Here is a 144179-nt window from a genome sequence, read left to right on the forward strand (position 1 = left end):
GAGTAAATCAGTTCTTGTGATTTTTATTAATAACCTCTTATGGAGCAGCATTTTAAGCACTTTACAAATATTAACTCATTTAGTGCTCTTAATAAGCCTAGAAGGAAGATACTATTATCTTCATCATCCCACTTCTGCAGATGAGCAAATTGAAATACAGAGAGTTTAAGGAATGCCCTAAGACCACACAGCTGGTAAGCAACAGAGCCAGGATTTGAACCCAGCAGTCCAGGTTTGGAGTCTGGGTTCTTAACTATCAGGTTATGCTACCAACATCTGGCCAGCTTATATATATGACTTGGTTCTATTTTTGCTGATACTGCTATCTCTTACCCTGTAATGGTCAGCACATTTATATCTTACTCCTGGGATCTACTGTGTACTCTCATCCACTGGGTGCAACCAGTCAAAGACAATGCCTGAGTCCCTTGAATTATGTGATTAGATAGGATGAGACAGCCCCTCCCTAAGAGGTATGGGCCCCACTGGTTTCTGTACCCACATGAAAGAGCAGTGCCTTATTACAGGTGATTATAAGTGATAACATATTAATTGATAGTTTTTGGCTCACTGATGCCTGAAAGTCACTAGCATAGCTTCCTTCTTCTAGCATAAGTCTGTTCTCTAGGAGAGGAAGCCAGTCATACTTTATGGGACACATTTTCAAAACTTTCTCTGAGTTTTGAAGGGCTGAGAGAAGAAATGTTGCCATCATCCACAATGGAAAAAGGGAGAGGGGAGAAGATGAGGAAGTTGGGAAAACCGAAAAGCTCACTCACATAGGGCCATCTTGAAGGCTGCCTTCCATGGGATATGGACTAATTAACCAATCTGAGTTCAAACTCATAGGTTGGTTTAATCCTTTGTTCGAAAGAAATTTAAAGAAAACCAGGTGCTTTCTTCTTTCAAATGGAATAGTCTCAAAACACCTTCTAACATCAAACTCAAACTTGAGTTATCACTCACGACTCCTCTACCTGTCATTAATGAGCATAAGCCAGTCAACTTTCTTTATGAATTTACTGGTTTGCTGGTTTCAAGTTCTCTGCCAATGAGCATCAGCCAAGATGACTTTCTTTCTCTTAACCGGTCCTACTACCCCTGACATTGGTCTGTGGAAAGTATAATCCTCCTGAATCTCCTCTTCTGCTTTCAAGCAAGAGGCTCTGCCTTACGTAGAATTACCCACCTCCTCTTCTTATCATGCAAAGCCTTCCTTAAAGTTTGTCTCCTTTTGCATGACACCCCCTGGGGACTCCTCTAAGCACAGCTTGCAGCTACTCCCCTATCTTCTGCTCCCCACTTCAGTCCTACCCATAGAGCCAGTACTTAAACTAGCAAACCAGTTGACTCAGTGAATTCTTCCATGCAGAGTGTGGCCATAGCTGTTTCAAAACCAATGTAATTAGAAGAACCAACGTGAAGATCTCTAGAAAGCAAAAAAGAACAGCTATTCAACATGGGTAGTCCAAAGACTACTTGTGTAAGCTTGTGAAAGATGGTGTCCTTTAAAACATTTTCACACTACATGGTACTTCATTCTTTTTCAACCAAACCTTGTGAGAGTCATGCACAACTGCAGGAAAGGTTTTTGAAATGAATAAACTTTGGATTCCTTGATTCCCCTCCACAAAATGTTACTTATTCTAATAGTCAAAATATTGTAACAACTTTGTATGGTGATAGCTGGTAGCTAGAATTATCATGTATATAGATGTTGAATCACTGTGTTGTACACCTGAAACTAATGTAATACTGTGTGTCAACTACCCTTCAATAAAAAATAATTATCTACAAAAAAAAATGTTACTTATTCTATGATACAGAAAACTTGGCAAAAATAGTTCAAGATATTTGCCACAGTCTCTCAAAGAATCTGGCCCAGAATCTGAGTCCTGGGACCAAACACAGACACTGACAACCCAGGTGGGTTCCTGTTCATACAAATGAGTTTGTTTTTCTCTTTCTTGGCTGGATACTTTCAGTGCTTGCTGGTTATTAGTCAGGGAAGAAGTGTGCTGTAGGCCATTAGCTTAAATAAAGAAGAAGAAGAAGAAGAAATTTATTCTCTTAAATTTTCCCTGAATGCTTTGGATGGATTTCTATTGCATTATTTGGTTGAGTATTTTCTTACCATGATAATCTACTTACCTACTTTTAGTAGCGTCATTTACATTATCTATCACTCTGGAGAGCCATAGTAACAGGCTGCTGAATTACCTGAGAGAAATTACTCTTGAAAGTAATCATTGTGAATGAATTTTCATCACTTGGTCTTATCATTTCACACTGTTTTGTCTCTTTGTTTTTTCGCCCCTGACAAAAGTCAAACATAAAGAGGCCTTTTGTTATTACCTCATTTTCTTTAGGAAACTTAGTCTTAATCATAGCAACCAGCTTATACAGACAACCAAAGGGTATTTTGCACACACACGAACACACATGCGCACATACATGCAGAGTATTGGAAATACATTTCATCTTCTTGTGGTGAACATTGTTTTATTTTACTTTACGATATCTCCCATAAATCTGGTGTTTAGGTAATCTAATTGGTACAAGGTTTATGTATTAAATACAGCTTGGGTTTTTAAGGAGTTTGAATTTGCTTTAAGTCAATCAACACACAAAGGAAGTTGGAATTTCAAACTCTTAGGGGAAAAACCCCTAGAATAAATAAACAAGTAATAGTAATATAAATATTTAGGAAGTACTTAATGACAGGCCCTATTTTAAAAAATTCTTAAAAGGGATTTTTGCTATTGTTTATTAGTTAGTTTTATAGTATTTCACTTGCCTCCATGAGTTTAATGCTGTGATTTTTGTTAATTTCCCCATTTTTCAAATAAAGAAACAGGATTTAAGAGGATAGGTAACTTGCCAAACTCACATAGCTATTAAACCCAGGATCCAAAATTATAACCCAGAAAGCCTGACTTAATATTTTCACTATATTGCATTACATTATATGTTCTCTGCTAGGGAATACTAAACTGAACAGAAAAAAAAGAATTAAAATTCTACTTAGTTACTGTTTTATATGAGATTATAAAGCAACAGATAATGACTGGCCTAGTTGTTGAACTGTTGAAAAGGTTTCTTATATTTTCTCCCCAAACATAATTTTCCATCTATTCAAAATGAAATTAGATTTCACACAGTGCCTAAAAGCTGGAAAGTTTGGATTTTTTTGTTCTTGTTTTTCTTTTAAAGTCTCTAAAGAATGGGCCAACAATGAGATAACCATTAGGGAAAACAGACATCAACAGCTGTTTTCTTCACCAAAAAAACACTTGAGTTCAGGGTCATATTCAGCAGCATGAAGTCAAAGTTTTATAAGTTAAGAAACTGATAGAAATTCCCACTGGATTCTATTTTTTAAATTTAAAGTAATAAAATGTGATTGAGAGTGCTATCCTTTTTAATTGTTAAATGTGGCTCTTGATCCTGTTTCCAGATGCCCATTCTATGGCAAATCCTTTCAACAGATGGTTGTTGACACCTGCTCTGTGCCAAGCTCTGTGGAGGCCCCCAGAATCTAGTGGTAACAGAACAGAAAACTGGCTCATAGAGATCCTATTCCACTGGGGGAAGCAGACAATGGAACAAATTAAAAAAAATAAAAAAGTAATATAATATCAGGAAGCTGTAGACTTACAAAAAAATAAAGGAATAGAGACTGAGTAATCAGTGAAGACATCTCAGATACAGTGACATTTGAGGGCCTTCTCTGAGGAGGTCACAGAATCAATAAACAGGGTAACGGATACATAACAAAGTGAGCCATGGGAAAGGCCTTTTCGCACATTTTTGAGGTTTGAATGTGGGCATCTCACTTTCAACCCTCTGCACTACCAGCCGCCCACCTCCCTCATGGTACTTTTAAAACTCCATTCAGAGTGCAAGTACATGGCTGTGCAAAAGGTAGGCCTTGGGGGTTTTATGTGCATGTGGGATGAGGAAGAGGGCGTTTGTATAGTTGTCTTATCTTCCAGATCTGGAGAAAGAAAAAACCAAGTATTTGCGAATTTTTTTTTTTCATTTTACAAATGCTGTTAAAATTCCAATGTGCATTGATGCAACATTTGATAGTTTTACTTTCCCAAGCATTTGCTAATAATCCATTTTCTGAGAGGAGATGGGATTTTTTTCTTTCATGGTTTTTAAGAATAGGATGCTTTGACAAGTGTTTTGCTGTTCAGTACAAACAAACTAGTTGGACTTTCGAATTAAAAAAAAAATATGTCTTGGCCTATAGTTATAAACACCCACCTTAAAAATTGGTCATTTGGAAAAATGGATAAAGAGTCCCAAACTTGATCTCCCACGCAGGCCTCCTTTCTTTAGTCTTCACTGGCACAGCTGCTCTTCTTTCCCCGGCATTTTTGACTCTGAATTCGATTCTCTTCCCTCTAACCATGTTGGGACAAGATGCCTTTTTTCCTGAGTAAAATGCTTCCCAGCCTACCTTTCAAGGATTCTCCCATATGTCACACTGGGCCAGCTGGTTGCACTGGGGGAGTGCAGAGTTGGGGCTGGGGCAGCCAGAGCTTAAGGAATTTCATCCTCAATAGGCCAATAGCCCCAAGGGAGTCATGACAGAAGTCAGGGACACTGCACATCTGAGTAGGTCTGTGCAAGGAGCTTACTAGGTTTGTCTCTTTGGTATCCACTCCCTTTCTCTTGGTGGGGCCCTAATTTTTCTTTGGGGAACATCTCTCCTCTGTGACTTCCCAGACTGTGTGGGACTGACATCATTCCCTGGACCTCCTGGGGTGATGAATAGCCAGAACTGGTAAGTTCAGACCATTTCAGGCCCCTGCCTCAGGACGGGCACCTGCGAAATGGCACACCCGGCCTTTGGCTGGACGAGGGGGAGAAAGGAGTTCTCCTTTCTGGCAATGCTAGGAGGGTATATATGAGTCCGGGGCTGCCAGCAGCTGTTTGCCACCTCACTGGGGAGAACCTGTCTGAAAAGAAATCCAGTAGAATGGAAAGCATGGGAAAGATGTAGAGAATGAGAGGCCCAGCTCTGTAACGTTACCTCGTGCGTGGGTCCAGTCAGCTCTGAGAACAGGTTTCCTCGTGGGTTTCTCAATTCTCTGAGCTCATAATTCCCTGAAATCTGATCTGGGTTTATGTCACATACAGCTGAAAGACTCCTGATGAGACACTAAGGGAAGATCACAGGACTGGTAGGCAGGAAATCAGTCTAAGCAAAATGGAACAAAAAGCTGTCGGTAACCAATGGCTTGGGATTCACACAGCTGCATATTTTGAGACAATCACTCCAGGGAACAAAATGCCAACCTGATCCTAATCCTAGGGTAGGGGCTACATGCCCTTTAGCCTCTTATTTTTGCAAGGTGGCTCTGAGGTTACAGATGTCTAGGATTCAACTGTAGCTGGAAAGCAATTCTTCAGAGTTATATATAATCTAGTCCTGGCTAGAGCAAGAGAAGAAAAATTAGGATTATTAGGAGATTCTTTCCATTCCAAATAGCTAGATGATCAGTAAGATTTCAGGACAAGTCTAGAGCTTCAGCTACTCATTACATGTGATCACCAATAAAACATTTCATGCTTTCTGAGCTTACCTACTACTTAATTCTCACAGTGCTTCTAGTGTTTTCCAAACTGGGACACTTCTGAGAATAAGGAGGTAGTATTCCTAATTATGACGGACTAGCCAGCCTCCATTAGGACTGTTCCAGGCAGATCAGGACCAATGGGCACTCCCTTCCCTAGTCAGTCCAGTGGGTTCCTTGCTGACTGGGTTCTTCACGCCTGCCTTAAGCCCTCAATCTTTAGAAAAAGAGTGAATTCTTCACAGCTTTGTTATTTAGCTGTAAAGACAGCTACTACGTCAGGGTGCTCCCAAGGGGCAGGCACTGCTCTTTATTTACCTGGTCTCATTGCCTCTTACCTGTGAGGTAAGAATGATTTAGGGATGAGGAAGGGACTTCTCTCACATTTCAGCCGCCAGGCAGCAGTGGGCCAGCCATACGCATCTACCTAACAGGAGCCAGAACCTTCACTCTTTGCACAGTGCTCTGCTGCCCCTTTATTTAAGTGGGAACAGTCAGGCTCATTTTCCTCTGCATCATTTAAAGTCTGAAGGCTTGTAATTTTCATAGACATAGATAATATTTTCTGAAAATAGGAGATCTCTCTCCAAGTCTTTCCACTGTGGCTTCTGGAGGCTGTGCTAATAAAAAAAGGAGATGCCCTGTGAATGTCAAAGGAGCCTTAGATCTCTGTGCTCCAAGTGGAGATCCTCTCCTAGGTCTCCTGTGGCCCGAGCTCTGCCACCTGTCACGGAGCCTCCTGGAAAGGTGGAAATGAAAGTGAGCCCCCAGCTCCATCTTAAGCATCCCTAGGAAGCAGTGGCTTACTGGTATGTTTCACACTCAAACTGGAGCATTGCCAACACCTTGCTCCTCTATTGCACACATTTGTTTTCAGGAATAATCCTATAATAATCAGCAACGATTATTCTTTTCTTGATTTGTTCTTTAGTTTTAAAGCACACACCAATTGTAAAAAGAAGAGAAATTGCATTCTTAAAGATACTCTTTAAGCCTAGAAAATATTTCTTGTATTAAAAAAGTGTGCACTTAAAAACCAAAAATATTACAACTTACAATTCATACTGTTTCCCTGTTTGAAATTTTAAACAGAAATAAAAATCCCAAGTTGCCTTAAAGAATGATAGCACTGAAGCAATTCCACTTCTTCATCTTTATAATTACAGTGTTATTCTCGTTGATTTTGACTCTGTGATTTGAAAGCAGGAATATGTGGTACCACAGTACCACATGGCCTAAGGTCATGAACTAGCCGAAGCATTTGTCTGCGTGAGTTGGGGACTGAGTTGGGAATTGTCTGTATAGCTGGACATTTTCCAAAATAATGTTCATGTCGGATCCAATGTTTAACCACAGGATAGGTAATAAACATGTGCTTATTTCTAGCTTATCCATATATTACATAATTCAATGGTAGCCACAACCTTTATTTAAAATGTAGACCATGCAAAAGAGATGTTGTTCAAGCAGGAATATTTTACTGTTGGTATTGTTTAAGATTGTGACACATGGCAATAATAATAACAGACTGGATTATTTGTGTTTTCAGATTTTTACAAGACAGCGTGGCTCTGTATTGCCTGGACCAGAGCTCCTGATGGCCTTGAACTTGAAGCCTCAGTGTGCAGAAGAACGGAAGGTCAGTATTCAAAAGTTAAAATCCCACTTGCCCCAGTTTAATCCATCAAATGGCATCTGTCATAAAGATAAAGGATATTGGATACATTTTTTACAACTTCTGAGGGATCTTGAGAGTTCTTTGCCAAAAAGTACTCTGGGTCCTTGACACCCACCAATGGCCCAGTTTTGCCCAAAGTGATGCCCCATCCCCACCAGCAATACACCGCCTCATGCCCATCCCCCATCTCCACGTTTGTTTAATCAAAACCCTGAACTTTGAACTAGAGTCAATATGAATATGTAACATATAGACTAACTGATTACCGACCCCTTGATGTATAACAGTGAAGACTTGTATATGGTCTGTCGGTTTGATTTTAAGCCACCCAAAGGTTTTAATCCACACTTAGAAGCTCAGTTTGATCACCCGTGGCAGCTGGACCTTGAACTTCAGCTAAAAGTGCCGAGGCAATGAGTTCTTTGGGTCTGGTAGGAAATGAGAGAGAGTGACATCGTTTCCCTTATGGGAGACTTCTCTTTTCAGTGGCCTTGCTAAAAAGTTTGCCTCCCAAACTAGAAGATTGCAAGGGGAAAACAAAGAGGCGTCTGTGCGTACACGAGAGCAGGCAAAAGCAACGCGCCGAGGAGGAGCCCGGGACACCCGCTCAGGCAGCGGAAAGTACAGGTGAGGGAGGAGGAGAAAGATGTGAAGTGTGGGAAAGCAGCAGTAGGAATAACAATAATATCAATTTGGAAACTAGAACCAGTATATAAAGTACATGAATAAAGCCAATAAAGCTCCAAGAGTGAAAACCATCCCAACAAGAGACAGGGAAGCCACGACAGAGGTTCCGGGTAACAATCAGAGCGCAGTGACTGACCAGCAGCAGTGCTGAGCGGGGGAGACAGCCCAGACTTGGACCTTTTGAGTTCCTGAACTTGAGCTCACCCCTTGCGTCGAAAGACTTAGTGACCTGAAAGGAAACTATCGTTGGTTTAAGTACGGACTTATGAATATATCTAATTTTATACTCAACTGCATGTGTTTAAGATCTTAATATTTCCATAAATCAACATAAGAAGGTATTAGGTTCACTCATTTGAAATTGCCTATATACATTCATTTTTTAGCTATAAAAACTGAAATTTCACAAGGTTCCAACGAATAGAGAGGAAGATCTTCTCAAGCAAAATCTTTGATTTTATTTTAAAATCCATGCTGGAGATAGTTGGCCTTCAGTAAGATTCCTACATTCTCTTGGAGTTTGTGATTTATGAACTTGGTGCCATCTGGGGAAGGGGCAATCCCCAAAGCATTCAGCCTGCCCCTGCCTGGGATGTGACAAGAAGCTGGGGAGAAAAGGAGGTTCCGGAACTACATAGGCTGAGGGAGGTGGTATCAACTTCAATACTTGTTTATTTCTTTTTGTTGCTTTGCTTTTTATTTCTAACTCATCTGACTTTGGGTTCCAGATTTGTTTTTCTCTTTGTAAACTAGCTTTTGAAATTATTATCTGGCCCATCTGTTTGCATCTCTCAAATGAATGTAAATTGGCTTTTGTTTTAAATTTCAGGTACTTTAGTTTTGATGTTACTGTTCATCGCCTATAGCAGTTTGGCCATGGCAGTGAATTTTTTGCTGCCAAGAACAGAGAAGCATGCTGTTTTGAATCTTTTTTTCAAATGAATGTGCATTTTAGTATAAAAGAATTCTCAGTTTTTCATAGGTTTGACTTGCCTCTGATCTTATGTTTTCTTTCTTTTTTCTTTCATTCTTTCCTGTCCTGCGGCCCCACATTAATGCTATCATGTTTCTTTTCATATCCTCCCTTACAAGGAACCCAAGACAAGCCACTCTCTTTTCCTTTCTCAAATTAAAAAGAAAAAGATGCCTATGGGATCATGCTGATTCCTGTGGGCAACCTTGCTTGAATGATCACAGTGCATTAGATAATGATCCTTCACTGGACAATCAATAATTATTGAGCACCTAGTTTGTGCAGGATACTGTACATACAATAGCATAGGCAATGATGGGAACACATTTCATGAGAGACATTGAAATATTCATGGACATAGACTTTCTTGGCAATTATGTTTTTGAGATCCACTTATAATGGACACATATTTGGCATGGAAGAAAGTTGAAGACTTGCACAAAGGTTTGATGTAATGTCTTTTTATGAATCTAACCATTGTGAAGCTTGGCATGTGTACCTGAGGAGCTATGTCCTGTGCACCGCCGGTGGTGCCATACCCTGTAAGGTGCACAGGTAAGAAGTAGATGATAGTTCTGCAGGCAGGTAAAGGCTTACCTTACTAAATGTTCTCCCCTCATCCCACCTCAGTCACACTATGGAAATGTTTTCCTTTTTGAGGATTACCATATAAGTACTTTTTTCCCATGTAGTATTTTCCTATCTAGGACAGGGTGCTTCTTACGGAGCCACACCTTAGAAAGAGCAGCTGACCCTGGCTTTGCTTGGCAAGAAACAAGGCCATGAACAATTGTGACACAATATGGTTTCACTTTGACATGACAGAAGTGGTTTGGGAAAGAGTTCAAAGAAAGGTCACCTTGAGCAGTTCTAGGGAAGGAAAAGAACATAGAGTCACTCAACAAACAGTGCTACTGAAAAGAAGTAACAGACACCAAAGAAGGAAACTGAAGAAACATCAGGGCCGTCTTCATTCTAATTGCAGTTTAGCTTTTGCCCAACCTGAGGAGGGATGTTCCAGTGAGCAGAGGGGCAGCTTGTCAGGAAGCCGGGGAAAGCTTTCACCAGCTGTCTGGACGGGAGGCTCACACAGGGAGACCCACGCATCGAGTCCACCTGGGACTTGCCTGGTCTTAACACTGATTGTTCCCTGGAACCCACTCCGTCCTGGGCACACCAGGATGACTGGTCCTTCCTGCATTTTCTTGGGCTTCTGAGCCATCTTTGTAGAGGTTACACTGTCTTTTGTTTTTTGGTAGCATCAGCTTTTCCTTCCTAGAGAATGTTGCCTCTTCCTTCCCCACTCTGCAGCACCGTTTTCCCTTTAATTTTAGAAACAGATTCATTCTAGGAACATCACCTCCTAAGCTGCTGTTTGGCACTCTGTGAGAAGAGTCTCTGAGGGCTCGGATAGGGCTTGCGAAGCTGAGAGATTTCAGAGGTGTCATCTTCACTAGAATTCAGCAGTGGCCACCTATGTCCACGTGGAGATAAGTGTGAAGTATGGTGATTTCAGCAACGGGCAAGTTGTTGGTCCTGAGAGATAAGCAGTTACTGACTTTCTCATGGAGGTGGCCTGGGATATTCCAAGATGTGCACACTTATAAAATATGTGCTTGCCTTTGTACAGATAGGTCTTTGTTTAAACTATAGTTTATGGGAAGATATTAAGCCATGGTTATAATACTATCTTTTGGTAAGATCTGTGGCAATATCACAAAATAATGTATAAACTCTGTAACTGGAGAATGTTTTCAAAAATTTTTGAAACTAGAACTAAGTAATTCACTTAAAAAAAGTCATCTAGGTGAAATCTAATACTTTCTGTTACTTGAAGATGTTTGTAATAAAGTGAAATCCCATGCTAATTCTTGGCTACAAGATAGTCAAATTAGAATGTCCTTAACAAAAAAAACAAGAACATTCATGAACTAAGATTTTGTTCATAAGGTCAGCTTTCCACTGACTTGATTAACAGTGGAGAGAAAATGCACTGTTTCGGTTTAAGCTTAACCATAGTTAAAACAAAAGTTGACAAAAAGCAGGACAAACCTGTTAAAAATGCATCCAGTGTTTGGAAATACAGTTACTAGTGAATGGGGGGGGGGCATCCCAATGTGGACAATTAATACAAGGACATTAGGGTAGAATATTGCATAAACTATTAGGCGGGGTGGGGGCCAGTCAAAAGATTTTGATCTGTGAAAATAGTCTACTATTGTTGGTATTTCTTAGTTGAGCATTCTTCTATTTAAAGATTTGAATAGTAAGAATCTTAGTAACTGAAGGTTGTTTCTGCACTAAGAATGTTAAGTTTACTGGTTTCTTTGTATGTAAAATCTCATTTAAATCACCCAACAATCATATGAGGTGGGTATAGCTATAACCCTCTCACATTTACCTCTTAAGGTCTAGGTGGTACATAAGGGTACATATTATGTGGCCCCAATGCTCTTTTTTTTTTTTGGTTTTCATCCTGGCAACATCATACTGTTTATTTATTTATTTAATCAATTAATTTTTATCCAGGTATCATTGATATACACTCGTATGAAGGTTTCACATGAAAAACATTATGGTTACTACATTCACCCATATTATCAAGACCCCCTGCCATACCCCACTGAAGTCACTGTCCGTCAGTGTAATAAGATGGGTGGCCCCCACCTTCTTAGTGAGTGTTTCTGGAGGTGGGCCTCAGAAACCTCATTTTTAATAAGTTCCCAGATGGTTTTTATGCCCTCAAAATGAAATACACATCTAATAATCAACAGTCTGTTTTTACCATCAATGATATTATTATTCTCCTTGTGGGTTCCCAGAATGAGGTAGGACCCTGCTCTCATTTTTAGCCAGAGCAGATACACTACTTTCCCAAGTTAGTTCATGGTGTAGAACAGTTTCTGAATAGGAGAGGAAATGTATCTTAATAGGACTCATAAAAATTTTGAATGTGTCTAGGAATCAAGTTAAACCTCTCTGTCCTAGCACAAGTAGCTGGAAAATTTTCGTGACCATTAAACAGAGTATTCTGTTCATGTCTTCACACATTTTATATAGTTAGAGTGCCTACAGTCAGGAGCCAGCAGGAGCTGGGCGGTTTGAGAGAGAAAGAGAGCTTTTAGATTCACAGTCTCCTCCCAGAAATGCCATTCCTGATAAAGTTTATGAAGAAGTAGACACTGGATTGCATGAATATCTTAGTAAGAATATCTTCCAAGAGGTTTATTTAAAGATGAGAAACACATGGTGCTAAAGAGAGCTTACGCGTAGATGCAGTAGAGAAACTGGTTAACATTAAGGTCAGGGAGTTTTGGCCAAAAAAAAAAAAAAGTATTCCTTTATGTGGCTTGGAGAAGTAGAGCAAGTATTTTGAATCCAGGGTTTTGACAAATATTTCATAGTGTAGAATAGATTCCTCTTCAAAAAAACTGAAGTAAATGTTTGGTCGGTTTTTTTTTTCAAATATATATTTACTGTCACATAAGCCTGAACTTCCAAACTTGAATTTCTGGACATATCAGTGAGGCTAAAAGCCCTTTTTGTTCAACATGGCCTGTTAGGAATTGGCATCTCTTGTTATATTGCCCTCCCTAGAGCAACGTCCAAACAAATGCCTCTCTCCTTCCTTGTTCCTCCTACCTGCCTATTCTCCTCATCTTTTCCTTTTTCTCTCATTCTCTCTCTCTTTTTGTTTTGGTTCATCTCCCTGAATCTCACCCTTTCTCTCATCTCATGTCAATTTCCCTGTATCATGTTCCCAACCCACTCCAGCCCATAGTATTTCTCCTTTTCCTGACTTTTCATATTACCAAGTATCTGTAGCAAAGACTTTGACTCATGGATATTCTAACTCAGAGTATCATCCGATTGCATTTTATGTATAAGTCCAGTTCCCTCAACTAGATCCTAAACGTTTAAGACCCAGAAAGAAAACATTTATTACTTCTTAATTTTCAACAGAGTGCATAACAGGGTTCAATAACTAAATGGTATTTGAATCACACTGAATTTTTTTTCTATTTCCCAGTCAAATGTATTTCTTTTATTATTCTTGCCCAGCCATGCAAATTTTAATCTGTATCTCTTTTGATGGGCTAGGAGAGAAAAAAAGAGTTGGAAATCACAATCAACTTATTCATTTGTGGAAGGCAAAGTGTTAAAGAATATTATTAATGAATTATTAAAGAATAAAAATATAATTAATACACTGAATTTAGTCTGAAAATGTATTCGCAGGTCATATAAGAAAAGTGAAGGTGGTTATATCTCAACCAGTGTTGACAAGCTGGGTGGTAATAGCCGTCAATCAGCAAATAGATCCCAAATACTACCTAAGAAGCTACCTGTTAGTTGATATAATTTCAGCTCTGCTAAGTAGCCATTTGAAATGTGACTATGTAGAAATAACTTCAATTTATAAAAATTCCTTTCCTACTTAATTTGATCACTGTTTATGCTTGGCATAAAGACTTTTTACATAATTGTTAGTGGTTACATACTGTCATTAGCCAAGTGGTTGAACATGGTCTGTAGGATTTTTCTATTTATGGTCAAATAATTCCTTTTAAGAACAATAAAACTTTATTTTTTAAGGAGAGTAAAGGCCCACAGACAGTGATAAAGGCCAGATGACAAGAAATCAACAGACTTCAGGAGATCTTACTAAGTACAAGATCTTAGCAGAAAAAAGGTATTCGATAAACATCTGAAATATATGAAAGCAGGTTTGCTCATGCATTTGTTTCTTAGTGTAATGAAAAATAGCATAAACTGTGGTGTAGGAGAGCTTTAATTCAAATCCCATATTTTTACTTTCTGGCTGTGAGATCTTGGACAAGATACATAATGCATTTGAATATTAATTTCTTTATCTGAAAAATATATGTAACAGTATTTCAATGGGTTTTTTAAAGTAATGAGAAAAATCTTTAAATGTCTTGGCAAAAACATAAAAATTGCAGGTGCTTTTTGAATGACGTCATTCATACCTCAGTTTCACCACATTACAAGGGAAAAGACTGACATGGACATCATGGCACAAAGATAATTAAAATTTACAGTGTGAGACTCAGAGATCAAGAGATGTGACTTAAAGGTTAAGAATTAGTCTATGAATTCACCTGAAAAGTTTTATTCTCTATGTGTGTCTGTCATCAAAGTAACTAACGTTAACACTTTCTTCTATGAAAAAGAACCAGAACTCTTACATAGGCCGATAGCCCAGGTCCACAATGACTCAGGCTGAAGTCCACAGATAGCCTGTGTGTGCTCACATGTGAGAATGCTTGGTGAAAAGCATCAATGGTACAGAATTGTCCCCAAGACAGCTTTAGTGTAGCATATAGCAGATGGAGCTCAAGGTCAGGATTGTCCTAGAGTGGTAGGCTGGACAGGGAAGGGGCTGGAATTCCTAACAGATGACAGCTGGCCACAGTTCACCTTTTCTCCCACACTTCCTGTGTTCCAGGCACTGTGCTGAACATGCATTATCTCCTTTAATGCCTCCAAGACCTTCCTGAGGTAGGTGTTGCTGTTATCTTCAAATTTCAGATGAGAAAACTGAGGCACAGAGATGTTTTTGTAATTGGTCCCAAGGTACACACCTAGGAAACTACCAGTAAGTATGAGTTGAACTGTCTGAATCCAAAGGCTGTTTTCATAAATGTTTCTGAAAAAAAAAAAAGTATTAGCTACACTTACACAAACACCAAGGGAGGAACCTCACGGATCTGGGGTGGGGGACGGATGTATGAAAGGGAGGAAATTTTGGTTAGCCAGTCCTGTGCAATTTTGTCAGTCTGGTATGCTGCCTAAATGACATGGAATCTGTGCTTACATGATGCTGGACAGGAACATCTAGCGATAGGAATGGTGTACGTGCTGTGTGTCCAGCAACAGGGTGGGTTGTCTATTTCCAGGGCCTGGGGGCTGCCCACTGACTTGACCCAGATAAGTGCTAGACACAGGAGCACAGGTGCAAGATCAACCGGTCTTCTTCTTGGATGGAATTTTCCTGCTCAAAAAAAAAAAAAAGATGCAGGAAAACAACAGCTTCCTATGACCTCATTCTGCTTAAAATTCCTGGATATGTCTCTATTTCCCTTCTGGTTCCAGACTTTTTCTTACTTGCTTTAAGACAAAATTCAGCTTCTTTAAAAGGAAATGAGTGTCAGCTTCATAAAGAAGTGGTATTGCTTTTTTGTATCCAGAACATTTTGAACTATAGAGCCAAAGCATCTTATTTAATCAGTTCCTAATTCAGTTTTTTTCTCAGATGGTCAATTTTTCCTGACAATGTGTTCTGTAGACTGTCTGCATTCGAATCACTGGGCATGCTCATTAAATTCAGCCATTCATTTAGCAAAGCCACTTACTGAGTATGTACTATGTGACAGGCATTATACTGGTTTGCAGGCCTCTCCACATTCAGAATGAATGCCTTCATAGGTGGGCCCAGGAATCCTCATTTTTAACAAGCTCCCAGATATATTCTCAAAACTTTTAAGACCTCTGACCTATATTATGAAATCTTCAAATACAGAGCAGGCTATTTTATGTAACTTCATTTCTAGTACCTAACAAATTGCCTGGCATGGTGATGTTGATGTGTGATTGGTTACGAGTCAATGAGACAGGAATTTCCAGACTCACTGCTGCTTGGAGTAACTTAAGAATATTGAAACCTATTGTTTATTCTTGTTCATATTTTTATACTTTTCAATCTGCTGGTCTTGAGTCTAGCTGCTGAGATACCTGTAAGTGAAGAATCTGTTATTTCAGAGCTCTAGTTTTTGTTTGTTTGTTTTTCCCCAGGAATATATTAATCATTAGATTATGTGCTTCCTTACTGAGATATTTTCAAAATACATTTTGTGTTTTTATTCAGAAATCAAAGAATGTCAAGGTTGAGTAGATCTTAAAAGAGAAGCATTTCAACCACTCAACAAGTACTTAAATTCTCCCACAGTGTACTCTGCTTTAGAGCAAGGCAACTACTTTAACAACTTCAAAATTTCACCGGTTTCATCGCAATGAAGTTTATTTCTTACTCATGTCTTATTCCAATACAGATTAGCAGGAGGGGTCTTTTGACATTCAAGAACCCAAGTTCTTACTGCCCTGTGGCTCTGTTATCCTTTAGATAACCAAGGTCTTCCCCTTTCAGCAAACAGACAGTACAAGAGGGTGAGGATCACACACAGTGGGTTTAAAGCGCAGCTCTGATGTGACATACAACATTTTCACTCACATTTAATCAGCCAAAACGCAGCCACTGGCCCACACTGAACTACAAGGGAGACTGGCACAGGCACTCAAAGTGTACGACACACACCCCCTGCCTTGGCCTACAAGAGTTTATATGGCCTGCCTACAATTCTTCCAGGGACCAGGGGACTGACCACTTTTTGAGTTAGATAACATATCCTCTTTAAATATCTTGGACAGGTAGAGAGCTATTCTTTTGTTAAACTGAAAATGTTTGCTGCATTGGCAAGATAGCACATTACTTGAGTATGTGGGCTCTAGAGTCAGTCTGCTTGAATTTGTATCCCTGCTCCATCAACTTTGGGCAGTTGCTCATGTCTCAGAATCTGGTTCCTCATAAGTTAATGCATAAATTGCCTGACTTAGAATAAATTCTCAATAAGGGTAAATGAATGAATATTGGTTCTTGTTCCATCCTTGTCCTCACAGAGAAACATCCTCATCTTTGGAATAGTTGAAGATATGTCTGACTCTATTCTGAGTATTTTCCAGAATCTCCAACTATTCCTCACATGACCTCATTTAGCACCCCCTCTCTGTCTTCTTCACTCTTCTCAGATTGTGCTCCAATGTATCTATAGCCCTTTGAAGAGTGTGGTGCTCTTACCAGAGTACAATATTCTAGTATGCTCTGACCGGGGCAGACAGCAACAAAACCATAACTTCCCTATTTTTAGTTGCTGTACAGTTACTTATGTAGCCTAAGATCACATTATCTTTTTAGCCACCACTTCACCCACTCGATACATATTGATCTTATTTCCTGCTAACATTTAAAAATTTTTATATATATGTAATTACAGAGCCAAGCCTCTTTCATCGCTGTAGGAATTTTTTGGTTTCAAGAGAAGATTCATATATTTACATCTACAGATTTTTAGTGGGCTCTATTTGATCCTGCATTTTCAGTCTTACAGGAAGAGTCGCAGCACCCTTGGGGCCCGGCTGCTACCTCACAGTGGTCAACAAAATTTATTTGACATACAGGGAGAGTGACTAAGACTCCTATGTTAGTGTAAATTTCTTTTGGCCCAGAGTACACCAGAAAATCTACTAACACCAGGGATATTTACTAAGCTAGTGTTTAGGATTTTTTTCCTCCTATATTTGAAGAGTTTAAAAAAAAACAGCATATCCTTCTTTTGGCATTGAGACTCCTACCACTGCCTCAACCCGAATTGCTTCGGATTTTTTTTCTTTGTGGGCAGGAGTTTTTCTGGGTCTGCTGCCACATCATGTGGGTTTGGGGAAGGACAAGAAGTGAGACAAAAGATGTGGTGGCATAAGCAGGGGGATACTGCCGATACCATGGCAGGAAGGAGTTGGATCTAGTGGTAGTTGAACTGGACGATCTCCAAGGTGCCTTGCAAACCTATGATTCTAAGACTCTATGTGATAAATAAGTGGATTCCAGCTCCAGAAGCCTCAGTGTACCAACCACCAGCCTGGGAAATGGAAACATATAATTTTTTAAATACTTGTTCTAAGTACTGTCTCTTCATATTAGGAATGATACCTTCTTTCTTAATATTTCATTTGTGATCACTGCTTCACAGTCCTCCTCTTCACTATGAAAGCCTGACCCTGGCATTTAATTCACAAAGCTCTCTGGTTTTCTTTACCAAAGTCAATCTTTGATAATGGTTTGTTTGAGGCTGATACACTGGCCTTTTCTACATGTAATAATAGCAGCAGCAATAATAGCTATACTAAAGCTGATATTATTGAGCACATACTATGTGTCAGGAACATACGATGGGGTAAGTATGATTAACCACATGTTAAAGAAGAGGAAACTGAGACATAGAAAATTTAAATAATTTGCCCAGGGTTGTGTAGTGGCATAGCCAGTTAAATAGGCACTCCAACCATATAATGCAAACTATCATTCACCAACGAGCAAAGGCCCTGCCATTCATCACCCCCAGAGGCTGAAGACTTAGCTGCTAAACTGCCACAGTAAAGTCTCAGGCCACATACAACCCATTCCCTTTTGTGAACGCTTTACACTAATGCACCTCACTTTGACATATCATGCTTCAAAACAGTATCTCTTAACCCAGTGGTTGATAAAAAGCCAAAATCGCACTTTGGTGTCATTTCAAAATGATCAGCATAAAGTGACGGGCAACACTTGAATTAGGGACACTTCAAGGAACCCAAGGAGAGATCACGTAACATTTTAACACAATGACTTTTAAGAAAATACTTGCATGGTCAAGGTCACCAATCCCTTCACTTCACCTGGGCTAGGGTGGGAAAACCCCAAGAAACAGAACAATCCAATCAACTCCTCCCAGAGCCCACATGCACAGCTGATTTCTGAGAAACGAACTTAACTGTCAGAGGTTTCATGATCAGCTGCTGGGCAACATCCGGCATCAACCTAACCACTAATCTCAGATCTCATAGCAACACATGTCTGCTGGAACCCAAAATAGCCCTGCCTTGAGCACTTTTCACTTCTTATCACTTGAGCAAGAGCGTGTGTAAAAAAGGTGTCTGTCAGCCAACAGCTGCTAGTTTCCAGAGAAATGAGTGGATGTCTGGCTGCTTCCATTTAATCAGTCACCATCTCTATCAGCAGGATTAATGCTCCCATTTTGCCAGCCACCTCTATCTATGCATATTTTCTTTTATCCAAGAGTCTACTGGATTATTTCAGATTCACTGGCATATGTGATGTTTCCATAGGGCTTAACATTGAATGAAATCCCCTTTCATCCTAACCTTTCTCCACTATATTTTGTTTCTTAACATATTCCTTTCACAGAAACACATTGGAGGCTAATCCCCAAGACCTGGGGAGAGATACACCCAAGAAAACCTTTTTGACTTTGCTAGAGGATCTTCACCTGCTTCAAACTTGTTTTCATCTCATCAGAGCTCCTCATTTCTTCATCCCTTGGCAGCAGTCAGAAACTCTGCTGCCATAAAGTGGATTACTCCTGAATCAGGGCATCGTGCCCACTGGTAGCACTGCTTTCCTCTAGAACCACTCCAGGACCCACAGCCTAGGAGCACTCGGCTTGCTCTAGTAGGTGCAATGCAGCTTTGACCTGAATTCTTCTCTAAAGAAAACTCTCTGGGTGTGCCCAAGAACAATTTACATTAGCAGGAGAAATAAATAAGGAAATAGCAATGGAGTAAATTGTTGAGATTTATTACAATAAGGATATACTGTTTTATGATGATAAATCAATAACAATTTTTATACTGACATGTCTAATCACCTACGTGGTTGGTTTCTGCACTAGATTTAATGTAAGGAAACAACATGAAAACTCTTTTTCCCCTGACTCCTGCCAAGCCCCTCTTGAGTGGTTACATGCAGCCACCACATACTCTGCCATTGAAAGGAGTCAGGTGGCCATACTTATTCTCTACAATTCCCATATGTTTTTGCTTCAAAGTGAAAGCAACCTAGGATACATTCTTTGCTCTGTAGGAGCCAAGGATTCAGAGTTGAATTTAAATGATACCAAAAGAGATCTTCAAACTCTGCAGAAAGCCTAGCATCTGGGAGGTTGTTCATTAAGACCAGCTAGAACTATTATAACGCAGAGGAACCAAGGGTTTGATAGAATGCAATTTGTGAGCAATCATTAATTATTTACTATGGATAAGGCATTTGTTTCAGTTAAGATCGACCTCTCCTGCCTTTAAAGCATACTTGAAGAAGAAAAGGAAGAGGAGGAGGAGGAGGAGGAGGAGAAAAAGGAGGAAGCAGCTGATGACAGTGATGACACCAGCTGTTGGGGAATCAAAAAGTGGGCCTGTTAGTCTCCCCCAGCCCTGCTCCCCAGCCTCCGAATCTCAGGTATTATCTCACTTTGAAACTTATCAAGCCAGCAGGATATAAGACAGTAAGGGCCTCCTAATTGTCTGCCTCAGCAATATCCCCAAGTACCATCCCTCCCGGAGTATTAGAAGGGAACAAACATTTAATGGGCTCTTCATCACTTTACACGCCTTCAATGTAAGGTACCATTTAATTCTCAAACAAGCTTATCAAGTAGGCAATGCTGCTCCCGTTTGTACAGATTAAGCTCAAGAATATGAGAAACTTGCCCAAGTTCACACAGCTAACAAGGGAGTCACTGGCATTCAGATCTGTGTCATTTGGATTGCCAGGTGGAGTCTTGTCCCATCATCCCATATGCACCTCATCTCTGTTCTGCCAAGAGATTGATCTAGTGTCTCCTTTCCAACCTGATGGGTCTGGCACATCTTGCCCCAGATGGAGTTTCCGGTACCCGTCCATGTCCCCATGCCTCATGGGTGAGATTCTACCCCACCACATGCATTTTGCTTTTGCAAGTGGCTTTTCCCAACGTGCCCATGCATTTATGTTTCTCACCACTTTACATAAGCCTGACCATCCCTCAGACATAAAGTCCAACCCCACAGCACACTGGATATACTGACAGTCACCACATAGATCAAAGAACTCTCATTGAAAATGCAAACACAGGTTTCCCCCCCTACCCAAAAGTAGAGCGCTCCTATGCAGCCTTTCAGAAGCTGACATGGAAGAAAGCAAAGAAGCAATTGCCATTAATTTATACAGAAAAGGTTTTGAGCATTCTCAGACCCCCAAAAAATAACCTCTCTTAGGTTTTTCTGATACTTTAGGACACATTTTGTGAAACAAGGCACAAAATTGGGTGAGATAAAGTGGAGCGGCTCACAGAAACAGTTCAAAGCTGTGGCACCTCGATGCTGGCACGCTGAGCGTGGTTCCCTGGGAAGGCGCATGGGGGGGACCACTCTTACTGCTGAGGGTGTGGGGCATGTGCTGGTTGTATAACGCTACTGCACAACAGTGTTGGATGCTCTTTTCACTTTTATTTTTCTAAAAGCAAAAATCCTCTTAGGCTTTATTTAAGTTAGAGAAAATAACTACTAATGTAGGTTTTTCTTAAAAGTGAAGTGGTATAATGGGAACTTCCCAAAAGCGGGTGAAATTGCTACTGTGGAAAAAGTGGGGAATTGATAAAGACAGGATTTTTCATATGATTTTATAACATTGGCTTAAAATATGTTTTTCACTTCTGATCAGATAAGAAAATGCTATCATGCATGCTGCTGTTTTGAGCTGTGAGTTTGAGGAGCCTTTTTAATGAAGTAGGGGACTCTTCCTGGGTATCCATGGGCCCGTCAACTGAGACGGAAGAAAGGCTCCCAAGACTGTTGAATGTGACACGACATTTTTCGAGGGGATAGTGTCAGGGAGAGGAGGTGCCATCACAGTCAGTTTTAAGAAGAGGGAAAGGGGTTGGAGGGGAGAGGACTTAAATTTATTGAATGCTGATTCTGTGCCAGGTAAATGGCTTGACACTTGGCTAACTTTGTTTTCTTCAATCGTCTGAACAATCCTGTGAGGCATAAACATTCTATACCTACTACCACCAGCGCCACCATGCAGACTTACGGAGCAGCACCTTGTCTAGGCTCCCAGTGCTGTTGAGCTGCTGAACTCATTGGAACCCACGTCTCTCTGGGCTGTTTTCACTGCACTGCGTGATCTCCTAATGAGTGGGACTCTATTGTGGGCCTGGAGGATTAAAGAGTGATGAAACATACACCCTGTACCAAAGAGGCTTACAATTTAGTTAGGAGACAAACAGATTTTGAAGGTCAATAGCAGCATATGCATCCAAAAAGGCTAAGATACCAATGTGGCTACAGGAGCTCAAGGAGCCCTTGATTACAGAGTCCTCTTGAAGGACAGAGATTTGAGCGGGGTTAGAAGGAAGCTGAAGACTCAGAAACATGGAGAAGAGGCCAGCCTTTTACCAAGAAAAGGGCTCATCTTGAGCTAAGAGTATATGTGTTGGATTCATGGAACAAGGTGGGCCGTTGTGGCGGTTACTGTGGTGTCTGAAGTGAGCAGAGAGGGGGAGCTGAGAAATGCCCCTTGGAAGGTACAAGAAACCCTTGTTTCTCAAAGTGGGGTCCAAACACTACTGCCATTGCCATCTTCTGGAACATGGTAGAAATCCAGAATCTCAGGCCCTGGGCCAGACCCATGAAGTCAGAATCTGAATTTTAACAAAATTCCCCATGTGATTTGTAAGCATGTTACAGTTTCAGAAGGATTGCCTTAAAAAAGTAGGTGTACTCCTCTCATTTTCCTTCTTTTAGTTCCCCAAATAAGACAGGATTTTTTCTGGCTTTCTGTCCCCTTCTTTACCTTGTCTTTACACAGCGGCCCGGGGTGACTGTTGGTTGCACTTAGGGACTGAAGTGATGCTTCCTTTCTACTGCTTTGCTTAAAACCCAACATCCTCTTTCTGTAACTTCTGTGCGTCACTCTCTTCTTCCTTTTCACTGGCATTCACTGGTCTGTGAACGTCATACTAGAGAATGTAAAGCAAATGCATTCTGTACACAAATATCTACAAAATGGAGCAACTCAGTTGCCTTCCCAGGAGGCAGCCCTGAACAACTGGCCTAATTGTAAAAGTGGTTGACATGCTCACAATGGAATATTCTGTGTTCGTATCACCCATTTTAAGCAGTGGGCTTTGAAAGGGCAATGATGTCCTCAGTGAGACTGTGTAAAAGCAGATCACCTCAAGAAGAGAGAGGCAGTTTCAAAGTCAGGGCCCTGCCTTGGGGTTCACCAATTTGTTGAATTCAGACTCTTCATTCCTGTAGATTTTATAGATCCTCAGATCTGGGACCACAACTACCACCTAGGAAAATTATAGATTTAGAGGAAGCTGGGAAACAGGAACATCATATACATAAATTGGGGGCACTTCCGGTTTGCAGTATGACTAAAGAGTTTGGAAGTCATCACTCCCATTCCTTGAAACAGGAACAAAACCAAACAAACTGAAAACCAGCCACTCTCTTTAGATCCTTCAGAGAACTGAGGTCAAAGGGTAAATCACTGTCCCCCAAACTGTAGAGGCAGGCAGATGGATACAGAGAATTACAATTTACCAGAGCAGGAGCCTTTGCAGAAGCCACTACCAGAGTAGGAAAACCTAAACTATAATTGACACATGGCTGGAGGCTCTGTGTGGACAAGTTTAAAAATTAAAAACCCCTAGGAGGCCCAGTCTCAGGGGGTCTCCACACCTCTGTGAGTTTGACCTCCAGGAGCCCATCAGGTTCCCACCATGAGGTTGGTGGTAAGCTGATCCTCTCTGCTTCCAGCAGGAGAGGGGAAAGTAAGCATTTGGAAATACTCCTAGAGCTCTCCAGCCTCCTTATGAAGACTTGCCTTCAAGGGGGATTGTTGTACCAGAGCTTCACCCACTGGGGTTTTACCAGGGGCTTAGCCAACCTCGGGAAGGGAAATACCCAGTTTAGGCTCAGTGAAAGACTGGGGGCAAAACATAAGACTTTGGGGTTTCCAACACATCAGTAATGCTCCTGTGTAATAATGAAAGATTACAGCTGAAAGAACTGCGAGCCTCAGCCTCTAATTAAGGAGTCTAATTAAGCAGTCTCTAGGAAAACCCGACAACCAGGAGGACACAGACAAGGGCATGAAAGGAGCTTGTAGCTTCTGACACCGCAGCTACAGCAAAGAGCAAACAGCCTAACCCCGAGTCAGATAAACAGAAAATCTCATGCTAAATGTTTATCTACACAAATGGGGGGAAATCTGCAATGAAGGTATTCGTGTGACCAGATGAATCTCTGCTTACCTAGCAGAATGTTCTAGGTTCTCTGTTTAGAAAGGGAACACAGGATGAAGAGAAGTGGTCATATGGTTTTAGGATTTAGGGAGGAGGGAAAATCACCTTCGTTCAAGTTCTGCCCTCTACAAACTTAGCTGTCATTAGACACAGACTATTACTGATCCGCAGTTCTTACCATCTAGTGAAATATACTCAGGTGATGTTTGAGAGATTACAGAATCCAGTGAGTTTATTTGTTAGAAGTCATCAAGATTCCTATGAAAGTTTTATAGTTTATTGTGGTAATGAGTCAGTTAATTAATAATGAATCTTTGTTCTGATAACTTTATCTTGGCAAATCTTACACATTCCAGGGTTTCTCCAGTTTCACCGCCCAGCCTGTCTACGAACATGTGAGTGTCATGGAAAAAAAGTTCTTGAGAACTAAGGGCAGCTACCTTCTAGTTCTGATTTTGCCATTCATTTATTGTATAATCAAAGGGAAGTCACATATCCTTTCTGGGCCTCAGCTTTCCCCTCTGTGAATGAGGATAATAATAGCTGGCCTATATCAGCCCCCAAATCAGAATCAAATAAAGTAGTAAGGTATCATTTTAATGCACAGTTATTAATGTCTGTAAGTTTGTAAGTATATATGTACATAATATAGTGGGAGTAAAAAATCAATAAAATTTTTAAATGTAATTCGATGCAACTTAAAATTAATCCTCAGAATGTTATGAATATTTTACTAGAAATCATGAGTTTTTAAAAATATCACTATATTTTTATGATTTCCTTACCTTCTCATGGGATTCCCCATTCCATGTCCTTTCGTAACCCTCTCCAAAGCTTCCCTTATATTTTGAAAGTGTTTAGGGAGAAACAGAGTTTTGAAATTTGAAAACATCTTTGGGGCACTCTATGTCAGCTGGAAATTGGTTAAATGAGGATTTTCTCTAAAAGGAAAACAAATAAAATGCCCTTGACACAGCAAACAAACAGCTATCTTGAGGGCAATATTTTTAGGAGCTAAGTATAAATGAATCAACAACATCCATGGTGATTTTTTTTCCTAAAGCATAAAAGAAGCTAAGAAATAAATCTTTTATCCCAAATGCAATTTGGATCTTACTAAATTGAAAACAATTGTGCAAAATATTGGGGCCATTTGAGGATCACATCAGGCAGTTAGATCCCACGCCTGTCTAAAAATCTTACCACTTATGTGTAACACAAAATTACTGGTTTGCTGAGCAAGAATAAATCATTCTAGTGATCCAGGAGAGGACAAAATTGGAAAAACACAGCATTAGTCACCTTTCCCCAGACATGTGTCATGAAAGCAGACCGTGAGAAGGAAGGCACCAGGCCTAGTGCTAGTTCCTGCTGTTCATGTACTAGATAACATGTACAAAATGTGGGAGAGATGCCAGATCTAAGGAGCTCTGTTTATGCGCTGGGATCTGGGACTTGAGGCAAGTTCTATGCACAGATGACTGACTTAATTATAATGAAGGAAATGGACCAATGCCAGGACTATTCATGTCTTCAAAATAATGTGGGCTGAAATACAAGTTCTAACAAGGCTGTGAACTACAACTCAACTGTTAATCAGTTTACCAATGGGTTTGTCTTCTACACTCACTCTCTGGTAGGCAGAAGAGCATAGATGTTAAGAAACCGGGCTCTGGAGTCAGACAGTCAGTTCCCATGCCTCTCTGCCTCAGTGTCCCCATCTATAAAACAGAGATCATGATAATAATAGCACCTAACTCGCTGGGTTATGGTGAACATTAAAGAACAACCTATGCAAAACAGACCACCCAGTCTAGAGTCCTGCCCGTGGAACTTTTTATTACACATTCTCCTCTCTTTCTTTGCTCTATCCCAAGATACCCCAGGAGGCCTTTTTCCCTCTTCGCAACCTCATCTGGCCCTAGAAGAAAGCCTGTGCTCTAAGCATATCCCAACTAAAGTCCTTTCATATTTTCCTCCAGTCCGATTTTACTAGAGTATCATTTTTGAGCTCTAATGCACATACAGCAATCCCTGGGGACTGATAAAAAGTGCAGGTTCTGATTCTATAGATTTGAGTGTATCCCTGGAAGATCCTTCATTTCTCACAGGCTCTGATGCTTGAGCCTATGGGCCATACTTTGAGTAGCTAGGCACTAGGTATCTGGCTATTCAAACTGATGAGTAATTTCTTTTTCTGGGCCACTTGAATGATTGAGTTCTTCACCAGGATACTAACTGTCTACAATGTATAAGCAGTTGGATCCTCATTGAGCAATGGAATCCAGTTGCTGAATAGGTTCTTCACATGGCTACATTTCTTTACATGCAAAATTTAAAACTAATTACATTAATTCAAACTAAGGTTTTTGCGAGGAATAACGCCTTAAAGTGAACCAGTCAGGGAGCAATTTCACATCTAAAGAAGTTTGATCCAAAGATAACATGTGAGGCTAGAAATTTTAGGTCAATTTAAGAAGGAAAGATACTTTATTGGCAGCCCTAAAATTATTAGGCAGGCATTTGCAACGTCAAGCCATTCAGGGGTTAGGTGGGCAAAATGAATGGTGAATATGGGCAAGTTTTTTCCTCATCCATGTGGAAATAGTGGGTTGAATAGTGTCCCCCAAATTCATGTCCACTCAGAATCTTATTTGGAAATGGGATCTCTATATATGCTGTTAGTTCAAAGGAGGTCATACTGAATTAGAGTGGGCCCAAATCCAATCATTGGGGTCTTGATAAGAAGTGACACAGAGACAGAGGGACAGATGCAGAGAGGGATTCGTAAGACACAGAGAATGCCATGCGACGGCGGAGGCAAAGATGGGAGCGAAGCTGCCACAAGCCAAAGAACACCAAGAACTGTCAGTGCCAGAGGCTGGGAGAGAGGTCTTCCCTCTGGGACCCCAAAGAAGGGACCAACCCTGCAGACACCTGGATCTTGGACTTTTGGCCTCCTGATTGTAAGAGAGTAAATTTCCATTGTTTCAGCCACCTTGTGTGTGGTCATTTGTTATGATGGCCTAGGAAACTAACACAACAAGAGGCAAAGTCAGCCCAGTTGTCAACTGAGTCCCTGGAGTTCAATGTCCAGAGGCCTGCTGCTCTTTTTATTGGCAATGGAGAAGTGAGGCACCTACGTGGGGATATTGCCAGGGGCCCTGTCCTGCCTCTTTTGCTCTATTAGATCAGTAGTAGCTGCGGGAAGAAGGGCAACCTGTTCTGCTTTGATACAAAGATGATTCCCACCAGAGCAAAGACAACTGAATGCTTCTAAAAGGATTCAGTGACTCACACGGCTTCCACATCCGGCCAGATGCCCAAAGACGAGCCCCTGCATTTGGCAAGGTCTGTGGTGAGACAGGCAGCAGAGGTGTTCCAGTGGCAGAGGATGCATGGAATGAAGCTTCTGAGGATTATGCCCTAGGGCATGAATGGAAGGAGGGAGACGAGAGACATTCAGGAGGCAAAGGGGGACGTGATTAGTGAAAGGCATGGAAGGGGCTCATCCCCATCGGTTCTATTTTAACCTTGTAGGCACTTAGGCTTGGTGGTTCTTGCCTCTGCTTTGGGCACTGAGTTGTGCCTCCCAGGCTTGCACAACCACAGACAACTTGGAAACTTCTGCTTTGACTAGTGAGGAGCCTGAGATCCACATTTATCTCAAGAAAACATACTCAATTAAGGAAAACATACTCCCCACCCATGATTATTCTATATTCAGTAACACTGGTTAAACATAGGCCTCCTGCCAAAAAGACTCTTCAGTCTGTTTAAACAGAAGGAGGAAAATGCCAAAATTATTCTTTTCCCGTTTCCAGCTCAGTGCATTCATATCTGCTTTTTTCCACAGCATGGTTTAATGCAGTACAATGCATGCATAAAACACCTTTTACCTACAGAAATTAAAATATTCTATTGAAGTGCTTTAAACACACTTCTAATCTGCTTGGGTTGGGTGAAAATTACATCACTAAGTGCTTGAGGGGATTGTCAAAATGAAATATGTGCATCTGAGGAAATTCAAGTTCCATCCTCTATTCATGTTCTACAATAGCATCAGATTTGGAGTTAAAAGAACTTCTTGAGTTCAAGATTTGCTAGCTACTAGGATACTTGAGAAAAGTTCTTAGACTTCTCTGAGCCTCAGTGTGTTATACATGAAGAAATTACTCTCGAGTTTGCAGAGAAGAGTTTATAATAGATTTATAGGTCATACAATAGATCGGCTAAACAACAAATCATTTAGATTCATTGTCTGAATGCATAGATGATAAAGACAGAACTTCACTTTGAGCAGCCTCATCGTTTTCATTGCTTATGAAACCATTCTCTCTTCTTAGGAAGTTCCTCTTTCTCTCATTTTTTTATGTGGCCTGTGTATTTATAATGGCATCAGTTCACCTCACTTTTTACCAAATATGGGCTGACTTACAACATATTCTATATTTGTAATCTTGATTTAGCCGCATGTCTTTAGAGTTCTCACCCACCTTTGTCTCTAACCATTTTGACAATCAGGAAACTTATGAGTTTTAGTTCCAGAAGCTTCTGGCATTGCTGGAGTTCGGATTGCAGCCTCAACCTTCCCTGGTGATTCAAACTGACCTGCTTCATCCAGCATCCATAAGATGAATTGTCACTTAGCAATAGCATGTGGAGAAACAAAAAGCAAAAAACTGTTTTGATTGTTATATAGATGAAATGAGATACTCAGTTACATTAGAATATCCATTAAAAATTCCAAAGTTCTATGGAAAGATATTAAAAATTAAAGAAAAACTGAAGGAACAAAACAGCAGCAGAATCACAGAACCCAAGAATGGACTAACAGTTACCAAAGGGAAAGGGACTGGGGAGAAGGGGCGGGAAGGGAGGGATAAGGGCGGGAAAAAAGAAAGGGGACATTATGATTAGCATGTATAATGTGTGTGTGGGGCACGGGGAGGGCTGTACAACACAGAGAAGACAAGTAGTGATTCTATAGCATCTTACTATGCTGATGGACAGTGACTGTAATGGGGATTGTGAGGGGGACTTGGTGAAGGGGGGAGCCTGGTAAACATAATGTTCTGCATGTAATTGTAGATTAATGATAACAAAATTTAAAAAAATTAAATGCTTTCCTTATTTAATAAGAACTTTTCGAGCAATGGAACCTGGCCATGTTCTCCTATGGCTTGCTTTTCAACCTTCTAGACTTATCTCTAGGGCTTCAGTTGTATGGAGACTCAGTATCCTGAGGGCACTGAGGATGTCTACATTTATTCCTTCAGCAAATATTTTTGAGCACCTATTGCATAACCAGTACTTTTCTAAGCACTGGGTATAGCACAGAGACAAACAAGAAAGTCTGAATCTAGCCCCTCTTGGAACCTATATTTTAGTGGTGGAGACCAACAATAAACAAGAAAACAAACTAACATAATGTTTCCAAACAAACTGATATAATCTTTTGTACTATAAAGAATATGAAGAATACAAATAAATGGGAAAAAGAAGAGCTGCTTAGATGGTCAGTTTGACAAACCCTATCTGAAGAGGGACATTTAAGCTGAAACCAAAGGATGCAAGAGAACTGTGTGATGAGGCCTGAGGGGAAGAATGTTCTAGAAAAAGAGATTAGTTTGTGGTGTGTAATAGCAGCTTCAGGGAGAGATGTGCAGCAGCAGTGAGGAGAGCTGGGGAAAGAGGCTCATGGAGGTTGGAGAGGGGCCCGGGTTAGAGCCCAAAGGCCACTGCAGGGGCCACATTTCTGGATTTTGTTCCAAAACCAATAGCAAACCATTAAAGGAAAGTAATCACAGGTGTGATGTGATTTGATTTCTGGGTCAAGAGAATCACTCATAGATCCATGAGGAAAATGAGTTGGAGGGGACGAGAACAAAAACAGAGAAGCAGTTATGGAGCTGTCATGTGCTCAGTTGGCCTGTGTTTAGGCAGCAGGAGAATATGGAGAAAGCAAAGATAACTGAAATATTTCAGTTACACTGAACAGGAGTCACTGAGAAATTAGATGGTGGAGGAAATGGCGTGTGAAAAAGGGAAAGAATTAAGATTTGTCCATTTCTGTGTCCCCAGCCCTCAGCACGCTGCCCAGCACACAGCAAATGCCCGAAAAAACATTTAGAATTGCTTTGACTTTTCCCTGTGAAAACTACGTCTCCCAAACTCATGGTCAGGTAAAGAACAGAGGAGTATAGGAAATAAATAAGTGAATGAAAGGAGAGTCTAGAGAATGAATAAAGGAAGACAACAGAGACGCAGATTTCCTTTTGGTGAAGCTAGTAACGACTTTACTGTCAGCAGATCAAGGTTAAAGTCTTCCTTTATGTCTCTCTCTCCAGGCAGCTTTTCCATAAATGTCGAAGGACGTCCCAGGCCAGCAGAGGCAGAATTGAATATTGCATGGTGAATAAGGGATGGGACTGTATACAGAAAGGACATTTTTTAAGTTATCTTGTGATTTAGGCAATAATTTTTCATCATTTCCTTGGCTGGCTTTGAAGAGAGAGTTTGAGAATAAAGAAAAGACTATGAAAGCATACAGTCTGAAAATGAGAGAACCAAGCGATTCTGTCCTGGTACATTGATTCAGATGTGAGAGAGGGCATTTGTTAGTACTCTGTTTTAGCACTGATATCGCATACAAGCCTAGACACACTCCTTTTCAACAAGACTATTAAAAAAATCCTGAGATAGACAACATAATCCTTGGGAAGATTTTAAATAGGGAGCACGAATATTCCCACACTTCAGACTGGCGAGGTCAGAAAAAAATAGGGTCATACATATTAAATACTAATAAAGTGATTGCAGACACCCATACTTTAATGAACACCCATGGTTTAAGTCAGTACCTTTTAGAAATTCTGACATTCTCGAAAGGGTTTTCAGGCATGCAGCTCCGTCCCCAGCCTTTCTTCCAAGATGCAATTTACGGGCCGTTTTTAAAATCCTGCTGGCTCCTCATATACTTCCAAGTGGTGCCTTCAGACTTCCCTCCAAGTGAACTTTGCTAATACCATTTGGAGTCTAAAAATGGTGTTCACGAATTCAGTCTTGCCCAGTCTCCTCCAGCGGCAGGACTTAGTGTCCTGTACATGATTGATGAGTAGGCTTTGCTGTGGGATGAGCCACATCGTACACGTCTCACTGCCTCTCAGTTAGAACAGTGATGCTCATGGCTTATGTTTATTCCCTGTCTCTAACTGTAGCTCCTTCACCACCCTGTCAGCCAAATGTTATCTGAAATATTGACAGTCTTAAAAAAAATGTTTATTAAGGGATGATTTGGCTCTTGCAGGGCTGAAAGGAAATAACAGTGGCTTTTAAAGGGAAAGGAAAGATAATTCTAAAGGACTGGCAAATGGCATCAGTGAATACTGATTTAGAGGCTAAAAGGTCTTGGGGAGGGTGTCTCAAACCGGGTGTCTAAATTGCTGTTCTCTTTACGGTCAGCTCTAAAACTAGAATCTTCTTCAGAGGTGCACTGACTTCATAGATCAGGATAGTGTGAAAGTAATTTCCTTGGTGGGATACATAAAAGGTCACCCACCTTTACTTGTGCCAAGATTTCTAAAATTGCACTATTATCTTAATATGCAACTGCCCTCTCTCCCTCAGACTGACATGGTAGGATTGAAGATTTATATAGCCCATTCATTTTGTGGGCCGTTCATAGAGATGTTGTATTTCCTTTTAGTCTTTTCTGGCCCCCTACTCTGTCCTCAGGTAGAATTGCTGGCTCCTTCCTGTGGATCACCCGGCACCTGTACTTGCTTTCCTCGCCTCCTACATACCACTCTGCACTACACTTAACCGTATTCTATGCTATATTTTCCCCCACTAGTCTCCTGAGAGAAGGGACTACGATTTATTTATATTTTTATCTGCAAACGCCTGATGTAAGTACTATTTTGGTATCCCACCCAAATAGAAGGATCAGGAAAGAGTCTCCACTGTATTAAACCCTGTTAAATCCTGCTCCCTCAGGGCCCTGTAAAGTAGGAATTCAGAAAGCAAAAAGAGCCATTGAAACACATCCATCCTTCACTTGTTCCAGATCAAGAGGAACATGGAAAGTTTTATGGAACCACACATAACACACAACAGTTTTACCAACCTCACATTGTCCCAGCAGTGAAGCAAAAAACAGAAACTTAGGTCCTGAGACCCCTACATGCTGAGTTTGGGGCATTCTGCTTCTGTCTTGGGAGAGAACCACTCTTGAAATTCTGTAAAGTCAGGGCCCCCTCACTGTTACTGAATCCCCAAATCTGGATTTGCATGCCTGATGTTCAGTAAGCCAATCTCTGAGTCACTGAATTTGAAGCAGAGAAAGTTTTGCTATCAGAAGGGCAGGCCCAACTAGAAGGCAAGGGAACTTTCCCAAATCTGCCAAGTTTGGTCAGCAGCAAAGCAACCCTTTTTAAATGAATTTTGTAGTATTTCTGGGGAAGATGCCCAAAAAACAGTGAATGAATGAATGAATGAATGAATGAGTGATGTCGAAACTGGCCCAATTTTCCCTCTTCCTCTCAGTACTCTGCGTGTCATTTCCCTTGACATCATGTGCGATGTACTTAGCACCACCATCTAATTTTAGTTCTAGGAGACAAACAATCTAAAGAAGAAACCTGACTGCTGGTGTTAACAAGATATGTCAGAGGAGTTTTAGGTGACTTCTAAAAGGTGGCTTTTTGAAGTCATTATTTTTCAATCAGCAGAATAGTTAGAGAAGTTTTTCAGCAATTCAGAAGAGCAAGGGTTGGCTAGGTTTATAGTGCCTGTCCCCTGAGACACATTTGAAGAAAATGGTAACACCAAATAATTTTTTAAAATATGTCTTTTCCATAATTTCAGACAATGTCATTATGAGAAGCTTCAGAATGATTCCTGAACAGACCCTCACTCACGATGCCATCTGCGTCTTTCGGCACCCATGTAATTAATTCCTCTCTCCCGGCTCTCTGGTCTGTATGCCTGCCTGCTTGCCTTTGTTTATTTCTTTCTTTTCCATCCCTCATTCCTCCTTTCTTTCCATCTTATTAGTCACTAGACTTAGATGTATTCATCAACATTATCTTATATAATCCTCACACAATGAAATAGAAGTAAGATTGTAATTATTTTTACAGTTTGGGAAACTGAGTCTCAGAGATGTTAAATAACTTTCCCAGGCTCGCACAGCAAAGTGAAAATTCAAACCCAGAAGCAAAAAGACTCCAAGACCCATGATCAGTCCATTTTACTAGTTTGTTTCTGACATATATATATTTTTTATAACAGAAAAACTGATTATGTGGAAAAAACATAATGTCTGGGGATTATTAAAAGTTCATTTTAAAGCTAATGAAAAGGAAGAAAGAAACATGAAGAAACATAAGATAAATCAGGAAGACAGCATATTTTTATAGCCCTAAGCAAAAGATAGAGAAAAATAGATTTGAGCGAGGATTAAATGTTAGTTTCTTCAAGACTCTTCTTGATGTATTATAAAAATTGATCATGTGTCCCTAAAAGCCATAATATAATTATCTGGATGCAGTCATTTGACAATGAAATGCAATTCTTCCCTGATATTCAAGGACAGTAACAATGGCCTCCAGGGACAGAGAATAAAAATACAGATAGAGAGACGTGAATGAGCGTCATTTACCAAGAAGCCCAAGATATTTCACTGCTGCTTTTCCTGCTGACTCCTTATCAATTACCATAGCTTCCCTGAAAGATAAGAGATGGAATGTTTGGGTTTCTGTTTAGGGATTTCCAGTTGAATGGATGATTGGTCAACTGACTGAATACCCTTGGATGGATTCCAAAATCCTTAACTAACTGGCCTACAATGTACCACAGGACCTGGTTCTCTGACCTCCCAGCCTCAATCTCAGCCATTCCTGTCGGGATTTCCACGCTCCTCCACCACAAGCTTCTTTATTTCTTCAGTGACACTCCCATGCTCCTTCACTTTCAGGATCTTCTCCCTTGGATTGCGTTTCCCTCGCCCATCCCTTCCCTCCATTCACTCCCTGCCCTATCTCCTAACCTCTTTTCACCCTTTTATTTATCTTTTATGTCCCAGCTGACCCCTTTCTGAGAGAGGTACCCCCCAGACAGCAAAGGTCAGGTGTGTCCCCATGCCTTAGCCTGAGAACTTGCCAGTTACAGACGCTGTTGTAAATGATTCAAATGTGCTTTTCATCAATCCCCACAGCGACCTTCAGAGGGAGGTACTGCCATGACTCCAAGGCACATCTGGAGAAACCGAGGCATGGAGTGATTAAATAACTGGCTCATTGTCACAGAACTGGTGTGAGAAGAAGAAAACTTGAGCCTCCTCACTGGATTGCAGAGCCCAAACATTCTCTCGGCTGCTTGGCTAAACTGTCTCTTTTAGGAAACCCTATCTGCCAACTCCTGGCATCCTTTTTTCCCTGAAGTACTGCTCCTCGTAATTATTTGTGAAATTATTTGGGTTCTTTTTGTCCACCTTTCCTACTATAAGCTCTGAGAACAAATCTCAACTGCAACTCTTGTATCTAGTATCATGCCTGGAACATAAGAGGTAGCCAATAAATATTTAAAGAGTAAATAAATAAATAGATGGTCAAATGGAGGAACAGATGGATAGGCAGATGAATGACTCTGTTGGCTTATGTCTTTAAAAAATAGTGCCAATGAATCTTGGATTTTAAGCTTTACCCACAAACAAAAACCCTGTCCCTGGGGTAGCAATAGTATCATCTTATATGAAGATCAATGTACTTGGTCTGCGTATTTTGGAGACACTAAGTCTTAGTTCACCTCCGTTTTATTTTTCAGTGGGAAGCACTGATGTAGGATGCTGTGGATCCAGGCAAATTTTTAAGAGATTAACAATAAAATTGGCATGAGGAAAAGGATGAGTAGAATAAAGTGGTATAGTATTTCTGAGCTGAAAGAGACCATAAAGATCACTAAATTCAACTTCTTCATGTTACAGTAGCTGATGTAGTAATAGTTCTTAGATCTTGGGATGGATTCCTTCAACCATATCTTCATCTGTTTTCAGCACGGGCAGGAATTCAGAAGTGTTCTGTCAGTGTCCTCCTTTTCTAGCATGCTCTGCTGCTGTCAGCTAAAGATAAGACACAGTGCATTTTAGAAAAACCACATGACTGTGATACAACCCTTTCAGTCAGCTTTGGAAGACCCAGTGACTGATAACTTCAGACACAAAATCTACTTACCAAATGTCTGAACACAAATACAAATCAACAGTCTTAAGTCATAAAGCAATTATTTCATATAAGTGTGAGGTTTGAACATAGGCTTCTGGGGATAAGGCGTGTTGCAAAGATATTCCATTTGAAAATAGTATGGCAATTTTTGTTAAGATCAAAGGTTGATTTCAAAGGAAAGACCTCTTGGAATATTTTTCCTCATCTGGGTGTCTGACCTGTGTAGAAATACAACTCCGAACTCAAGGCTGCATAGAAAAATACTGCATGAGCAAAGGACTTGGACCCAGAAAATTGTCCTCTTTCTTGGGTAAACCTCTTGTCTTCTCTGAGCCTGTATTCTTATCTGCAAAAGGGAGCTAGTCCTTCAACAAACACTGAGACAGTGTCTGTCATGGGTGAGGTTTATGAACAATGTGGAGAGCTGTCATTTGCCAAAAGCATGCCATGTTTTGGGTACTTTTCCTTTATTGCCTCATTCTGTCCGCAAAACCCTGTGACAGTGATGTTGGAAACCGAAGCTTGGATGGTTCAGCAACATACTAAGTGGAAAATCCAGGATTCAAATCCAGATCCATTTACCCCAAAACCTTTGTTCCTTTCACTCAGCTTTACATACAGTCCCATGTGTAGGAAAGGGCTTTGAAAACTGTGAAGGGCTAGATAAGCAGTAACTGTTGTTTTTGTGTGTAGTCTTCCATGGATTTATGCTGCTTTCTAAATTCTATTTTTGCTCATTGTTAGCTTGAAGTGAAATCCTTAGGGAAACTTTCTTCCCTGTCTGGAACTCCCTGGAAAAGAACTTCAATGGAGTTTGCAGTAGACTTGCCTACCTATCTTGTAGCTCTGTCCAACTTCCACACTTCAGGGGGGAGAAGAGTCATTGTAACGGTTTCCCCAGAGACCCCACAGACCAGGACGAGGAGTCAAGCCCTCCCTCGCTTTCTCTCTCCCCAAATATCAGAGTATCTATAGGCAAGATCCCCTCATTTCCAGCATAGTCCTACACTCTGGGCAGTGCTTAATCTCTAAGATAATCTACCTTTAAAGGTCTTGAATATTTGAAGTGTTGATAATTTTCTTATTTTTATTTTTTCCCCAGCTTTTCTAAGGTATAACTGACAGATAAAATTATATATATATATATATATATATATATATAAAATATACAAAGTGATGATTTATAAGTATACATTGTGAAATAATTACCATAATCAGGTTAATTAACATAGTCATCACTTCACATATTTACTTTTTTTTTTGGTGAGAATGCTTAATATCTGCCCTCTTAATTCAAATATAACATACAGTATTATTAACTATAATTGTCTAGTTGTACATTAGATCCTCAGAACTTTTTATCTTAGATATTGAAGTTTGTGCCCTTTGACCAGCATCTTCTCATTTCCCTCCCCCTGTTAACCCAGCCCTTGGCTACCACCATCTACTCTGTTTCTGTGAATTTGGCTCTTTTTAGATTCCATATATAAAGATATTGTACTTTATTTATCTCTGTCTGGTTTGTTTCATTTAGCATAATGTGCTCAGGTTTCATCCATGTCATTGCAAATGATAGGATTTCCTTTTTAGGCCAAGTAGTATTCCATTACATAGACTATAACATTTTCTCTATCCATTTATCCATCAACAGACACCTAGGTTGTTTCTTTGAAGTGTTGGTAATTTTAAATTCTGTTATTTCACACTCATTTTTCATTCCCATGACTGTGATGGGATTAAAGAGGGGGCTGGTGTTAGTACTGCCAACAGCAATAGCCTGCGTCATGGTGATGCTCAGCAGCCAGGAGGTTCTCTGGGTTCTGCTGAACTAGGCCTGGCTCCATGTCTCCAAAGCGCTGATGCCATGGTTGGGAATATTTAACCTCTAGAACCACTAAGGACAAAATAAAATGGTGAAAAACCCAGGGGGATGCATTATCTAGGGAATGGAAATTGATTAGAGAGATGCAGATAGATAAAGAAGAAGATTGAACAACTGAATCACTGATTTTTTCCCCACTCTCAGGGTAGTTTTTCCTTCTAGATGGACCCATGTTACAGTGTTACAGGATAGTGTTGCCTGGGAGACCCTAGAATTGATTGACCAAACCAAGGTACCTTTGAGAGTAAACAGGAGGTATTAAACCTATCCCCAGGGCAACAGGTATGTATACCCTGTCTGCCTTGGGCAAGTCAGGATGTACGGTCTCCCCAGTTTTGCCCACGTCAGTCTGGCCTAATGCTCACTGAGCAGGTAGTTCCCGTTTTACCCTTCCTCTGCTCTATTCCCAACTGTTTCACTTTCTCCAATGTGGAGACTAAGACCTAGACTCTTTGGTTGAACTGACTTGAGTTTTAATCCTAGCCCTGCCAATTACTAGCCACATGATTTAGCAAGGTCCTTTAACATCCCTAATTCTCTGAATTCTTAACTGGGAGGTGGGGTTAATAATAGTACCTACCTCCTACAGTCATTGTGAGGATGAAATGAAGTATTTAAGCAGGTAAACTGATTGACATTGCCTGGTGCATAGCAAGTGTTCAATACACATTTGTTATAATTTCTAGTTATTACTCAGTGTTGATGAAAAGGCAGATATTATATAACTCCTCATATTTTACTCTAGAACAACATCCCTCTGTCCTCCTTGTGAAATTAACCTCCTTTCCCACTTGACTCACATACTCTCACACTCCTCATATAATGTTTATAGTCTATTAGACTTGGGTTTGTATCTATTTCCTCTCATTCTTTTCTTTTTTCCCATTGCATAGCCCACAGTACATGCTCAGTAAATATTTGTGGAATTCAGTTGAGAAGGTGGTTTGGAAAAGGTGGTCCAAATTCTTTTCAACCCAATAAATAAATGAATCACTTTGCATCATGTTTTTGAAACCACCCACATTTGCTCTTTCTGACTGGGAGGTGCACACTTAAAAATCAGAGGTCCTCAGACTGGAGATTCAGTCTTGGACTGAGTTTTGGGAGCTGGGGGTACAAATTCATGGTTTGCTGTGCTGGGCCAGGGTGGGCAGCAACTAGGGGAAATAGAATGGAAGGAATGGAAGCTTGGGACATAGACAAACCTGGGCTGTATCCTGGTCCTGCCATGGGCTTTGTGGCTTTTGGCTAACTTTATATCACTCATTGAGCTTTACCGTCCTCAGATGAGAACTGGAAATAATAACATCTGCATTCTTAGTTAATCTAGGATAAGATATTTTATTTATATATGTATATGTATATGTATATGTATATATGTACATATGTATACACACACACACAGAGGCATGTAATGGTGGAAATGTGAGTTCATTAAATGGTGGCTATTGGTCTCCTAGACATGAGTCTAATTATCCAGGAAAAATTCCCAGCAGGGATAAGATCAGTTTAGAAAAATCAATCATAAGGCAATTTAGCAAGAGTCATCAACAAGCTGGAGTCAGAAAACAGGAGAGAGGAGCTTGCACTAAAGGTTGCCTAAGTTCAGGGTGAGAGGCAGACTTCTGCCGCAAAACAGGCCCGAATCCCCAACCTAATATTCATGCCCAAATCAAGTTAAGCGAGGTATTTTGTTTGTACAGCAGCCCCAGGGGAAATGCCGCCTGGTAAATTCTAGTGTTGCTACTCAGAGTATGGTGGGAGGACCAGCAGCATCGATATTACCTAGAAGCAAGTTAGATATGCAGGTCCTCAGCACCCCACCCCCTAAATCACAGTTTGCACTGTACTAAGAACTCCTGATGGTTTACACGGACTTGAAAGTCTGAGGAGCACTGACCTCCCAGAAACCAAGACATAGCTGATTGAGTTTTTTCACAAAACAAAATCGGCTTCAGTCTGACAGGCCAGCACTCCGAACTCGCAGCTGGCTTGCCAGGGTCTGAGGCTGGGTGGTTCACCGCTCCAGGTCCCCGACTCTCAAGGCTGGCCATCGGATAGCGACACATCTGCCTTCATGGGAATAAGGGCCCTGTGCTGGGAGCCTGAGGCCCTCTTCCTCTGGGAACCTCGATGGCTTGGAGGTGGGCCAGCGTCCCCTGGAAGAAGCTCTGTTCATCTTGCTAGGAGCCAGTCTCCTCACTCTCCCAGAAGCATCCACCCTTTATTGGTTTATGCCGTTCCTTTTGCTTGGGTTTCTTCCCACACTGCTCCAATCATCCAGATTTGTCAAACCTTCCTCTTCCTTTAAGCTGGTGGTTCTGAACCTTGGCTGCTGAATTATCTAGTTCCAATCTGCTGATGCAGCAGAAAACAAAACCAAATAACCATGCAAACAGCAACCGACATTCAGTCTTCACCTTTGACCAAATCTAAATCTTGAGAGGGCAGCACCCAGGCATGAGTATTTTTCAAAGCTCCCGGGTTATTCCGATGTGCAGTTGAAAGTGAGAACTACTCCTTTTAGCTTTTAGTATTTTCTTCACTTCTAAACTATGGTTTTGCAATATACAAGAGGACTTAACTACATGTTATTTTGTACTGTTCTCTAATTTGTTAATCACCTCCTCCAATTAATTTCAAACTCCTGCCCAGTAGTGCTGGAGCAGGATCACAGGGGCTTCTGAAAGGCAACAGTCATGGTGGAAACAGGGTCTATAACAATGTGTAACTATGCGTCTCTTTCCAGTTCCACCTTTAGTGAGGCCCCTTTGGGAATTTGCAGTTGGCCATGATAGGTATTTACAGCCAGAAAATAGGCATACAAATCAGAATGTAATAAACATATTTTGCCCAGAGACCTGGTTGTTAAATACTTACCAGCATACCACAGTTCTTATCTTTATTATTCTCTGCATCTAGTATCCATTGCTGGGACTAGGGGAGATATTTAGTAGATTATTACTGGGCCAGCAATATTCATGGCAAGATTTGTTGAGCTTGCAATAGAAAAGAGGATAAAGACAGGGGATAGTGAGTCAGGGAGAGCACAAATGGGTAGAAGGGGATAATTCTAAGGGGATAGATGGACATGAGGTCTCAAGGGAGCAGCTGATACTGCTTTGAGAAGCAGTGATTTTTAGGGAAGCACTTGGGACAGTGGAGGTCCCAGGTGGCAACAGTGGTGAACTTGAACAGAAACTTCATAGAAGAAGACATATGATTGGCCAATAATGATGCTCCACATCATTAGTCATCGGGAAAATGCAAATTAAACATATAATGAGATACCATTTCCCTCCTAGTAAATGGCTAAAATCCAAAAGACTGAAATTCCTGAAGCTGGAAAATATGTGAAGTACTGGAACTCTCATACATTGCTGATGGGGATATAAAATGAAACAAACTCTTTGGAGAAACCTGTCAGTTTCTTGTAAAATTAAATGTACATTTATATGATTAAGAAACAGTTTCATCCCTGGACTTTACCTAAGTGAAACAAGAACTTAGGTTCACAAAAAGACTTGTACAAAGACAGCAGCCTTGTTCATGATAGTGAAAAACTATAAAGAACCTACATGTCTACCAACAGAAGTATGAATCAACTAATTGTGATATATTCACAAAGTGGGATCCTATTCAAGAGTAAAATAAAAAGGGACAAACTTCTGATACATGCAGCATATCAAAACATAAGGTCAAAAACATCACTGTAAGCTAAACACTAAATGGTGCACACCATATGATTCCACCTACATGAAGTTCAAAAGTAGGCTAAATTAATCAATGAGAATAGAAAACAAAATAGTGGTTTCTTTTGGCAGGAGATGAGTGAATTAATTGGAAAGGCCACAAGGGAAATTTCTGAAGTGATGGAAATGTCTATCTTGTTTGAATGGTGGTTATGATTATATACAATAGACAAAGTTCAAAAAGCTAAACACTTCAGATCTGTGCATTTTATCTTTAGTGAATTTTACCTGAAAAAGTTGATAATATATACATACATACTATATCAATTTTCAATTGCTGCATAACAAATTACTCCAAACTTTAGAGCTTAACCCAGCAAATATTTATCATCTCACATAGTTTCTGAGGGTCAGGAGCCTCGGTTAAGCTTAGCCGGTGGGTTATGGCTTATGAAGTTGCAATCAAGCAAGAAAGTGATGGTCTTTTATGACTAATCTCCCAGGTGGCATACAGGGATATCTGAGAACACTTGAGGCAGGAGGCTTCATCTCACAGGCCCTTCCTAGGGCTGTTCTCAACATGACTTTCCCCACAATAAGGGATCCTAGAGGGAGAACAAAGCCATAGTTCTTAATAACTAATCTCACAACTGGCAAGCCATCACTTCTGTGCTGCTCTATTGATCACACAGACCATCCCCAGCAGAGTTTGGGAGGGGAGTACACAAGGGTGTGAATGCCGGGAGGTGGGATAAAGGTAGGCCACTTTCAAGTCTGGGTCCCACACTCTCATATTTTATGAAGTAATTAAGCCGTGCCTGACAGTGTCACCCAATATCATGCTCATTATTTGGTATCCCAGGAACCCTGGAAAAGAGGTCACATCTCATACATGCATCTTGAGCATTGGGAGATCTCAGTGAAATCAGTTTTAGCTGAGAGGGGAGGGAAGACAGGGCAGAACACACCCCTTAATAAACCTAAAGGGGCTGAGGACTCCATTTGCCAAGAACAGAACAAAGCAGTGAAATCTCTGGCCAGGACAGGAGAGAATTAGACAAATGATTGAAGGAAGCAGAGTGGAGGGGCAATATTTGGGATATCTGAGAACATTTACTTCCTGCCAGGGCCTCACCCTCCCTTGGTTCTCCTCTTCCTTCTCTGACTGAAATTCTTGAACTCCTTTGCTGGCGTTTTCTTCTTTACCCTGGAATGACCTTGTTCCCTCTTTTCAAGACTGACAACTCTCCCTCCTCTCAGCAATAGTTCCTTTCTCTGCTTTTACAGCGCCTCCTTTGTTTCTGTGTCCTTTTATTTTATTGTTTGACTTGATTGCTTGTTGTTTACCTCTCTCACACTACAGTTTGAGTTTCATGGACACAAGGACTGTGTCTTATCTGTTTTCATACTTTCTGAAGTGCCTTGCACACAGAAGATACCCTATAAATATTGGTTGAAATGAAATGGCATTTTTCAATTCTACATCCTCTAGCCCAAAATGTACAAAGCTTCATATTCTTTCTATTAACCACCAAATTAGTCAGTCTTCTCCTCTCACACACACACATTTTGTCCCCTTTTATGGAGCTCATGACTGCAGGCATAAGCCAGGGAGTATTCATGACTTTGACCCTGATAATGATAGTTGATGCTGAAATTAAAAAGAGCAACAGAGGGACAGATTACCTCTACAAACAAAGAAGAAGCCTAGTTCAAAAGGGCAGTATCTCAGACACAGTTGGCAGTTCAGGAAACGAATCAAACATTTCATGAATTTTTTGCTTACAGATTCCAATTCTTATACTTTTTCTGTTCATGTATGCAAAGCACTGTGCTTATAATGCTCCCTAAGCATCCTTTTCATCACTGCTCCTGTGTTGTGCCCAAAGTCGCGAATCCCAGAAGACCACCAAGGAGCCAACACCCATGCAAAAGCAAAGAGCCTTTATTCGAGCTAGCTCGAGCTCAATCTCTCATCTACACCAACGCAGTGGCAAGATGCCAGAGGAAGGGAGCGAGTTTCAATACCACAAAGGTTTTATGGGGTTCTAGGGCAGTTGGTGGGGTGATGGTCGTGGCTCTGGCTGATTGGCTGGATCTAGGGGTAGTTGGTGGGGAGATAGGTCGTGGCTCTGGTCAACTGGCAGCGTCTCAGGGTGGTGGGTGAGCTCCTTGCTGACTGGAGAGGAGAGAGACCAAACTCCGATTGGGTGAAATAGGATCCGGATCCCGATTGGCTGAAATAGGATCCAGGTCCCGATTGGCTGGGGTAGGATCTGGGTCCCAATTGGCTGAAATAGAATCTGGGAGCTTGCCCTTTCATCCTGGTCATTCTTTAATTAAAAGTCCATTATAATCACCTTTTCTCCAAGGAAGGAGTTTTTATCTATAGTAAGTGGATTTTTATTACACCCTTGCAGTTTTGGTAATGTAATGTGATGTTCTTATCTATTCCAAGGACCTTCTGAGTCCCAACTACTTCTGTGAGGTATGGGTCTGATTTTGGACAAGTATCCTGGGTCATAGTTTCAACAACTTCAGGGGTTTTCCAGGCTGGAAGAAGGAACTGCACTGATATCACTCTTGGAGGCACAAGTAGGCTAAGTGCCCAGGTGGTCTCTGTCAGCAGGATAGAATCCAGTGCACGCTGTCCCTAATCTGTCCCATTACTGTGGTCCTTGTCCTAGAACTCAAACCCAGCCCAATTAGTGAGTCAACCCGGACCCAGGCTACAAGCCCTGCCCACGGGTGGACTCCAGAATTCATTAATCCTGGCTGCCTGTCTTGCTATAGCCATACCTGCTGTGAGTTAAGGCCTTTCCCCATAACCTGCAGGGCATTTTACAGGCATTGTTCAACATGAGTAAGGGGCTAAATATGAGGATGGGACTTCGTGCTTCTCTTTTCCCACTTAGTCCTTTGTTGGGGCTAGGCGAGTATGTAAGAGGCAACATTATATATTTAGTAGACAAGCCCCAAATCTGGAGTCAAGCTAATCTAGATTCTTCTTCCCACTTACGACTCTTATCAGCTATTTAATCTTGGACAAATTACATAGCCTCTTTTCTCATTTGGGAAATGGGAGGAATAATACATGTAAAACAGGTTCATTTCAATAATTAAGTGAGCAGAGGTGTGTGAAGGCCCTAGCATGTTGTACATGCCCAGTAATGTTATTTCTGTTTCTGAATTCCCTTACCTGGAGTCTTGCCTTACCAGTCCAATGGGTCTACTGAGAATATCACCCCAGATTCTATGCTCAGCTGCAATGTCCACCACCACCTCCCTCCTGTGACTCCTTGACTACCACTGGAATCCATTTCCATGACTCCTTAGAAGTGACACCAGCCAAATCAAACACAAGGTCCTTGTGTCCCTTTGGACTTGTTATACTGGATTAATGGTTGCTTATTTGGGGGTACAACCTGTAGTTGATTCACTTTTCCCTGTCTTGGCCTTACCTAGTCTCAGAGCCTCCCATCCCTCTGCTCAGTGCCAGTAAGGCACAGGCAAGCAGAAAATAGTATTCAGTATACAAATTTGGAGTTGCACAGGCTGGATTTAAATCCCATTGCCATAATTTCCACACTTTGTGACCTTAGGCAAGCTCCTTAACTCCTCCGAAGCCTCAGTCTCTCCATCTTTAAAGAGAGCTTCAAAGTCTTACCAAGCTTTAAGATGATGGGGAGAATCACATGACATAAAACATATAAAGCTCTTAGCGAAGTACCTGGCAGATAAATGAATGCTCAATTAGTATTGGTTATTATTTTATGCTTTGCTGCTGAGCCCAGCTATGCAATGATGAAGCAATATTTGAATATTGCTCACCTGTCAGTAATTGGAGTCAGGCCTCTAGTGTTTCTGCCAAATTAGGCAATCCTCATTTTTGCATGATAAATTTTGGGTAAAGGGATATGAGTGACTCATTTGATATATGTACATTTGAGTATGTTTTCCTTTATTTGCTTTATCTCTATTCATGAGTAATGGCAGAATTCAGATGCAAAATAAGGAAAAAGTGATCAGTTAGGATTCTTAGCTCATCTGTGTCAGTGAAGTACGTACACAAGCCACAAGGAAAAGGGAGTCTGGAAGAAAGGTGATCTGTAAGCAGTCTAATAAAATAATCTCCATGAAAATCTCCAAAGGCCCAAACCAAGCAGAGGTATAGGAAGTAAAAGACCTCAGGAATCCTGGGCTTTAGTGTGCCCTACCTGTCAAAACCACAAAAAACTACATTTATCAGCAAATGCCCGGGGACCTCTGTGGTTTGGAATCCTACACTCAGGACCAGCACAGCACTGAAACCTTGAAACATCTATTTCCATGGCTGATACCAGCCACGCCCCAGGGAAATACTTCTCCCAATCAGCTGACCTGTGTTTTCAGAAGAAAAGACAATTGCATCCCCAAGCCTTGAAGATGTGTGGGCTGTGTGGCTGCTGATGTGGAAGTCAGAAACTGCTTAGGAAGGAAGGGAGTGTTTGAATGGCAGCAGCATTTAGATAAAGAAAATAAAAACAAATTGCTTAACTTGTCAAATTCTTCCTGTATGAAGAATGTGTGAAACAAGATACTGGTTCTTTATATTGGCAACTAAATGTAGCATTGTGAGTGTTTTAGTTTTATAAAAGCAATTAATAATATTTAATGACATTTTTAGAAAGTTCATAAAATATAAGCTCTATATTTTCGATATTTCTTAATTATGATTTGTAGTTGTCTTTTAATTTTAATAAATAATCTGAAGTTTGAGAAGGAAAGTAACTTTGAAAGCACAGGATAAATTTCTTTATTTTAGGTTTGCTCTCTTATATTTTTGATTAAAATATAATCAAGTTTTGTGTACTTTGGACATAATTGCATTTTTATTTTTAATACCTTAGATCATTATTATCAATAGTCTAAAACTCTGTGGAAATTAATAAGAATAATATAATTAGTAATTTTGCTAAAGTGAAGGCAAAAAATACATTTGATGAAATAAATATGTAATAATTTTTTAAATTGGTATGGTTTTACTTGATTATTCACCCAGATTTTGCAAGCCCATCAAATGAATATCCAGACAGGCACAATATTAATTAAACTCAGTCATCCTTGATATTTTGTAGATGTTTAATTGTGTAAAAACAATAGCTTTACATATTTAGAAATTTTTTGTCATCAGGGAGCTATACTTGTTAATGTAGGTGGTGGAATGTACTTTATTAAGCTGTCTGTATACTTGCATTATAACTTTTAAATATTTAGATCTAAGGTGTAGAGGCTTCCCTTTGCACCCTTGATGTGGGAGTAAGGTTGGGAGCAGGCCTGTCGGTGGTACACAGTCCTCCCATCCAAGACTGATGAGACAGAAACAGGAGAAATTAAGTCAGTGATGCCAGTTTGAAAACCAACTAACCAACTAACCAGCCAACCAAAGACACAGAATGGACATCAATAGAAAATAGCCACTGGATTGGTCTGTCTGCCCGGATCACGGCATTTACATCCTAAACACTGTCACTCTGAAAGCTGAATGCACTGCCCATAAATTTTAGGCAAATTTGTCCTTTTTAAATGTTTATTTTATTTTGTTAAAGAAAGGCAGGCACAGCCTGCAGAATCTTTCATTCTTGATTTTATTATGTTCAATCCCTTGGCCACATGCTAGTGTTGAAGTGGAATCCAATAGTAATATACTTAATTCAGAAAGTCCATATCCAGGTATTTTGACATTCTTAGAATCATAGATAATGACTAGAGGTGACTAGAGACATAGAGCTCCAATTAAGAGGGACTGACTAGAAACTCAGAAGAAGAAATTTTCCATCTAGGGTCTCTCACTGACTCACTGAAAAATGGTATCTGGATACTCTTCAAATGTCAAATGGCATTATCTCTGTACCAACAAGGACAGCACTACCTTTCCAGAACAATCAGATGATCATAAAGGTAGAAAGTAGCTGAAATGTGAAAAAATCAACACACCCACCTATACACATACACACACACAGATGTGTGCACACAAATGACACCATATCACCAGCCCTGGGTTTGGGGTTCAGAAAGGCCTGTGCCAACACACTGTTTTGTTTTTTTTTTATGTTCTACAGATCAAAGAAGAGAGAGCAAATTTATTATTCCTGAGGTGAGATATTTAAGAAATTAGCAAGGATTAGGCAATCCTTTTTGAAATATCTCTTTGGACTTAGTTTAAAAAGTTAAATGAAACAATAAAATCAGTGTTCTGTATCAAAGTCTAATCTCCTGGGGAATAACATTTTACTATCTGGTTCAATTGCTCTGTAGTTGAGTATGTATTAAGTCTGAGACCTACACATAAGCCACAGGGACAAAACAGGTTCCTCACTGCCACAGTCTATATTTGTAATCAGACAATCAATATGGTTAACATATGCCAACTTCATTGGAAGACGCTGAATGAGCCTGTATGAGATCCATGATATTAGGGAAATAAGGTGATGCTGTATGAATGGGGCTCATTGTTTGCCTGTATTTCAAATGTTCTCATTTTTCGCAACATTTTTTGGAGAGCTCTTAAAAGGCCTTTATTGATAGAGATACTCATTAAATGTCAATTTTAAAAAGAGGTGTCGTTGATATAATGTAATATAATCTGCTTTTACATAAGGGTTTTTATGCCAGTTTGTTGAAGAGTACTTTACAAATCCAGTCCTATCACCAAAATCCAAGATGTAATTTATAGAGGCTAAGAAAATTGCTTTCAAGATTAAAATTTAGAAGTTTGAGATATTTGATAGATTCAATACTCTGAAAAGATTGGCACAAATATGGCACCTGACTGTCTTCCTCTGTGGTACTTAGACATTAAATGTTTACTCATTCAGTAACCATTTACTGAGCATCCACTATATACCAGGTTCATATCTGGGCAGTGAGGAAAAGAAGCTATTGTCCTCGCCTTCTGATGACAGAAACAGATATGTGAATACATTGATGACAGTGCAGTGTGATAACTGCAACAGAAGTACAATTTATGGAATCTATGTCTAAGGACAATGTAAGGAATTTGTGCAGGTTAGAGTTTGAACAGAGGGTTAATTCTCAAAAGTTGGTCACAGAACCACAGAATCAACATTATCTGGGAACTTACTAGAAATGCAAATTCTCAGGCCCCAGAATTACTGAACTCTAGGGTGAGGGTGAACCCTGCAATCTGTTCTTTAATAAACCCTCCAGCTGATTCTCGCTTGCCCAAGTTTGAAAACCACTGGCCTAGAGCAGTGATTTCAAAGTCTGGTGCTTATTAGTATCACCAGGGGAGCGCTTAAAAGTCCCAAAGCTCAGGCTACACCCCAGACCAATTAAATTAGAATCATTGTGGGTAGATGGAGTGATGTCTGTGTAAGGTTTTAAAAGTCAGATAAGACACTTCCAGGAAGACACAGTGTGGATAAAACGAGAGTTCCTGTGGCCAGGATTCTCACCTGGCCCTGGTTGACTAGCTCACTGCACACCTGTGGGCAATACATGGCTGGTGACTCTATATAAAGAGCTCTGCCCAGTGCTCTGGACACGACAAGGTGGCATGGTTGTAAGGCTGCAGGAAAGCAGAGCAGAAGTTGAAGTGGCAGCGCCAAGGACAGAGGCCCGGAGGACGGCTTTGCAGGCAGAGGGGCCCAGAAGATGGCTGTGTGGGACAGCTGTGAGGGCAGAGGGGCCCAGAGGATGGCTGTGCAGACAGAGGGGCCCAGAGGCAGAGACCGGCTTGCTGCCTGCAGACTTGCTCTGAGTGAACGGGATTTTAGTGACTGACCTGCCACCTGGAAATAAAGTTGGGTATAACCCTTTCACCCCAAGAACGTTTTGCTCTCAATGTCTTTGGTCACACTGAATCCAGAGCGAACTTGCCTGGGGCTGAAACCCATTGGCAAGACACATAGTAAGAAAGCATTTCATGCAGAGGGAAGATTCCACAAAGGCTCGGAAGCATGAAACAGCTCTGTATATTGGAGGTAAAATCAACACTGTTGCTGAAGCATAAAGTTTGAAGGGAAAAATAAAGGAAGAATGAAGTGGGACTGTAGACGGGTCAGTTCACAGAGAGCCACGACTTGGAGAAGGAAGCGAATCCTGGTGATATTTTTTTCTGTTCTTTATTGGGAAGCTGATTTGGGTTCCATTTTACTACCTACCCATCTTTACTTCCTGGGCTTGGCTTCGCTCTTAAAACCATTCCTCTCAGCTGAGGCTGTTTGTAATTAAAATCAGTGATCATTTAGCACTCAACAAAACTCAGCCACAAGCTGCTCTGAACAGAAGGAGAGAGAATTGGTAGCAGATAACTCAGAAAAGAGGATCTGAGACAAAGTAAAAGGGCTTCAGAAAAGGAAAGGGTTGCTTTATACTCTCAGTGGTGGTGGTGGTGGTTGTTTTTCCCCCAGCTGAATCGGGAAGGGACCCTGGAATAAGTACATCTGCCCTCTAAGAAATCAAAGCCAGACACAGGAAGTGGGTGGCAAGAGCTTTCTAAAGAGCCTCAGCTGCTGCGTGCCTTCTGTCTGCGGTGGGCACAGCAGCTGCACAGACCCCTCTTGTTGGGAGGCCAGACAAGATCCTTTCTGTGCCATGACCTCAACCTCCTCTCCAGTGATAGAGAAGAGAAACTGAAATTCTTCCCTGTGACTGAGCACATGAGAATGTGACAGTTATTTGGGGTAACAGGTTTCCTGTGGGCCCTGCAGCCAACAAGCGCAGTTGTGTGGCACGCACACCTGAGTGTGTGTTGGAGCCAGGGAGAAGGAGGACAAGGAGACAGGGGTGGGCCATTCTTTGATTCATATAATGGGACTATTTCTGAGAGACAGAGATGGGCAAACACCTTAAGCCACAGCCCTCTTTCATCTCAGTTGATGGCAAAGCATCCAGCACTCCCACCCCCACCCTGTTCACCCTTCCTCTCGGCCAGCTCCCCTTGGACATGTTCACACTGTCAGATTCTCTAACAGAATCTACTCTTTGAGTTGGATTCAAGGTCAACTCCAACCATGTGTTCACATTCACAGCCTGCTGATGAGATCAGAGCAACTACGAATCATCTATGAGGATAAAGATTAACATCCAAGTCTGTACTGACTTTATTTGGTTCAAATTTCTATCTTTGAAATATGGAATACAGTATACAGAAGGAAAATAAACATGCAATAGAATGAAGTGGGTATACATATACTCTGGGAAGGATGTATCAGCTAACTGATACCAGGGTGGTGGTGAGCAGTTGAAACTCATTTGGAATGAGTAAGCTCGTCATGTGATTCTGAATTGGCTCCTTCAGCCATTTCAGCATCATCCCCCATCTCCGTACATCATATCACACCACAGATTTGGAAGAAAGGGCCAAGTCCATTTCCTCCTGGTGGGTGATTTGGTTTTCCTCCTCAGTTAATTTTTAATGCATCTCTTTTGGTTGTCTGTTTATTGTCTATTGAAGCCTTACTCATGGCCCAACTATGGAAAGCATTCTGTGTGGCAATATGATAGAATAATTCTTAAACCACAGGCTTTGAGAATTATTCTGCCAGGTTCAAATCTCAGTGTTATCCCTTTGGGCAGGTCACCAATCTAGTCTAGCCTCAATTTTCTCATATATTAAATGGAAATAATGATAATAGACTTCATTTATTGGATTAATATGAAAGTTCATATAAACTTATTGAAGTAATATGCTTACCATAGTGCGTGACACATAGCAATTGCTCAATAAATGTGACATATTATTGTGAACCATCATTTTCACTTCATATGTACACCTCTCCCTATTGCAAAGTGGAGGGGGGAAACAGTTTTAGAGAGCTTGAATTCTGGCTCAAAGTCACACCACTTATAAGTGGGAGATTCAGGGTTCAAACTCTTGGTGCAAAGTCCATGCTGTTGAACCGTACACTAGGAAGCCTCTAACGAATAATTACTTTTTATTGCTTGACCATTTAAATCCACTTTGACATTCCTTCTCAGAATGATTACTGGTTTGTCCTATGAATAACTTGTTCTCAGATCTTATGCTTTTCTGCCCTTGTTTGATTCCCTCTCTCAGTTTGCAATTTTACTGATGCGTTTCTGCATTGTACTCAACAACAGTTTTTAATACCGTCTGTTATAAACTAGTCATTTTGCCTGCATGCATTCCTAAAGATAAGACTATTTCTTTAAGAAAAAATAGAATAAAGCAGGAACAGATTTCTCAGATGTAATCATCATGATGTGTAATGAATATCTGAGCATTTGCAGGGTCATTACACTTTCAAATATTCCTTTTCTTTTGTGCCTGGAAAAGGCTCAGTGACACTTCCAGAGACAGCTGGCTGTTGCAGTCTGGGTGAAAAGTTTCCCCAATAGACCTGTGCCCAGTTTAACAATGAGAGAACAAAAATGATGTGAGCTTTAGATACATGTGTGTACATACGTATATACATTACATGTAGGTATATATTCATGTATGTAGGTATGTATACATATACATACACATGCACACCAATATAATTATCTTGGACTATTAGGAAAGATAGAATTGGCTTTTATAGGCTATATCCACAAACCACCGCCAGAAACTGGAAGGCAAACAATTCAGTTGCCTACCAACCTATTGAATTGAAAGAACCGAAACTGGATGGTTTTCCTGGGACTATTTAGGTGTATATAACTTGAGAAGTCAATTATTGGAAGTCAGTTGTTTTCACATGTATATGATATCAAACAGGTTCATTTCAGATGTATAATGTTGAATAAATTCTTCATAATTATGACAAAACATGGTTATATAATGTCCAGCAGTAATGAACACAATACATTTGTACAAATGTTGCCAACTGATATGTTATTCTGTTTGACTTTCCAATTAGCTGCATAGCTGTGGTTTCCTGGGGGTGGGACTGTATTTTGCTCATACTTTTTACAGCCCCTTCTAGGGGTATGGTACTTGGCATGTAGTTTTTGCTCCGTAAAGAAGCTTAATTAACTGAAACTCTCTCTTTTTTAGAAACCTATTATTTAACTGGGTAAGAAGTTACAGGTTTAAAAAATGTTTTTCTTAATCTTTTAAAAAGGATTCAACATTTATCTAGCATTCATTGTGTCCAAGATATGCTTTGGAGGAAGGTAAATCAGTGTTAGACAGAAAATAGGTAAGTCCATCTCTGCCTTCAAGTAGGTCCCAGACTAATTGCCATACAGACCTGTACCTTAATAATTATCAAGCTGCAGATCTTGTCTCTAGGCTGTGAAAGTCTAACCATATTCTAGAAACAGACATAGAATCATTTCCTGTGTTAGTCTTCACAAACACAAGAAACTATGTATCTGTGTTCTTCACATTTCTTGAAGTTAGCTCTGGGTTGCAGAAGAGCTCAGGAAAACCACATCAGAGGAAACCCAATTAATTTTTTTCATTTCCCATGCATGAAAATAGTTGATAATATGAATTATTAAGAAACTGCTCCCTGCTGCTGCAGACTGTGTGCTCACCCTTTCCCTCATGACCCCTTGGAACGCCATGCTTTATACGCTGGGACAATGGTCACGAAGTCAGAAGATACCAGGAAGGGAATGTCCATTAGCCACTGCACTAGTCATTTTGTAAGCACAGCTACACCGAGTGATCATTTCTGGAGGATAAATAAGGGGGCAAATGGAGGTTCAAAGTAGGTTGAAGCTTGAAAATACTTGAAAATGGTCATTTTCTGCATACTACATCACTGGAATATTTCATCAGAGATCTGTCTCTCCTGTCATTTATTCTACACACATTTACTTTATTGTGCCAAGTTTCTTTGACATGTTAGGGACTCGTGCATGAAAGATGTAGATCCTGTCCATAAGGGATTAATACGTCTGGCTAGACTATTTGAAGGCCACATTGCGCCCACTCCAAACCCTTCTGAAGGAACAACTGTTAGATTCTGAAACTCTATACAGTGTTTGCTTTAAGAGACTACAGCACAGGAAGTCCTGAAATATGCCACAGAGTATGAATAGGTTGTGAATGATTTTCTGCTGCAGCTTAATGCATACTGTAGCCAAGGGCAAGATATCTCATAACTAATTATATTCATTTTGCACTTAACAGAGACATTCGAAGTACAGATCTTAAAATGTGTCAGTTGAACTTCTGTTAAAATTACACTCTCCCTAAGGAAAACAATTCTCTTCTCTTGCTGTACTTTAGGCTACATTTACAGGCTGCCAAAAAGCTTTATTTAATTTTTGGGGAAAGTCCGTCCAACTGTTGTCAGGGTTCATGTAACAACCAGTTGCTTTGCTGATCTTTTTTTTAAACCTTCTAACTGTACGTTTGTGTTCTGGTGACCCAACTTTAGGCTACCGAGTGAGACAGAATTGAAAGACTTGATTCAAGCAGGCAATGAAAAGAACATGCATTCCTACAGAATTTTGGAGTTTCTAATACTTCTACTGAATGCATTATCTCATTTAATTAACCCAATGGCTCTGCAGATAGAGATGTTATTAGCGTCTCTGATTTTCAGATGCGAAATCATCTGCAGTGCCAGAATTGAGCATAGGTGTTCAGCCTCCAAATCTTGTTTTCCCACATCATGTTTCTAAAACCCAGCACGTGATGGGATAATCTTTTGCCAGGACCATGTTTTCAATCTGACTGTTGATACCATGTTGCCAATGTTGTTTAGTTTCTTTTAGTGTGTTATGTGAATAAATCAGAATTCTAAATCTGGAGTTCTCTAAGAGGAACCTCATTTGTTTTAGATGTCAATAGGGGACTATTTGCATCTCAGGAATCAGGGAAGCAGAATGGTATTTAGTGGTAGCCTTGGGCTTCTTTTTGTTAAGGAAAGAAGTAAGAAACACCTTTAGTTCTGGACTTGACCCAGAATTTATCTTACAATAGGTCTCTAAGGACAACCAGTTGTTGTAGACAAAGCAATGGAATTGGGCCTTTAAGTTAAGCTCAAAATACTTTCAGCAGAAAGTGACTTAAATTCACATTAGCCAATATTCACAGAGTCCCTCAAATGTGCAGGACACCAAGTAGGTATGTGGGGACAGGAGGGGCAGGCAGTACATCCTGTTTTGCCCAGAACAGTCCTGATTTATGCCAGTAAGCGTCCTATCAGCTTAGGCAACAGACTCCTTCACTCTAAAACATTACATGGCCAAATTAGAGTAGACAAAAAATCAAGAAAAACTTGGACTGTGTCCTCAAGGAGGTTATAATTTGATGGAGGCCAGGAGGAGGGACCTAAGAAAAGTATGCCTATACATGTAGAACAAAGCAGAATGGTTCAAGTGAAGTTTTAAAATGACATAAAGCAAATGCTTTGGGAGTTTAGAAATACGTATTTAGTTGGGTTTATTCAAGGAGGAAAATACCCCTTTATGTCATTTTCAACAGCAATGATGAGAGTTATCAAAGAAGTTGGGTATATACAAAACACATATTAGTGTAGAGAACCTGTGATTCAGATGCCTGTTTTGTTCTAGTTCTCAGGAAGATCTGTTTTGTTCTAGTTCTCAGCTGAGCTACACCCAACAATTTGAAACTTTCTGTCATCACAGGGTACTAACTGCAGAGAATTCAGTGTCTTGTCTGTGTGGGTCTGTATTTCCATCAGATTCTGTTCCTGTTTCCTCCTGCTCAGACTGACCAGGACATTAGTGTGATGATTAGGATATGTGATGCTTCTGAAACAAGAACACACTCTATAAAAACACCCATTCAAAATACTTTCCCCTCTAGTCTTATAGTGAAAGTGCCTATTTGAACTTCATAGTTTCTGGAAGTAAGATTATAAATTCTAGGCTGCTTTCTTCTGACAGTCTTCATCTGATTATTTAAAGCCTTCCACTTTGTGGTTTCTTCCTATATTGAACTATTAAATCTCCCACAGGTAGGGACTTGTCCCCATCTTCCCTCATCTATTTCACAGCTGTTGTAGGAGAAATTGTTTGCCACCTTGCTAAGGTGTTTATTTTTAAGACTTTAATGTCTGTTTGCATGTGAAGTACACTAGACTCTGTGGGTGATAAGAAAGAGAAGTAGTAAACAATGGCCTTTAACCTGAGTAGAGTGGCCACATACCATAATTTGCTTAGACAGTTCAGGTTTGTGCCAAATGTCCTGACGTAGCTATTGACAACATCTCTTTTCATTCTCAGATGGTCCCAACTTGGATATTAAATTATATGGCCGCCTAGACTCTTAGAGGCCTTACATTTAGTTTGGGAGATGGGAGACATAAACAGAAAAAGACAACTAACGCAATAAAGGTGTGACAAGTGCCAAATACATGATCTGTGCTCTCAGTGAGCGGAAGCACCTTTTAGGAGAGGCTGCTGAGAACTTCAGTGATCTGACAAACTGCTTGAAGATGAGACTCAAGTTGTCTCTTGAAGAGCACGTAGAATTCAGGCAGTGAAGACAGAAGATCATGCAATAAACTCTTCACTTGACAGACTGCTAAAATAAAAGCAAGGCACATTTTTTTCAACGTGAATGAGTGCTTGTAAAAACGATTCCCTCCCCTCTTCTAAGCAAGCCGATGTTACAGGTAAACCAGCTGGGCAGCTTGAGCAGAAAACCCATTTTGATCTATTTAAATACATGGGTGTTTTCTAAATGTTCCCTCTGGTTCCCCACCACATTAACGAGCCATTTGCCTTGCTGACATAATCACAACCCATAGTTATGGAGGGGCCAGAGCATGTGCCCAGGCAAGGAATCCCGAGGGCAGCCTGGGGCTTCAGTGGCAGTTCTAAGACGTGGAATTGCACACAATACCCATTTCCTATTTGGCTGCATTTTCAATCATCCTCTTGGTGCATATGGTACAGGGACAACAGAAGAAGGAAATGTTGAATGGGAACACATGCATAGGTCTATAAACTTGATTTTCAAAGGCCTCTTAAGGAAGTAATGAAAAGTGTCCATCAGTATTACTCATTACTCAAAATGTTGATTGAGTAGGGTTTAATGCTCTTGAACCTAGGGTGTGAATGTCACAACAACCCTGCCTTCTTTGAACATCATTCCATTAAATTAAACATACCTGACAGTTCTCTTCTTATAGTTTGATTACATCAGTGATTTTTAGATAAGTTTTTAAGATTGAAACCTTTTATTCAAACAACATCTTAGAGGTAATGGTAATTTGTAGGTGACAGAGAGTGCTGGTTACAAACTCAGTATCTACTCTCCCCTTCCTTCTTATTAACAAGGCTCCAGTTTTTATTTGGAACAGCAATTTGCCCAGCTTAAAACAATAAAAATGAAATTTCCCATCTTCCCACTTACCTAAAGGCAGTTACATGACACAGATCTAGACAAAAGAAGATACAGTAGGAGATGTCCCAGAAATTGCTTTAAAAAGGACTAAATCATCTGGCATGTATCTTTTTACTCTTTTCTTTCCTTCTAGCCTGGCTGAACTGTAGACATGATGGAGGAGCTTTGACAGCCTTCCTGAGAACATGAAAATGGGGCCATACTCCAAAGATGTGAGGACAGAAAGCTGTAAGGAACTTGGGTATTAATGATAATCATGAAGCCACCACACCAACACCTTAGCTGCTACTTGTGAACTTGTTTATGTTACACGGAAAAAAGTCTTCATATTACTTATGTCTGTGTATTACTTATTTGAAGGTTTCGGCATTAGCAGAAAAAGGGCACATTAGTGTAAAACTGTTAAGCTGATAAATGTTAATTTGTTGAATCTTAAACTGACTAATAGGACACTTCTGTGGTTGGAATAAAGGTGAATGGAGACCAGACTTCTACCTACCATAGTATTTGAATTATAAGATATATATTAAGCAACTTTGGGTTAATATAGCATTTCTGATGGCACTAATAACAAAGTAAAGGACCACTTCTAAATTAATCATATTAGAGTCATGTCTTAACCCTCTACCCTCTGTATGGCTAAAAGTAGAATGTTCTGAAGGTAAAAGTATTGGATAAAACTATTACTTTAGAGCAAGTGCTAATCACGAGTGCTCTAATCCAGACCTTAATCGGTACTGAATAATATGCCCTTTCTCAGTTTAAGTGGGGAAAGACAGGCACAGAAGAATCAAAGAGAATATATTTTTAAATATCTACTAATGTCTGGTCATTTTATCTTTATTATCCTACTTAAGTATCACTACAAACCTATAAGAGACAGAGATCCTATAGGTTGTTGGACTCCAGTAGGCACCATCAACATAGAATACAATGAAAAGAGGGCCTGCGGCAATTGTGTAATGTAATGCCCAGAAATTAGAGGACATAACCTGTTTCATTTATCTAGTGTTCCTGTATTTGGAGAACCAGTCTCCATTTCATAGCAATCCTGTGCCATCCATAGGGTCTGGTGGGCCTGACTATTTTCCTCCGTAGGTGTCCTCACTGTAGGTGCACCACAGACTCTCCATCTCCTAGCCACAGTTGATTCATGACTGTTCCTAATCAATGATAGACCAATGAGAGTACCCCTGGGACATTTTCTGGAGCTACGGGGAACGATACTTCCTTCCTCTTGGATCCCAAATTATAAAGCGCAGGTGAGCCTTTAAGCTGCTAGCAGCCAGCTCACTGCGATGTATCAAGAGCTTGTCTGAAAATGGAGCTGTAACATGACTGGGAACACAGATCAAGGTATGTTGAAGGCACTGGAATTTTTCTGTTACATGAATCCATTAAGATTTATTTCTTAAAAAGCTAGCTTGATTTCTATTTCTGTCATTTGATATCAAAAAGTTGAAGCTAATGCAGGTAGCTATTACCATCTCTATGAGGTTTAGAGAAATCAAGTACGTTGGCTAAGCCTAGCCACTAATTAATGGGGAATAGGATTCTAATATGGGGCACTATGGCACATCCATCTTCTTTTCATTACACTATGCTGCCCCCACACACAGAAGAAAATCAATCACAATTTATGGAAATCATGTTGATTTATCATTAGGCTTTCTAAAATATATCATGTCTACAAGTACAGTTTCCACATCCCCAATTTTATGCTAATTCTATTTGGTAAATTTGTGAAGCAGAATTATTACTCCTTGTTATGGAAATATTCCCACATTTACAAAGGTATAGACTATTTCAATGGGAGTTGTCAATGAATCCTTTCTGAACACTTACTCAGTGCATGGCATTGGATTAGTAGCTATCAAGGAAACAAAAGGATGAAACAAATGGAAATGACAGTCTAGAACACAACATATTTTTAAGTCATTATATTCCAAGAAAGAAAGTGGTAAGTGCCGTAACACCAACACAGATAAAATACTATTGCAAAAAAGGGCAGGTCATAGGGGAGGTGCTATTTGAGCTAAGCAATAAAGATCATACAGGATTAAATGTGAGACAATGTGAGCAGGGCATTTTGGGCTAGTGCTGTTGAATAGAACTTCCAGCAATGATGAAAATGTTCTATAGCTTTCCTGTGCAATATAGTAGATACATGATAGATACAAATGCCTATAGAACACTTGAAATGGGTCTAATTCAATAATTGTATGGCTACACACTACATGTATTGTGTCTCTGTAAGATACATGAAGCCATCAGGTTCTCAGAAGGCAGTGGAAATGTGGAGAATATAAATTAAATGTAGGTAAAATATGTGTGGAAAATTTGAGGATGAGTTCATGCAAAGAGTGCAGAAATAGGCATCTTAATACATATGCTATAGAGACCTTGTCAATTAGTTTACGGCATAAACCTGAAACCGTTTATCTTATTGTTTGATAATGAGTTTTTGTTTTGCCATAAAGCTCTTTGAGCTCTAGTCAATTAAAAAAACTAAAAGTTTGTGTTTAAGTAAAAATCATGTGCTTAATTTCCATTTTTCAAAAAGGTTGAGGAAATGAATGTGTAACTTGCATAAAATGTTTGCTGACATTTCCCATCTGGATAAGCAATTATTACTATGATGTTGTATACAAACCACTCCAAAACTTAGTGGTTTCAACAAAAAGGATTTATATTCTTGTTATGTTTTGGGTGATATAGGCAAGACACAGCTAGGTGATTCAGCTGCTTCAAACTGCAGCCTGGCTGCCTTTGATTCTAGCTTGAAGGTTTGATTCTGGTGTGCTCCAAATGTATTTGTCTGATGGGATGGCAGCTATAAAGGTCATGCTCCTTTCATGGATTACCAGAGTACAAAAATGAGATCATGTAACAACATTTAAGGATTTGACCCATGTCAAGTTTTCCAACAGTTCATTGGCTAATGCATGACCTATGTATTAATCTATCATCAGTGTACAGGGGAAGGAAAACGAAGATTTGCTAAATACTAATCCAAACTATCACTTTTTGCATCACGGGGGTATCATTGGGCACATTGTAGCCAAAAGATACAAATCTGATGAATAAATACTAGCATCTATTTCAAAATTTATTAGTTAAAATTGTGCTTGAGGAAGACAGTTTCACATGTACACTAAAGAATGTTTACTTATCACTATGTGATGCATGACTTTTCACTTAGATCAAGTGACTATTTCACAAGTTACTCCTTTCTAATTTCAAGAGCTTTTGTACACATTTTTAAAAATGAAGCAATAGCTTGTATGTTGGTTTCATTAGCAGAATATGAACTTCCTAGAGTTAAATTATGCCAATTTTATATCAATATCATTGGGTGTATCTTTAAAAATTAGTTAGTTGCAACATGGTTTAGTTTTTAAAATGTAATTCATGGGATCAAAATACAGCTCTTGGACTTTCACATTATTAAAGTGAAATGCCAGATATTATTATTAAGCCTATGACTGTAAAATCAAATAAAATATTCTACATTGAAGATAAAATGTTTGCTTTTGCAATACTAGTGGGATGTGAAATTTGGTGAATTGAATTATAAAACCCATGGAGCAGAAATGCACTTGGAATTGGTTATGGATCATACATAATCCATAAACGCTTTTAATTATTTCAGTTGTAGTGAAATGAAATCAAAGACATCTTGTGAAAACTTACATATACAGTTAAACTTAACCATGACATATTTTTGTCATCTCTGTTGTTTATATGAAGCTGATGTTAAAAAGGAAAAGAAAAAAAAACAATGACAAACAGAAAATTATGTTATGGAAGTATGAGTTTTCTCTCTTTGCTGCCCATCTTGTACCAGACTTAAGAAATACTTAAACTTCTTTGAAGAACTACTTTTTATACTGTTATAAATATCCTGCCATAGTATTGAACTTTTGTTTTGAAAATGAGAACGCTAAATTTTGTCAAAAATACTTAGAAAACTTATGAAAATACTGGAAAGAAATAGAGCTTCAAACTGGCTTTTGAAGCTTGTAATGATTACAATTCTTACAAACAAACTGCAGATGAAAAGACATTATAGTGTATTTCCACAAAAGCATGGAAGGAATTGAACAAATTAAATGATGACATCTCACATGGTAAACAGAATTTAATTCTGAAATTCAATAATTGTGTTTTGAAATATCTCAGCTTGTGAAAAAAATCTTTTCATGGACTCCCCTTTAAAATGGATAATTTATATTATATATCAGAATGAAATAAAATTAAGAAGACCTATGATGTTGCAGTGTCTTAACTTGGCAAAACATTAAAATAATTGCAAAATAGAAAAAGGTTATTTTATGTGTTTTGTCTCCCAAAAATATTTGAAAAAGGAAACACTCTGAATGCAGTATGTAAGACAGAATCCTTAAAAGAGTTAGAATAAAATATTTATACAATTCAATAAACTCCCTTAAGATATCCTTCATTGAGCAGAATTTACTCTGCAATTACAAAATACCTCAGCAGCTTTAGACAGAGTATTTTCTCAGTAAAAAATTTATATTCAACACAGAAAAGTCAATTAAGGTTGTTAAAATATCAGATTTATTAACCACTAAGAAATACAGCTTTAAAGAAGATTGTAGGCAATTTTGTAGGAAAAATTAAAATAATAAGACCACTAAAAAAATACAATCTTCAGAAAATTTCCAGGGTCATGATACTAGATCTAGGTATAGCTTTAGGTGATTAAATTACATAAATAGGTACCAAGAATAATTGTTCTCCTTATCCTATTTTTAATATTCAAATAATTTAAAATAAGAGTATTTAAAAATTTTTACTGTACATGAATATAGGTTATTCTGAATTTTGGCACATTTTAAAAATATTTTTTGCATAGAATTATTTTTAGACCAAACAATATATAATAATAATATAGGTCTAGAGTGCTGGAATATCCCCTTAGGCCCACCACCATCACCAAATTGAAACTCAGCCTCTGTAGCCTTACAGTCCTGCTAACTCAGAGCATTTTTGCAGACAGAAAATTGATTAGAACCTGGAAAAATAATGAGCTTCTTTATATTCTTATATGGCATTCCCAACATTATACACTATAATTGTTTTAAAAGATTACCTACTATCCCAGATAGTCTCGCCATGTGAAAGGAAAACAGATCACCCTGTTCGGGTTTCCCATGCTGGAGATGAAACTTCCAGATGCATTCTTTTAACTCAGCATCGGTGGTAAGTGGAAATTCCGGATTCAATAAAGGAAATTGCACCTAAGATTAAGCTTATTAATGAAATGTTTTTACTAATCACTGACTTCTCCTTCCTCTAGTTTCTGGATAAACAAGTTAAGACTGCTGAGTGTGGTGAGCTGGGCCCCAGGTTTCCCTGAAATGCACTGTCTGGACTCCTACTGAAAAGCACATCATTGTCTTGAGTGTTAGTCCCTGAGGCCTACAGGAGCTTCTGTGACTTGCTCATTCTTCAGTGTTCAAATCATCCAGCTGTTGCATCAACACTTTAAGGTTGAGTGTCTGACACTGACTGGCCAGGCGCACCCCTATTACCGGCAGTGGATTATTTGTCACTGTGCTCAGACCTCAGATCAGCCTATGCCTCAAACAGACTCAATCCGCCATGAAGGTAGAATATGTCAGGTTGAAATTGCCAAGAGAATAGGTACTGGATCACTTTCAGGTCTGGATATAGAGTTTCATAGCAGGTTGGAAATGGCATCAGGGAGAAAATGTGGGTTAATACTGAGGGCAATTATCCATTACCAGCCTGTTCCAGCCTCCCTTTTAAGAGTAAGGAAATAACTGATCATAATCATGGCTTACATTCTCCCAGGCTTACAGAGTGTCCAGACAGGCGTGGTTTCAAGTGCTTTATCTGTCTTATCGCATGTAGTCCGCATCACATCTGTAGGTGGTATTTCCCTTTCATGTGATTAAATAAAAGAATGCCTTAAATGCTTAATACAATGTTTAACAATGCTTAAAGAAATTCAGTTTACTAATCGTCAATAAAGACTTAATGTGTTGTGGTTATAAAGCAATCTTTCAGAATCCTACCAGTCCAAAGTAGACTCCCCCTTGAAAGAATACAAAAGGTAGAATAGTAAACAATTATGCAAGTTTGCATTCCTTTATTTTAGTGGCTAATCTTAACAAGTGAGGGCAAGACAAAAGAAATTTCTTAACACAATCCTAGTGACTGAAGTATATCCTGTGTTCAGATGTTGATTACATATGATTTCCCTGGGCCAGGGCCTTCCCAGTCAAATAAGATATTTTTGCACAGTAACCAGAGATTCAGCCTCACGACCTCAATTATCCAAGAAGGGAATGGATGGGATACCTGAGCAGACAGTAGGAATGCTGTGTTCAGAGTTTAAAAGCTTGTTAGCAAAGATGCTGTGGGAAATTCAGGCATTGGTTAAATGCCATTTAATGCCATGTCTCAGTTGGAGAATTTATGACACTAAGAACATATGTTGCTAACATTTTTTAAGAGATTAAAAGTGAAGACTCTATCACTAAAATGCTAAGTGTACGTTTTGGAAGTAACACTTAATGAAACTTTTATCTAATTAAAACCTTTAACTGAAAAAATATTTGCCTTAAAAAAGGATACTAAAACATTAAACATTAGTGTCCTGGGTGGCTACAGTTGGGGTGGGCAAGGGACATGATGGAGGGATATGACTAAGTCAAGGGCTTTGGCCTCAGGCAAATAGGACTAGTATTAAAACATGACTCAGAGCCCATCCAGCTGTGTGACTTTGGGAAAGAGGTAAAGCTACCTCTTTACATGTGTGTTTTCACATCTGTAAAATAAGGTAACTTTAAAGAGTCTTTATAAGGATTATATAAGATTGCATATATTAGGTACTGGACACATGGTTGGTATGCAATAAATGGCAGTTACAATGATGATCATTAAGAGGACAAGGAGATTTAGGAAGTCCCTTAGACTTCATAAAATCCTGCACAGCAGAAGGGTCATTTTCAAGGCACTCACCATAAATGATTTTCTCATCTTGCCAAATACTCAGGCATATCTAACCCCTCCTATCTGCACAACCAGCTCAGAAAAATGCAGTTCTGGTCAGGAGAGGATAGGGAGATGGATTTAAGTGTTCCTCAATACCTCACAGGTGATATATATTTGCATCTAAGGGGTCCCAAACAACCTTGAGCATGTAGACATTCAATAAATAGAACCAAGCAGAGCAGGAAGCACATTTAGCAGAAACACCATCACGTATAGGAAACAGCCAGGATTTCAGAGTTTCCCAAAGGACAGCAGGGGTGTGAAACTCACAGATGTAAATACCATGGAATACAGAAATTATCAGTGGTTCAACTGCAAATGACCAGAGATAGGAAACCAATCGTTTCAACCAGTCTACATAATTATAGGAAACACATCGGACAAACATTGGGAGATGTCAGGAGATGGATAAATAAGGGGTTCTAAGTCCCTTAAGGCAGAGAAGTGGCCAACTCCCCAGTGAAGAGGAAGAATGTTACCACAAGGCCCACATTGTTGTTACTTGTTACATAATTAACTTGCAGGAAATTGTTTCTCCTTCTCATTTTGTAGTATATTAGGTCATTCTCAATTAGTCCTTTCATTCAAAAACCCTTTCAATTGCTGTTCATGACACCTGGAATAACTGAATCCCCAGGTGACAATTTCATTCACAGCTTTAGGATGCAGAGACCAACCTCAGTAGACACTGCATTTTAGTAAAGTGTTGTTTTCATGCAGTTTAATCCTATCTGGGTGTGCTAAGCATTGTATTTTGCATCAGTTTGTTTCTTTGATCTCAACACTACCTTTGTAAATGGGTAGGGAATGTATTATCTGATCCATTTTACAGATGACAAAATTGAGCTACTTAACATTTTCACTAATTTCCCAAGTTCACAGACTTTACTTTAGACCTGAGAGTAAAACACAGGCCAAGTTAAGTATAATCAGGTCACAGGACCTCTCTTTACCACTTTGCCTTCTGAGTAATTCTTTTGTGAATAACACGGTGTTTTTGTTTCCTGTTTTGAAATGCTACATTTTAAAATCCAATTTGGATTTAAGTCTACTATATGTTGAATTTGTCATCTCTGAGCTGTGAAAAACCTTGGGATATTTCTAAGGTTCCAAGAGCTGTATACAGTCTAAGAGGAAAGCGAATTGCAGTGGAAATGATGGCTGCATTGAAAGGGTTGCATCTTTAAAACACTCTTTTCACACAAGGAAATGTTTTAGAATTAGGCTCCATTCTAATACCCTACAGACAATATTAATATCAATAGCCATTCAGGATGGAATTAAGCCTGAAATTTAACCCTAGCCTAGCCCTAAAATTTCTATGTCAAACATTTATTAGAGCAGCCATACTCAGTCACATTTTGAAGACTGCAACTCATTTTGTTAAATTCATGTGCATATATCTCTAGACAGTCTAGAAATGTAAGTGTAATACAGTTTTCACGTTATGTGTGAAAATGTTCTCCTTTTGGTTGATGGGTTATGGAGACTTTGAATTCACAGACCCTGACACCTGCAGATATATGCACATTTGCAGATGGTAATTAGAGCCTCACCCCTCCATCAATACCCCCACACAATATCTTCTATTTCCCTTGTTTATCTTTCGTTTATCTTTGCAACCCTCACAGGGAGGAAGAGGAGGCTGCTGTACTGGCACATTCCCAGGTCTGAATTTGTCATCTCAGATATTTTGAACCAGCTGTCTTTGGGGTGTTGTATAATTGGTTCAGAAAGGCTAGACTGGGTCTCATCTCATCCCTACCCAAAATGGTAGTGAAGACGGCAATCCTAAATGAGTAAGCTGGGTGGCCTGAGATGAGTCAATCATTTCATATGAGGAAGAGTAGGTGCATGTCTCCAGGCCATGGCCTTTGACAGCCTTCATCAATCCCCTCTTTTCTGAGTTGCCTTTTAATGATGCTGGTAGAACAACCACTTTAAATGACTTATTGAATTTTCCAGCCAGGAGAGATGTCCAGGATTCTTAGCTGTCACTCCCAGCACTGTATGGAAATGGAGGCACAGATAGGTGACATGGTTTTCCCAAGGCCATATAACTAGTAGTGACAACTGGAACTAGAAACCAAGTTCACTGACACGTTTTTGGCTTCAAACTCTGCCTTCCATACCCAGTCAAGTAAATGACTTTAGTGAGATGGCCACTGAGCTAAGCAGTTGTTTTGATTGAACTGGTGTAATAAACTCAAGTTCCGACAACTAGAATTTATTTTTCAGTAGAGCTACAGTGCTGATAAACAGACTTGATTAAGCATTTTGATTTAATTCTTACTAGACTCCTTGGCCCATGCTCTCATATGGTTCAACCTCAAAATAAAGAACCTCAGGAAAATTTATTCCTTAAAATATGCAATGAGGCATCCCATGTAAAATGAATAGTCTCATGTATACTGTAAGAATTTGGCCATTATACCCTCTCAACCAAAATGATTTTATTATGTAGAATTGAAGTCATGTAAATGGAAAGCAGTATTTTTAAAACAAGGAAAACAACCAATGCAAAGATTGTGATAACATTCTCATCACATAAATGTTGTGTTTGGACTAATAGTTAATGGTACTTGGAACACAGAACAATGGAATTCATGAAGGAAAAAAACTAGCACCACCTTAAAAATTCTCAAGTGTATCACAAGAGAAAATGCATCACTTAACAAGCACACTGGCAATCATCCTAAAATATCTAACACCTTTCTTTCTGTTGTAGGACAAAGGCATTTGTGTCAATACAGATGGGAAATCAGATGTGAAGATTCATGTTTTTTCTGTCACTCCTGGCCTGGTATTTCCAAAGTCATGAAGTATTCTCTTCATTCATGGCCATGACAGAGTATAGTGGAATCAATTCTGAAACTGGTTACACAAAGGCATTTATGAACATGTGTGAAATGGATGCAAAATGAACACGTTAGCTCATCAACGTGTTTGCCATTAAATCATCAACATGTTTGCCATTAAAATCTATTGCATCTATCAATATGTGTTTTGGTTACAGCCTTATTGATTGAGATTTTGTTCAACCCACTATTTTCAATAGCAAGTTCACTCCCTGCTTCATGCCATGTTCCTTTTAGGGCTGCCATGTGACTTGCATTAGTATTTTTGGCTTCAAAATTACCTCTAATGAGCCATTTATAGTTTTTTTAAGAGTACCTAAAAAAATTAGGTTGTGACAGTTATCCAAAATGTAATTTGATATGGTGTTTATTTAATATGCTGTTTAAATATTGAAATGTGGCCTCTGGTTGGTTGGTTCGTCTACTGCCATTAAGGTCGATTTGAAGCCCCTTCATGACTATAGTTATCAGCTGGGTCTTTCATGATCTAGATTTGTAAATCAGATTGTGTTCTAAAAAAACATTAGTTCAAAAATGTCAATTCAATGTTTTTAAAAGTATGTCTTTAAAATATTACTAAACACCTACATCTTAAAAAAAATAATTACTAAGCTAAGGAAATTGAGTGAAATAGTCTGTTACAATGAAACCGGTTTAATCCATACAGTGCTTCTTGTTATATTTACGTGCATTCTCATGTACATCCCATTTCCACATTCTTAAGGAAACATAGGCTCTTTTCTATAAGATTGTTTGTTGAAGGATTGCCACCATCCAAAAGACAAATAACAACAAATGTTGGTGAGGTTTTGGAGAAACAGGAACCCTCCTACACTGCTGGTGGGAATGTAAACTAGTTCAACCACTGTGGAAAGCAGTATGGAGGTTCCTCAAAAAGCTCAAAATAGAAATACCATTTGACCCAGGAATTCCACTTCTAGGAATTTATCCTAAGAATGCAGCACTCCAGTTTGAAAAAGACAGATGCACCCCTATGTTTATCGCAGCACTGTTTACAATAACCAGGAAATGGAAGGAACCTAAGTGTCCATCAGTAGATGAATGGATAAAGAAGATGTGGTACATATACACAATGGAGTATTATTCAGCCGTAAGAAGAAAACAAATCCTATCATTTGCAACAACATGGATGGAGCCAGAGGGTATTATGCTCAGTGAAATAAGCCAGACAGAGAAAGACAAATACTAAATGATTTCACTCATATGTGGAGTATAAGAACAAAAAAAAAACTGAAGGAACAAAACAGCAGCAGAAAGACAGAACCCAAGAATGGACTAACAGTTACCAAAGGGAAAGGGACTGAGGAGGATGGGTGGGTAGGGAGGGATAAGGGGGGGAGAAGAAAGGGGGCCTTACGATTAGCATGTAAAATGTGTGTAGGGGCACCGGGAGGGCTGTGCAATACACAGAAAACAAGTAGTGATTCTACAGCATCTTACTACACTGATGGACAGTGACTGTAATGGGGTGTGGTGGGGGGACTTGGTGATGGGGGGACCCTAGTAAACATAATGTTCCTTGTGTAACTGTAGATCAATTATACCAAAAATAAAGAAAGAAAGAAAGAAAGAAAAGAAAAGAAAAAAAATTGTTTGTTGACCACGAGCACTGTTCAAATATTCACAATAATGGTGGGTCTGGAGGCAAACCCTATGATAGCTATTGGTCTCTTTTAACAAATGACGATTTAACATCATAACAAAACTTCATGACCCTTTACAGAGGAAAATGAAGGTGTAGTGGTGCCTCTTGCAAAGCATGTTACCCAATTGTGCCTCTTTTTGTGAAAAAATAATGCGTCTCTTAAAAAGTTAAAAAAAAATACTCTATTCTTTTTCTCCGGGAGTAACACAAACAGAAATGGAAATGGAATTGTATCTCAGCTTAAATAAATATTTTTTGAAGCACATTCTGAAGACATCTGCCTTAGAATCGCCTGTGGTCCTTGTTTAAAACACAAATTCTTGGCTAGTCTCAGACCTAAGGAATTAGAGGGCTCTTTGAAATCTGAAAACTGGTGATTGATATCCTTAAATATTTCTTGTTTCAGAATGTCTTTTCTGATCCTCCTCAAAACCAGATTTGTTAGCCTTTCCCATATTCTTTCCTCACATTACCCTTCAGTTGTAATTACAGCCTACAGGGCAGGAGCTGTGTCTCGTTCTCTGTTTTATTCAGATGTTAGCACAACTGACATAGAGTAAACCTTTAAGAAACTATTTGTTGAGTAAATGAATGACTAATTAGCATAACAAAATTTTGGCGTTGATGAAGCGGAATTGTTGATGATAATCCGATTTCCCAAGTCACAGATAAAAGTGATTTTAAATAAGGAGTTAGTCCTTCCCCTTCCCACTACTGATGTTACCACCACTCCAGAGAAGTGTCCTTTTGCCTATAATAATCCAATCCACCACCTTTAAAATTGTACTATCCCCCCAGTAGTGATATTAAAGTATATCTACTGCCCTATGAACATTCAAGCCAAATCTTTGGCTAATTCAAATTTAGAACTGGAAGCGTTCTGCACCCTTGGCAACAAGCTTGAGAATGCTCTCAAGAAGAGTTGAAAATGCAAGATATGAGGAGTCCAATGCAGGGAAGTGGTTGAATAAGAGTTAAGAGAAATGGGAGAAGTGAAGCCACAGGGGCAAGAAACTTTGTATAATTCTTTGTGGTTAAGTCTGGAAATGAGTTAGAAAACTAGAGTTAGACGGTTTTGAAAATTTTGACCAAGCACTGAAGATTAGAAGGAGTACCTTATTTACTTGAACGTAAGGCAAACATCGTGTTAAAAACATCACCAGTGAGAGAGACAGCATAGAGGGCTGATCTAAGAAAATGACCTCAGGGCACCTGCCCTTACATTTATCTCATAAACCACACTCCCGGAATAGAAAGGGGCAAAGAGGGAGCTGCCTACGACATTTCTTAATTTCAACAGTGTATTTAGTAACAATATTCCAGGCTCCGAAGGCTGCAAAGCAGGGCTGACTTGGTCAGCGGCCTGACACCTTTCCCTTTGCACCATCCTACTCCTAAAAGAAGCTAGCTGGTCAATGCTTGCTGAATGTTGAATTAAAAACAAAAGGAAAGCTCACACAAGGCAAAGAATAGAGTTTTAAGTAACTGGGTTCCTTTCTGTTATTAAAGGTGTTCTCTTAAATATTACATTGAAGTATAGACCTGTACCATAGGTACCTATACTAAAGGGTTGACTCACATGGGGTATAAGAAGTAGATATTAGCAAGACCAGGGCCTGAAACTGGAATGTGGGGTGGGAGTGTGGCCACTGGGAAGACCAGCACAGCTCCTGAGACCAGAGCAGCTGAAAAACATGGCCCGAGGCTTCCCTTTCTCAGTTTTTTAAGGACTGGTTATGTTTGCTGAAGACTTTCAAGTGGAATTTTTAACACTTGGCCAAAGAAGGTTCGTAAGTAGATAAGGGTACTAAGAAATCAGAGGAAGATTTCAGTTTGGTTTTCAGAACTTTCTTCTTCTGGCACACCTAGCAACATCTGCCAGGCAGGGCCAGATTCAAGGGCATCCCAACCCACGCAGTCAGAGGGGTCTCCACACTTGGTTTAATGCTCAGCTGTCACCTTCTTGAAATTCTTAAGAATTTTATTTACAACTTGTGTTTTGTAAGTGAGATTCCACGGCACAATATAGCACACAGATAAGCAGATATGTACAACATGGGGGTCAGTCATCATGCCATCTCATTTGCATATGCCCATAAACACAGAATTCTGGTGGATGCATGATACAGGCAAGTTCAGCAAGACTGAAAGTGAAGACAGGGTAACATTTATAACTATCTTTTGTTACTGAAGGGTATTCTTTCAGTCGCAAGAGTGAATCAGCAAGTGCTTTGAAGAGGAAAAGAAGGCAATGGGATTCCAAGAAATATCAGCAATTTAGAAATCCTATCATTTTTACTCATGCTACTCCCCTGTATTAGCCAGGCACTTTTGCTGAAAATGATGGCCTAGAAGGACAAGGAGAACTAGGGCAACCCCAGGTTCCCTCTCCTTTCAGTTCTCCCTTACTTACTTGAAGCTGAAGGTAGAGCATGTTGGAAGAATGTATGTACATCAAAAAGTGAAATAAAAACAGGGCAGCATTTCAACTCTTCTGATAAGAACAAAACACATATGCAGGCATGAGCTACAATATATGACTTGTGCCATTTTGGCTATTCTGCACATGCTATTATATTTGCTCTTAAAACTGACATTGCTCAATATAAAAATGATCAGTAAAATTCATGCTAATAATTTAAATTTTTAATTTTTCTCTACTTGGAACAACATTAATAGTAAATAAAAAGCACCATGACAAGTCAAGAGAGAAGCCATAGAAGAAAGACAAAAATTTATCTTTTAATACCTTTAATGGCAGTCTCCACCCTTTTCCTTTTCAGCAATAAGCTCTGTACAATTTTATTTTGCACTAGGCCCCACATATTCTACAGCTAGCCTTGCTCTCAGGCAAGTATTCCAAGGAAATCATCTTGGAAAATGCTGAAAAAGAATGCATTGCAGGGAACTGAAACCTGAAAGATGACCTCACCTCCTGCCCAGTCATGGGGGAATCAGAAGGTGTTGTCAGGAACTCTCATGGAATAGGCAGATCTGGGCTCTGCTCCTTAGCTGCATGGCCTTGTGAAAATTGCCTGTCCTTTCTGAGCCTCAGTTGCCCCATCTGTGAAAGTGGGATAGTAGTGTACCTGGGTTTACAAGGGATAGACATACTCTTGCAAAGTGTCTACCACATAGTAAGCTCTCGATATACGACAGCTATCAATACTGCTATAATTATAGGTCCTGTTATTTTTAGGACCCAAAGAACTGTCCTTATGTATGTCAGGTTAGGGTTTGCTGGGGTGAAAGGATTTAAACATAATTATTTCCTCCTGATGCCTAAAATTCCACTAGCAATCCACTCCTGATTATTCGAATTTTCCTTTCCACAGGCCAACCTGGAAAAGATAAGATATAAATCCTCAGCATTGTAGTGTGAATATAACAAATGCAGACCATATCTACAAGAACAGTGGACACCTGTAGGTGGGGTGGAGGAAGTTTCTGAAATGGGAAAGTGTACCTGCATGAGAGCATGAGGGAATGCAACAACGGAGAACAAAAACAAATTCCACCTTCTTGGCAACAACAGGTTGGACCGTGATCATCACACTGGGCAAGCCTGAGCAAGCCATACATCTTACAACCCATTGGTTTCAATTGCATATAAAATAATGGGTTGATAATTGTGAAAATACCTTCACAATCTAAGATTTAAAGATTCAACAAGCCTTCATCAGAGGCATGTTGTATATGTGACACAGAGCCAGGCACTTTGAGAGACACAAGAAGGAATACAGGACACAAGAGGACCTTCTGTCCTCAAGGAGGCCACCACTTGGGAGGAAGGATTAGATCAACACATCTGCCATATATAATGCACAAAAGAGCAAATGCTATTGAAAGAATAGAGACTGAGATTCAGAGACAAGAGCAGCCATCTTCGTATTTTGAGCTGATGTGTTTCTTTCTTTACCCTTCCTGTTCCATACCAAACTAACTGAACGTTTTGGTTTTGCCATGTAATGACAGTAAGAGCTACATTTTTTTTTCGCATATGCTTGATGTCAAACATTGCACAAGAAACTTTCACCCATGTCACATCAGTTATACCATGCAAATACAGCTAGAATGACAAAGAGGACTGATAAGACGCTAAAGAATTGCTCAAGGGGTCACACAGCTAATGAGTATCAGCATCAGGATTCGAAACCAGATTCATCTGACTCCAAAGCCCATTCTCTTTCCATAAGTGTTTATCTGAAGTTCCTCAAAGAGACCAGGCTGTTATGTTCCTCCACAACTTTGCTATACACTCTTCCTCTATCTGGAATGACTTTAATCCCTCATCTCCATGATAAATTCCTGTGCATAGCTTCAAACCCACCTCAGGTATTGAAGTCCTTTTCCCCATCACTTCATCCCTCCAAAGAATCACTCCCTGGTCTCTGCCTCCAGATACCTATCAGATGTGCTATTATTTTGCTTATCATCTTGTAAAGGGATAATTCATTTATAGTTGTGCCATTACTTTTAAACAGCTCAATGGTAGGGGCTCAACAAATTTTTACTAAAACACATGAAATTGAATATTCAGTTAGGGTAATTAGTATTGGCTAAGGATGGATAGCAGGACTGAGCAAACATTTTTTGGAAAGGATCAGAAAATAAATATTTTAGGTTTTGTAGGCCATAAGGTCTCTGTTGTAATTACTCACCACTGCTGTTTCAGTGCAAACAGAGCCATGGAAAATATACTTAAATAAACGGGTATGACTGTATTCAAATAAGATTCTATCTACAAAAACAGGCTGGTAGGCTGGATTTGGCTCTCAGGCTGTAGTTTGCCACCGCCTGATGTACGAGACTAGGAAGAAGAATAGAAAAGGCCTTCCAAGCTGAAGAAACGGCATGTGCAAATGCCTGGTGGCAGTACATGCTCAGGGGGAAACACATCCCAGCAAGGTTGGTTTATGGTGTGAGAAGCTAAGGGAGTAATAATAGGTATATCTAGAAAGTGGGGCAAGAGTTTAGAGGCCCTCAAATGTTGGAGTAAGGAGTCTTTTCTAAACCTGGTAGGTATGGGAATGTCATTGAAATTTTTGAGTAAACTGATGACCTGCAGTGACTATACATTAGAAATTAATTTGCCTACACAAACTAGAGGCACATAGGCCAAGAGGTTTGTAGAAAAACCTAAGAAAGAGAATAGTGACAGTAAAAATGGAAAGACATGGGCAAACATGAGAGGGACAGAGGCAAAATCAGCAGGAATTGGCAGCTGATCACCTGTCATTGTGGACAAGATAAAAGATGACACTGACTTTTCCAGCCTGGTATCTGGGAACATGACAGACTCAGTAATAAAACCAGGAAAGGCAGGAGGAGGGACTGGTTTCAGAAAAAAAGAAGATAAACATGTTTTAGACATGTTAAGTCTGATTTTATTACTTGTTTTGCCTGGTCAGAGCCCAGGTTTAAATACTGTGACTTATAACTGCATTCCTTTCCAAAATTGGATTAAAATTTTTCTGCTGTTTGGCAGGGAAAAGGCTCTTAAGTTCTTTTCCAAAATATACCTTTCTGTGATGTTTGATCTCTGTTTAATTTTTATCTTAAGCTCCACTTGTCCTAACAACTAAGAACACTCAGGAAGTTCCTTCTCCTTTTCTGTGTCTTTTAATTTTCCAGGCATATTCTATAATTTTGAACCATTCACTCCAGGTTCTGCCATAGAATGAGACAAATTATCTGTCAGTGCAGGGAATTTTGGTCCTTTCTTATGAATTATGATTACTGAGATAAGCAGAGTCAGTGTACAATCCATGGATAAGAACACAAAAATCTAAATGTCAACCTAGAGAAACAATTGAAGTTGAACCCCAATAAAATGTGTCCTGAAGGAACATTGATGTGGCACATAGAAACTGAGGGCAGGAACTTACAAGTTCTGAGTCAGGTTGTCAAATCTTGGTAAGAAACACCTGGAGCAGAGTCAGAATGACTAACCCAAGCCACATGGCTGAGATTCACATACAGAAACCAGGTGAAGCTGAAGATGCAAAAGATCAGCAAAAGGGAGAGGGGCTGGGTTTTAACTGCTCACCATTGGCCAGGAAGTGTACACTCACCCCAATCCCAGCAACATTTGGAGCCCCTAATGCCAGGCAAGGACAGAGCAGGTTAAATACACAACTTTACAATTGAAAACCTCACTCAACTCCCTATAGCATAAAAAAAAAAAAAGCAACACAGCTCCACCATTCCTACTATTAGAATGGCTAAAACCCAGAACCCTGATACCACCAGAATAGTGGCAACAGGAACCCTCATCCATTGGTAGGAGGAAAACAAAATGGTTCAGCTGCTTTGGAAGACAGTTTGGTGGTTCCTTACAAAACTAAACATACTCTTAACATATAATCCAGCAATCATGTGCCTTGGTGTTTACCTAAAGTTGTTAAAAATACATGTCTGCAGAAAAACCTGCACATGGATGTTTATAGTAGCTTTAATCATAATCGCCAAAACTTAGAAGCAACTAAGATGTCCCTCAGTAGGAGAATGGACAAACTGTTGTACATCTAGACGAGGGAAGATTATTCAGCACTGAAAAGAAATGATCTATCAAGCCATGAAAAGACATGAAGGAAACTTAAATGCATAGTTAGTTTTCTTAAAAGTGAAAGAAGCCAGTCTGAAAGGTGACAAACTATGATCCCAACTATACTGATAATACTGAAAAAGCAATGCTATGGAGACTCAATACTACTAGTATGTTTATTAATGGTTGCTAGGGATAGACAGGGATAGTGGAGGATGAATAGGTGGAAAACAGAGGAATTTTAGGGCACTGAAACTATTCTTATGGTACCATAATTGTGGACACATGTCATTATACATGTCCAACACCAAGAATGAACCCTAATGTAAACTATGGACTCTGGGTAATAATGATATGTCAATGAAGATTCATCAGATGTAGCAAACACAGCAAGCACAAACATGATGGGGGATGTTGTTAATCAAGAAAGCCATGCATTTGTGAGGACAGAGGGTATATGGGAAATCTCTGTACCTTCTTCTTAATTTTGCTGTGAACCTAAAATGGCTCTAATAAAAGTTTTCATATTTTAAAAGATAGGAGATACTAAAAATGATCAATCAGAAGTTACAAGGAAAACTTGTAAATAAAAATTGTAGCACATTTAAATAAAGTTTAGTTGATAGTATTGTGCCAAAGATAATTTCTTAGTCCTGACAAACATAGTATGGTTATGTAAGATGTTAACATTAGAAGAAGCTGAATGAAGGGTAGGTGGGGACTCAGTGTATTATTTTTGCAGCTTCTCTATAAAATCTAAAATTGTTCCAAAATAGAAAGGCTAACTAACACACACACACACACACGCACGCACACACACGCACACACACAACACACACACACACACACACACACACACACACACACACACACACACAAACCTCCACATACTTCCTAATTCTGGGAGTTTACCTAGTCAAAAGATTAGTCATTGCTTAGGATGGCATTTCTTCAAAAAATGCTTGTTGTAATAACAAATCACTCAATTGCTCCAAGCATTTATGTAGAAACTGATGGACCTTGGTTCCAAGCCTGGCTCTGCTATTACTAACTGTGTGACTTGGAGGTTTACTTACTTCTGTCTGTATTTCTATTTCACCAGTAATTTGAGTACACTACTCATACCTTCCCCTTGCAAAATATCCCGGAGTGCTTTGCACATTGTCACTGATCAATGGATAGTGATCAGTAGATGTGACAGTTATCACGAGTATTGACTGATATCTGTATATCATACACGTGTGCATAAGCTTTTAACTTCTCCACAGGCAGAACTGAGCATAGACACTCAGCATACATCATCACCACCCAAATGAAATGTTAGATTTGTTTTGCTGTGCTTTGGGTTCCCAAACAGAAAGTTCGTTCCAGCCTTCTCTCAGAAATATGATGTCAACTCAGCCACTCTTTCATATTAAAGTAAGCCCTGTGACCAGATGGTCCCTGTTCTGGAGTTCCAGAATGACATTAAAAATGAGTAGGCAGAGAGATTTTATTAGTCATTAGTTGGCTTCACAGCAGCCGTTTCCATGAAATTACAGGACAAGGACAAAATTAAAGCAGCCTATGTTGGGCTTTGGAAAGCTTGTCCCTGTGTCTGCAAATACTCATAGGTCAGGAATGTAGAACAGGGGCAATAAATCGGAGAATTACCGCCTGACCACCCCAGGTCCTTTCGGCTGAGAAGCCAAGACTTCTCATGAGCTAGGCTCTGAGGCAAACAAGCTAATGACAGGAAACACTGCTATGCTGCAAAAGGCCCTCAGCACCCCCGCTTTTTGGTCAACATCATACCACAAATGGAAGGAAGGTAGGAAATTGTCCAGGAACTGGATCATAGGTGAAAAGAAACTGGAATCAAACCTGGCACGTTAAACCAACCATCCAGGCATGGACTCCTCTTCAGATCTTCCCTGACCTGCCAGTCGCTTGCTCACACTTCTCACCGTGTACCCTCCCACCTCTCTCCACTACCGCTCCTCCATGTAGCTGCTTTCTCACTGTTTGCACCATCTCCACCAGCCTACCTCCCAGCTCAGGGTCTCAGAAGCTAAGGAAAGATGTGGAACAAAATAATTCAGAGCTTAGAGACCCAAGACCTGAGTTCTGGTCCAAACTCCACCACTTGCTTATGTGAGAAAGAGTCTGAACATCTCCTATGGTCTATTTTTTTCTCACATTCAATAACTTCCTGTGCATTAAAAACAACAATAAATTCCTACTCGATCTACAAGTTCTATATGAGGTTGTTGTGAGTTTAAGTGAAACATATTATAAATGCCTAGTACCTTGTAGGCACCTAATAGACATGAATCGCTTTCCCCTTGCTACCTACCCACTGGAGAACTTCAGGAAAATACTGGGACTGGCAGCACAGTTCCCACTGCCATTGGCCTAAATTTTGGCCTTGCTCATGGCACAATGAGAGTAAAATATCTTAGAATTCCAAGAAACATTGCCTTTTGAGATTTTAAAAGCTGAGTGAGTATCAGTTTGGATTATCTGCTTTTTCTGAGCTTAGATTTCTTTGACAGCAACTGATTTTGATTGTTACACCAAGGATATGTAGGGAGTAATTAGTTAATTGGATGACCTTCTTTCTTAACACCCATGTGATATTTGCTTGAATCAATTACCCTACTCTTTCCACCTATGTTTTTTACATTAAGTCCATTGAGAAGAGAAGGGCAAATGCATCTTGACTCAGATCTTGTCTTCTTAAAGCTTTTATGAATATTTCCAAGATGTGCACCCTGTTTACCCAAAGAGGAGACATAGAGGTGATTGGAATTTGTGTCTCCAAAATGTTATCTATTGTTTCAGCTGCTGCTAGAATTTCTGAAAGTGACAGAAAGACTAACTTTGTGTTTTGGGGGGAATAACAGGAAAAAAGCCCATTTACAAGTGACTGAAAGGTTGTATTACTCTTCAGATTGCCTTTCCTTTAAAATCACTAGTTTGATACTTACGTACCTTTGGTTCCAAAGCAGAAAGGGTCCCATGGACAGCCTGTTAGTGGAGTCACGTAACTGCCAGCTTTTGTGCACTGATTTCAGCATAGTGCTTCTATCTGTCTGCACCCTTCTAATTCTGGAATAAATCACAATTGGTTGGATGTTAATTGGATTTTTGATGCTCATTTCACAATATATACAAATATCAAGTCATTTTGTTGTATACCTAAAAGTAATACAAAGTTATATGTCAATTAGACCTCAGTAAAAATGTTTATAATGTATTTTTCCCTCTACCCTATATTATTTTCTAGTCTCCAATCAACTTACAGAATCAATTATACTTTAAAGTGCTTACTTAAAAAACTTTTATTAGAATGATGATTAGATTTTGCATGAAGAATAAACATAATGGAAATGAAAATAATAGCAATTGAGAGGGCTGTTAAAGAGGTAAGAGTTAAATTCAGTGTGTGGTAAAAGGGAAGGTGTTTTAGGATGAAGAGGAAGAATAAAGGAAGTCTTAAAAGCAAAGTAGCAGAAATAATTATGACATCAGGGAGGCAGGATAGTACAGTGGTTAGGAGAAGAGCTGCTCTGTGTTCTCAACCTAGATCTGTATGATTTTAGGAAATTCTTTAACTTTTCTATGTCTTAAGTTCTTTTACCTGCACTGGAGATGATGCCCTAATAATGTCTGTCTAATAAGGTTGCTAAAAGGATTAACTGAGTTAGTCTCTATCACAGAGTAAGCACCATATAAATCTTTGTCAAACAAAAATAATAATGGCATTGTAGGTACTTGACATAATGCATTTGTCAGAACCCATGGAAATTTAAAACACAAAGAGTGAACTTTAATGCATGCAAGTTTTTAAAAGACTTTTTAAAATTTTAAAGATTTTTAGGAGGTTGAATAGCACATACAATATGGGAAAACAATCTAACTGTATGATAAATTTATAGAACAAGCTCACTGAAGAGGGCTGGGGGAGAGATGACCAACAAAGTAACTTTGTTAATGAGTGTAGTCTGTAAGACTGAAGGCAAAAGGAATTGTACCCTAGCGCTATGCTCTAGATAGAATTAGGTATTGGTCAGAAACTCTGATAACACTATAAATGTATGCAGGAATGAAACAATGAAATAAATGGATAGCAGGGGTTTGGAGCCAGGCTTCTCACTGTTCCAGTGGGAAGTTACAAATGAACAAGGGGAGGAGGCTAGAATGATCTATGGGGTAATGAACTAGAATTGGGGACATCAGTAGGAACTTCTATTTAACTTCATGTAGATATAGATGGCTACTTATAGAAACATTTATAGACATGTGTACATACCTAAGTTAGTATATGTGCATAATTTTTCTTTAGCTTGTCAGCTGAGAATGTCTAGAAGCCAGCTCTCAGTAACAATGAGAACACCTAGCATCTAGATCTTGGTTTCTAACATTCTCCAGTAAAAGGAACCAAGGTCCCTTGGAGAAATGGCTGGTTCTGTGACTGAGGCAAGAAGTAGAAAGCTGAGCTGGCAGCATTCTGTAGCTCTAGGAAGTGAGGAAGTGCTCAAAAGCAAACAAATCAAAAACAAAAACATACCCACAATGCAAAACACCCCACACCAATGGGAGTAATCAAAGGGATGCAAGACTCAATTGAAGGAGCTCTCAATGACCAAAGATGAAACACTATGAGCAATAAAATAAAGGAGTATTGGATTATAACCCCAAATATAAAATAAATCGATATAAAGAATAGAGTAAAAAAATGACTGGCTGGGGAGGAATAAGGGGAGGATAGAAATAGACACATCTCCCATACAGCTTTCCCAATAATTTATGTAGATAGTCTACGCTCAAAGAATTGGAGCATATCTCCCCACTCCTTAAGTGTGGGCTGTGTATAATGACTTATTTCCAGTGAGTACAGTTTGGAACAGAGGGAAAAAAAGAGTAACTTTATAGTGGAAAATACGGTAACCAAGGTTAACATCAACAGTGTTTCGTCATGTTGATAGCATATACTTTTGACATGATGTAAGGAAAATGACACTATACCTCTGTGGTCTTCCTCCCCAAACACATAATCCCAGTATAATCATGAGAAAAATATCAAACACATCCCAGTTAAGGGACATCCCACAAAATATCTGACCAATACTCTTTCATATTGTCAAGATCATCAAAATCAAGGAAAGTCTGAGAAATTGTCACAGCCAAGAGTAGCAACAGGAGACATGATTACTAAAGATGTGGTACCCTGGATGGGTTCCAGGGACAGAGAAAGGCCATTAGGAAAAAACTGAGAAAATCTGAGTGGAAGTATGTACCTTCGACAGTAATGTGTCAGCAACACTGGTTCATCAATTGTAACAAATGTACTGTACGACATACCATGCAAACGTAAGATGCTGATAGGGGAAACTGAATGTGGGGTGTATAGGAATGTTCACAACTTTTCTGTAAATTTAAAACTGTTATAAAATAAAACGTTTACTAAAAACAATAGTAAATGATTAACATTTATGAAGCAGTCATTATATGGTATGTACTTTTTATATATTAACTTTATAACCCAATTATAACTGGTACCAGAAAAATGCCACTTACAATGAATTGACCAAAAAATAGGGTCTTAAACTTCATAATAAATAGTGAAAAAATAGGTTTGATTGGATTTTTATTTTGAGAAAGAAAAATAAATTTATGAAACTAACTTTATTAAAATATACATTAAAAAAATTTCATATGATGGGTGCATATTATATGGAAATTCTTAGAATTAACTAGGAACATAGCAACTTGTGTTTGTTTTGGTATAATTTTTGCAACTAAATAGTATGATGTCATGAAATGGCATCTTTTCTTTATAGTATCATCTTAAAGAAAATATTTGTACAAAAAATATTTTATAACTTTCTTAATTTTCAGAAAATTTATCTTAATTCTCTGATATTCAAGTTATTCTCCTCTGAAGAAACTATCCTATTAGCATTCTTGTCCCCCATGAAGTCCAGTCAGATCCCTCCAGTTAGAGTTAATCTTTCTTGCCTTTGACTTCATATATCACTTTGTTCCTACTCAGCAATAGATAACTGAAACATAGTAGATGGGACAGAGTTTCTCCATTTCAAATTTAAAGGGTACTGGTTAGCTCCCATGCCCCCCCAATTCCAGATAATCTGATTCAATTGATCAGAGATTGGTTTATTTTAAAAGTTCTCTTTTAGATTCTAATGTAGAACTAGGATTCAGAACCATTAGTCTGGCCAGAATCATAGTGCTACTCATTGTGTTAGGAAGTCAAACTGAGCTGAAATGGAAGGCTATGATTTTAGCAAGTCATTAATAACTGGAATTAGCCAGATACAACAAAACACAAAATTCCTCCTTCATCATCTACAGGATGCCACATTATGTCAGACAAGTTGCAGAGGGACAAACAAGGAACACAGCAGTCAAGGATATATGAGTAAACTGGCAAAGGGCACTCTTCTTGTTTTGTTTTGTTTTGAGCAATATTAGATATTTTTCTGTTTTCCTTATCTCAGTCTTTTCTGTGTGTCTGTCTTAAACAAAACTTGCCTGGAGTTGGGTGACAAAGGTCTGTGTTTCATTCCTATTAATGTTGTCTTGAGCTAGTTTTGTAGTGTGTTGGTGGGTTCATTAGGTCCTAACTCCAAAATTCAGGCCATATATAACCTCGGTTGCAACATAAGTAGCCATACAATCAAAATAAAATATTAATTTCTTTGCCAAGATTTTCAGGATTGTGTTTTGTACCTCACATCTCATTTTGAACTGAAATTTGAATAACAAAAAGCTTTGACAATTTTTGGTGAAAACACAAGGGAAATGAGTTTAAGACCCTCAGATGTGTGGAGTGCTATTAGATATTTTCATATCATGCTGCAAAGTCATTAAGGAAATATGTATGCCAAGCCACACCACCAATTTCGAGATATTGACTCTAACAGAGATGTCAATATTCTAGTCACATCAGCCAAGTTTAACCTCAACTAATGTCTACTGACACATGACACTTTGCCTGCCCTTTAGACCATTTATATCTTTGTTTTAGGCAACATGCATTCTGTGTCTACTGATATATAATTGTCAAGTACTTGAATCTAAAATTGTAGACTTGGCAGAGTCAGAAGGAAAGAAAGAAAGAGAGAGGGGGAGGGAGACAGAAAAGGAAGAAAGAAAGGGAAAGTGTGGTTTTTATTGGAGGCATGTCTGCCTTTGAAGCTTCATATTTCAGAAGCTGAAATAAGAGTCTCCAGTGGTTTTGATTATAATCGTTGCTATGTGGTTCTTGCGTTTTCCAGGGCACCTCGCATAAGACCACGTGTGCAATTGGCTGAATAGCGCTGATTAGTGAATGAATATGACAGAAAAGCCTAGATCTTTCAGCCCCCAGCCACTTTCCAGGAGGGGGAAGAACATCCTTTGGGTCGGGCACATTCAGCCTTTGGATGTGTTAATATGAAATAGTTTTCATAGCTCCAGTTACCGCTTGTGTGGATTTTTCCTGGCTCCAACTCAGTGACCTGATTCTCTGATTTCCCCCCCTCTGAGAACATACTTTTTCTTAAGTTATTTTTTCTCTGAAATCCACACCACCTCTCCTCTCTTCCCTTTTGATTTCTTATTCAGCCTGGAAACTACCTCACCAGTTGTAATTAGCCTGAATACTTGAGGGAGGGAGCAGGGCTCTCCTCAGGAAATAGCCCGGATAAAGCAAGATTCCTTCCTCTAAAAGTAAGGAAGAGAAACCCACGCCCACGTAAGCTGATTAAATCTCTCTGCTTTTTCACCTATTGTAAAGCACCAGACTCTGATGAAGCCCTATTCTTTGTATTATTTTACAACCTTAATCGACCCACAACTCACATTCTCAGCTTGTTAGGCCAGATACACTTTCTAATGTGCCTTCTTAGAGTGGGGAGCAGAAATGTACCGTTTTTAAGTATCAAGGTAGCAGATTTCTATTTTTTTTTTCTGTCAGTCTTTTCTGTGTGTCTGTCCTAAAGAAAACTTGCCAGGAGTTGGGTGACAATGGTCTGCATTTCATTCCTATTAATGTCCTCTCGAGCAAATACTGCAGTGGTTAGTGGGTTCGTTAAGTCCTTACAAATATTATTGCTGTGAAAGAATTATAATGTTTCCCGTTTTTCACAAGTCATTTTGCCATTTTTAAAAATAAGAATAACTATGACTCATGCTTGCTGTACTTTGCTCAACATTTGAATTATATCATTCTAATTTTGTCACCAAAATTACCCCCAAAGTAGTCACTGATCTCTCCATTGTACGGATAAAACATCCGAAGCTTGGAGTTACGTACAATAACTTGACCAATGGGGCATAGTTAGTAAGTGTCAGACCTGAGATTCAAGTCCAGGACTGTTTCAGCTCCAAGCTAACCACTATACTAAACTGCCTTTCAAAACCATGCATTGCCAACTTAAAAATTGTTGAAGAGGGAGAAATCTTAAGAATTGTTGAAGAGGGAGAATTTTTTTTTTAAAGAAAAAGGAAAGAAGGAAAAAGGAATTAAAACATTTCCTTTTGTGCATAGCCTGCAGGTGATGGTAGAGAGAACTGGAAGGTGGCTATTAAAACTCTGGCAAGGCAGGGCAGAGAACACCCTGGTTTGCAGAGAACTAATTTAATATGAGAAAGCATATATCATCTGGTTGCCCTGTTTCCAAGAAGGGTTACAGGCAATGCCATGTTTAAAAATCAGTTGTTGAATTTGATGGAGCTAACATATAATCCCTTTTATCAATTAGAGTCATTATTGATTTGGAGAAGATACTGAATTCTCCCTTTTATAAAGAAAGGATTCTAGTCTCCTAATGAAATTTCATAAACTTTCTTTTGACCCTTTAACAACTATAAAAATGAGAAAAATACGAAGACAGAAGCCCACTTCATTACATTTGCACATCACACCACTATGTTGCTAAGCCCATAATATCTTATTCCCTTCTATATATTTTTCAAATTCCAAAATGAATGTCTATGCAATTATAATCATTATACATCAATTAGAAGATTTCTGGCAATTTGTATTAATTTGTCAAAATTGATCATAATAATGGGCATTTAGTATATGATTGCTTCATTGATAGATACTCTCTTTAGACCAAAGACACCTGATTAACAGCCTATTATACTGACACTGAAAACCCCAGGAAACTGCTCCCTAACCTGCACAAGGTAATTATTTTGTGTGTCTAGAAGATAATTGTGACAGCAACCTCTTGGCTGTACTGTTGATGAAAACTCCTGATACGTCCCAGAGCTGAGTTTCCAGAGCCACTACAACTGAGAGTTAGCTGGCTGGTTGGAACAGATCCCTAAGAAAGGCATGGGTGAAATCATGGGAGACCATGGTCACTGGACATTGAACATTCAGAAATCTATGGGAAATGTAATTTCAATTTACCTTTGAAGTTCATGTTGAGAAGATCATTCACATTTGTGACAGTGGCACTGAGACATTTTTGTAATTTCCTACCGCCTAAGGGTTTTTCATGGTGCATTGAGTATCTATGGTGTTTAAGCAGTATTACAGCCTGTTAAAGCCACAACCCACAAAATAGGAAGCTCGATAGGCACCAAAGAATACTTTACAAGAACAGTTTTCTAGGTTATTTCTCTGTCAACTGAAAAAAAGAAAATGCTCCTTAGGGAAAGAGTGGGTATTTGGGTCCTTGGGATATTGATAAATGGAATATAAAGGGAAGAATATTCAACAGCTTCTGTCTAATTTCCTCCGTTGTGTGTTTTTGGCTTCTTATAGCAAATGTTTCTAGATGTGACTGTGGCATTATTCAAGACATTAGGAGTCATTGCATTAGAATTCATGATTCTACTTACTTTCTAGGCCAAAATTTGACCACATTTGTGTATCTAATATGCATAAACAAACCTTCTTATTGCAATAAAAATATCTTCAGCCTGGGACTCTCTAATTTTGCTTGGCTTTTGGTCTTATGAAATGACTCACCCAACACTTATAAAAACTTCTCCCATATTGAATAAATAAAACACAACTGAATCACTAATTTGCAGTAACTAATAACACAAACTAAACCTTACTTACTTGTAAATAGAAGGACTGTAATGTTTTATCCTCTCAAATGAAGCTACTTTTTTTTTTAATGGACCCTTGCAAAATCACCACTTGACTTCTGGGCACAGTGTTTCAGACTTCTGTGTTAATTTTATTAAGCAGTATAATCATAAAGTCACTTGAATCTTCATGTAATAATCTGTGCTTCTGGATGTTAATAGTCATGGCTTTAAAGACAATGCTCAAATAACCATTCACCAAAGAAAGAATTAATCAACCTCTTGTTATTCAGACCCCAAGGTAACTCACTGTAGTGGTTTTCATTTCTGAAAATGTAATCTTAAAGAAAAGAATAGGGAAATGGGAATTTTTGGAGATTCCTTACAATGATGGCATGTTGGAAACTTTGGAAACTCAGAGGTAGGCAGAGAGACACATTTTATGGAATTTTATACCAAGTACTCCCAGTCTTTAGGACGAAGGCACATTTCCTAACTCCTCCAGAGCTTCACTATCCTTCTTAGCAGAACTTGACTAGTTCTACTGAGTGATCTCAGTATATGTTATGGAGAATAAGTTATGTATAATTTTAAAACAAAAAGAGTAAACTGTTCATAGTATAACCCCAAGTATCTATAGGGCCACTACATATAATATATAAAATAAAATAGTATAGTGTCACACTATACAATAACATAGTGTCCATTCTCAACCCCTTTGAGTCCTGCTGACTAGTATTAAACTTTTTCTAGTCTAAATGGTACATATATTCATTTATACAAAATCGTTTTTTTCATAGATTACAATTTCATATTCATTTAACAAACATTTAATGAGTACCTAATTTGTACCTAGTGTTGTTTTGTAAAGATGAATAGAACATGGCTCAGCATGCAAATTGCTCACAGATTAGTTGAGGAGATAGAAATATAAGCCACTAGTTATAATTGTGAAAAACTTTATAAGAATATAAATTAATATAGGATCTCAGGGGAAGGAGGGTAGTCTTGGGCCTTCTCACATTTGCTGCTGTGTACACTCCATAGAGGCTTTCATCCTCACCACTCCTCAGACGAAAAAGTCAAGGATGGTTCCTATGTTGCCAAATCCGGGTCATGTCTTAGTCCTCATCCTGAGCACTATATGAGGATATTTCACACAGTTGTTCACTTCCTCTGCCTTGAAAGACTCTTCACTTGGCTCCTGAGAAGTCACTCTTACTGTACTTCCTGTCTTGCTGCTAAAGTCTGCGTCGGTTCTTTTTCCTCTTCCCAATTTGTAAACATTGGCATGCTCCAGAGCTCAGTCCCTGACCTCTAATCTCTTCTCACTTCTCCCTAAGTGATTCTACCTCCTTTCAGGGCTTTAATTACCATCTATTATAACACCTCTACTCTTGTCACCCCAGACAACATTTGTCATCTGGATTATTGCAATAGTTTCTCTGCTTTTAGTCCTACCTCCCTACACGTTATCCTATACGTGACTATCAGAGTGGCCCTATTAAAATAAAAGGCTGATCTTATTATTCTTCTACTCTCTTTTAATGGTTTCTAATCTTACTCAGAATAAAATCAAATTTCTTTCCATGGCCTATCAGATTCTACAAAATCGTACCCACTGCTACTTCTCTGATCTCGTCCCCCATTCATTAAAAACTATACTCCAACCACACTGGCCTCATTCCACTTTCTCCTGTTTCCCTTGGGCACTTTGTACTCATGCTTCTTACCCACGCCCACCCCCTGCTGCCCATATCCACAGAGACTGAATGATTATTTTCATCTCTGCTCCCACATCACCTATCAAAGTGGCCTTCCTGAGCACTCTATTTAAAAGTAACTTTCTCATGCTCTTATGCTGCCTCATTTTCCTTCATCCTAGTTCCAGCATGTTTTTGTTTACTACTTGTTCATTGTCCATTTGCTTCCTTTAGAATCTAAATTCTATACAGTGGAAAGAGTTGGCTGTTTTGTCACTGCTGCTTCTCTACATCCCAGGACAGCATCTGCTACATCATAATCTTCCAGTAAATAATTTCATGAATTAATTTACTTGAGCTGGGAAGGAAGGGTAAAAGCTCTTGGGCAGGAGAAATGAGCCCCTACAAAGGAATAAATCTTGTCTATCTAGAGCAAGGGTTGGCATACTATAGCCTGGGGGCCAAATCTAGCCCTCTACTTGTTTTTGTAAATAAAGTTTTACTGAGACATGGCCATGATCATTCATTTATGTGTTAGGGAGAACTGCTTTTGTCCTACAAAAGCAGAGTTGAATAGTCGTGACTGAGACCATATGACCTTCAAGCCTAAAATATTTACATATGCCTCTTACAGAAAACTTGCTAACCTGTGATCTGAAGCCTAGAATGCATGGTAGAGTTGGTGGGAAGATGGAAGAGTAGACAAGGGGCAAGCTGCAAAGGATTAAATGAGTTTGGATGTCGTGTATAAGCCGAGAGAGAGAGACAATGGATGCTTTTAGGCAAGGGAGGCCCTAAAAGGCAGGAACTATGTCTAACACAATATGTGCCTAAGAGCTTGGTATTTACACCACTCATCCCAGTGGCAGCTGTTGCCAGGTCTCCAGCCTTAATGTCACTGGCATGTGTGGGATTAGCTCTTGAAGTAGGAACCAAAAAATGGTGAAAAGCCATTTGCTTTAGCCACCGTCCTCTATGAGATGTTGGTTTGGAAATGCCCTCTCTTGTGGTAAGTCTGGTGCAGATTGCTCCAGCAGAAGCCATTATACCCTCTAGATGTCTGGCTTGGGTTAATCTTAAGAGGCCCACAAATATGAAGTAGGTTCTAGGATCGCCCAGGAACTTGTGTTTCCTCAGACTTGTTCATCCTCCTTTAGGAAGCGTCTGGAACTTGAGAAACTTCTGAATAATTTCTTTATAAGGTAACAAGCAAAAATCTAAGTTTTCAGTGGTTTGACAGCTCATCAGACTTTTTCCAAGTTACTTAAACCATGAGGATCAGTTAGACTGCACCATCGGGTAAGGTCAAAAGATTGCTGATCTGTTTTGCTTTTGCTCAGATTGGATTTCACAATAAAACAGTCTTTCCCCTGGTGTCTTCGGCTCTTAGGATTTTACTCCAGGCAGACCCTAAGAAAGGGCAGGAGTCAATTTTGAAGGGGAAAAAAGGAAAACAAATGTGTTCTGAATTTCACAGAACAAAGTGGAGCTCTGGCTTGCGGTTGAATTGGGAGAAGATTCCCCCCATCCCTCTCTCCACTGAGAAAGCAGTGGTGAAATCTAGTTTGCTCCAGTGGCATTTGGGTTTAGTTTGATAGATACCGATATGCCTACTTTGGTATGGGACTCAGTTCTGGCCTGATTTTTTATTTTTCCCATCCCTCAAGTGTGTACAAGCAGGGGAAGCCAAGTTACCACTTGTAAATACTGAATCATTCAGCTAGAACAGCTAGAAGTCCACTGCCCTTAAATCGGTTCATGTTGTTTATTGCTTCTGCTTTGAAAATTTCTAAGTATGGGGTAACTGAAAATTGATAGGTTATTATTTGAAGGAGGAAGTGGAAAGTTCCAAGCAGACAACAGTTCAGCCCTAAACAAAAGAAACAAACTTTGATTTCTAACTGTAGCCTTTGGGACCCACCCTTTCTCTTGGCTTTTCAGCAGATTAGAAGGACTTTTTTTTTTTTGGTTTAATTTAATACTTAATTTTCAGGAAGGAGCCAGATCAAGGTTTTTAGGCATTATCCGCCTGGGACATGCTGAATTAATTGCAGGCTTCATTTTGTAGGAGTCGGTATCAATGGAAGGGGTGCTAGCTCAGCCCTTTTGAAAGTAACAGACGGAGGTGGCTCTCATAATTACATTAAGACCGTGGATACACACTTGCCTTGGGGATTTGGAGTTGGGCTTAATCAAATCTGGATTTGACATTTCACAGCCCACATCAAGGATTTCTGCAAAGGAACAGCAGAGCACTGCCAGCTATTCTCTTGCTCTTACTTCATGCCTCCTCCTGAGTGACTGAACAGGCCTGGTGCTAATCTTGTGGATGCTCTGGCTGCTCCTCTGCCCTGCTGCAGGGCACTCAGAGCTGCTATAGGCCAGAGTTCCCTTCAGTGAGAAAGTGTTCCGTGCCCATCGTGCCTCAGGGCCCCTGAGCCAAGATGTGGGATAGGTCAGACGGTGAGCAAGACTGACCAGATCACACTCATTAATGTTGTGTATAGTAGGAGCTACAGATGCTCAACCTGTTGCTCAAAAGCTATTTTGCTCCTTTTATTTATTCATTACCTACCATGTACTAGTAGATGAGGCTTGACCTTGAGATTAATGCTCTGTTCAGCGGTTCTCAAACTTGGGTCACCTACGAAGCTCAGGATGGCTGTTCAAAATGGGAACAAGGCATCTGTATGTTTCATAGGCAGATATTTTTGAGGCAATTATTCTTTGGACCATACTTTGAGATACTGATAAAAACGGAAGTGATGTAAACAGGCAGTTGCTAAAATAGTGTAATAAATGCTACACCTGTCACTGTGGAGAACCAAAGGTGGAAGAGCTCATCTCTGTTTGGGAGGCCAGAGAAGGCTTCTAAAAAGGAAGCTCTAGCTTGTATAGAATGATAAAGAGTTTCCTCAGGCAGACAGAACCACAGGTGGCACAGCTGAGGGGATACCAAGGTGGAGTGAGTACACCTGCACAGGGGCTCTAAGAGGCTAGAGCTGACCAGAAGAGTGACCAGATACCACGCGGGAAAGGTAGGCTAGATGCAGGTCATGCAGGATCTTGAAAGCCAATCCTATAGGATTGAGGAAACATTGGTGAGACACCACTTTAGAGCAGGGAAATAATGGGATCAAATTTGCATTTTAGACACATTATTCAAATGACAGTGTGGTGTTAGAGAAGAAATAAACAAGGACAGAGGGAGCTGTAAGAAGTTTCTCTATTAGTGTCAAGTGTAAAACAATAGGTTCATTTCAGGATATGTATATATACACACACACACGCACACACACACACACACACGAAGCATTCCTTAGTTGTAAAGATATATATGTAAAGAAAGGTGAACCACTAGCCATAGAAGAGCAGGAATCACAGAGGAGCCAGGTAGCCAGAACCTTCACTTGGATACTCGGCCATTAGCATTCAGTAAGCACACTCCTTTACCTGCTTCTCACTTTTCTTCCATTCCTGTCTTCCTTTGTCTCTTTTATTTACCTCAGAGCTTCTTCCAACTCGAAATTGCTACTCCTTTAGGAATATTTAAACAAAAAGATGCAGATTGAACACACATGACATAATAAGGTAAGTGCAGGAGGATCCCTACAATCTCAAGGCTGCCCCTTCACTTGCTGAAGGCCTTGAACAAGGCCTTTTGCACATTAGCCATCCATGTGTTAGTGGACCCTGAATTTATTTACACAATGGGCGTCATTGCCTGTTTTTAAAACTTTATCTTTTTTCTAATGGAAAGTCTAAGAGATGAATTAATGTCAAATACTTAATTTTGTGACCCACAGCTGGAAAGGAGTACAAAGATGCATAAATGCAGGTTCTTAATTTCTCTACTAAGACATCATCAATTTACATGATTGGGAGAAAGCAATTACTAACATAAATATATGAATATTCTGAAATATGGACCATTATAAAGCATTTAATCTTATCTTCAAATGTAAGAATTCAAATAGTTCCTTTTAGAATTAGATCCTTAAAGGCCTGCTTTAATAAATTATTTGGAAGTGATTTGTAGTGGACATATCAATTTATTTTTATGTAAACAGGACTTCCGCATTTTTTAAAATGGTGTATTATTCTACACTTTAATATTCTCCTTGCAAAAGGTTAAAGCATCATTCATTTCTTTAGCAAACCCGTTTGTCTTGCCAATGGGTTTCAGCCCCGGGCAAGTTCGCTATGGATTCAATGTGACCAAAGAAATTGACAGCAAAACGTTCTTGGGGTGAAATGGTTATACCCAACTTTATTTCCAGGTGGCAGGTCAGTCACTAGAATCCCATTCACTCAGAGTGAGTCTGCCTGCAGCAAGCCAGTCTCTGTCTCTGGGCCCCTCTGTCCGCACAGCTGTCCTCTGGGCCTCTCTGCCTGCACAGCCATCCTCTGGGCCTCTCTGCACAGCTGTCCCACACAGCCGTCCTCTGGGCCTCTCTGCAGAGTCGTCCCACACAGCCATCCTCTGGGGGACCGGCCTCTGCTCTGCTCTCCTGTAGCCTTGCAGCCGTGCCACCGTGTCACATGCAGAGTACTGGGCGGAGCTCTTTATATAGAGTCAACAGCTACATATTGCCCACAGGTGTGCAGTGAGCTAGTCAACCAGGGCCAGGTGAGAATCCTGGCCACAGGAACTTTCATTTTATCCACACTATTGCTCCACAAAGTGAAGGACAAGTTTAAAACTCTGTCCTAGCACCAGCTGTTACAGATTAAAAATCTGTTTCACTAAGATTGAGGGGAGCATATTTTGGCAACTAAAATACATAAAAGTCAGAATAAGTGAGTTTTTTTCTATATTAGCCACAGCTTCTTTCCACAGGTTATTAGCCTTGTCTCCAAGACTCTATGTCAGCCTTGGAATTGGGTTTCAAAAGCCGTTAGTTATGCAAACATCCAAAAATCATGAAAAATCCTCATTAGCCATTGGCAGTGTTCCTCGTAAACAGCAACTTCCACTGCTTCCCACAACGCTGAGCTGAGGAGAACTGGGGAGCGGCCTGTAGCAAATACATACCCAGAGTGCTCACCACACACATTCCCATGAAAAACAAGCAAAATGGGGCTGGCAGGAGAGGCAGACACAGAGATGTCTACCCATTCCCAGTGCTTCCCTGGCCCATTCCTGATTTCTTCGAGGCTAGCTCTGATTTTCAAGTATGGGAAGGAATTTGTTACGAAGGTTTTTGCCAATTAGCAGGGAGGCCAAGCTTCCCCCGCTTGGCTGCTCCACATGGAGCTGGTTGTCCTGTGGTTCTGGGTATTCTTTCCTTCTCCATTGCAGCTTCTGGGGGGCTGGGTCTCATCTCTGTGCAGCTGACATGGAGGCTGAGGGGACGTAGCCAGTCATTTACAAGCAGCATCCGTTTAATTATCCTACATTATGTTGGCTGAACTTTGCAAGGGGCCCCACTGCTGTGGTGTGATTCAGTTTGGGTGAATAAATTCATGTCCTTCAGGATTTTATAAACTTTGATCATAACCTCTCTTAATGTGACTCCCTCAAGGCCTGAAAGTCTTGATTATTCTATTCTGTTCTCACAAGGTTATCTCTTAATCCACTCTGTCAGTTTAGCAGCCCTTCCCTGGACTTTTTGGTTTTGTTCTCTCTTGAGAATTACATTGAGGGAGGGATAGAGTGTAATAGGTAACCTCACGATCCTTGAAGTTTGCAAGTCCAGAGATCAAGCAAAGTCTCTGCCACAGAACTGCTCTGTGACCTGGGACAACATGCTCAGCTTTATTGAGACTATCTGCTCATCAGTAAAATCAGTACACTCTCTGACAGGCTGTTATAAAGATTAAATAAATTAAGATGTGTGCCTATTAGAACAGCAACTGATCCATACCAACTAAGCATGACAACCTGGAAACACAAACATTATTAGATCACTGACTTTTTCTCTTCTTTACCTGAATGTTTGACAAATTACAATCTATGCATTTGTTAGGAATATAATCCCAGAACTTTTCTGACCCAAAGTATGGTTCAGTTGATTCCATTTAGTCTTAAAGTTGTATCTGTTCTAATAGTGTTGATTTTGCACATACTATATGCAAAATCACATTATGCACCTTACCGAGAGCCACATTCATGATTTATCATTTATGCAATGCCTACACTCATCCAGGCACTGTGTTAGGCAGTGATTTTTTTAAAGAAGAGCAAACCAAAGTCTTTACCCTCAGGAGCCTTGCAGTGCTGCTTGTAGGGTGCAGTTATTGTAAGCATTGCCCCTCTATATTAGTCAGCATTTTAGTACTGTAACAAACATTCCCAATGTTTCAGTGACTTACGTATGTTATATACGTTAAAAAAAACAATTTTACTCACATTGAAGTAGTGATCTATTGCTGTGTGGCCAATGACCCTGTAACTTAGCAGTTTAAAACAAGAAATATTTACTATCTCACACAGTTTTTGAGAATTGAGAATTCAGGAGCAGCTGGGCTGGGTGATTCTACCTCAGCATCTCACAAAAATGTATTCAAACTATCTGCTGAAGCTGCAGTTATTTGAAGGATCAACAAGGGCTGGAGAATTTTTTCCAGGCCCACTCACTTGAATTTTAGCAGACCTCAACTCCTTCCTGGCTGTTGGAGGAGGTCTCCATTCCTTATCATGTGAACATCTCCACAGGCTGCCTAAGTGACCCCAAGACCCGACAGCTGGCTTCCCCCAGAGAGTGATGAGAAAGAGTCTGAGAAAGAGAATGAGGAGGAGAGTTCCCAAGACAGAAGCTACAATCTTTTATAATCTAATCTCAGAAGTGACACCTCATCATTTTTTGCCAGATGCCTTTGGTCCCACATGCAGTTGGTCCCACAGACTAACCCTGGTACCATGTGGGAGGTGAATACACAAGAGTATAAATACCAGGATGTGTTACCATTGAAAGCTGGTGACCACACAATAAACATGGTCATACTCTATTCTGAGTCATAGGTCAGAGGAGATAGATGGGGGCAGGATTTGCTCCACAGTTATATTCCATAACCCAATCTTTGTCCATCCAACAGCTCCTCCATATGCCCTTGGCATCCTTCCCTGGATCCACTGCATCTTGCCAGGTCAGGAGGCAAGGGAAGAGCACTAGTGTAGGGGTCGCCCAGTAGATTCTAGTGGCCGGACTTGGACATTGTATATATTACTTTGGCCCACATTCCACAGGCCAGAAATCACTCAGTAGTAGGGGAGGCTGGGAGCTGTGTTTTATCTGTGACTTTGGATTAAAAATAAATGGGATTTGGTGATTGCATAGCAGGCACTCTGCCACACCCTCTATTTAAAAAGAGACTGTACAACTAAACAGCTTAATATTTTGAAAAAGCAGTCTGTTCAGTTTTAATACAACAAAAAATTATGATTGCCTGCCACTCTGTGACAAAACAACTGATTGATTGCATATTTTCACCTTTTCAGTACATTGTAAATACAGCCCCTATTTAAGGGTCCCGTAAGCAGGTGGAGAGCAGTTCCTGAACCATTAAGTTTGCTGCTTTTTCAGGAATACTATTAGGATGCTGGCAGAAACAAGTCTTGCCTTGTTTCCAAAGTGGGGAAAGAAGAAAGTCTTTGTTCCCAAGCAAATGAAAATACAAATCACAAGACTAAAATTATGAATGCAAAACAATATATTAAAATGTGGCTTGTGTGTAGTATTTGCATGCATTTCAATATGCATCTGTCATTCCCTTTGCTAAATTCAGTAGGCACTGAAAATATTAAACAACTGAGCACAATTAATAATTAGAAGAACTGTTTTGAAATATATTTTAGTCCATCAACGTTTTTACTGTCAAACCTGTTGGTCTGTCAGGGCTCTGACATGTCAAATCAGATCATTTTATTGATCACATCTCAGATCTCTGTGGCCTAACAACAATTCACAAAAATAATTTTCATAAACCCATGTGATAACACCCAAATAGTTATAACATGACTAAAACTATTCCTAGGATAGAAAAATAAAATCCAAATTTGAAAGCTGGAAAAGACTTTAGAGATACTTTGAATTACATATTCTCATCTCTCCTAGTCACTCTGAAGTTTGGCCATATTTATTTTCAGTGAATCCATGAGAAATTTAGACTACTTTTTCCAGAACCTCAGTTTGTTGAATCTTCTCCAGTTATCTTTGCAGCTAAAGTTTCAGAATCAGTTTTGCTCTTTCCTGGGGTTTGTTTACCCAGCTTTCTATTTAAGTGAACTCCAAAAGGATAAATCACTTTCAGGGCAGTAGCAAAAATGAACCAAATTTCTACCACACTTAGAATCCTTGCTCTCTGCAGTTGGAGGCTTCTGGGCCAGAGAAGAAGAATTTATTTCATCAGAACCCAGTTCTAAGTTATAAACTTGAAATATATCAAGCTCTTTGTTGTTAATTGGCACTTACCTCACCTGAGGGCCTTTGCCAAGAAGAGCAGAGGGGTTTAATGGAGAAGGAAGAAAGGAAAGAGCCTGGAGCTCTGGAAAACAGTCCCAGCCACACATGTGATTTTTAGCTGGGGGGCTTCCCACTCCCCCAGTATGCTAGAGCAACAAAGTGGCCTATGTGCTTTTGCAAACCTCAGCTGTTTGTTTGGGGGGTAATGCTCAGAACTGGGGCCTGAGTGATAACTGCTTCTTGCAATTACGAAGACAGCTTGAACACTATGCCCCTCTTTGTTTCAGCCTCCAGATGACGGCTGTCTAACCACTGTTTGTGCCAGTTTTATTTCAAAGCACTTTTCTTTCCATATTTCAAAGGTCAGTGTGTTTACTGGTGGCCAAAAAGAGCCTGTGTGTAAGAGAAAGAAACACATGTGGTTGAGTGGCAGGACTGGATGTGAAGTCAGAACTGGATTTGAATCCTAGATCTGCTTCTAGCTAAGTGAGACAACTGAAACTATTTGACCATAGGAGGGGAAGTAAATGTATCAATGGTTTCTTGTAGGTAGAAAAAAAAAAATCTAGAAGTCTGGTTCAGGAAGAAAGGTAGGCAATTCCAGTAAAGAAACTATCAGATATGCAGCCAAGAAAATGTCTACCTCATCTTCTCAATATGGAAATATTTCTCCCTTCAAAGAAAGCAGACTGGATATTCTGGTCACCCTTGGAAGCCTTGAGATTGTTTTCAGTCAAGGAATATTAGCACAGGGAAATTAGCAAACCCCAAACACTTTCTCAGGAGTTTCAGCCGGCTTTCTGAAATCATTACTTAGAATATCAAGGCTGATTGGACTGAGCTCCCTGCCCATATATAAAACATTAATGTTTCTATTATGAATGTTTGAAAACAGTAGTATCAAATTTCAATTACATAAGCTCAATATCTATTTCCAATGAGCTTCAGGATTCATTTTCTTCTAATCTGTGTTTTCCCTACCTACCTATGTTCCCTTAATTTCCTATATATTGAGCTCTTGAGGAAAGGGGATGAGTAAGCTGCTGAAGTGGCAGAGAGCATGTGTTCTGAAACTAGATTTGCCTAGGTTCAAATCTTAGTACTGCCGCTTGTTAACAGGGTGACCTTGCATTATTTACTTAGCCTCTCTGTGCCTCAGTTTCCTTGTCCACTAATACAAGTAGTCACTTCATGGTGTTGTGAGCATGAGATGGATTGACATGTGTGAAATGTGTAGAATAGTGTGTGGTGTATAGCAGGCATTCAAATGTTAGCTAATTGTGAAAGACACTCCCCCTCTCTGAAATGCATTCTACATTTGGAAAAGTTTTTCTTGTGGGCTACCATTTCTCTTATTGAATCAATCCACTTATATCTGTAGAAATAAGAAAATAAATTTATAAATGCCAAGGGAACAGTGCCTGTGTTATAAGAGGCGTGAGAAAGTAAAATAGAAAAAGAGAATAAATGAAATGTCCAAAACTTTCCAGCTACTGTGAATTTCCAGCCTCCTATAAGCAAGGGTGTTCTCTGCCTTGAGTTTGTTCAAAACAAAGAGAATTCTCACTACTTGACCAGGAAAAGGCATGGCAATTATTGTCTGTGACTCAGGAAGGAGGGGAGCACAGGGAAAGGGTATACTGAAGATACTGTGTAAACCTTGCATTTTCATCTCATTGAATCCATTGGTTGGATATTATTGTTTCCATTTTGCAATCAAAGAAAACGAGATTCCCTTGAAAAATTGTTACTTTTCAAAGTCCATGAAGCCACTTATGACTGTGTCTGGGATTTAAACCCTTTAAACCAAGATCCCGACTTTTGCATCCTTCTTAATTACTTTCTTAGGAAAGTAAGGTGCAGTTCTGTGGGGCTACCAGGGGTATAGGCTGAAACTAGACTCCAGACGATCCGTTACTACATGGATAGTATTAGCAGGAGGCTTTTGTACTTTTTCTAAGCCATTTCTTAGAAATCTGTTCAAATGACGTTGGTTCCTGGGAAGTCTTTGTTCTGAACCGTGTATATCAGGCATAAAGGCGACGGGAACCTTTGCAAAGTAATTCCTTTACACTGCTAAAGTCAGATCTTCCTCCTTAGTGACAGTCTTTCCAGCAGCGACCTGCTCTTCCTTTTCCAGCGCTTGAGGATCTTCGGCGGAGCGCGGGTCAAGCACGACCTCCCACGCTGAGCGCGAAGACCTCGCCACGCACGCGCACAACTGCCAGCCCCCAGCATCCCTCGCGCCAGGCCCACCCAGAGCTTTGGTTTCGTTACGTGGGAGCAACGTCCACATATTGCTGAGGAGAGGCTGTTAGGCGGAGTGACGGCGGGCAGTTAACAGAAGACGCCTCTGTGACACGCTGGTGGTCAGCCCGGGAGCAGTGCCCACCGGAAGTCGCGGCTCCTGAAGGCTCCTGAGTGCGGTGCCTGGAGTGAAGGGCCAGCCACAGGAGTGGCTCCCATGGCGGCGGCCGACGTCGGCTCGCTGGTCGGCACTCCTGGAGGACGTGATACTGACCTGCCCCCGCAGGGTTTTCAGGGGCTACAGGGACACGAGCAGCAGAAGCTGCCCCCAGGTTCTCCTCAGATGTATGAGGTAATGCCACCCCTTCTCCTTTTGTAGATAGTAGTGTTGTGTTTGGAAGTCACGGTCGGTGTCACCTAACTGGCTTCTGCATGGAATTTCAGGGCATCCTCCATCTTCATTTGCAGGACTTCAAGGGCTCCAGCCATTGTGAATGGTTTCCCTCTAAGTTGTGAGGGGAACGCAGAACAAAAGCACCTGGACCCCTCTCTGGGTAGTGAGGGGAAGCACAAAACTTCTTCATGGGGATACAGAGAGCTTGGGGCCCTTGAATTCCACCTGGTCATGACCTTGACCCTGCCTCTTAATTGCCTTGGAACAAGCCTGGCCCATGTTGATAAGAATCTGTCAAAGGAACCCAGGTTATTTTCTTCATACTTAATTATTTCATTGAATTCAACCAGGTTTTCTAAACCTGTCTTTGGGTATTTAGACATACAGCATGAGTAATCTGTGAACATTTACCAACAAGTCTTATCCAAATTTCTTTTTTTAAGAAACATGCCAGGACCTCATTCTTAATTCTGTTACTAAAGCTGTGATTTTCCCATTTTAGAGTTGAGATGCTAAAGCTAAACAGGAATATGGATTTCACTTTCAATAAAATCACAGGCTGGTAAAAACCCAAATTAAAACAGAGTGTTGGAAATCAAGCTGCCTTTTTCTATTAGAACTAACAAGAGCTGTTTTCATTTTCCAAGTCAAAAGTTTTAGATACTGAAATCCTATTTGTAGGAAATGCTAGACACTATTAAAAATGCAGATAGTTATCACAAGCTGGCATGTTTTCTTATGGTTGCCAGGATATTTTAACGACAAAGCTAAGGACAGGTGCACATAATACATCAACATTTTAACTGAAGAAGGAAGAACAGAGAGGAGACATGAAATGCCCCAAAGCATTTAGGAAAGATAATGCTTCCTCTTGAGACTCAGCAGTGACCTACCTCACTGTTGGAAAAATAGCTGCTGCCCACTTAACAGATCTTAAAAGATAGATCTCTTTCTTATCTCTTTGTCCCTACTTATGTTTTTCTTCCATCTGTAGTTTTCCATCTTACAATAACAACAACAATAATAGTATTAATAAAAACAACAAAAACTGTTTGGCTTGGTACCTCCTTAGTCCCTATCTAAAAAAAGAGATTCTTGACCTGGACTTTATTTAAAATTTTACATGTATTGCTTCTAATGGTATTTTTTCTGGGAATGAGCCTTCATAAACATGCAAAAACTTGTAACGTTCCCAAAGAAGTTAAGCCAAAAAAAACCCAAACCAACCAACGCGCACACACTGAAGAAATACACAGCCTTCTCAGCGTCCATCTTTCTTGTACTGCCATGTGTTTCAGCCAGGCTTTTGATAAAAGCTAGTGAGTCATCAATTCCAGGTTAAATTGTCTGGTCAGAGTACATACGGCACTGCCATTACTTTGGAAATTGTAAAGAGATGGAATCACTCAGATATCCTGCTCTCCACTTCAGTTCAAACTCATCTTCCCTCCAAAACAATTTCCTCTCCACTATGGTGTCATGACCTCTCCATTCTCTTAACACCCTTGCTTGAGAACTAGTTGTCTTGAAGGCTTTCTGCACCTCTCTCTCTCTCTCTCTCTTGTCTAATCAGTTAGCAATCCTCTCAGGTAATCTTCAGAAATCTTTTACATACAGCTCTTCCTTTTCATTGTTAAAAAACAGCATAGTCGACCACTGGTGTTTTTCACCACTGGCTGAACCTTAGGATTACATAGGGAGCTTTTTACACTATACTGAAGCTTAGACCTTGCACCCAGGAAGTTCCATATAACTCCTTTGATATAGAGCCTGGGCATCTGAATGTTTTAAAAGTTCCTTTGGGTGCAGCCAGTGCTGAAAGTCACTTGGCTACCCTATCATATTTGACTATATATTAATTACTATAAAAGCCTTCTAGTTAGTGTTCTTGTACCTAATTTTGCTACTTCCTACCTTAATCCATATTACTTTTCTCTCCCCCAGATTAATCATCTCAGCATCTTAATTACCTCATGGCTTTCTCTGATCAGGAAATCCTGTTGCTTTCCATTGCCTGTCTGTAAACATGCTTAAATTACCCTGCAGGGCTTCAGGGGTTCTCTAAAACCCAATTGGGACCTCTGAGTGGGGGATGATGAAGGGATAGTGCTCTAGAGGGGGCTCTCCGTTGCTTTTGCAAATAGGACCTCCCAAGATAAAGCTACTTGATTTGCTTAAAGACACAATCACTTCGTGGCAGAGGTCGATCCAGAACTCAAATCCCTCTATCCTTGGCTGCTTTTTCTAATTCAGAATGCTGCATATCTCAGGGCTACAGTAATTGGTAAAGGAAGTCAGTACTGGACCTTTACCATTTTTCTCCATTTGTTAGCTCTGTTCTGCAGTCTTGGCTTTCCTCTGTTTGGAACATCTTCAGCAGGTATATCTATGTCTTCAGGAAAATCCAATGTGACTGAAAGATTTGGCTAGTCCAATTTGTCATGACTTATTGATGGCAGTCCTGAGCGCTGTGGGACCAGTAACTCTGGGGCCTTGATGTCATGCCTATCAACCGAATAATGTGGTTAAGCAGAGTGTGTTCTGCTTTAGCCTCAAAGTCTGTCTGTAATGTTTTATATTTAACAACTTTAGGACTAGCTCTGTGGGTTATCCAGATGGCAGCTTGTCTGTAATTCACGGAAACCGAGTGCTCTACTTGCTCGAAAATATCGTCCTTACCCACCTCTCATATTACCTGAAGTTCTCAGTTTTGGTCACTCCAGGTGATGAGGCAATCTTCATTGTACAAAATGCAAAGGTGACATCCCCAAAGCGCAATGTTAACTTAATCAGCATTCACTAATACCTTAAATCAGATTTGATACTTCTATTTTTTATTATCACCTGGCTCAGAGCAAAGTCCTACAGGAATGGAACTTTTCTTTCCTTTAGGGACAAAGAGATAGGAGAGATATCTATGTTTTAAGATCTGTTAGTATGGATAAAAGGTGACTGACTAGGGGTGGGAGTAGAGGGGAGCAGAGAAAAAAATCTAGAGCTTGGGTACGATGTTAGAGGAGGAACCTGGACACTGACAGAAGAGAACAACATGAAGAGAGTGTGCCAAAAGGTAAGTTTTACCTGATTCCCAGTTTTGCCAAATTCAGCATTTTTCCCGAAGTTCTCATTGGTCAGCTCCCTTTCTTTATTGATTTTGCCTAACATTGGCTGAAATGCTGAAAATTTGGGAAGAATAATAGTAATCACTCTAGCTACCATTTATTGAGCCAGACATTGCTTGAAGCATTCTACACGCATCGACTTATTTTATCCTACCCCCAACATTTGGAGATTAGGTGCCATACATGCCCCCATTTCATAGATGATGAAACTGAGATCCAGAGGTTTGAACTTCCCTAAGATCATCCAGCAAGTGAGGAGTGGAATCAGGGTTCCAACCCAGTCAGGCTCCAAAGCTTATATTCTTAACCTCTGTGATCTATTGTCTGCCAAAATCACAGCATTTGTAAGCAAATGGTAGAGTTAATTTCAAATCCAGATAGTCTGATTCCACATCATTCCAGTATAAGCCTTCTGGGCTGGAATGAACCTTTCATGTACATCAGCCTTGTACAGTGATGGAGACTAGTGATCCAGGAAAAGTTTCTTGGTTTAGGATCTTCCTAAAGTTGTAGCAGTTTGGTGTCTTAATAATAGTGCACTCTTGATTTAATATAAAATGCCATTCTGACAAACACTGTTGAGTATAAACTTCACAAAGTGTTAGGCAAAATCCCTGCCCAGCTGTTATTGTCCCATACTGAAATGGAGAATTCGAACAAAATTACTTCTTGTCTCTGTAAAAGGTCAGCTGAAATAAAAATTGTTTAATATTTTTCCTTCCTCTCCTTCCTCAAACACTGCTAGTGTCCTGGGAACATCAAAGATAAACCTGAAATCTTAGATTTAGGAAACCACTGCACTACTGTTAGGTTGTAGTTCGCAAGGCCCTCCAAAGGGCTTTCTGGATATTATCTGATGAATCCTCATAGACATTCAGCCAGGTTTTCACCCTTTGGAGTGCTTATTTCCTGCTAAGAAGAACTTCCCTGGAAATAAAGCAGATAGCAGGTGTCAGATTAATATAAAAAAGTGGCTGTAGTTTGGAGAAAGGCTGAGATGCTCAACTTACCCCTCTCCTCTAATGATGGAATGAAGTGTGGTAAGATGGTCCGTTTGGGGGCTGGAGAAAAGAATAAAATGTCTTTTAGGTCTGTGCTGCTGGAGCTTGGCTTCTTGATGATTCCTAGGAGCTGAGAGGATGGAAACAGAATTGCTGAGGGAGGGGAGGTGGGAAAGACTGAGGGAAGGCGTCGCAACTTCACAAGACACATAAACTAGAGACTCCGTCTTTGAAATGACTTCCTCTTTTCTTCTAGTAATTAGCTGTTTTCATACCCAAATTAAATTGTTTCTCCCTAATGTCCAGTAAATAAATGTGAAACAAAATCAAACAAAAAGATGCTCTTGTTTCATCAAGAAAGGTTCTTTTTTGTTATTCTTCGGTTTTCAGGAGGGAAATGCTTCACCCACTCTCTTAATAGATTTGACCTATCTTTGCTTGGGAACATCTTTCATTTCCATGGAAGCCTTAAAGAAACAGTAATATACTGCAGCAGGGATTCCCAATTTTTGTCAAGAGAAGCTGCTTTTCATTTTCCCTTAAAGCTTTAAGGTCAGGAATGGAGGTGGGGAATTTCCAGCAGATGCTTCATTCCTCCCTGGGAAGCTTAGAATCCCCCAGGCCTCTGACCTGAGCACTATCAGATCAGGTTTTGAGATCTACTAGCAGATTCTCATCCACTAGTTCGCTAATTGAGAACTCATGCACAAGAATTCGTCTATTGATGAGAAATGGAGAAACCCTTTAAGAAAAAAAAAAGGCAATTACTTGTGGTGTCACTTCCCAGAACATGTTCTGAGCACCAGCAAAACTCATTTGCCACCAGTGATGGTCAAAGCAGTGAAGCTGACATAGTGTAGCCTCTGGAATTCTTTCCTAGCTTTACCCAATTCTTGTATATATCACACACCATTCAGGTAAATGCTTTTGTTGCCGTAGGTAGTTTCCAGGCTTGCTATCCAGACTGAGTGGGACATTCAGCCAGGTTTACATCTCTTGGAATGCCATCTTCCTGCTAAGGTAAGAACTTCCCTGGAAGTAAAGCTCTTATTATAAGTGTTCACAATTCCACTGTTTATTTTTAAGCCACTCATATTTCTTGAGTTTTCAGCATAGAAACTATGCGTCTGAGTTGAAGGACAAATAATGTGAAAATGGAGAAACTGTTGGAACTGTCTAGGTAGCCATGCTAGGATGGTTCCCTAGGAATACCCTATGGAGAAGTGTATTGGTATCAGAATTGAACCTATAGAATTGCAGTGTTTAGGGTTAGAACGTATTTCAGTGATTTGATCCAATCCAAACATCTTGGGTAGAATGACCCATTTTATAGAGGACACAGTAGAGGCCCAGAGAGACCAAAAGCCATATCTAAGGTTATCTGGTTATCTTCTAATACTAGTGTATAGGGGGCCTGGAGTGCTTATCTTCCTCCTACTTTAAGCTACTTTACAAATATTTAAAGAAAAGTATGGCTTATGTACATATGGTGTTTGCAAGGGAGAGGAAAGGAATGGAATACTTAATAATGCAACATAGGAAGCCCTATGATATCATTCCCATCTGATTCTAGTCTAATTTGCCTCCATGAAGAATCTTAACCCAACTCAATCAAAGTAATGCCCTGCAACATGGTATTTATGGATTAATGGCTTGGATTCCTCACTTCATTGCATTGCAGTTTCTTACTCCATTTTTGTCAACTCCGTTTCCTACATGGTCCTCTGTAAAGTTTTCTCCTAACCTCCTTTGATTTGCCTCATGACTTGCCATCTCAACTTGTTTTTTGACTATTGCTTAGGTCTTTCCTCAGTTGCTGAGTGATTCCTCAAGAGGCCAGATAGGTAACATTATTCTTGGGTTAACCAGGTGCCCAGGCCTTGTCTGCTATGCTGCTTGTAAACAACCCCCATCCATTCTATATTGGAGACTGATGAGCAGTGAGGAATTTTTCTGGTGATAGTTATTATAATTATAAACTCCAGGGCTATATACAAATTGCCTTTTGTTATCACTGTAATAAAGACAGAGTTTAGGAAGAATGAGAGAGAGAAGAAAGGAAAGCAGATAGTAGGGGTTAATTTGTGGAGTTTCCATATGACGTGTGTCTTTGCAATGACCAAGTAGTATTTGGAGTAGCAGATACAGTGTTGAAATACAGATTTGGCACATGAACTATGAACTTAAATTACTGTAGACCAAGAATGTTCTGTAGTTGATATAAAATACTCATTCCCACACAGACAAATATGGGAAAGAGAATCACATGGAATGGAGATAGCCATATTTTAGAGCACCAAATGAGTGCAAGGAAAAGATATAAATAGGATCAGGACTTAAGACATTTTTCTTATCCTCAGTGGCTAGCATTCCCCAATTGCTTTGTAGAAAGAAGTTTGTTTTAGATACATATTATAATCTAATATTGTGAATTTATATTATTCAATATTAGTGTGAATTTGTGTACATATAGTTATACTGTATTCAATATCTATTACTGTGTAACAAATTACCCCAAGATTCAGAGGCTTAAAACAACAGACATTTATTATCTCACAGTTTCTGAGAGTTAGAAATCCTGAAGTGGCTTACCTAGGTGGTTCTGGCTCAGGGTGTCTCTTGATATTGTAGTAAAGATATCAGCCAGGTATAAATCATATGAAGACTTGAATGGGCCTGAAGGACTTGCCTTCATGAAGGCTAACTCACTGTAATTGTCAATTCCTCATTAGTGTTGTCCAGAAGTCTCAGTTCTTTGCCATGTGGGCATCTCCATGGAGCTACCTAGGTGGCTTCAAAGCATGGTGGGTGGTTTCTCCCAGAGTGAGAGGTCCAAGAGACAGAAAGAGAGACAGAGCACTCAACATGGAAGATGCAGTCTTTCATTTTGGAATATTTTTGGGGGGGGGAATTGTAAAATACATAAACATAAATGTATATTTTAACCATTTTCAAGTGTGCAATTCAGTGGCATATTAAATACATTCACATTGTTGCGCAACCATCACCACTATCCATTCCCAGACCTTTTCATCAACCTAAACAGAAGCTCTGTACTCATTAAACAAGAGATCTTCATACCCTATTCCCAGCCTCTGATAATCTCTGTTCTACTTTATGTCTCTAATAACTTGCCAATCCTTAGTACCTCATATAAGTGGAATCATATTTGTCCCTTTATGTTTAGCTTATTTCATTTAGCATAGTGTTTTCAAGATTCATCCATGTTGTAGCATGTATCAGAATTTCATTCCTTTTAATGGCTGAGTAATACTCCATTGCATGTATGTATGCATTTTGTTCACCCATTCATCTGTCGATGGACATTTGGCTTGTTTCCACCCTTGCTGCAGTCTTCATATACCTAATATGGAAGTGACACACCAGCACTTCCACTGTAATCTGTCTTGTGGAAGCAAGTCACTAAATCAAGCCCACACTCAAGGGAAAGGCAAGGAGAGAAGTATCAAAGAATTTGTCAGCATATTTCTAAAAGAATAAAAGATATTTAAGTTAATTTTATTAATTGCACAAGATCCTGTCTATGAGGCTTAGTCATTGTCCTTCATTCTCCTAATGGTTTTATAAAATCCTGAGTTTAAGAATCTTTCTGGGGACTACTCCTAGGGTAGCCCCATTGGGAACATAGTAATGAAAACAGGCAAACCAGAAAAAAGACATGCCTTAAAAACAGTGCCCTAACAAAGCTTATTTTGGTCCGTGAGGCACTGTAGACACAAATGTAATTTCTAGGTTGCTCTTACGCCAGGGTTTAGCAGCAGGAGGAATGAAGTAGTCCTGTCTCGGTTTCATGCTCAGGAGTGAGTGCCTTTGAGTGGCAGTACTGGCTGCAGCAGATGTGTTTAGAACATGATATGTATACTCAGAGTTACTTCTGTTGGAGCCTGTCTTTGTATGTAATTGAAAGAAGGCTTAGTCAATAATGGCAAAAATAACAACAAAAATGAATGATCCCCCACCCCCTGCTTATTATCCTTTATATTAATTCTGTAAATGTTCTTATTTCCTTCTTTAGAGACCAGCACCACAAAGCTGAGCTCTTTTGCCTTGTTAATTTATTACATAACTCCAATTTTCTGTTTTGTGATGAATGTGAGGAATTTGGAAGTAGTTTGCAAAGATGAAGGCAGGGAGGATAAAAAAGCAATTACCTCATGCCAATTACACCAGGAAATAGTTGCGGTGGCATTCCTGTAGCACTTCAGTCCATTTTTCTTCATTACTATGATGGTGGCCGCTCTCCTCATTATCTGACGCATTCCTCTTCATTACAAGCTGTGGTGATGGGGTGATGATGAGCGCTGATTACAGCTGGAATTCTGTGAGAGGCCCAGAAGATGAATAAAAATCATTCAGACAGATACGCAGAGCCAAAAAAGGCAACTGGTTAAAGTGAGGCTATAGTGTCCCAGAAAGGCAGGCAGGTCATTGCTTTTGAAGAGAGAGGTGGGGGGCTGATGTTCCTTAGTTAGGGACTGTCCTGCAGTGCTGGGTGGGATTGCCTTAGCTAACGTACTCTGTCTTCCAATGATTTGTTGAAACCGTCTAACAAATGCTTAGGCCCTCTGTAACTGAGCTTCGTCTGCTAGGGAGGAGGCAGGGCTTTCCTTGAGTCTGTGCTCAAAAAATTACCACGAACCCTTCCATCCCACCCTTCCACACTTGTATCCAGCTTTCTAATATGTACCTGGGGCAACTTTGTTACGGCAGTATTTGTAAGCATCTACCTATCTCCATTAGAGTTCTCCAGAGAAAGAATCAATAGTATGTGTACAGAAAGAGAGAAAGACTTATTGTAAGGAGTTGGCTCATGTAGTTGTGGAGGCTTGGTGAATCCAAAATCTGAGGGGTGAGCCAGTGGGCTGGAGACTCAGGTAAGACGTGCAGCTTGAGTTGAGAAGCAGTCCGCTGGCAGAATTCCTTTTTGCTTGGGGAAAGTCAGTCTTTGTTCTATTAAGTCCTTCAGTTGAGTGGCGGAGGCCGCCTTTATTAGTGAAGGTAAGCTGCTTTACTCAAAGTCCACTGATTTAAATGTTAATGTTAATCTCATCCAAAAATGAAAACACCTTCCCAGAAACATTCAGAATAGTGTTTGACCAAATATCTGGGTACCATGGCCCCGCCAAGTTGACACACAAAATTAACAATTGCCCTGTCTTCTGTCTATCTGTACATTTAGACCAACAAGGTAAAAAGAATTTGTGACCCACAAATAAAGATGCTAAATTGGGTTTTCCTAATGACAAATCTTTGAATTAGGCTTTTAAGATTCTCTTTGGAGTGTGCCCAGTAGTTGGAGAATCCAGCAGCCATAGCTGGGAACAAAGTCCTGCCTTCCATCCAACCTCCTTCTAGACAATCCCCTTGAATTGAGGAGCATAATCGCTCCAAGGACAGAAAGTGATCTTTAAGGGAATTCAGGGAAGATGCAGGCTATAAATCTGATTAAGAACTGTGGTGAATTGTTTCTTAAAGAACACCTTTCAATTTAATTATCTAATTGCTATTCTTTGACTTTTCTCACTAGCAATGGTCCACACAGTTATCCTACAGCAGCCTTGCCCAGTTTCAAAGGTATTAAAACAAGGCAAAAACTCAAAGCCAGGCAAGTAGGAACAAGTCAGCTTCCAGAGATGGGCTCACTGGCAGGCCTCTAGTTAACCCCTCCTGGCCTGGGACCTTGGGGAAGGAAGCCCAGGGAAAGGTTTCTGCTGGAAGGGCATTGCCATTTGCCAAACTGACAGTGTGTACAGCCTGTTAAGAATGATAGAGGCGGTGTTCCAGCACAGCAGGCTTTCAATATGAGACAGAGGGATGAAAGGAGTACAATATGAAAACAGCAGGTGAGAATGGATGTATCACACAGGGAAAAGATGTTAGAGGAATATTGAGCTATATTAATTCTCCCCAGTTCCCTTCAAATTCAGCAGCTTCAGTGAAAGCAAAAATATGCTCTTGAATTTAGCCCAGGCTTCTAACAAGTGCCATAGCACCATCTGCTTAGTAGCAAAAGGCATAAGATAAGAGGTGGGAAAGACAGGCCTGCATGTCCATTGACGATATTTTCTTCAATAACTGCTATGTCTGCAGAGACCCTGACAAGCTGTCATGTGTGGACAAGCTTAGGGAATTTGATGTCTCCTAAGTAACACTTCTCCAGTGTTAGGCTACTCCTGCAGGCAAGCTGGCATTTGCCCAATGGCTTTTGGGATAATTTTCACTTTTCTAAGGGCCTGGAACAATCAACAGAAGCAGCAACTACCTGGCACCTGGAAAATCCTTCCTAATGTTTGGGGTCTGGAGAGGTTTCTCAGCTTACTGTCTGTGGGCAGGTTGTCAGACAACGGCCATGACAAATCGTCCACCATTGAAAGAGGGCATGACCTTGTACCTTCACACCTATCTCATTATAACTTCAGCAAACAAGGACAGATGAAAGGAAAATACTCTGTAGGGTGTGAATCAACTATATCCCTTAGAGAGAGAGCTCGTGGATTTCTTTGAATAACTGGCTTCAGTCTTTTGGCTTAGGTCTTGATTTATTTTCCTTAATACTGGAGCAACTTGGCATTTCCCTAAACCAATTTCCCGAGCCCCTGAGCAGGGAGCATCTCCCCTATCTAAACCTAACTAGCTTGAGTCCATCATAACTTTGCCCTAAATTGGCACCACACATTCATTTGGGAAATCTAGGTGAGCTAATTTTACCTTGCTTCCCTCCATCATCCCTGGGTATCCTTCTCCATTCTCATGGATTCTGCTACCATCTGTAGTCTGATAACCTCCAAATCCCTATGTCTTTTCTGAACTCCTATGAGCTTCATCCTAGACTTCTCAACATAAATGTAAAATGGACACCTCAAACAGCATGTCCAAAGCTGAACTCACCTCAAATTTGCTCCCCTCTTTTATTTCCTAGCTCTGTTAGTGACACCACACTTCACTGATCACTGGAACTAGTTATCTTTTTCTTCTCCATCTCCACCTATCCTCATACGCATCTGATTAATCACCAACTGATGCTGATTTTAAATTCTGAAGTTTTAAAAAATGTATCTCTTTCTTTGCGTTCCTACTGCTATTACCATAATCTAAGCTCTTAGAGTCATTCCAATTTGCTTATAACTGGTCCCTCTGCTTTAACTCATTTAAGACTGTATGTGACAGCTTGAATAATCTACCTAAAATGTTTATAATCTTTAAAAGTTCCCCAGCATTTACAGAACTCAACACTTACTAACTTCCTCAGGTCCTCTCCAGTGTTATCTCCCAATAACTCGCCCTTTTCCTTTCTACCCTTGCCATAGATACCCATTTAATTCTCTACTGTGCCATGCTGCTTTCAGCTCTGTACCTCTGGGGTAGTTATCCCTTCCATCTGGAGCACTCATCCCACCCTTCTTCACAGGCCAGTTGTGTCTGAGTCATCTTTAATAACTTATTTGAAGCGTTATCTCCTCCAGGAAACTTACTGTGAACTTACAGAATGGAACAAATACCATTCCCCTCTGTTACTGCCCATAACACTCTAGATATCACTGTTATTATCCCCCATGTCCATTTCTCTGACTGGATTTTTAAGACCTTTTTAAAAAAACCTTTACCCTTAAAATTCCTAAATGGAGCCACAGTGGGCACTGAAAATTTTTTTTGCACTGAATTCAAATATCTTTGTGTTTTTAGACTCCCATTCATGGAATATTATTAATTCTATGAACAAATTTCTTTGATTCACTGAGACATAATGTCAGAGTTTATATCTACCTAAAAATCTCCAAGGGTTTGAATATTTCCACTCATGAAAGCTCCATATCTCACCGTAACCCACAACATCTACATCTCTAATACCAATGGCCTTCTGGAAAGTGACTTTTAGATTCAGTGTCTCTCTGTGATGTATATTTCCAATATGACTGACATTGTGGACTTACTCTCTTAGCTGCAGTTTTGGGGCTCCACAAATAATCATCAGAACATTAACCAAACCAAAGTAAGCCAGTAAAATAACATCTTACATTCGGCTATGGATCCAACACAGGCGTTTCTTGGAACATCTAAGAAATCTGTAAAAGGGAATAGTAACATAAGAATAGTACCTACTTCTCAGAGCGTTTGAGGACAAAAAACATGCCAAGAATCTGTAAGAGTACCTGGTACATAATAAATACTCAATAAAATTTGGTTATTGTTATTTCATATAAGACTTGTCCATTTGTCCATCTGCATTTATTGATGTATTCTGGCCATGGTGAACTTGCTGTCCTTCTGGTGCCCTGTTCTCATATTGCTTTGTACCTGTTGCCAGGAATGTTTTTGCCTTCTCCTTCTGGCTCCCTCCTACCTTCCCGCATCCATTTCAGTTCATGGACCCTTTCATGTACTGCCATGCATCGCTGTGCCTCCTGGGCCCACTGTCTGTCCTGATACTCCCTTGTTTGTCTGTCTCTCATTCAGTACTCTAAAGCCCCAGTGGGAGGGAGTGTTTTTCCCCTTTTCGTCTCCCAATTTATATACCATAACTGTCAGAAATACCTATGAAATGAGCTAAGACTAACTATACCCACAAACACATATAAAAAGTGAAAATAAACATGTATCTAATTCAAAAGAATGAGAAAGCAAGCCACAGTCTGGGCGAAAATGTTTGCAAAAGACACATGTGACGAAGGACTATTATCCAGAATATGCAAAGAACTCTTCAAATTCAACAGTCTCTTGCACTATAACTGAGATTTGAAGCTTTCAGCCAATGTATTATACTGATGCTTACTCCAAGTAAGCTTCTGAGCCAAGGACTTTGAGAAACTAATAGTAATTGGATTAAATAACATGTGTTTGGCTGCAAATTACAGAAAACCCAGCTTATGTTGAACCAAACCTATAGACATTCATTATCTCACTTAAAAAGAAGTTCAGAGCAAGTAGGTCTTGATTTTTTTTCAGTGGCTCTGGGTTGGCATCTCTGAGACCTTTTGGCCTTACTCATGGTTGCAGGATGGCTGAGCCATACCAAGCATTAATTCTCACACCTGGTGTACAAAGCATCTTTCTTCCTTGTATGAAGGATAATGTTTTCTAGGAGCCAGACAGCATCACATGGCCAACTATGGCTATAAGAAGAGTCAAGAAGGCCAGTAGCTGGCAAAGGAGACCAGCATCTTTGACCTGCAATGTCTCAGAAGGTTCCCTTCTCACTCTAGTTAAGCTGCATGCTGTATTTTTATTTAACGTTTGTAATTATCTTTTATTTATTTACATGCTGTTCTATGAGAGCGGAATATTGTTGGGTTCATCAGTGTATTCCCCAGCATCTAGAAGAGCATTGGATTAGAGGGGTTGTTCAATAAACAGTTTTTGAATGAAAGAATAAAACCTTCCTGAATCAGGTTAATCTGACAATGTTTCCTTTGTGAACCCACATTGATTCCTAGTACTCATCTTTTAGCTCTCTAATCTGGAATTTGCCAGAGATTTGTGTCAGTTATAAATTTTTAATCTCTTGATCCTCCTCCTACCTATATCCTTTTTGAAAATTGTGGTGTTTGTTCATCACGATTCTCCTTTTACCCCTTTTGTACTTAATGATTCCTAAAAGGTTATATATATATATATATGTATCCTGCACTCACATTCATTTGGTCTTTAATGTGATGGGGATAGCAAAGCATATGACTGAGCATAAGGGTTTGGGCTCCACAGCAGAGCTTCTCAAACTACAGTGTGCATAAGAATGATCTGGAGATCTAATAAAAATGTAGATTCTGATTCCATCTGAGATTCCACATTTCTAACATGCATCCAGATAACAACAGTGTTGCTGGTCTATGGACCATTAGCTGACTAGAAGGCTCTAGAATCAGACTGTCTGGACTAAAATTCTAGTCCTATCATGGGCAAGCTGTTTAACCTCCCTGGACCTCAGTTTTTCCATCTGAAAAATGGGGATAATAACAGCATCTACCTTCTAGGTTTCTGTGAGGATTGAGTTAGGGACTCTAAATCAGGCACTTAGTGTAGTCCTCTGAATCTGATAATCAACACTACCTTAGAATATAGTTATCCACACATGAGCTCATATAATTGTACACGCTTTCTTATCTGCTCACCTATCTTGAGCTTTATTTAATTCTCTCTTTTAAACTGGATTTCTGTTTTCCACATTTTCTAGTTTACTGCTTTTCAATAGTAAAGATGAAAGTAAATAGGAATGGAGAACTTTCTCTTGTTTTTGTCACACATTAATCATATACCTTTCTTCTAAGGAGTCAGCTTAATCCTTTTCATGTTTTTCTTCTTGTTCAAAGTATACTTTGAAATATTCTGCTTAACATTCTTGGCATTTTGGAAAACTTCAATTCATTCTGATGCTACTCAGCATCAGTAGTCTGTTTAACAACCATAACAGAATCATTTTACATTAGCTATTGCGAATAGCTGAGTGATTCATTCAAATTAGTTTGTGTGGCCTAATTGAACAAGAGCTTCTCACACTCAGTCTCTTCCTTCTCAGGTAAAGAGGCTAGATAATAATAGGTAAGCTTTTAATTACTGCTGATGTGGGACAGATAGGACAGGTTGTGTGTAGGTTATTATTAGTTCTCAAGAACTCACCACACCCTTGCTTAAAGACAATTTAGAAAATTGGGATGGTAATGAATGGGATCATTGCTGGGTGCAAATTATATTCCATTTTTTCAGTGATTGCCAAATCTCAGTTGATTTGGATAAAAAGTAACTCAGAGTTGTAATGTCATTAACATGCCTGATAAATCATGCCTATGCTACCTTTTATAAAGATTAAAGTGATAGGGTGCAGTTCTCACAAGAAGCAATCATTATTAAATGACAAATTGGAAATCATCCATACCTAGACTGGTGGCTGGGAGCAGGCAGAGCCCAGGACAAACCATGATGTGTGAACTCAAAATAATAAAGACAACTTGAATTTGCATTCAGTTTAAGAGATTATAAAATCTCCCCATATGTATTATCTTACTGATCTTCCCAGTGGAATCTCAAGTAAGTTCACAGAAACACTTGTTTCTTTCTACCACTTACAAAGTGGTAGGCAATAGCTTGGGCTCTTAGATCAGATTACTTGATTGTGTTAGTTTGGACCCTCCAGGAAACAGACGCCAAGATGGGATTAAACATGCAAAGATTTTCTCAAGGGAAATGCTTATGTTGGAGAAAATGGGAGAGTGAGCTGGGCTAGGCGGGGAGAACCATCATCGATGATGCATGTCTGATCCTAAGCAGAGGGAGAGAGAAGGGAAGGGTTGGGTGGAAGCATCTTAGACTGCCATGAAGTCTAACAGAAATTTGGCCAGGATCTTGAGTAGTTCTTCAGGTAAAGCGAGCTGTCAGAGAACCTCGCATCATACAGAAGTAGAACTATCAAAGCTCCGTGCAGTACACTTCAGGGAAGCTGGACACCTCAGTCAATCCATCCTATAGTTAAGATCATAGCTACTTCATGGTTCAAATCCTGTTTATTGCTTCCACCATTAATTAGCTATGTTGTCTTAGCAAATTATTCTATGTCTCTTTAAGGCTCAACTTCATTTGTAAAATGGTAATTACAATGGTACCTCCTCAGTCATGTGGATTGAATGAGATATTAAGTATATTGTTATTTTTCTCTGAGGCTCTTGGACCCTTAGAGCACCAACTGGTTCCATAAAATAGGGGATCCAAGTCCATCCTACTGAGTGGTCTATCATATGGCTAGATGTCAGGGTTGAAATTCATAGACATCCTGGGCTAAAGGGCAATGCTTTCTAATCTAGTGCATCAGGAAGCATTTGAAATATTTTGTCTTTTGACTTTTGAAACTGAAAGAAATAAACATATTAAGAATAAGAAATAATAGACTATGACCAAAGTGAAGAGACCCTCAGGAACATGTAAGACTAATATTAGAAGATTTAATATTGTGTCTTTGGAGTTCTAGAAGGAAAGGAGGAAGAGTATGGGGCTGAAAAATTACTCAAATACAGTGACTAAAACTTCCAAAATTTGGCAAAAGATGTAACTTAGAGATTCAAGAAGCTGAGCTAACCCTAAACAGGATAAGCCCAAAGAAGCAAATAAATCTATGTTGATACATATAGTCAAGTTACTAAATATAGAAGACAGAAAAATTCTTCAAAGCAGTGAAAGAGAAACAATACCTTACCAGTAGGGGAAAAGCAACTTGAACAATAGTGGATTTCTCATAAAAAATCATGACATGACAGAAGGAAGTAGTACAATATTTTTTCAAGTGCTGCAAGTGAAGAACTGTCAGTGAAGAATCCTCTGCTAGTGAAAATATATTTTAGAAATGAAAGGGAAATCAAGAAATTCTCAGATGAAGAAAAACTAAGAGAATTTGTCACCAGCAGAACTTCCCTAACAGAATGGCTATAGGAAGTTCTCTAAACAGAAAGGAAATTATAAAAGATGGACTTTGGAATATTAGGAAGGGAGAAAGAACATGGTAAGAAAGATAAGGTAAAATACAATAGACTTTTTTCTTGAGTTTCTAAATTATGCTTGATGGTTGAAGCCAATGTTATAACATTATCTTATATGGTTCTAAATGTATATTGAGGAAGTAGTTAAGATAATTACATTTAAAATACATAATAAAGGGCATACAGATCAGAAATAAAACTTAGCCTATTTCCTTCCATATTACATGATTTTCTACACAGAAATTACATGAAACCTAAAACAAACAAACAAAAACCAACCTTCTAGAACTAAGAAGTGTGTTTATCAAGGTTGCAGAATACAAAAAGCATACAAAAAAGATAATTGCATCTCTACATATTAGCAATGAACACCAAAATAAAAACTATGATACCATTTACCATCAGTCAAAAAATGATGTATTTAGGTATAAATTTAACAGAATGTGTATATGACATATGTGCTGAAAACTACAAAGTGGTCATGAAAGAAATAAAAGAAGACCTAATTAAATGAAGAGACATACCACATTCATGCATTGAAAAGATTTGTCAAAGTGAAGATGTCATTCTCTCCAAATTTGTATACAGGCTTAACTTAATTCCTGTCACAATCCAAGGAAACATTTGTAGATACAGACAGAACTACTTCTAAAATGCATATGGAAAAGCATAGCAACTAAGATAGATAGACCAACTCTGAAAAGGAAGAATATAGTGGGAGGAATCATGTACCTGATTTCAAGACTGACCATAAAGCTTCAATAACCATGAATGTATGCTATTGGCAGAGGGATAGGCACATACATCAATGGAACAGAATAGAGAACCCAGAAATAGAACCACAGAAATATGCCAAATTGATTTTTAAGTTAAATGCAAAAGTATTTTAATGAAGGAAAGACAGCATTTTAAACAAATGATGCTGGAGCAATTAGACATCCATAGGCAAAACTGAAGCTCAACCAAAATCTTGCACCTTATACAAAGTAACTCAAAATGGATCATAGACTTAAATATAAAACATACTGCCTTTTAGAAAATCTCATAGGAAAATCCTAAGGATCTAGAGCTAGGCAAAGGAGTCTCAGATTTTATGTCAAAAGCAAAATCAAGAAAAAACTTGATAAACTAAACTTAAATTAAGTTTTATCAGAATTTTACCTTTGACTGTAAAAAATCCTGCTCAGAGGATGAAAAAACAAGCTACAGGCTGGCAGAAAACTTTTTATACCATATATCCAAAGGACTAGAATCTAGACTAAAAAAGAATTTTCAAAACTCAACAGTGAAAAACAAATAATCCTGTTGGTAAAAAGGCAGAAGACATGAGACATTTCACTGAGAAAGTATACAGATAGCAATCAAGGACATGAGAAGATGTTCAATATTATTTGCCTTTAGATTAAGTTAAAACCAATGAGATAGTACTACACACCTACCTCCTAATATGTCATATGTAAACTATTAGCTTAATATAGAAAGAAAAGTATGGAAAATTTATAAAATACATAGCATACTATAAAAGTCAAGTGCTTGGGCTATTGGTGGGCTCTATACTATTTGCCAGCTACTAGTTTACTCTCATACCCTTTATGGTAGTAATGTAGAAAACACATCTGTTTTCTGGTTAGATGGTTAAATTCTTGGATTATTGAATTTTTAATCATTTATTCAAATGCATGAATGGATGAATGGTGCTATAGACTGAATGCTTTGTTCCCCCCAAAATTAATATTTTGAAGCCTAATCCCCAGTGTGTTGGTATTTGGAGGTAAGCTTTTGGGGGGTTCTTAGGTCTTAAGTGCAGAATCCTCATGTATGGAATTAGTACCCTTTTAAAGGAGATTCCAGGGAGCTCCCCTAACCCTTCCACCATGTGAGGACACATTGAGAGAATGGCCATTTATGAAGCAGGAAACGGGCCCTCACCAGTCATGAAATCTGTTGGCACTTGATCTTGGACTTCTCAGCCTCCAGAACTGTGAGAAATAAATGTTGTTTAATCCACCTAGTCTATGGTGTTCTATTATATATTCTATTATAGTGACCCAAATGGACTAAGATGGATGGATTGATGGATGGATAGATGGATGGGTGGATGGATGGTTGGATGGATGGGCATTGGAGTCAGTGAAGTGTGGAACAATGTAAAACATGTTAAGACATTTATGAGCATGAGGTTAGGAGCTTATTTAAGTGAATTCTGGTCAAATACCAATTTAAAGGTATAGGGCCAGCAAAGAAAGATGCAGGAAATTCAAAGCAAATCAGAAAAATGAGTCATACCTTGTAAATTGTAAACAAGAATTCTTTAATACTAGGCATCTTTGGAAATAGTGCAGAACTTCTTGGAATAAGTACATGATAAAGATATTTTATTTAGAGCTCTTCCTGTTAACTGCTATCTGATCTGATCTTTGTAGGGCTGTGTATGTTTGATCTCTCAGACTCCTCATGACCACACCTAAGAAATCAGCTATTAATTTTCAGGGTGGCAGGAAATTAAATGACAAGCTTCCTGACAGGGAAGTTTTCTAATGGAGCAATGCATGTGCTGGTTTGACCATTTGCCTGCCATTGACCCTTGAAAGGACTTGGCCTCTAGCTTCTGAGCATTGTGTTTCCTAGCTTTGGATCTGAGGTCACCACACTTGACCTTTGGCATTAGTGTGATCTTTGACTCCCAACTCCCAACTTGCTTTTGACTGTTCTGCATAATCTGTAGTCCCCCAAGAACCAGAAAAGCTCTTTTCACCAGCAGCTCCCACCAGCTGTTGCGACTTTTGTTTTCTCTCTTTCCATATCCTGGCTCACTGAAATCTATAGCCCCTAACAATGGTGTGTCCCCTTCAAGTTCCCTTGTGAGCTGACATTGATCAAATGCTAATGATTATTATTATAAATGCCTATTTTCTGAAATGCTAGCTGTGCTACTACATTCATCATGTCACTTAGTATTCAAGAATTCCACGAGGAGGATATCATTTATCCCTGTCTTCGGAGATCAGGAAACTGAGGCTCAGCAAAATTCGATGTAACTGGCCTAAGTTCACACTGCCAGAAAGTGCCAGATTTAGGACCTGTTATTTTTCCTCCAAGTCCATTTCCCATGTTTTCTATTTATTAAAGATTCTCCATAGAATACCCCAGTATTAGTCTGGGTACTGAATAATACACATTGTGAAAAGCTTTGTTTTAATTTTAAAATGTGTTCTATTTTTCAATATGTGGGACAATTCTTGTGTGGATTTTGAATCCTTTTAATCCAACCTCTTATCTAACCACAGCTGCTATGACTTGTTTCATGAAGCTTTGACCAGCTGTGGCAGGTGCAAGCTGGCAGGACTTCCCCTCAACTCTCTGATTCTCAGCTTAGGACATTCATGGGAAACCATGTAACTCCTGCTTGCACAATGCAGCAGTACCAGGGAGGGATCCAGTGCCCTTGAGTTTACCCTTGACCAATGTAGGGTAGGAGCCAATGAACCACCTCCCCCTGGCATAATCCCGTGGACAGTTCCCAAATACATTTGCTAAAACTCCTCAGAAGATCCTATAGCAATGAGCACCAGTCAACTGTAACAATGGTTAACTGGAAAAGGCATCCCTATGTGGGTTCCCTCCTTCCTTGTTTCACTTCCCGAGTTTCTGACTCTTGCTCACTGGATTCACATTTCTAAAGTAACTGCCCACACACAGGATTGACTTGGCCTTTGTTTCTGGGTTGCTGTCTATCAGTGAGTCTGAATTAGTGATTACTGAATTTAAGTTTTACATCTTGGAGGTCTGCATGATTATGCACAAGGATTAATCAAGCCTCATTTCTTTATTACTGACATATTTGTGTGAACTTACTTGTTTTGCATTCATAAGAGAAGTTTAATAAACTGCTAAGTAAGATGACCCAAGTTGGTTCAGAAGTTTCCTGACTGGTTGCTAACGGTTCTTAGGTAAACGGTAACTGAAATTCTTTGATGATAAAAATCTATACTAACAGATTCATAGCTATTCTTCTACAATCCTGAACTTCCCTTCTATCCCCATAAACACTGTCCTTAACAAGATATGTAATGTCTGTACCTGCATGATTTATGCCCTGGACTCTCTGTAAGAACATACTCACTGGCTATTTTGTTCATTTGACTACTGGTTTTACAACTGATTGATATGAAGAGGTAAGCAAACAGGGAAACTTTGGAAAAGCTTCTTGGTGATTCTGATAATCAGTCAGTCCTGGGCTGCAAGCAAGCCCACATGCAAACAGTGTGATAGTACAATAAAATCACTTCTGTAGAACACTGCTTGTAGAATCTCCATGGATAAAAAACTAAAGCAGAAGAATAAAGTTGGTAGAGGGAAAAAAACTTGAAACTCCAATACCTTTCTTTCATTTTATATATCCTTAAGAGGCCCAGAGTTAAATTGCTTTTTGTAAAATCTCCTTAGCAAGTAAATTTGTATAAAAGCAGATAAGCTTAAACATGCTCATACCTTTCAGAGAATCAAATATTCCAGGTAATTATGATCTGGGGATCTGGGGAAATGGTGGTTGTCATTTATGCCTAAAGTCAAGCAATAAAAATATAGGAATAGAGATCATATATATAGATTATATACCATGGCTGATTTTCTTTTTTAGTTTTCCTTTACATTGAAAAGCAGTCACTTAAGCTGTATAAATTAAGTATGATAGTCAGCACAGAGCTGCATTATTTGACCAAACAGCAAGATTAGTCACATCAAAATAGTATTTGAAAGAAAAGATTCCATTAGCAGATTTACTGTCTTTTATGTCTGATCCAAAACCTAGCATCAGTGCTCACGTGGGAGTTGTCACTGAACACCAGACATCAAGAAAGACTCTAAATTATCCAATGTTAAATATAAATGATAAAAATGGAAGAATACACACACACACATACATATACATACATGCATATACACAGAGTTAATGAAATGATTCCATGATAAATGAATCTACTTTTTTTATCTCTACCAAAAGCATTTATTAAATATAAGCCTGTATGTGACACTTTACAAGATAATACAGATTTCTTCCTCATATAATTTGTTCCAGCTTCTGTTATAGCATTTGTTACATTTTATTATAGTTTGCTGCATATCATCTATCTTCCCAGATTATAAGGGCATAAAAGATTGATGCCTGTCCATTCAGCCCTAGCATATAGAAGACAACAAATAAATGTGTTAGTGAATGGTTAAAAATATTTGTTAGTTGATGCTATACTAGTGGTATCCAAGCTTTCTTTTTGTTCTGAGGACACACTGGCTCATCACTGGGAATGCTGAAATTCCATATATGTCATGGTTCTCCTTGTGTGTCATAGGTAAGCTATTAGCTTAATACAGAAACCACACTGTGGAAAATTTTATAAATGCACAGAATACTATAAAAGGCACATGCATGGGCCAGCCCTGGGCTCTGTATTGAGTGTATATTATTTGTGAGATACTTTCATGTCTTTTATCTAATTTTACCCTCACAACCCTCTGAGCAGTAATGCCTTCTATTTCCAGATCAGGAAATGGTGGTTCAGAAATCTCAAGTAATTTGCTCAGACAAAGCCAGGCACAGAATCTAAGTATTTAAAATCTAAGTTCAGGGCTTATTTTACTGGAGTTCAGCTGCTTTCTTCCTTTAAGAGTACTTGTTTAGACAAATATTACGAGGGGAAAAATATCCAAACTGCTTGGCATTGCATCAATTTGACACGAAACAACCTGGTGATAAGCTGAATTATTCACTCTTCACTTGATTATTTTGTCACCTTGTACACACAGCATACCCTGGTTAAGAATGAAAAATGTCTTTCATAAGACCGTCATTCAGCTCTGCCTCTGGCATGTTCTGTTTAGTATTGCATTGTTATTTTTCTTTTAAATCTCAGCTTCTTGCTCCAAATGCAAAGCTCCTTTGTGTTTTCATTCTGTAATTTATTCTTGGAGTTATTCCTCATGTTTTATTTAAAATTTTTAGTTTTTGCTTTTAAAATGTATTTGTGATATATGTGTAAACTTTAGTATGCAGGGATCAATATTTTCTCCCTGAAAAATATACCTTTAATTTTATGTAAGTCAACATACTACTATGATCACTACATAGAAATTCACCTTATAGGCAACTTCAAAAAACGCATGCTATTCTGCAAAATGCAACCCCTGTTCAGACAGAGAAAAGAAAAGGAGCAAAGATATAAAAATTCATTTTGTAGCACCATAAATTCCTTCATCAGTTGTCTCTTTTTTCATAGCCATTTTCCCCCATCACTGTATTTCTCAGACCCCCAAATGGAGAATTATAATTCTAGAAGGTGATGGAATGAGCTGGGCTCCACAGATGCTGAGGCAGCCAGTTTACTATTAGATTTCAAAGGCAACAATCCCAAACGGATGCCTGAGGATATTTGTTTTTATTTGGGTAACAGAGAACTCAAGATGAAAAAAATGATAGCTTTCCAAGTGCTGTTCAGAACTACTATGTAAATAAATAGCTTAAATAGCCAGAAATAGGGATAAACAAAGGAACATATCAACTGACATTCAAATTACTGCATTAATGTAATCTTCCTGGGTATGGGGCAAAATAATTTATATAAATGTGTATAGAGGAACAGAAAAATAAATCATGAAATACAAATTTTCAACAACTTACCATCCAACAATATAATCTTCAACAATACATGCTAACAATACCTGATTTCTTCTTGCTCCATTTCACCCATTTCCTTTATTTGAACTACTAGAGATCTCTAACGATCTCCTCATTGCATCAGACCATGGTGGGACTGACCTCATTCAGCACAACCAATTGTTCATAATTGGGTTTTGTGAACTGTGCTGAGTATTAGGTGCTTTCTATTGAAAGTGTCTTCTACGTGATTCCCCACGAGTCCCATCCATTTCAGCTTTTCATTTCTTCCAACAATGTCATGCTCAGAGCTTCAGATTCTTTACAATGTGAAAAAGGACAGAGTATTGCCACTATCATATATGAAAGCATGTCTCAGCTCTGTCTGCTCTAAGATGCAGTAGTTAAAATGGCCTCCTTGGCTAAGGATTGGTGTTTGTGCCTTTAAATTACCTCGACAAGTTCAGTTATTATTTAAATCAGTTGATCCCACATACTTGTCCCCACACTAATTCCACTGTGTGATCAAATTCTTAAACCATCCACTGTGCAATGAGGAAAAATTAAGGTTAAGATAGAGAAGCTTTAATAAATCTAAGTTATTTTGTTTTAATTCTGAAAGTCTACTCTTTGGTGTCATTAATGAAATGATGGGGGTAGTAGATGGTAATATGTTGGTTGTAAAATCCCTACTTAGACAAACTAAGGGTTGACAGCTCTGTCATCTACACAATTATTTAGATTTTTTTGGTCTATAAAATCTAAAATTTATTATCAAAAATTTCATTCAAAAATACATTGAGAAAATGAGTTATTCCTTGGAAAAAAAAGACAAAAGTCATCTAACAAAACTTCACAGGTATTTCACTGATAAATCCCAGATTGAGTAAATATCTAACTGTAAAAGGCAGAACAATAAAAATAAAAACTGGAAAAAGTAAATAGGAAAATATCATCAGGCTGGGTAAAACTTCTAAGCAAGACAGGAAATCCAGAAGCCATAATATAAAAGAGTTATAAAATAACTCATAATATAAAAGAGTTATAACAGATTTGGCCTTTAGGGTCCCAGTTCTCAGAGTATTTATTATCCAGATCCCATTAGTTTCAGCAGAAGTCTAAGTTATCATAATAAAAAAAGCCCACTAATAAATATAAACACCTCTATTGTTTCCATGATTAATACTAGTATCTGTTTACACCATTGTGTCAATGAATTAATGATTGATATTATAAACAATAAACAATTCAAATTTAATAGAAATTGATTATTAAGTAAAGTTATAAATCTTATAGAATTTTCAGAATTTGTGAATTTGATCACAAAAGACACATTAGAGAATTGTTTGAATCATAAGCAAAGCCCCTGACAAATGAGGATCCAGATGCACTTGGACCAGTTAACTACTATAGAGGTCCTTACCCAAAAGAAAAATGTTCCCGAATATTTCTGCCAAATAAATGTTCTTTATAATCACACTTAAAGCATTCATATTGTAGAGGGCTTCTTAAAGTGCTAGAATACAAATTTGACTGACCACTGTCAAAATAGAATAGTTGCTTGACTATTTTAAGAATCAGCTGATTTTAAGAATTAAACATAAGATACACTTAATTCCTTATTTCATTTTATTTTAACTGTAAGACTAAGTCAACTTAAAAAATACTTACTGTGACATTTTGGTCCATTTTTAAAGTGGAGTAACTAAAAGTAGACTTCTTGTATCAACTCTCCTTGGAAACTACCTGTTCATAAATATATATATTACATATGTATAGGTAGATATGTATGTGTGTGTGTAAAGATAAGCAAAGACTGGGAAAAAGTATTTGCAACACCCACTACAGAGAAAAGGTTATTTTCCTCAAAATAAAAGAACATCTACAAGTTAATATGTGAAAGATAAGTGCTTAATACAAAATACTAAAGATTATTAACTCAGAGACAAGATTATGAAGACAGATGAATTTAAAAGGGAAAATATAAATGGTCTATAAAGCTGTGAAGCTATGCCTAACATCACTAATATTCAAGGGAAAGTAAATATAGCAGTAAGCTAATAGTTTTACCCATCATACTGGCAAAAATTATATATTATATGTATGTGTGTGTGTGTGTGTGTGTGTGTGTGTGTGTGTGTGTGTGTGTGTATTCTCTCTCTCTATATATATGTTCAGTTTTGGCAAGGGTATGAGGAAGTGGGCACTTTCCTGGAATGTAAAAATTAGTTTTCTTTTTGCTAACTAGTTTGTAATCTATTTAAAATCTAAAATAAGCATATTCCTTTACCTGAGAATTCCACATCTAGGATCTATTTTGTGTAATAACATCAAGGTACATAATATGTGTGTACAGGATGCTCATTGTAGCATTATTTGTAGTGATAAAAAAAAAGCTTACTAGAAATTTTCTGTAAATGTAATGCATTCATACAATGGACTATCAAACAGTCATTTAAAAAGATGAAATGTGTTCTGAAAAAAATGTCTAAAATATAGTATTATGTGAAAAAAGTCAGGAGCAAACATATTTGTTCAATATCATTCCATTCCTGTAAATAAAAATCTTTGGCGTACACACATACATATGCACATGTTAAAAATAAAGCACGATATTCACTGAAGTTATAACAGTGATTATTTTGGGAGGAGGGATTCTCAGTTCTTGCTTTATATATTTTTTTAAATGGTGAAATGAGTGAGCTTAGCTTATTGTGCTTTTCAGTTTTTTTAAATACAAAATAAGTAACACTAGTGACTAAAAAAAGGCCAGGGATCTCATTTGAAGCTGCAGATGATACCCAAGGTGAGTACCACGAGTAAGAATGCACTTAAATCCAAGATTCACGTGCACGCGCTCCTTTCACTTAGGGTCCAGAGACCCACAAAGAACTGTGTGTAGAGTTCAGGAGGTCTGTGAACTTGAAAAAGGAAAAAATTACATCTGCATTTTTATTAATATTGAATAGAAATTTAGCAATTTCTGAAGTTAAGAATACAGGCAACAAGCCTATACCTAGACATTGACACAAATACACATCAGATGTTTTCATATCTCATTATAATTGTTAAATCTCAAAATATGAACTTCTGTACCCTCAGAATAAGTCTTTTTAGACCATCCACTAGATCTTCTTCAACACAGTAATAAAGAAACACATCTACTGTTATATTACAAATTTAAAGTTTGTATTCTGATAACTGTATATCAACATAATTGGCTTCCTTTGTAGTCTTTTTTTTAAAAAAACTGTGCATTTCAGCATACACAAAAGTAGTCCCTAGGAATCACCAGACCCCCCACAGGGGCCATGGCTCAAATATAACAAGGTTCAGAATCCTTTTAAGTGTTTTGGGCCTTTGGACAAAGACATTGAAATGTAGCAAACATAATGATAGATTGTAATTTAGAGGTTTGCAGCCTACTCTTTGTATCCTGCCTGAAAATGGCCTTGAAGCCTTTTGAAAACTTCTAATCTTTCAAAAGTACCAGGTACTTTTTAAGGTGTTGAGAAGATGATGTTTAATGAGCAGGCAATGAGCAGTTCAGTGAGTTATCATAGAGCACGTACGGAAGGATGGGATGAGGAGAGGGGAGAGAAAATAAACAGATGAAATAAATAATTTCACATAGAAGTAAATTCTATGAAGAAAATAAAAGATTGTAGACAGGCATTTGGATTATTTTCTAGCACATTAGGAAGTCATTGGATATCTATGGCACAGTGAAAAATTGATTGTAGGAAGACAAATAATAACAGTGGTTTGGGATATGGAGATGGAGAAATGGAAGTGGGGAGAAATGGAAGGAAATGAGTCGTTTGGTTACTGATTGATAGTTTTCTCATTCCACTTTACAAATAGAATATCTGTTCTAGAGATAATTAAACCAATACCCCCAAATCACTGGTATATTCTGTAAATTAGACTATGTGTTGTTACCTAAGTAATTCCATTAAAACATGAATTAAACTGGTCATTTGATATGGAGAGGAAATAGCATGGCTGGATATTAGCTTAGCCTGATAGGAGTTCTACAGAAGATTGAGCCATGTCTTATCTGCAAATACAAGGAAAACAAAATCAGAGTCTGTGAAAATAATATGTTAACAGAACAGGCCATTCCAAACCACTAGAAAAAATTAGGAATCCTAGTTTATTCAGAAGATTAGGGACAAAATGTCTCAGGATAGAACAGTGTTTTCAACAAGAGATACGCATGACCACACTTGCATGATGGGAGCCTGCTAGCCAGTTCCTAGCAAAGCTGAGGCTCTTTCATAACAAGGAGCCTCTCAGTGCAATGACACAGAGCTCTCAGCAGCAGCAGCTTTGTGATCATTGTTAAGGCCTGGCAGCCTCAACAGCCTTGGCAAAGAGCCTTGTGTAGCAATATTGCCAGAAGTATGTACCAGGGATATGACACAACACAATTACGTCTCTGCTTCTGCTATTCTTGCTGTTATCATTACTATAGCTACCATGTATTGATTGCCTACTCTGTGCACTGCAGTTCACTAGGAACTTTATGTATATTATCTTGTCTCATCCTTGGACAAACCCACAAGTATTATTATATGATGAGTTGAAAGAGCTTAAACATCTAGTCCTGCACTGTCAAACAGAACTTTCTAAATAGTGGAAATATTCTATTATCTGTGCTGTTCAATATGGTAACCATTAGCCACCTTAGTTAATGAGCTCTTGAAATGTGGCAAGAGCAAATAACTGAATTTTTAAATTTTACTTCAGTAAAGATAAATTTAAAGAGCCACATGTGTCTAGTTGGCTACCATATTGGATGGTGTAGGTCTAAGGCCAAGTACACATGGCTAGCAAAAACCAGAAGTAGGTATCCAATCCCGGGATTATCTGGCTCCAAAGTAGTGCTTTAAAAATTACCACCAAATGAGGCACCCTATAAGATGGCATCGTGTTTATGCCATTGGAGCTTTTCAGTTAGTGCTTATGGCTACTTTCTTGTCTTATGAGTCTGTTGGAGCATTAAATGCTGGTGCACTAAATAATCTGACACTGAAAATTATAGATGCATAGGCTGTGCCACCTACTATGGACACCTTAGTTTTAGAATTTCCTAGTTGGGTCCACCAAGCCAACCAAATGTGGAAGTAGGAAGAAAAACTAATAGATTGTTAATGCCAGATATTTTTGTTTGTTCTTCCAGATCTACTTGCTTCTCTTCTCCACTCTGTTCTGGTCTCAGGGTCCTGACAATCTATGGACTACCTAACAGGGCCTCCTTGTTTGGGTGCAGCCAGTGGAAGCCTCTGGCTGGAACTTGAAGGGTAGCAGAAGGTTTAGGTCTTTATCCCTCCCCTCTCTGTGGCAGGCTCTTGTTTAGCCTTCGGTACCTAAGGCTGTTTGAGAGCACAGCTCCTAATGTGTGGCTCTCTTTTCAGCTATGGGTCTCACAGCTTCCAATAACTATGCCTTCCCTCTCCCCTCAGCTCTGACTGCCCAGAACTTCTCACTGTTGCCAGCCCTGGTGTGCTTCCCTCACTTTTGTTGGTTTCCTTAACCCTGCCCACACTTTTATAAATAAGTCCTTTGCTGAACTCCCTTCTGCTACTACTTTTCAATGTGTCATTTGTCTCTTGCTGAAAACTCTGATAGAACACTACTTGCTGAATTTAAAGAATATGAATTATTAGCTCACTTGTGAGATAATAAAGAAATAACATGGTGTTTCATAAACTGGTTATCAGTATTCTTAGCCAAAAAAAAAAAAGGACATTGCAAATTACATATATGAAGCATTGCCAAGAAGCAGTGTCTGATGGCCTGAATTTTACTTGGATAGTAAAAGAGGTCCTAGGAAAATGCATGAACAGAGACATTCATTACAGCATTATTTTCTACATACAAAAAGCAGAGCAAATCATATATCCATCAAAGAGGAATGGTTATATTATGATACTTGTTACATAAAGAAAATTATGTAATCATGAAAAAGAATGAGGAGTATCTTCAAATGCCTAAGTGGAAAGATATCTATGACATACCTTTGAGTGGAAAAAAAGTTGCCAAACTGTACATAGAATATATTCCAATATTTCTAAAGATAAATGTGAATTTATTCAATAAATATATATTAAGTACCTACTGTGTGTTAGGCATTGTTCTAGATTTTGGGGATTCAAGTAGAAGTCATAACAAAAATCCCTGTCCTTATGGGGCTTATATTCTACTGGATGGAGGCAGAGAATAAATGAAATTTGTCAAATATTTAGCATGTTAAGGGGTGAAATATTCAGAGAAGCGGGTAGAGAGTATTGGACAGGGTACAACGTTGGATAGGATAGTACAGAAAGTCTCACTGAGAAAGTGACATTTGAGTAGACCTGAGGAGATCGGGGGGCAAGCCATGAGCACACCTGGAGAGAGAAACATTCCAGCTAGAAGGAACAGAAGTGCAAAGACCTGAGGCAGAAGTGTGCCTGATGTGTTGGAGAAGGGATGGGGGGAACAGTGTGGCTGGAGCAGAGCGAGTGAGGAAGGGAGTCAAAGGAGAAGAGTTTGAAGAGGCACTTAACTATACGTGTTTGTTTGTGGATTTTAAAAGGTCTAGAAAACTACCCACTAACCTCTTAACAGTAGTAACCCTGAGGAATAAGGAACGTTCCTTCTTTTTGAGGCAATACTCAGTTTTAATTTTAGACACTGATGTATTGTTTGAATGTGAATACAGATGGATATGGTTTTTAACATTTTAAACTGGTTGGTTTTTGAAAGAAGAGTCAGAAAACAAGAGACAACTGAGAGGTCTAGTACATGCCAAGAAATTAAAAATAACTCTCCAAAACAGCAGTGTTTTCACAGAAAATGACTCAAGAAATTTTTGGTCAAAATTACATATATATTGATATTATAGGACTGTTCTGAGTGTTAACACTAATGACAGTGGCCTCAGTGCACTGAGTTGCACTTTAACAGCCTGCTAGAGCAATGACAGCCCCACACTGACTATTTACATCGCTTGTCTGACAGTGGATTTGTGTTTACTCTCTACTGAATTTAGGGAATTTGTATGTGAGAACTTTGTGATGTCACCATTGTGATTCATTAAGCAAACTACCAGCCTTAATAGAAGCTGAAGATACCCTGAAGCAAGTTGTGTGAAGAAATTGGCCAATAAAACTTGTTTGATCTTCATTCTACATGAAATTGCATATTCAACAAAAATCTTTCTGGACTCCCACTGTGACATCTCAAAGCTACTTCAACTGACCTGCATATGATTAAGTTGAGATTTCATTCTATCTTACACTTTGCTCATTTTTACTAGAATAGATAGTCTTTTCAAGAACTATGGGACCTCTGTCTTCCTTCTCCCCTCACTTCCTCCCTTCCCTTCTTTCCTTCACAGCTCAAGACCCCCATTTTTTCCCTCTCTGAAAGTCATACATTTCTCTCCCCTGTTGAAATGCCAACTGGCAACCCTCTCTCCCTTGGTCATTCTTCTGTCTCCCTCTATTTTCCCTTGTTCAATGTATCTCTTTTTCTAACTTATACTAAATGTCTGTAGCATGGAATTGAATATATTTTAATAGGCTTTTTACTCCTTTACGTCTTTTCTTTAAAAAGAAAAGAAACAAAAAAATTGGGAAAACATTGTAAACATCCAAGTAAATTAAAGTGCTTTTCTCTTATTTTTTTCAAAAAGAAAAGGAAAGGAATATGAAGGCCTACCCAGGTGAATTCCTATCACTATAATTGAGGTCAAGGTGTACACTGTACAGGGACTGGACTGTAGGTAATTCAGTGATGTACTGTTATGGTGACCAGCAGTAAGGCATTAATTAAAAGAGAACTTTTAGAAAAAGAATGATAGACACAGGATATCTGTATTTTCAGTATCCATTCCTGTGCCCATAACAGACAATGCCAACTGATCACAACCCTGCCCTACCTATTCTGGTTGCGGCTTCAGGATCCTTCTTAACAGAGCGCTCCAGGCACCCAATACCATTATTTGACATTAAGGGTAAAACTTATTTATCATCTTTGTGGCCCTGGAAGCATGTCTTCTAGAGCCTCTGAAATTGAGGCCAGTGGTACCACTTCTCCAGGAAAAACAAAGACAAAAACAGTAAATCTCCCTAGAATTAGGGTAGGCCCTTAGAGCTGTAACTTGGATGAGCTGCTCTCTTCTAAGGCTTTGCCCTTAGACACCAAAATTTAATGGGCAAAATTTTAACAATTTTTAAAGGTTGTGTAATTCTGTCCTCTGCCATCACTGCCTCCCTAGCTGCAAGGGAGAGACTTTTCAGTAGCTGATGAGTATGGAAGGAGCTGGGGAGTAGAGGTCAAGAGCAGGTTGCTCATGGCGCAGGTTGTCTCCTCTTATGCTACCTCTCTCCTGGCGCAGCCTGCACTGGCACACTCCTATTAACTCAAGACTCCATTGTGTGGGTGATGCTCCTGATCTCTGTTACTGCTAAACATACCTCTAGAATTATGTGGTCTTTTTATACTCGATAATGGAACCAATCTTATACATAATACTTTCTTCTCAGTGTGAATTAGAGCAGTCTTAAAGCTAAAGCACAATTTGAAAATATGAATCAGATGCCTTAAAATTACCTATCTCTCTAACCTACTGATTCCAATAATAGAATAAAATAAAAAATATTTAAACACACACACACACACACACACACACACACACACACACACACACACACACACACAGTTCATTTGAGCATTTTATGTAAGACAGAAAATAAAAAACAACCTAAGTCTCCAGCGAGGAAGAAAAATTCCACACGGTGTACCATGCAAATTTAGACAAATGATTTACTTACTGTATTTGCAATATATTGTCAAATTTTAGAGTAAAATTGCAAACAGTATAAACTGTATCATCTTTTTTTTAAAATACTATGTATGAAATAACCAAAAATACTGGTAAATGAGAATAAAATATTACCAATGGTTATCTCTGAGGACTTATGGTTTTTTCTTTTTTTCTTTTAAACTTGTCAGTTGGTAGGCTCTACATTTTCCAAAATGAATCTATAAAACATGTTAAATATCAAAATACAATAAGAATTTTGCTTTATTCATTTTCATGAGACTCTCCTTTTTCATTACTGATCATAGTAAGTGGGGGAGAGGATTGAGAATGCTCAAGGTGTTAGGTTGCAATTAATGCCCTCATTGTATCCTTTGAGTTTGTGTAGTTCTTACTATAGTGATTTTGGAAGGAGGGGCACCACAGTTGAATTAGACTTGCCCCATGTTAGCAAAGGGCTATTTGGTTTATCCTGTGATTGATTTGTGGGGTGTGGAGGTTTTTTGTTTATTCTTATTGCTACCAGATTTAGAAGTGTTGCAACAATTACAAACAGGTGGTTGTGAGGAACAAAGGGATCCTAAATGAGAAAGTAGTTTGGGGGCAGTATAGTTTTGTACGAACACAGTGTAAGATATGGTCTTATATAGTCCAGATTCCTCACTGGTTGAATTTTCTAATAGTTCCTTTTGTAATCATGGAGGGGCAACTTACATCTGCGTAAGGAAGAGAACAGCCCCATCAGATGCATATTTCTGACCATTTCTTGTGGCCCCACTCCCACCACCATGTACTTAAATTAGCATCTTATTCAATTGACTTTCTTGGTATTATAAAGAAGGCCTAATGACTTTGTATCTTCCAAGTAAAAACAGTTCAGAATCAAAAGCAGAACACTGAAAAATCCCAAATGATCAGTGTGGTTGGAGCAGTGCATAAGTGTTCACTGTCTGCCACCAGCAGCGGCGTCATCCAGGCCCCGGCCATGACTTCCATGGGCCAGGGGCACCTTTGCCTGCATGTGCCCCTCCGTTAAAAAAAAAAGATAAAGAATTAATATTTGTAAACTACATTGATATGAATATGACTGCAGTCCAGGTGGGAATCATTATACATCCACTATTAGTATATTAATTGTTTTCTTATGATTTTAAGAAATGAAAATCCACCCATTTTCATGGGCCACTAAAATAAAGTGTGCATAGGCACTATGCCTGCTGCGCCTAATGAATAAGTTGGTCCTTGCATCAGCTGGGAACTTGAAAATGCCAATTCTTGGGGCCTACCCTAGACTTAATGAATCAGAAACTCAGCGATGTATGTTTTGACAAGCTCCTCAGGTGATTCTGAACTGCATTCAATTTTGAGAACAACTGGCTTGAACAATTTGCTAGATGGGTAGAACTTTATTCTGCAGAAGCTAAAAATTCTTATCAACTGCAGATTGTACTGACAGGATAGTCAAATGACCTTCACTGACCTGTGTGTGCTTTTGAGAGGTCAGAATGGGTGGATATCCTTTTGACAATTTGTCAAATTTAGCTTTATCACATAGATTTTAAAGCCTTTGGGTAACATCATACAATGGACCCAACCACTCTGATTTTTTAAAAAATTTTTTATTAAGGTATTATTGATATACACTGTTATGAAGGTTTCACATGAAAAAACAATGTGGTTACTATATTTACCCATATTATCAAGTCCCCTACATACCCCAAGGCAGTCACTGTCCATCAGTGTAGTAAGATGCCACAGATTCACTGTTTGCCTTCTCTGTGCTACACTGTTTTCCCCGTGATCCCCCATACTATGTGTACTAAACATAATACCCCTCAATCACCTTCTCCCTCCCTCCCCACCTTCCCTCCCACACCCCTTCCCTTTGGTAACCACTAGCCCCTTCTTGGAGTCTGTGAGTCTACTGCTATTTTGTTCCTTCAGTTTTGCTTCGTTGTTATACTCCGCAAATGAGGGAAATCATTTGGCATTTATCTTTTTCCGCCTGGCTTATTTCACTGAGCATAATATTCTCCAGCTCCATCCATGTTGTTGCAAATGGTAGGATTTGTTTCTTTCTTAGGGCTTAATAGTATTCCATTGCCAACCACTCTGATTTTAAATAACTTTATACTAGTGAATTTTACCTTGGGTGAGAAAAAGTTCCATACATTAGGTACAGTGTACATATACCTATATAACATGATAAATGTCTTTAAAAAATCATAGCACTAAGCAAAATTGTTTAGTAAAAGCCACAGGCCTTATGAAGTTGGGGCATGTTATTATCAATGACGCACATACACACAAGAAGAAATAGGAACCTAACAAAAATAGCAATAATAGTTTCCTCATCTTAAATGATTAGTAAACACACAAATGTATAATAATAATGGCATTCTATCTTGAAAGGGATCTGAAGTTTACTTGTGGAAGTGAGTATCAGAAGGATTGTAGTTTGTGAGTTACTGTGAAATGGTAGTTATCTGAAACATAACAGAAGCTTGTCGCCCTAGTTGTGGATGAATGTAGCTCATGACATACATATGACATAACACATCTGGTAGATGTTTGACATGTGTGCATATGTGCATTTTGTGTATTCATATGCAGCTCGGGTTGTGGGTGCAGTTTTCTGCATTCACATAGTATTTTTCTTGTGAAATTATGCATGAGCAAATGCAGAATTTGCATTATGCTTAAATGTTCCCTAATGGTACAAATTCATACTCCCAAACAAGCATTATATCAGAGCTGACTGTATGTATGTGTGTATATAATGTATAATTTCATGTATAAAATCAACATATGTGTTATTCCTACATCTGAGAGCTGATCTTTTTATATCCTCTGAGTTCAGTGTCATGTTGTGCATAAAATGAAGCATGAATGGACAAGTAAGAGATTGTGTCTGTTTATGCCACTATACAATAATCCTTATTAGGAATAATAATGCACTACTCCAATATGATCCTAGGAAAATTAACTTGTGTGCCATTCCAAAGCATTTCAATTGTGGGTTTGATCAATATTTATATTTCTGAATTCTAAGGAGTGACTGGACTTAGATTAGCTTTTTTCTTCATCTTCTACACTGGAAATATATCATGGATGAAATCACATTTTTTATTTATAATTTAAAATTGAGATACAACCTTTATTAATATATAAAAATGTGTGTTTCCAGGACCACATACTGTGATACCAATCACAGCAGTTATAATCTTTGCTCCAACAATTGCTTTAAAGAATCAAGTACAAGCAATCTTTGCTTTTCATGGCTCTAATATGCACACATTTTAGTTACCATGGTTTAGTTAAATAACACCAGTCCCCCAACCACATGGTGCAGATTTCAATTTCCATAGTATATTAGCTGTAAGTAATTGCATAAAGTCCGAACTTCACTGCTAACTCTTCAGTCCATAACCACTATGTAAATAACAGATTCTCTTTGAGTCTGCGCTCTGGTCCGGATCACAACAGATTCTCTTTATGATTGGTGATTAATCATGTCACTTCTTCCAAAATTTGTCACTTTATTGGTCAATAAACGCGTGTTATTCAGTTCATGTCAAGGCAGCAAACAGATGGTTATGTTGCCTCCTTGTTGTCCAGTGATAAAATTACATGGCATTTTACAAAAACAAATCATTGAAAGAGGGAATTGTCCAACAAAAGTGAAAATGCAGAGACAAAACAAGAAGTAAGAAGTGAATTTTGATCTTAGTGTAAATGGATTATAAAAGAAATTATCTGACCATGGGAAGGCTGACACTGCTGCAGTTGGAGAAAGCCGAAATATGTAGGTAGAAGAACTTGGTGCCACTAACTTACCAACATAAATGAGGAACATGGTTTGACGAAAAGGATGAGGATGTCCCATGGAGGAGAGCTTGACATCCCAGCAAAAATCTCCACATTGATGGAATTTACAGAGATCGTTCACCAGATTGAAAGTGCAAAGAATAAAATGTTGGAGTTAATTAAAACTTTGGAAGGTGTGTGACAGTTAGCTGAGGCATAGAAACAATGCTTGCTCCATATTGTAAGTTATATGAGAACAAGTACTGTTCAAACTACTCTCGATAAGTTTTTACCAAGAAAGAAAACAACTTCTCAATATTTCTAATGTTTTACGCTATAGTATACTAAATACATGTTAGTTTTACTGCTTTTTTATTCTCCTATTTATTTATAGACAGCAGTAAGATTAATGTTTACATCAGTGGTCACACTGATGGTGATGTTAATATTTTGACAAAAGATTCTAAAGGTCACAGAACAATCATAATTTTCCCATTGATTATTAAGATAGCTTTGCCCATATCAGTTAGCATAGTTGTTTATACCATCCTGTACTATGCAACACAAAGAGTGCCTGTATAACCCACGGAAAACATGAATGTATGATTATCTCTGGACTAGCAACACTAACAATAAATGTGCTAAGAAGATAATTTTTTAGAAAACTGGGATAATTTTGTGCTGCCTGATGCCAAAAAGCCATCCAAAATCACTGGCTTCATTTTCACCTAATTATTTGTTTAATAGTATCTTAGATACCCATTACACATGAATTCTGATCCCATTTGAACTCCTGTAAAGCAGTCAGTCATTTTGGTGAAATGAAGCAGGGGACAGCTTCGGTGTGAGGAAAGCTGTCCAGTTATTGAAAAGATTCTGTCCCATCAGTTCTGTGAAGTCTTGCAGCCAAGGTAACCAATGTTAACTGAGTTTTTCAGTTAAAAATATTTAGTTCAAATAAATATTTTGGTAATGTGTTGTATAATTTGTAGATATTCCTCACCACCTGTGAAGAATAATGTCTCATGTAAATAAGATAGACATGTTTAACATCTCCTTAGCTATAATTATGCATATATGAGGATATGATAACCTTATATATATATAGCCTTATATATAAGGATACTATATATAAGTATGTATGTGTAAGGTTACTGTATCATAATTATAAAAAGGAAAAAGAAGTAAAACTAACAGCTTTGGGATAATAATTTTTTATGGATGTTCTGTGAATCACTACTAATCTACCTACCTTGGGCTGAGCTTGTTTTAAGAAAAACAGTACCAAATAGTGCTTTAAGCATTATCCTTTTAGAAGACCTCTTCTGTCTATATGTTTAATGTAGAGATCAAGTAGTTCCTTTATCAGATGACCAGCCTCATCTTTAATCAGTTGTCTAAGTAGGATTTTCAGTTGGATTATTAATTAGATTTACACACAGCTGCCATTTTCTGTGTTTGCACTGAGTGCTAGTTGCTGGCTTTACTTGAAAGTTGAATTCAGTTGGAAAATAATAGGAGTATAAGCTCTATTTCTCCCCCCAAACATTTACTGTTAGTGTGCGGTTCAACATGTTTTACTACATTGAGATTGTAAGAATTTCTCCTTTTTAATGTTGCTTCCTGCAAGAAATGTGTTCTCTGTGATTGTGCCTACATTTACACAACAAATAAATAATCTAAGAAAAGCAAATTATTTCATTAATAAACCAGTTGTTTACGCTCTCCAGAGGTCAAAAATCAGTTTGATTTTCTCTCCGCCCTTTTTCCCTCTTACAAAATGACAGCAATTTTTACTGAAATGATTGAATTACCACATGTTTTGACATTGTGTAGGCATCCCTTCAGAGCCAACATTAGGCCAAATGTTATAAGCAACCTGATACTCAGACAAATTATCCAAAGAAAACTTTTCTAAACTACCACATTTTTACAGTGTGAATGATTGATTGAAATTTGTTGGGATTCCAGAAAAACTAAAACCATTTCTATGAAAGCAATGCATGATTTGAATATTTATAAGGTAATTGGCAATTCTGCAATATGTTTGCTTTAGCAGAAGCAATTAAATATAAAATAACAAAAATAGAGACTTGTACACAAGAGTGTGGAAAGAATAGATTGAGGGAAAATAGGAGTATATTAAATTATACTGTTGTTTGGTTTTGTTTCTATATCTTCATCAGAGATGATTAACATAGAATTTTCAGTGTTCCATTTTCAGCACTGGTATGGTATTTTTTATATTTTTCTGTATTCAGAAATCTAACCGTGATTTTGAAGAACCAAAAGAAATTATGACTATAACCATGTAAAGCTGCATATTTAGGCTGGGTCCTCTCAGGAAACATTAGACGCTAATGCTTTTAATCATACTGCCTATCCTGCATGGGTCCGTTTTGATACTAATGGGAATGTTTAGTAGCAAACTGTAATGTGAACATTACAGTTGAGCAAGCTAGTGGCTGCCTCCTCTGAACTGTCAGATACAGAACACTATTCCTTGTGGGGCTGAAAGGCATGGCATTCCCTTAAGTATCTACAATGTGCCAAATATTCTGCCATTTACAGCCTATATGTTATCTGAAGATCTTCTTCACACCAGCTTTATGTAATTTGTGTGTGTGCTCACTTTATAGACTGAAGAAACTAAGACTGAAAGAGGTTATAAGATACATAAGTCTCCCAAACAGAAAGTTGAATGAAAAAAGCAGGTTACAGATATATCCACAGGATAATATAATTTATGTACTTTTTTCAACACATGCCAACAATGGTTCATACTACCTCAACATAAATGCATGTGCAGTGAATGCTTAAGGATATGGGCAGGAATGATAAACACCAAATTCAAAATAGTTCTTTTCTGGTGGAGGAAAAAAGGGATCAGAAAGAGTGCACAGCTTTCTGTTCCATTTTTATGTTGTATTTTTTAGCTAGGAATTGAGCATATGGGTGATCATTGTAGCAATCCCTGCCCATTTTTGTTCAACTGAAATGTTTCGCAAGGATTTTAAAATAAAGTAAGAGAGAGATTCCACAACTGGCTAAAAGTCACGTAGCTGCTAAAGGGAAAGCAGAGCTGAACTCCCCCCAACAAGTCTGCATACTCTGCATTACATTAACACTTTGTACCAGCTGGGCAGTGCTGAAGTCGTCTTGGGGAAACGATTTTTCTAGGAATGAAGGGTTTGATGAGGAGCCTCCCTGGACTACACACCATTGAGTAATGTGGAGTAAACAGGAAGAAACAAGATAGGCTTGTGTTTCATGGTGAAGGAACCATGCCACTTGGAGGAAAGATAAAGAAGCTCACTGGAATCCCTTTCCTTGCTTCCATTGCTACTGCTCAGTGCAATCTCTCCCAGACAGTGGAGTGAAAGGTTACAAAAAATTAGCTAGTTTATTAACCACTTCAGTGTACTAATAAAGCTAAGTAAATATGCTGTAAAACTCCATCACAATCATAATTCTTCTTAGGATAATGTCTAGGAATAACTGGATACTGGCTGCAGATTAATTTGTGATACTCTTTTAAACTGCTAATATATTAAAGTTCTTAACACATAATGTTCCTTCCTCTTCTCGCCATTCCTCCATCCTAATCACTTATGTAGTTCACATATGTAAGAGAGCTATGATTGGAGCTGAGTGCGAGAGACATGTAGTTTTACATATTTTACTGCATACTATAGATTTGTTATCTCGAACTCAACTGATCAGTACATCCCTTGAACCTAGCATATACCCTGGCACATGGAAAGCAGACAACAAATATTTGGTAAATTGAATATGTATAATACTATCTGTTATTTGAATTAATTATTTTTTTTAAGGTAAGTAATATAGTATAGAGTATACTCAATGTTTGGGAAGAAGGCCAGTGGAGTCATTCCATCTCTCTGGAATCCTGACTCACTATTTTGGGCAAACTACTTACCCTGTAAAGCTCAGTTTTAGCTGCAGAGAATTTGGATATATCAATGCCTTTCATTTATGGTTGTAAGAATTAAATGAGATAAAACCTCTAGAGTGCTTAGAATACTGATAGGTATATAGTAAGTGCTCAATAAATGTTATTATTGAGAACATTTTTGGTTCCCACTAATAACCTTTGTTTTCATGATAGAAGTAGACAGTCTATGTCTCCTTGCTCTCTGAGTAGGTTTATCAAACAGACAAACACCTTGTGGAGCTACCCATCTTCCTTTCTTCTTATCAAAATTTATCTTTCTTAACAGAAAAGTCACCATTCACCTACTCTTGAAGAAAAATATTAATCTCAAATGCAACATTAAAAATAGGGGAAAAGAAAAAAAATCAATTAGGCAAAGATCATAGAAACAGATGATTCAAACATACAGCAATGCTCCTGATTACTGGGGTTTTATACACAGTTTTAGAAATACACAAACAGGCAGGACATTGGGAAGAGAAATTACATGATTTGGATACCAATACCCAAACAATTTTTCATTTTGTGCTTTTTAAAGGAACCACATAACTGAAAAGTCTTGAAATAAAAAACCATGTCCAAACATTTCACTTGGTAAGTAATGTGATTTTCTCTCCATAGGTGTCAGATTAAATGCTCCCGTGCACAGATAATACATACACATGTGTACACCATGCCCTGAGTCAGTTATATTCTCCACCATGGAGAATTTAGAGGTTTCTTAAAGAAAAAATAATGGGATCACAAGGCTGAGGTTAGGGAAACATTATTTCTCATTGCTCCTGTTCCTCATCAGACATGGCCAATATCTGTCATTATAAAATCTTAGTTTTAATTATCTTCAGGCTTTTAAAAATGATTGCTTTATGTATAGAAAGCAGTTATGGAAATTTATCACTAGAGAAGCTTTGAAACATTTTTTACCATGATCCTCAATAAGAAATGTGTTTTACTGCACACCAAGTGTTCTATTTTATTTCATTTCTTAAATATGTTAGTTGTGACCCACTAAATTTGTTTTCGCAATCCACTAACAGGTCATGACCCACTGTTTGGAAAACACTGTCTTAAGATGTTCTATTCAAATTTTCTCACTGAAGTACCCAAGCAGCAAAGGAGAGCAAAAGTTTCAGGGAATTTGGGGGTGAAAGTTGAGAGGAGGAATGTGAAGGCCTTGCTCAAATGCAAAATTTGTTTGAAATTTCTTTATTTCACATTATCTCACTTTGGCATTAGACATCAAACAAGACCATTAGTTTTCTATACAAGGTTTTAAATATCCCAGTATAATAGAACAGATGCTCCTGGGGCTACCTCTCTTGCTAAGGACATGCATGTTGCAGTCTGCAAAGCAGGCTGTCTTGGGTGATAAATTTACCGCCAGTTAGTACATACCTTTACCACAGGCTCAGGGCCTTCTGACTGTCTGACAATCATTCAGCCCAGGTCACAGAGATGATCTCACCAAGAGGAGTACATTCTCCTTTAGTCAATGGACGTATGTGTGAGTGTGGCCCTTTGCCTTTCTTGAGCAGTGATGGGCCTGATGGCTGTAAATGCGAAAGCCTAACTCAGTGGCTCAGACCCTCATTAGCCCACATCACACAGGCAGAGCCTCCAGGTGGCTGCTGGGGCAGTAGGGGCACCGGGCAGTGCTAATGAGGTTACCCTGCAGTGGGCTAAGAAGAGTTGGTCATGTTGAGCCAGTGATGAATGTGGAGCCATGGAATTGATCGTTTTGAAGGGAGAGCATGTTTATTCTTCTTTTTTTCCACGTGATTGGCTTGATAGCAGCTTGACATCATCCATCTCCTGAATCAGCCATCACCAAGATTGCACTTGGCCAAAAGGAAAATGGAGAAAAGAAGTAAATAATCCACAGGAGGGAGAGCTGTTGGCATCTTTAAGTACTTCCTTTTCTTACTTGGTATCACAGGATCCTAGCGACTGTTTGGGATCCAAAGATGAAATGAGATGATATAGGTACTATGTTTTCTCAGAGAGAAACTCTCTGAAAGTGCAAACCTGTTGTTTGGTATATGCATAAATTAAAAAAAAAAACAACCTTCAATAGAAACCCAAGAAAGATCTCTGATTAAACTATGGCTATATATATAGAGACAGAGATCTAGATAGATATAAGCATTGGGGTTTGTGCAAAAAAACTGTTTCATAAGCCCAAAATGGAAGGCTGCTGCACTAAACCATTTAAATATGAGTATAAACTTTCAGCCTCTCTCTCTCTCTCTTTTTCCTCTACTGTGCTATCTGTTATTCCCAGTAATAAACTAGGTCCTATAACTAAGGTATATTTCAGCCGAATGCCTTAATGTAGTAATAAAAAGGACCCTGCAATTTGAAAAGCCAAGCCTCCTTTCTTTAAAGGTGCAAAGGGTTTTATTTCTTTCACCATTAAGAGAATAAAGTACATGTGTGGAAACCTGGACTCTTGGGAACTTGAGCACTATGTTTCTCTAGCTGAAGACATAGTAATGAATTCCAAGTTGAAATAATTTCAGCAAAAGTAGCCATTGTAATAATATTTAATTACCCTAAAGAAAAAAAACAACTTAGATTGACTGTGGAATTTGAACATGAAGTTATAAAACATAGGGGCATGAACCTTGTGCCTTCAGGGACATTTCTGCCTGCCAGACATGTTAAAGTTCTGCATTCAAAATGTACAATCAAAAATATGTCATCAAGGGTGTTTTTTAAAAAATACATAAAATTAAAAAGCCAAGTCAGCAAAACTATCTGGTTAAAAGATTTAAAAGATTATTGGATGACATATAAGTATGCCATTATATGATTTATGGAATATAGTTAGATGACATGAAAATACCTAAGTTTATAAAATACAAGTTTGTTTCTTTCAGACAGCATGCATACACATATGGAGAAGGAAAGGCTATTATTTCTGTCTTTTCATCCCAACCCCCATCCTACTCAGGGCTTCCCCTCTGACCAGAAAGCCTGAAAGTCATTACCAGCCAGCTACCTACTAAGATTTTTAATATCTAGAAGGCAATTGAAGTCTGTACAGATTACTGGTGTGTGGTAAAATCAGATTCAAAGCAGATTATCAGGAACATTAATATGTCCTAGAAATCACCATGCTAATAAAAAAAATGTATGTACTTTTATATAGCATTTTCTGCTATATTCACTCATTTTATCCCCACAACAATTATGTGAAGCAAGAAGTGTTATTCCCATATTTTAAATGAAGAAATTGGGATGCAGAATTGTGCTATTCTCCAGGTTAGGTGATTTCCCCTTTTATAAGTTTTCATAGCACCTGAATGTTTCCTTTACAGCACTTACCACAGTCATAATTAATGAGTAATGTTTATCTCATTGCCTGGATCATGAACTTTTGAGAGCAGGGACTTTGTCACCCTTGTTTGTCACTAAATTTCAAGTATCTAACACAGTGCCTTGCACAGGAGGGGTGCTCAAAAAAGATTTGAAGATTAAATGAATGTATGAGTAATATTTTCTTAAGTGCCACAGAAAGTAACAGACAGGACTAAGATTTGAACCTCTGTCTTCTCCTGGAAATTTATCACTGTAAGGTCAAACATGCATCTTTGTAACAACCTTTCAAGACTCATAACCTGGGCTCTGGACAGCTCAACGAAAGCCAGTCTGTGTAGGAAGATATACTTATCCGGAGATCCCAAATTATCCATGCAAGGCTTTGGCCCCTGAGTTTGGAACACAAAATCCGTTGCACTGGAGCATCTAAATCCTTAACAGCAGTGTTTCCTTCACTGTCAGTGTGTGAAAATAAATATTTGAATTTTTTTTTAGTGTGTATGCTAAGGATGATTTGATTCAGAAGACATGTCTCTATTTCTTAAACATAAGGTTTCAAACAGACTGAGAAAGACTTCTCAGGCCAGGAATCTACATTTTTAATGAGTTCCCCAGGTATTCCTAAGCACACTTAAGTCTGAGCCAATTTGATGGCAGGGAGATGTTGTCACAGCAGGGTGGGATCAGCAGCCCCAGCTGCCCATTCCTGGAAGTTTTCTGAGAAGATTCCAGCCGCAGCAATTGGAATCCATCATGGAGAAAATGGAATAGATTATCCTGCTGCTTTTTGGACAAAGATTCAATTTGGGGGGCAATCCAGTTGAAATGAATGAGCTAGTAGACAGAATATGATCTTTGTGTCCTTTGTCACATCTTCCAAGATCCTACCTAAACCCTCATTCATCACCTTTCCATCTTTGTGACCTAAGCAGTTACTGAGTTACTCTTTTCCTTCATATTTCTCTCTGGAAAGGGGGCATAATAATAGTAGCTACCTCACTGAGTTGTGAGGGTTATGTCAGTATGCACACAGCACTTGGAATAGTGTCTTCGTATGGTAAGGACTCTGTGTGTGAGCTAGTACTACTACTACTCAATTGCCATTACTACTGCTCTTGTTACCGCTACTACCACCGCCCCTGTGATTCAAGTGAATCTTTCAGCTGTTCTCTGAACACCTTGACTCAGCTTGGTCTGGGCCAGACCTAACTCTTAAATGAAAAATATTCTTAAATGAATAATATCTGTCCAACAGTCTTTTTCAGTGTTCAGTTTCTGGATGTCAGTGTGCCAGGCAGAGCTTTTGGAGCTACATCTACATTGTTTGCTAAGAGCAGCAAAAGCGGGAGAAGAGCAGGGCCAACAAGGACATTCATTTCAGACTGCGAATTGACAATCTAAGTCATCTCTTAATCTACCCGAGTGCTACTAGTCTGGCCCTGTTGGGAGCTATCTCATGGCTCTGACTTGCTTCCTGAGACTTGGCAAGCAGAGAACTGTCCTTGACAGTCACCTTGACCATGTGCATTTTGCAGTTTCTGTTTTCACTGAAGCGCAGGACAGGAATGGAACAAGGAGAGGCAGCACCTTCAGAGGGAGGACATGAGTGGCACCAATCTCATCTAGGAAAATGTCCTGGGATGCAATCCAGACTCCTCTAATTATCATCTCTAATTTTAAATGAGTTCCTTAACCTCTCTGAGACTCAGTTTCCTGATCCATAAAACCATTTCATTTAATATGTACCTCATGGAATTATTGCAAAATTTTGATTAGTTAATTAAGCTAGTTGAAAGCCCATTGCAAACTGCCTGGTCCTCAATAAACATTAGTTGAATTTGAATCTAAATGTAAATCCTTTGACAGCCAGCCTCCAGAAAACTCTTCATTTGACCTTTGGCAGCACCTCTAGGACAGGACTTTTGTATGTTGCTCACAAACATGCCCTTATCCGCCCTGGTGGATTTGGATATGTGTTTGCATCTTCACCCTGTTTAATCCCTTCTCCAAAGAGACCTACCCACTCCACACGCTTCCTCTTCTGTTATGGACCTTGCCTCTAGATGTACAGCTGCTTCTAGCACTGATGTGCACACCTGTATTTTCAGCCAAGACTTCTATCCTTCCTCATCCTGCCCCCGCCTCTCACCACACTCTGATTGTTCTTTCTTACTTGGCTTCTGTGGGATAACCTTGTTCTGTTGTAAACACACTCCATTATTTAGGCACCATGGAAAATAAAAAAGTGAAATGCACTGTTGCTGCATACTGCCGGTGTTAAAGACTTTTTTATTTTCTTCAGTCCTGGATTTCACAATTCTCAGTCTTGGCATATAACTACATCTCTTAGCCATATAATATCTGATTATTTCTGTGTAATTTCCCACACATTTTTGCTGTTCCAAAAAAAATTTGTTTTCTTACATAAGAACAGTAACTTGAAATCATTATACAATGATTCTAATGATGAATTTCTCTGTTAAAAAGCTGGTGGCAAGAAACAATTGAAGGTTTATAGTTAAATCTATGTAAACTAAGTGTACAGGTAAAAGATGAAATAGCAAGCAGTCTTGGCATTATTTGTGGGCTCCTTGGTTAGGATTTAGAATAAGAATGGACTTTTCCCTTAGATGAAAGCCCATTTATTTTCTCCTTTTAGCTATGGAAATGGTGGCTTCCTTTAGCTAGGTAAATAACTTTAGATAAGAATGAAAAGGGAGGTTTTTAAAGTGTGTAGTTTAATATCATCAGATACCTTGTGAGTGTCGCTTAGAACAGAATTTAATGTTAAATAATGTACTAATCTACTTCTTGGAGACTGTTAAATAATTCTGATGTTCCACAAAACTGAAATTATGATCTCTGATAGCCTGAGATAGTGCCTTCATGGAATTAACAACAATAAGGTTTGGTTTGGTATAAAGCTTTTGCATATTCTTCGATTTCAACTTTCTCAAGAAGAAATTTGCCCAATTCTCTTTTCTCAAATGTGGAGAAATCTGTAATGTTACTTACCAGATACTAAAAGTGTGTGGTGCTTTGGGTCCTGAGTAGAAAAGTCAAACATGACATTCCCTACACTGTAAATGCTGTCATGCTAACATGATCTTTTTCACTGTAATGCTAAAAATTATATCAAGCCTACACTTGGTGTCTGGTATAACTGGTCTCACTCTCCTCCAGGATCACTGTTGATACTGCTCCTAGAGATGTCTTTTAAAATAAAAGATTATGCCACTGTGTCACTTAAATCCTTTATTAGCACCAACAGTCTAGAGCACATCTTCATCAGCATGCCACCAACAACCCTTCCCAAGCACCTATTCCCTGCTGAGCTATCTTCAACTTTCCATTTCTCTCTCATATATCCCATCCCCCAACTCCAATGTGATGTCCCAGCCCAATCAAACTATTTGTGATTCCCTGAACATATCAAGTCCTTTGGTTTCCATGCTTTTTCATCAAGGTCCTGGACTGTTCCCCCCTTGATCCCAGCACCACCTACCTCCTCCTCATCAGTACTTAACTGTCCTTCAAAGAATTGCTTCTACCTTTAAAGGAAGGCACCTCTTCTCTGAATCCTTTTTTGATTCTTCAGTCCTTGAGTAGATTATGTCCTTCCCTTCTGTCCTTTGTGCTTCCTAGTGCTTCAGAGCTTTGGGTATACCTTTGTTAGAGCACGTTACACATTGTGCTTTAATTATTAGTCTGCCCCACTTCCAGATTTGTCTCATAAATCAGAGTAAAAGGCCATGCTTATTCATGATTGTCTCTCCAGTGGGAAACCAATCAGCATTGAATAGTCATTCAAAAACTATTTGATGAATTTAATGGTCTGTATCTTTACCATCAAGGCTAAGAGATCTGGAGAATTTTTACAAAACTGGAGCTGGGGAAACCTGGTATTTAAGACATCAGATGAATGAAAATGTTGCTCCAAGGACAACCTATTTCTTCATCTACTGAAGGAAGACTGTCAATTAATTACTAATTTTCACTAGGAATTGTATTCAAGCTTTATGAATAATGTTAACATTTAGTAAAACTTCAAGAACACTATATATCAAAGATAACTCAGTAAAATTGTTCAGTAAAGACATCAAGACCAGAAACAGAATCTATTAGAAGCCTACCAGTGTATCGTGATACTGTATGGGACTGTCCTGGAAACTGAACAAGAACTAATGTGT

At 39.0% G+C, this 144179-nt stretch overlaps 2 long non-coding RNA genes across 3 annotated transcripts; one reads left to right on the forward strand and one right to left on the reverse strand.

Annotated features, from left to right (window-relative positions):
• Positions 1-7768: 7768 nt before the first annotated feature.
• LOC118915582 (uncharacterized) lies at positions 7769-19333 on the forward strand. The gene is made up of 3 exons (XR_005026129.2): positions 7769-7893; positions 14397-14449; positions 18969-19333. It is a non-coding gene; the product is annotated as an uncharacterized LOC118915582 (long non-coding RNA).
• Positions 19334-34662: 15329 nt separating this feature from the next.
• On the reverse strand, positions 34663-94332 carry LOC130678963 (uncharacterized). 2 transcript variants are annotated; one of them, XR_008991951.1, is made up of 3 exons: positions 94209-94332; positions 77027-77143; positions 34663-34968 (listed from the first exon to the last, which is right to left on the reverse strand). It is a non-coding gene; the product is annotated as an uncharacterized LOC130678963 (long non-coding RNA). The 2 variants fall into 2 exon arrangements; XR_008991952.1 differs by having other exon boundaries at positions 94214-94261.
• Positions 94333-144179: the final 49847 nt, after the last annotated feature.

Source organism: Manis pentadactyla, chromosome 10 (genome assembly GCF_030020395.1).
Source record: "Manis pentadactyla isolate mManPen7 chromosome 10, mManPen7.hap1, whole genome shotgun sequence".
NCBI lineage: Eukaryota > Metazoa > Chordata > Mammalia > Pholidota > Manidae > Manis > Manis pentadactyla.